This window comes from Protomyctophum bolini (genome assembly GCF_963924005.1).
Source record: "Protomyctophum bolini genome assembly, chromosome: 9".
In the NCBI taxonomy this organism is placed as follows: Eukaryota; Metazoa; Chordata; class Actinopteri; order Myctophiformes; family Myctophidae; genus Protomyctophum; species Protomyctophum bolini.
The window spans coordinates 11294577-11402921 of NC_137870.1; the positions used below are offsets into that span (position 1 = coordinate 11294577).

At 43.0% G+C, this 108345-nt stretch overlaps 3 protein-coding genes across 5 annotated transcripts; 1 reads left to right on the plus strand and 2 right to left on the minus strand.

Moving 5' to 3' along the window:
* Positions 1–27422: 27422 nt before the first annotated feature.
* Positions 27423–40435, minus strand: sacs (sacsin molecular chaperone). The gene has a single exon (XM_080773094.1). It carries the CDS (start codon positions 40346–40348, stop codon positions 28943–28945), a length of 11406 nt encoding a protein of 3801 aa, XP_080629220.1. The 5' UTR covers positions 40349–40435; the 3' UTR covers positions 27423–28942.
* Positions 40436–43086: 2651 nt separating this feature from the next.
* LOC308321323 (sacsin-like) lies at positions 43087–58635 on the minus strand (the record flags this gene model as incomplete). Its single annotated transcript, XM_080772164.1, has 10 exons — positions 43087–43115; positions 44085–44176; positions 45032–45321; positions 45894–47095; positions 48559–48705; positions 49622–49733; positions 50861–50946; positions 51027–51117; positions 57299–57449; positions 58613–58635. The coding sequence occupies 10 exons, from the start codon at positions 58633–58635 to the stop codon at positions 43087–43089; spliced, it is 2223 nt and encodes a 740-aa protein (XP_080628290.1).
* Positions 58636–62753: 4118 nt separating this feature from the next.
* On the plus strand, positions 62754–87875 carry LOC308321995 (tumor necrosis factor receptor superfamily member 19-like). Of its 3 annotated transcripts, none has more exons than XM_080773164.1 (10): positions 62754–63418; positions 64009–64081; positions 64566–64688; positions 72419–72597; positions 73276–73361; positions 82948–83112; positions 83387–83524; positions 84236–84341; positions 84618–85009; positions 86565–87875. In XM_080773164.1, exons 2-10 carry the CDS (start codon positions 64019–64021, stop codon positions 86567–86569), a joined length of 1257 nt encoding a protein of 418 aa, XP_080629290.1. In that variant the 5' UTR covers positions 62754–63418; positions 64009–64018; the 3' UTR covers positions 86570–87875. The 3 variants fall into 3 exon arrangements, with proteins under 3 accessions (XP_080629290.1, XP_080629289.1, XP_080629291.1); XM_080773163.1 differs by having other exon boundaries at positions 62755–63418; positions 64006–64081; XM_080773165.1 differs by having other exon boundaries at positions 62755–63418; positions 64006–64081; positions 84239–84341.
* The last annotated feature ends 20470 nt before the right edge of the window (positions 87876–108345 follow it).

Sequence of the window (108345 nt, forward strand, 5' to 3'; positions counted from 1 at the left end):
GAGAAAATGTTCTCACTAGTGTTCAAACTGGGGTAAAACCTGCTGGGTACAAGCCAAGCCAAGGTAACTGAGAAGGTAAAACCTGCTGGGTACAAGCCAAGCCAAGGTAACTGAGAAGGTAAAACCTGCTGGGTATACAAGCCAAAGTAACTGAGAAGGTAAAACCTGCTGCGTACAAGACAAGCCAGCCTGGATGGATGGGTGGAAAGAAAGAGAGGAAGGAAGGAAGGAAGGAAGGAATTGGAAGGGGAAAACATTACCACTTTGAACCCCAGCATCCATATTGTGTGGAGAACGCTAGCCAAAAATAGCAGATCAACGTTGTGACTCAATAGATAGATACTTTATTTGTCCTTTCGGAAATTTGTTTTCTGCACAGCAGTCATCAGGATATACATAAAACATATGGAAACAAACAGATCACACCGTACATAGACAATAAAGAAACAATGCCAACAGAAGGCCACCAGTCATAGTTCCAACTTCCAAAAGGCATCACATCACACTTTATGCACGGAACTGAGACGGGGCCTGCTTGTTCATAAGTTCTATACTTATGGGAACAAACGATCTTGAGGCCCTAGCCTGCAGGGAAGGTACCATATACCGTCGCCCTGATGGTAAAAGATGGTATTGGCTGTGTAACGGGTGTGTGTTGTCCCTATAGTAATGGCTTTCCCCTTCCTAAGTACCCGGGTCTCATACATTGAGGTCATACTCTCAAATCGTACCCCAGCTATTTTGCTGGACACGTTGATGAGTTTATTCTTATTAACCAATGATAATGAGCCATACCATGAAACAAAACAAAATGTCAATGCACTCTCCACAAAGGATCGATGAAAAAAAAAAATCCACGTTATACTGTCTCAGTCTGCGCATAAAATGCAGCCTCTGCTGACCTTTCTTATAGATCGAATGAGTATTTTATATTCAGCTGAAGGAAGTTACTCCTGCACCAACCGGCAAACTCGTCCACTGTTCTTCGATAGCTAATCTCATCATCCTCAATCAGACCAACAGTAGCTGTGTCGTCTGCGAATTTAACAATACAGTTGTTATCTGACTCACTCCTACAGTTGTGTAGAGCGTGAACAATACCGGTGAAATCACGCTCCCTTGGGAGCCCCCGTGTTGGTCGTAATGGGGAGAGATATTGCTTTATTCACCTTGACATGTTGTACCCGCTCAGTCAGGAATGACTCCACCCACCTGATGATATTGGTGTTAACACCCATGTCAAAAAGTTTCCTCATCAAAATATGAGGTCTCATTGTGTTAAATGCAGAGGAGAAGTCTACAAAGAGTACCCGAGCATATCGTTTCTTTTGAGGTTTATCTAGATGGTAGTAGATCTTATTAAGCATAAGAAGAAGAGCATCATCAGTGCCCCGCCTCTTTCTATATGCAAATTGCAAGGGGTCCATTTCATGTTGCACATTATTAAGGAGGTTATTTAAGATAATGCGCTCCAAGCTTTTATTAACAATGTTGTGAAGGCAACTGGACGATAGTCGTTAAGGACTTTGGGATTAGACATTTTCGGCACTGGAACTATAAGCGAGGTCTTCCACGCTTTTGGAATATAGTGTGTATCTATAGCGATACCTGGAACATGTGTCTCAGTACAGGGCTGAGCTGCTCCCTATACTCCTTAAACACATAGATCCGTGTGCTTAAGTTTGACTAATGGATCATTGGATACGCGTCTTCATATACAGTAAGAAAACAGCTTCATATATACGGTAAGAAAACAGAGACTCAGCAACAGAGGAATGAAAGTGCAAATACATTGGTGAATGTGCTATAACTGGTACTTTAAAAGCATAAACAAGGTGAGTCAAGATGTAAATGAAGTCCTAAAGCAACTGAAGGATGAAATCAATTTAAGAAATAGAGGAAGATTATTCCAATCAAATGGGGCTTCATAACAGAGAGACCTCCGTCCAACCTCCTTGAAGATCTTTGGTATTATAAGGGTATTGTAGATGTCTAAGTGGATGTGATGAAATAGACTGGGCCAAGTACTGCTTCAGGTAGGGAGGACGCTTGAAATAAATACATTTATAAATGAAGAGAAACCAATGTAACTGCCTTCTTGATTTAGGCGGCGGCCAATTGAGTGAGTTGTACATGAAGCAGTGATGAGTCATATGGACATCACAGGGAGTTATATAAGACATTAAGGGGTTTAATATTAGAGTCTGTACGGGTGGTGTTCTGGTACACGACATCTGCGTAATCTATAATAGGAAGTAGCACTCGAGAGATTATTCTTTTCCTAACATCAAATGAGAAGCAGTTCATTGAACGTTAGAGTGAGCTCAGGCAATCATCATTCTGGCATAATACAATCTTTCCTTTTTTATATTGTTTAAAATCTGCATAATTGATTGATTGATTGATTGATTGAAGTATTTATTAACAGTTTGCAGAATTACAGTACATTTCAAGTACAACTCAATACAAAAAATGTCAACTGTGAGTGGACGACACCATAACGTATTACATTTGTTTACAAGAGGGTCCACCATTTTCATTTTCAATTCATCATAATGATGATGCCACTGGAAGACGGGTTTCTGAACTGCCCACAGCCCTCCTATGAGACAGACGGGTTTCTGAACTGCCCACAGCCATCCTATGAGACACAGACGGGTTTCTGAACTGCCCACAGCCCTCCTATGAGACACAGACGGGTTTCTGAACTGCCCACAGCCCTCCTATGAGACACAGACGGGTTTCTGAACTGCCCACATAAGAGCCCTCCTATGAGACACAGACCGAGTAAAGCAAAAACAGTGCTATTTTATCATGAACATTAATGAGAACCAAAGATATGAAGATAGGTGCAAACAGTGGTGAAGTCGTCCTTTGGAAGTGAGTCGAGATTACAGTTTCAAATCGATTGTTAGCAAGTAAGGTCCAAGTGATTCACGGGATGCATGAAGTGTGCTGTGGCAAAGTGTCTCGTAAAAAGAGGAACTTGGTGAAAGCTCTGGCAGCATAAATCACCAGTGCAAAGCTCGTGAAAACATCAAAAGATATGTAAAAGAAAGGGTGAGATAAATTAAATCCTCTGGTCTTTCATACCATAATTGGGTGTTTCATGTTTCTTTGAAGGGAATAAAGATGATATGGATTAGCCTGGAGAGGAGTGGAGTGAGAAATGAAATCATTTTGACCCTGTAACTGTATTCCATCTTGGCCCACCACTGTGATTTCTCCCTGCCGGCGTTCCTCTGAATACAATAAAGTTTTTATGAACTTGCGGTGGCTTGTCATTTCCCAGAGTGCAACCTGAAATGTGACCTCGCTCTCTACAGATCCTGTGACACACATGTGTGCGACTGTGCGCGCGCACATGCACGCACGTATGCACAGCACAGCACAGCACAGTGCAGAAGAGCACAGCACAGCACAGCACAGTGCAGAAGAGCACAGCACAGTGCAGAAGAGCACAGCACAGCACAGCACAGCACAGCACAGCACAGTGCAGCACAGTGCAGTGCAGAAGAGCACAGCACAGTGCAGAAAAGAAGAAAAGAGAGCAGAACAGAGGAGAACTTCCAGTCTATTCTCTTGCTCACCTGCTCTCCATCTGTACCTCGTCTGACACATCTCATTTAGCTGTTCTCCCCTTCGCTCTCACATTCCTTTCATATTATCATACTGTATGCCATCTTCCCTTCCAAAGACTGTACCCTGCTCTCACCGTCCTCTCTCTCTCTCTCTCTCTCTCTCTCTCTCTCTCTCTCTCTCTAATGTTCCATTTATAATATGCTCTCAGTCTCTCCCATGTTCCAACCCATCTTCCGCATCATTCTCATTCCTTCGCCATCCTCACCCTATCATTCACACACTGTACACTTCCTCCCACAGTCACAGCTGATTAAAGATGGTCACACCTTGGTGCACAATGCCAGCAGCAATGCCCCAACTCTCTGGCCGCATATCAATTATTCAGCAGAGCAATTGAAGCCTTGGGAGTATATGAATTAAAAGCACGTGTGTGGCCATAAAGAGAATGGTCTTGACCTGCTCTAAAACATAATAAAATATAACCTTTGTTTGGGATTTGTGAGTGTATTCGCTATACAAAGAGCAAATATCATAGAGTGTATTCGCTACAAAGAGCAAATATCATAGATATCTGGTTCTCAACATCGGGTATGGGGACAACCAGGGGTCCCTGTAATGATTGATACCAAAACGGTTTGGTTCCATTTGTACACTCTCAGAATACACTCTCACTGTAAACTGAAGGTTTACAGTGTAGAGTTCTAAAATCATTTAATTCAGCTTTTTTATGTGTACACTCGCAGAGTTACAGACCAATATAAGGGTCCAACTGGAGAACCCTGAGAACCAGTGTCATAGAGAGTTCACTTACACCACCAGCAGAATAAATGTCAGCTTGCGTTCTTGTTACAACATGTTGTACTCTATAGGGGATCATTAAGTAAGTAGCCCATAGGGCAGGAGCCTATCTCCTGTTTCTGTAGCACGAGGCAGCTTCATGTACAAATAGTACACCCTGGACACTAGTATCACAGGGACACTATACTGTAGTAGTTGCCCAGCAATAGACTCCTGCGCAAAGTCATCTACGGCCACAATTTACACCATGGTCAGGCAGAAGAAGCGGTTCAAAGACCAAACAAAGACCACATTGAAGAGAGGCAGGATCAACCCCTATTCACTGATAGAACTTGCTTCCTGTCACAACCTCTCGCGTTCTCACTCCGCACAGGGAGAAGAGAATATAATGCGCACACAACACTGTGCAGCAAAGGGTGCAAAGAGGCATGACCGCAAAGCCTCTCGTGCCCCCCTCAGTACCGCGTTAACATGCCCGGTACTGCAACCGTAACTGTGGATCCAGGATCGGACTAGTCGGCCACCAGAAGACTCACAAACAGGAGGAGATGGTCATCATCGGACACAATGGACAACCACCGGTCCGTCTGCAGCTAATCTCTCAAACCTGTACTGATCTGCATCATAATGTCTTACATTAATACATTATGCACTACTCTGTCAGCAGGCCAAGGAACTCAATTCCCAATGTGAATTAATTATCTCAGACCCACCACCCCTCCAGGCTATGGGATACACGTTTACGAGGCTATGCGGTTGAACTAGCCGATCTGGCTGTTTGGTAACTGCTAACTTAGAATCCTGTCAGCACAAGCCAGCAGCTCACTGACACATCACATTTGATAATATGCATGCAAAAAAGTTTCAGCAAATCTATTTAGTTGCACCAACATTTTTAGGGTTTACTCGTTGCTGGAAGTTCATAAAGAGTAAAGACACCTACTACTGCTTCACACACAGAGGCAGAAAGACACAGTGAGACAGAGAGAGAGGATGGGAGAGAGACAGAGACCAGACAGAGAGAGAGGATGGGAGAGAGACAGAGAGACGAGACAGAGAGAGAGGATGGGAGAGAGACAGAGAGACGATACAGAGAGAGAGGATGGGAGAGAGACAGACAGAGAGAGGATGGGAGAGAGACAGAGAGACCAGACAGAGAGAGAGGATGGGAGAGAGACAGAGAGACGGAATAACACCCACATATATTTATTATTTATACAGTACATGTGACAACATACTCTGCGTACTTATGGCATGCATGCTTGTGCTTAAAGCCAGACCTACACACATGTTCCAGGCACGTTGCCACTGGGAGAGGGCCAGACAGAGGGGTTTAGTGTGTGTTCAGAGAAGTTGGGGAATGGCGGGTTAAATAACTTTTGCTTAATTGAAAAGGTTAAACATGTTTTTTAATAATATCTATGTAGTATTATTTTTATAAATTTTATTATTATTATTAATAATAATAATAATAATAATAATAATAATAATATGGGGTGGCGCTATAGCACTCATTTGAAAATGCAATTGAGTGCATTGAGGCATATAGCTCATGGACTGTTTGGCAGTCAGCAATAAAACGTATACATGCGTTTCATAACTTTTATGTTCTGACTTTTGACCTCTGACCTTTAGATCTCCCCACCATATATGAAAAAACAGTTAAATCTAATCTACTTCTGGGACAATGATCTCATGCTTTGTTTGGCCAAAAGCCATGGAACTTGTGCCACACATGTGCCTTGACCGAACACAAGCTCGCTCAGTGGTGTCTCACGTGGCTCAAGTTCACTTGAGACGGCGGGCCTCCGTCACGGTCTAGTCCATAGTAATATATACTAGGCCAGATGCACTTCCGCGGGGCGTGGTTATAAGCACAAGCCGTGTAGGATTTAGAATGTTGCCCCCTGGACACCCTATACTATGGTAGGACCTATAGGGCCTATAGGTCCTACCATTTTGAGAAACCCTGGTGTACATTAGTCAACGGTGAATAACCTCACGATCTCTATATGCACATACATGCGTGCACAGGAACTTTGTTGGTGTGCTGGTAACCTGTAATACAATGTCCCCAAGCGTCACTTGAAGGCACCAAAGGACAAGACATGCATTAAAACATTGCAAACTAAAAACACAAAGTGTTGGTAAATTTAAATTACTTGATTAATATATATATATATATATATATATATATACCTCAATCAGCAAAACAAACAAAAAAAACAAATGTAATCTACAGTAATCTACTACAAACAGTGTGAATTAAATCATTAGATGCCACATTAATTATATTTGTTTACGGTAATTACCCTCCCTGACCACATATCACACCAAGAAAATCCATCTTATCTAGCTAGCAGACATGAACTTCACCTTCTTGACAGCCTCGCTGTTTTATGGACTTGAAAATGAGTTAGCAAGCAGGGAAGAATTCTAAATACACCACACTTAATAAGTGTGGTTATAGGCCTTTTCCATACCTGTGGTCAGATGATTACAATGTATTTGCACTATCTCAGCACCAGATCATTTTTATGAACACCACAGAGATTCGTGGAATGCAACATTTCTTGAAATAGGCAATAAATCTCATATTATAGTCGAGTTGTGTGAGCATAAACAAACTTAATGTCAACACTCCATCTGTTCAATTTGCCAAAATGAAGAAATCCCCCTTTATCCTTGTCATTGTGGGTAAAGACTTGCGTATAGAGAGTGTGCCTTGGACTTGCATTTTCTTGGAACTCACTTTTTCTGGAGTCGGGACTAGGGTTACTTAGGTGGAGGTTGTTTGTGTCCACAAGAAACATGATCCCATTTACCAAGTGAAAATATCAGAGCAGATTATATCAGTATCAAAATATCAGTGGCTTTCTACTCAACCCATGTGTCCCGCTGCTTTTCATTCTATGCCCTACAAACCTTTACACAAATAAGTCGGTGTGTCCCAAATAAGTACGGTGTGACCTGTACACTGACTTGGCTGGCCAGGTGGATGCATGGCGACATTCTATTCCCAATTGATTGATTGACTGATTGATTGAATAGTGTATTATATATGAATGTACAACAGCAACAGAGTAGAGTCAAACGCTTTATCTAAAAAATGAATACCGGTAAATAAGTCCTTGTTTCCATTCAGGCCCTATATGACATGAAAAATAACATAAACTTCAATATCATCACAAAACAAATCAAACACTGTACACAGAGTGGAAGAAAATCACACCCGTGTGAAGTGAGCGGCGCTCTTATCATCTCTCTCTCTCTAGGTCGTCCTCAGACGAGCCCTCCATCGTCGTTTCCAGTCATCCCGGTTCTCCATACATCTGGCCAGTTCGTTGGTACTTTGCGCTCCTGCATCGCTCTTGAGTACATCCACGTATGATAGCGTGGGACGTCCTCGTGATCGATGCCCGTGTGTTGGTTCCCAGAGCACCAGTTTGCTGGCTGGCAGTTATTGATGCCTTTGGCAGTGTCCCGCTAGTCTCATTCTCCTGGCTGATATTTTCTGGCTCAGCCTTGGTAATCCCTCATAGTCCCTTGTTAGTAACATGTACAGTCTTGCTGATGTCTTGCAGCATTCTGGTGTAGCACCCGTCAAGGGACTTCTGCAGGACCCGTCAAGGGACTGTTAAAGGAGGGGGTTGTAAGGGGGGGTGATCACCTGTCTAAGGGAGAAGTGATCATTTCCTCTACCTTTGGCCTAACTTTGAAAGGTGGATTTTAAGGCCTGTTTTAAAGGGTACCAGTGATCTGCATTCCCAAGGAGTTCAGAACCACTGGAATCTACAGTAAATTGTTCTGAAAGTGAAAACATATAATTAAGGGTCTGGTTTGTTTATGGCATGATGACTGGTAGACTAGTAGAATGATTGCTGGTTTAATGTGTTGTACAGACAAGGCCTAAAGGTAGTGTCCTCGGGCAAGAGACAAGCCCCAAGTGAGACTGGTGGTAATGACATAATCCCAAGGACTGGTATTGCAAGAAATAATGGCTAAACTGTTTTGATGAAAACAAACATTGCACCAATCTTATCCTATAATTAAATCCATATTGTAATTTAGACTAGACTAGAGAGAGAGAGAGAGAGAGAGAGAGAGAGAGAGAGAGAGACTGGCTCCTCTCCTGCAAATGGTGGTTAAGGTCACACATCATTAAAGTTTTCACCTCACGTTCCTTCTCTCAACTCAACTCCCTCAGTCTTTTGTGCAACTTCTGTCATTCGTCTAGTCATATCGCTCCACTCTCTTCCAATTCCACCTTTTAGCCTTTATGGTGTGGTTAATATTTGTTCCCTTCCTCCTTCTACATTGATGATATGTAGAAGGAGTACAATTCTAAATGCACCCGCTGAGGAATGCATGGAAAGCTTGAAGCTGCAATCCGTATAGCTTACTGTATAATATGTCCTGCCTGGGATTTGAATCTGGGTCTCTTGCGTAAGAGAAATGTCTACAAACCACCCAGATATTGCATTTATGAGCTTCCAGCAGCACTACTTGTCAAACAATATGTGTCCTAAGAGGCACCAGGGTATACATATGGAAGACTCAGTATGGAGACCACCTGCAAATGTGATAATCAATACCACACATAGAGGAGTTATATAAGAAAAACGGATTTGCACACACACGTTGTACCATGAGCTACGTCAAAAGGTGTAAAAACATTGATCTGATGTGGTTAAGTGATGCAGAGCGACGATTTTTGAACATAAGATATTCGCACATGCAGAATATTTAGAGAAAGCATGGGACAAACGGACAGAATATTTAGAGAAAGCATGGGACAAACGGACAGAATAACATGTGTTTCGGAATCCCGAGTAACAAGTCACCAAATATACTTCTCCCCAGACCTTCTGGTGTGCCCATACGCTTTCCTCCATCTCCAGTCATGTCTGCCCTCAGTATTGTTCACTTCCCATTGTTGTCGACGCTTTTTGTCTCGCTATATACCTATATTTTATTTCTTTTTTTTGTGTGAATACTTGTAAATGTATGTGAAGTTGTTTGTGTGTATGAGTGTATAATGTATATATCCTGTGAAAGTATGAAACAGCTGAGGTTGTGAAAAAAAAAAAAAAAATCAGTTGTAAGAAAAATGTATACTTTTCTATAATTCTGTGAAGTTGCCTAAACTGAAATAAAAAAAAAGTCAGTCAGGATACAGATTGATTAAATAAATGAGCAAACAAAATTGGAACACTATAAAAAACAATAAGCCAATGTGAGGTTGTTCTTATGCCTTTGATGGCAATTGGATGATTTGAGGCATTTTGTTTTGTTTTTCAAAAATCCACCTGTCGGTGGCGCTATAACAGACCAATGTGAAAAGGGTGGGATATATTCCTCAGCCTAGTAGGAAAGTCTGTGAAAGATTTCACGTAAATTGCACGCTGCGTTCATGATTTTTTGTTCAAAACAGGCCAGACGGACGGACACACGGACGGACAGAGTGCAAAACATGCTCTCTCCCCATGCCTTCGGCCTGGTGGAGACAATGAAGCTTAAAATAAATAGGTTCTCTCTCTTGATTGTCACCTACCTGAAAATGTATTTTCTGTTTATTAAAGAGCTGTAGAGAAAGGAAGACCCCCATTACTGAACAAATGATTACTATCAGAATATAAAGCTTTAACCTTAAAACATTTTATAAAAATGCTTTAGCCAAAAAAGATCACTTACCCTACAGATTTAAAGGGCCAATTCACCACTTTTGCAACCAGATCTTATTTTAATGATGGACACAAGAAACACTTTCCTAGGTGTTAACTATGTGCTCGGCAGACTGCTCAGGCTCGCCACACTCGCGTGCTGCACTGTCCGCCAAGCCCCACCACACCAAACGTTCCTTTGGAACAACATGTTGATGCTTCTATGGATAAGAGCAGGGGAGCAAATGGTCTGAGAATCATGTGGTGCATTTAGCACCAAATTAGCCTTCCACGTTCAACTGTTTCTCTTTCCTCTATATCAGTGGTTCCCAAACGTTCATGTCAAGGACCCCCACATTGACACTAAATAGTCCGCGGACCACCATTTGAAAAAATATGCCAGGGACCCCCATAAGAGAATATTTGTATGGCTCTAGCAGTGATTCTCAACCATTTTCATTTCAAGGACCCCCAGTTTGACATGAATTAGGCTACGGTCCCTCATTTAATGGCATGGACCCCAAAGTATATAGTAAAATCAAAGTTAATTTAACTCTGAGTGTGTACACTCTCTGAGTTACAGACCCATACGGGTCCATTTGGTTCCAAATGATCATTTAGCTGGGGACCCCCTGGAACTCCCTCATGGACCCCTGGTCCGCGGACCCCACTTTGGGAACCTCTGCTCTATATTACAGTATGCAGAAAACCATAGATAGAAAAAACAGATCCAGTTTGTTGGAGCGATGTGTGTCGACGGGAGGGCGGAAGAATTTACACTGGGAGAGGAATATATATATTAATCAAGTAAGGCTAATTTATACTTAATTTAAATTTACCAACACTTTGTGTTTTTTGTTTGCAAGGTTTTAATGAATGTCTTGTCCTTTGGTGCCTTCAAGCGACGCTTGGGGACATTGTATTACCAGATCCAAACTGTTAATTTGAGGGACAGAAGTATCGCTTGTGTGGGACAGGACAGGGGAACAGTGGGATGGGACGGGACAGGGTTAGCAACTTATTACAAGTTGCTATTAAAATGCCTTGATGTCATATTCGAGCATAGGCCTAATATAGCCTATAATTTTGTTATTAAACCCCTCTGACGTCTCAATTTTGTTTTACATTGCTAATTTTGGTCATGGGTGGTAAGGCCTATAGGAGGCCCTAGGGGATATTTCTCATGTTATTTTAACAGACACATCTTGGAGGATGAAAGAGCTTTACGACAGAAAGCCAACTATTAGGGAACTAACTATTAGGGCATTTGAACACTGATGCCTGCAAGTCACAATGTGGGACAGGGTCTCAACTTGTTGGATTCCTGAAATGTCTTGGAAATGAGGGACTGACTCAGGGAAAGGGGGACTTCTGGGCAAGCTATTTATACCCTGGGTAGGGGTTGGCAAACGGCAAAACATGCAGTAATCCTGGTCTCTATACTGCCTCCCCCTGGCCAGCCGGGGCACGTGATGGAGGGGAAAGGAACTGGTTGGAATAATGTGTTCCTTCCACATGGGAAACCTCCCCCGTCAGGTGAAAAGATGCGTCTTGGACTCCTCATGCATAGAAGGAAGCATGAGGTCAGTCCATGATTGCTCTCCCAGGGTTGGCAAAAGGAGTGTGCCCAGGATTACGTTACATTGACAAAGGGGGGAAAAATGGGATGCAAAAATCGTTTTTTTTAACTTGTCATTTACTTTTATGGATACGATTAAGAATTGTAAACCCTGTTTCTAAATATGCAATACGCGTCTGCATGTTTTAATAGTGTGTCTACCATAGACAACACACGATATGCTGTTTCTGTTTCTGCCTGTAAACGTGGCTTCCTTTCATTACCATTGCACCGTTATGCACAGCTGTGCTACTCAACATATTGCACCACAGTGATACGTAGCAACTCGTACTCGTACTACACACTCAAATACACACAACCAGGAATACGCACGCCACTCATATAGTCTCCGCTGTGCACATTCTCTCACCCTTGTATGAAATAACTCACAGAGAGAGAGAGAGAGAGAGAGAGAGAGAGAGAGAGAGAGAGAGAGAGAGAGAAAAGTAGAAATATAACTGTATGTTTTCTGATGCCAATAAAGCCCTTTCAATTAAATTCCATTCAATTCCATTCAATTCAATTGAGAGAGAAACATTCTGAGAGACACATTGTAAGAGAGAATAGTGGCATTGTGGCGATGTATCCGTATGTTTTCTCATGAAGCCAATTGAATTGAATTGAATTGAATTGAATTGAATTGAATTGAATTGAATTGAATTGAATTGAATTGAATTGAATTGAATTGAATGAGAGCGAGAGAGAGAAATGTCTCCAAGGAAAAGGGCTGAAATAAATTTAAAAAAAGCAGTATAGTCAGAATAATGAGCTGGGGGCGTCCTATCCGTACCAGCAGCAGTCAGGATGGAATCAGTGAAGTGAGAACAGCCTAGCTGGGGAGGAACGGGGCTGGTGAGTGACTGGAGGAGAAGGGGTTAGAGGCTACTGGCAAAGCAGAGGAAAACGGGAGGCGTGCAACAAAAGGGAGGGAGTGATGTCTGTATAGTTAGAGTGTACTACATGAGGGCGAGTGGGAGTGAGGCAGACAAAAGGATGGATTGAATGATGAAAAAGAAAGCAGACGTGAAAGAGAGAGAGAGAGAGACGGATAGATGAGAGGGGGAGATGGGGATGGGAGACAGCCTGGGGAAGCCAGGCCGAGAGAGATGCTTACAGACAGACGAAGAAAGGGAACCAGCGGAGGGTCTTCTGTGTTTTTGGTTGGTTTGTCAGCATCATGCTAGGCAGAGGGATAAAGCTAATGCTGCTTGGCTCATTATACTGTAGCAGGCAGCCACCATGTCGCCTTCTGCCTGTTTCCCCCTCACCGACATGAGGTTCACAGGCTGTGTGTGTGTGTGTGTGTGTGTGTGTGTGTGTGTGTGTGTGTACGTGCATGCTTGCTTGCATGAGTGCATGTGTGTGTGTTGTTATTTGTGCAACATGTATGATGAGTGTGGGTCTGGGTTGCTTGAACTGGAGTTTGACTGAGCAATGTAAACTGGAAGAAAGTTGAAACAGGGCGGATGGATGTAACAGGAGACGTGGAAAAAGGGTGTGAAATATTAGGAGAACTTGGCAGGAGGTTCAAATTGGGAGAGAGAGAGTATGTGGGGCCAAGCAATGGTCTGACATTGAGTGAGTGAGATTACAAGAAAGACATAAACATATAGGGTGAAAAGACTGCAAGACTGAACGAGCAAACGAAGGATGTATGAAAGAACAGGGGATATATGCACTGATTGAATCTCTAGTCAATGACACGCGGCATCTGGTTGCAACATGAATCACCATATGGTGTACCTGCACGCAGTGCAGACTAAGTGGCCCGGCGTTCAGAGCTCAATGAATGATCCGAAATCACATCACCGGGTAGTTAAAAATCTAACAGAAGGCGAGACGGAACACTTTGCACTCTAATGCAGTGGTTTTCAATCAGTGGTCTGGGGGAGGTTCCAGGTGGGCCTCAGCGAAATACTGCAAAGAGTCACATTTTTGGAAAATGTAATGTGTTCCAGGGGCAACAAGAAAGCTCACCTGGGGCTGGATTTGGACAAGCCAGAAGGTTTGATTTTGACAGCAAATTTTTGTTAGTCTTTTGAATAATTCATGGCTGGAACAATAAGCCAGCTTGTTCCCCATCCATGATCTGACCCAGGTTACATCAGCAACTGAGACAACAAACGAAACACGCCAACTGAATTTGAGCGCTTCAATCAACAAATCAATACAGCTCTTTCAAACACTTAATGCCCACTGCTGTTTTCCACAAATCAATGGCACAGCTCAACTAAACTTTCACTCGCCGACCATGGCATGGGGGAACTCTGTTGGCTGCCATGGCAACACTGTACGTTCTGGTGCTGATCCGCTGCATCTGGCTACTCAACGACATGAGGGACGAGTATTATTAATCAGGATTGATTGATTGAAAACGTTCTTAACAGTTTGTAGAATAAGCACAGGAAAGTACAGTTCAATACAAGGTCTGATAAAATAAACAAGAAAACAAGAAAGCACTATAGGCTTGTTTCCATGGCTTCCAAGGCTTACTTAAACACATCTGTGTGTATGTACGCACTTAAACAGTCTATGGGCTGTTCTCAGATTCAAAATGTGTCATTTGCCTTTATTACCTGCCTTTATTACCTGCAATGCACTATGACAACCCAATTATTTTTGGCTGAGTAGTGTTTAATAAATACAATATAGTCACCTTTAATGCCTATAATAGACTCCCACTCCTTTCCATTATGCCTCCTTTCGCTGCATGCTACGCCACCTGCAGCTTGAATAATGGAGCTCTGAGCTGTTTGGAGTACCTTGTCTCTGTCCCCTCTTTATTCCAGCTCCAAGTATACCGGTAGTTTAAAAATAGCTTTAATGGTGAATCTTGATTATCCTGCTATATATTAAAATGCGATGCCTTGCCTTGGGAACGTGTGGGCGTGCGTTCAAAAGAGCAAGAGAAAAAAGTGAAACAAGGAAACAATAATTGGGAGAGAGAACCGTTTGAGACAATACTTATACTATGAATAGGGTAACTAACTGGACAGACTATTTGTGGCCAGATTTGACTGAGGGACTGTCATGTCATAAGAAAGCAGGGAATCATAGCTTCAAATTGACATATTGGTTGTTCAGTTTGAGCCACCAGTTTTGGAGATATGGGTGATATGAGTAATGTCTTGCAGAAAACACTGATGTGAGAAAAAAAACTAGTGAAAATAGCTGATCTACAAGCTCACAACGCGTTGCTTCGTGCCACATTGTGCGCTTGTAGATCGTCTATTTTCACTACTTCTTAAACATTTGTTTTCTCTTTTCAAAATATTTTTAAACAGAAGCCCAGCATACATTTAATTTAGTCACAAGTTATGGGAAAAATGAACAGCATAATCAAATAAGAGTAAAGCCTTCAGTAGTTAAGTTATAATCAGTATATACGAAACATTAGGTCAGACTCAAGTGCTTATGAGTGGCGACTCATGATAAATGATTCGTAGCAGAAAAAGTATAGATTGTTTGATTTGTTGTGGTTTGGTGTTGGCCGAAGCATGGGCACTATGCAGTTTGTGTGGTGTGGTATAGAATGTCATAAACGGGCCCCATGTCTTCCTGGCGAGAACCTCAACGTCTCCAGTTCGAGACAGGACATTATATCACTGACTGAGCACGGGCGGGGCAGCATCCTTCCATTTGAGTACACAGCACGCCTAGCGAGCAATAAGGCAAAATCAACCATGCGTCACTCTGCGGGTCTTAAAGGGAGGTCTTCCCTTCCAGCTATTAGGGGGCCTGGGTCTAGATCTTGTAGAATATTGGATCAAGTATTAAACACATTCCCATTGGAATTTCTTTGATTTTTTCTTTGATTTCTTCGTGAAATATACTGAAAATAATCAATGCATTCGTTTTAAATTCACGAACACTTTTGCTGTTTTTGGGGAATGTTTTTGGAAAATGTTTTTGAAGTAATAAACATTAAAAACAAAATGTAGGAAACCAAAAATAATGGGACCCATAAAAATGTGTCCACGACCCGCAAACGGGTCCCAACCCACTGTTTGGGGAAACAGTGGTCTAGCTAGCAGACTAGCTGTGGTGGACCGGGCCCCCCATTGTTTGGGTCAAAGCATATTTGCCATTGCCCCTGGTAGAAACAGTACAAGTGAAAGTTGCTCAGCTAAAAATGGACATGAGTTAAAGAAAGTACTGGAGTACTTACTTAAGTATTCAAACGTAAATTTTAGTTTTAATAATAAACCACCTAATGAAAATACAAGTTCAACATACATTCAGTACTTCACTATCCCTTTTCACCTGTTCTCGTGTCTCTCTGCTACTGTGTAACTACAAGACGTTCCACTTCATGTTTGTGTTTCTGAACTAAGAATATTGCGTAGCAACTGGCAAGCATTTTACCTTCATCATCAGTATTGACTTACTTTTAAGATTTAAAAAAAGGCCTGGGCCATGGCTTATTGGTCCAGGCACCTTGGCTGGTAATCCAGTCTGGCAGTGTGCCGCAGGCTCGACTCCCGATCCCGATCTCTCTCCCCATTTCCTGTCAGCCTACTGTTTGTCCCTACATAAAAAAATATATAAAATAAAGGCGAAAGCCACAAAAAAAAAGTGATTTGTGCTGTTTTGGTAGTCCATTAATAAACCACTTGAAATCAAAACATTAGCAGACACAAATTATTTACCGGTAAACTAATTGTAAATCTACAGTGTATGTCAGCTACACAACTGAAACGTATTTAAGAGTCGCAGCACATGTATACAGCACTCCCTTCACAGCTCTGGTTGGGTACGACAAAACAAACAGCACACCAGAGGCCTAACTCACGGATCCATCATCTTCTATTTATGTGACCAAAACAAAGGCATTCCAGCTATAAGCTATCATCAGTGTCACGCTGATTATGTTTATTACGGAGAACACCTGCCTCAGTGCATTCACTGAGAATTCGTCCTTGTGAAGACATTTGGAAACGATTCTGAAATTCATTTTCTTTCAGCTGTGATTTCTTTCCTTTGAAATTATTCACACTCACACACAAAGAGGTGAGATAAAGGTCACATAAAGAGGTTAACTACCTCGTCCTAACTACCTCTAATTTCTTAAAGATGGAGTGCTGCGATTCGTTTTTTCTTTTCCTTTACTTTTTCTGTTTTGTATGTGTCTATGGAGTTAACATTACTCTAACCAGGTGTGGTTAGAATATTCAAATATGTCTTCCTTTTTGGTTTCTTACTCAAAGCTGAAAGCCTTTGAGTCAAAAGGCCCAATCGAAAATACATCATAACCCTAACCCATTATCATACAACAACAGTTGTGGGCGAGGCTTAAGTCCAGGTGGGTGGTGCTAAGGTAAAAACCAGGTATACTTAATGAACTAATGGGTGTGGCCACATAAAAACATAATTTTAACACTTTCTGTACACTTTAAAAAAAAACACTTTTAGGCCTAACACACACAACAAGCTGTGGCACAGACAGCTAAATACAGTGTTTAGGAGATAGCGGCAAGAGAGCAGCATCTGTTATGTATCCGCTGTAAAGATAACACATCCATCCATTGTTCCATTCATCTTCAGCAGAGAGCTCCAGAAGACTTCCCTCTCCAGAGCAACATTAGTAACTTCATTCTGGGGGATCCCGAGGCGATCCAAGACCATTTCTGAGATATAAACCCCTCCATCTGATCCTTGCAGCGAGGACCTCCCTAGGGAGACACTTAATAGATGTCCTCCGAACCACCTAAGCTGGCTCCTTTCCAAGTGATAATTAATAGTAATGTTCTTTTTTTTCTCTTGAAAATAATCCCGCAAGCCAGATTTGACCCCTTTGCATTTCTCTATGCAGCTGATCAGAAGTGCTACTGTGTGCAGACTGCGAGCCACCTCGCTACTGAAGGAATTACAGTGGTGGAAAAAGTACTCACATTTTTCGTATAAGTATCAATACTGCAATAAAGAAATACTCTGTTACAAGTAAAAGTCCGGAATTCAATATGTACTTGAGAAAAAGTACAAAAGTATTGGCTTCCAAATGTACTTAAAGCACCAAACGTATGTATATTGTACAAGTATTATGCTGAATTTCCCATTATAAGTTTTCAAATGTATAATAATCTTTTGAAAATAGCAGATAGGCCTAGTTGCTTTCCACCACTGAGGAATTCCTCTATGTAAACTCGATGCCTCCAACATGGTTCTGTTCTGTGTATGTTTTTCGGCCAAATTCAAGGCTGAGACTATTTTTATCTGAGTGCAAAGGAACCAACAGGAACCTTTGATGGTTCACAGAATGATTATGGCGTAGCGAGGCCAGCAATGTTTTCAACAGCCAACTCCATCCCCAAGCTATTGCGAAAACCCAGCATAACTATCACTTTGTTCAGAATGTTAATCCATTTCATTCAATTATTAAAGTGCTCATCAAACACTAACTATGGATATGTGATTAAAAAAAGAATCACACTGGTATGAAGTGAGGAGTGCAGTGAGGACACTCAGGACAGTATTTATATTATATCAGCCAGATGAACACATGAGTAAACGTGGCAGCTGCCTATTGGCAGCGTACATAAGCATTGTGGCTCTGACTGGGTCAGGAGTTTGCAAGACACAGACATTTACTAATTTATATTTGAGCCAAATGTTATGGAGTAAAAGTAGAGGATTATTTTATATATATATATATATATATATATATATATATATATTATATATATATATATATAAATCCTCTAATTTTACTCCATAACCTCCTGGCACATCCTGCATGCTACCACAACGACAGCAGCCCTTCCATGCAGACTCAAGTCCTGCCATCCCTACAATAAAGCAGCACAAGAGATGGGGTTTAGTAATACAAAAACTAAAACTAAATAGTTTGATGATGATGATGATGACGACAATGATGATGATGATGATAAACAATGATTCCTTCATTCAGAAAATGCAGTGCTTTCCATCAACAAAATCACATGAACAGTACTTCACATAATAATGCATATGAAATGAACATTAAAAGCCCAGTCCATACTGTAAACCTAATATATCCTACAAAAATGGCACTTGAATGGTCAATGTTTCTGGTTGATGTGGACAGTTCTGAACCTTTTGTGTGGAAATTAGACAAGAAAACATGTTTAACATGTTAAAACCACTGTTTAACATGCGTGTCAATGGGGGAAACATATTTTGGCATTTTCCAATTTATTAAGGACTTTTGATATGTTATTAGTGACATATTTATGAAACAAAAAAAGTTAAAATAGTTTGTGTTGCAATTTGTTTGAGGTCCTATGCCTGTACTAATGCTGGACATTTTTGCCACAGACATACTGTAAAATAAATGGTAAATGGTGCATTTATATAGCGCCTTTATCCAAGGCGCTTTACATAGATTGTGCATTACATTCACCCATTCATACAGAAGGCGGCAGAAACCATGCAAGGCACCAAACAGCACATCAGGAGCAATTAGGGGTTCAGTGTCTTGCTCAAGGAGACTTCGACACTAACTCTGGGGGAGCCTGGGTTCGAACTAGCAACCTTGCAGTTACCATCCAGCCACTCTACCTCTGAGCCACCAACGCCACTGTACAAATTGAGTGGATAATAATATTGCCAGAAAAAACACATAAAGAGCTATAGCCCTGAATGACCATTTCAGAGTTATGGCGGTCCTTGCAAATACAACCTTTGAGAACCACATGAGACCTTACTAGTTGGACTCCGTTTGGGTCCATTTACTGACATATTAATGACCCCTGTTGGCCATCATCAGAACAGCAGCACATTTATGTGCCTGACCACACGGTGAAGACATCCCTATAATGTTCCTATTATTTTCACTAGTTTGGGTGCTAGGGAGACATGGAATTCCTCCTTTGGGTCTCTCGAGCTAAAAAGTTTGGGAACCACCTTAATGAACAGTATGTTGTGTATGTTCAATAATGCAAGGTTTAATTCAGTGGTAAAGTTAAGTGCGATAAACATTTATAAGCATTAACCAATGAAAGATTTTTTTAAAGACCACTTCATCCACTTCAAATATTTTCTCCCCACTGTACTCACTACTCATTCTGATCTCATGGCCGGGTACCAGTAAGAAAACACCTGACCTAGCTTTATAAAAGCTATAGCTCAGATCATTATGAACACTGGCATAACTAGGATCAAAAAAGTATCCATCCATAATTCCATTCATCCATCTTCAACAGCTCCACCAGAGAGCTCCAGACTTCCCTCTCCAGAGCAACATTAGTGACTTCCTCCTGGGGGATCCCCAGGCGTTCCAAGGCCAGTGAGTCAATGCGTTTCCTCCAACTGCGCCTTGGTCTGCCCAGGGGGTCTCCTCCCAGTGCAGGGACGTGCCTCGAGGACCTAAATAGGGAGAAGCTTGAGAGGCATCCTAAACAGATGCCCCGAAACACCTAAACTGGCTCCTAATTCCGACATCCGGTTATTCCGACCATTAGGTTACTGTGAGGTTAGGCTTTGGGTTAGGGCAGGTGTGTCCAAACTCCAAACCTTTTTCAAAGGGGGCCATATTAGAAAATATTAAAACACCCAAGTACTTCCTGTCAGCCTGCTGTATACCTGTCCCTCTATAAAATAGAGGAAAACAGAGATATTTAGCATTGATTAAAAGTAAGAAATCATAAATGAATGGAGAAAAAAGAAAAGAAGAAAAAGGAAAGAATATACTGTGTATGAATTGAATTGTGAGTCTGTCCAGCGCCTCAGTGAGGTGCATAGAGTTAATGCGAGGCCAAAACAAATGTATTATGGAATACTGTAATGAAGTAATTGTTCATTTTTATTGACTGTCCACGTCAACCGGTGAATATAAGCGGTCAAAGGGCTTTTATTGCAGATGATTAAAGTACAGTGTCCTTTGTCCTTTTGATAATTATGCTTTTATATGCTTGAAATTGTTTATCTGTCCAACAGCAACTTTTTTTTCCATTGCATTCACTGCCGTCCTTTGACCATGCACTGATATTCACAGTTTGACGTAGGACAGTTAATACAATTAACAATTACTTCATTACAGTAGTTTGGCCATATATATATATATACATATACACACACACACACACACACACACACACACACACACACACACACACACACACACACACACACACACACACACAATAAAGAATTTGCAAGATGCATGCTTGAAATCATCGATCGCAGTTTTAAGACAAAGCACGTGTACTGTACATTCATCCCCTGTTGATTTCTACATGCCTTCTGCTTTCTGCTTTGAGGACAAGATGTTACCGTCTATCAACCAGAGAAGCACACGAAAGAGAGGATACGTGTTGATGGACCATCAGGTACTATACATCTCTTATTGTCCAGGCAGACAAATGTACGTTAGTTTTTTCACAAGAATGTTGAAGCTTTCATATGTCATTCCCTCTTATTTTTGGGGGGCGCTAGCCCCTCCTATATTCAGCTATATAGTGTAGATTTTCATCTTACAAACATTAAATTCCCTTTGACAATGAATGGAGAATTTACGTCTTGTGTCTGAGCAAATCGTTACGTTATGATGATGTACGATGAGAGCGCTCCTCACTTCACACGGGTGTGATACTAGCCCCTCCTATTGTGAACTAGATTCTGTTTTAACACAAACATTAAATGCCATTGACAATGAATGGAGAATTGACGTCATATGTGTCTGAGCAAATCAGCTGTCGGTATGTCTGTCAGTATGTCGCAAATAAGGGTCCACCATTCTTGGTTAGTATAAGGTCAATAATAATTTATTAGAGAGCCCCTCACTTCACACGGGTGTGATATTTTAATACAGTAGGTCTATATGTTAGAGTCCACAGAAGTGAACCGGTCTTTCAAGCCTGTTTTTGTTTAAGGGAGGGTGCCAGGGCATTCCACGCCTGGGTGGCCGTGCTGTAGAAGTAGTATTTAGTAACCCATATTTGTTTTTAAAGTTGTTGTTGTTCACGCTCCCTATATTGTGGTTGTCACCCGCTTTTTTGCGGTAGTATGCGAGTACTGAGGGCAAGGCTGCATTTACAATTTTGAATGTCAATACCATTTTAAATTGCTTAACTTCTACCCGGAGCCAGTTTAGACTAGCAAAATGGGTTCGAAAGAGGTGAGTCATGAGCCCCAGGCCGAGAACAAGTAGTGATGCTGGAGAACCAAGAGGTGGACGCATAATCAAAGGAGGGCTGAATTAGAGCTCCCAAAATAATTTTGAGAGCTCTTTTGTTGACGAAAGAAGAACTTCTGGCCAGGAATCTAGGTTTACATTTTTGATCACCTCTGTTGCCATGCTTTCACCTGTCAGCTTGTTGTCGAGAATACAGCTGTAGGCTATTGTCTTGAGGGTTAGAGTTCAGCTCATCAAATGTGCATATTGTACATTGTTTTTACTTCCGCAATAAACATCTAATTCGAAAATGGATGGATACTTGGAGAGGGTCCATCCATTCGTCCTATTAGTATGTGTTGTCGAGAGTTTTAGCTCTTGGAGGTTCATGGATGATAATACACAGGTGAAATAATCAGGCAGGTGTTCTCTCATGTCCCTTCCAGTGATCATGACCACGATCACAGCTGATGATTGGCTGATCCTAATCTTCCTCTATTTTCTACCAACCTGTCTTCTAGGGCGCCTGTCACACCTTTCAGACAACTGTCTTCTGGTGGGACGCTCTGATGATCTGGTAAACACCTTACCGCGAGTGGACTGTTTGTTCCTTGGCAGCCAGCCATATTAGGTGACCTATATGCTCCATTGTATTTTGTCAGGTTTCAGGTCTCTGGCCCCATTTCTGCATAGAAACTCTTTTTCTGCCACATACGCAAGTAAAATATATTGAGACTCGAGAGAGCAGTTGAGTGTTATTTTAACCGTCTGTCAGTCACTCACTCAATCATTTTAATTGGCAGATGCGATTGATTAACCTCACGTCACCAGACTTTCCAACTCGGAGGAAAAGTGTTCCGATCGATGTCTATGCCTTAAGAGTTACAGGCAGCTCGTCATATGGTGGACAATCAATGCGGGTTTTGTGAGCTATGGTCTGACTCGGAAGGTCTGACTCCTACACCTTATTTCGCTAAACATTACATTTGTACTATTTACTTGTTGTGTTTGTTTGGAGACAGAAAAAAGCATATAAATAAATGTATAAATAAATACATTTATAATAATAATAAACCATGTGCTCCTAATTATTGTTATTGTCTTACATACGATTGATTGATTGAATACTTTATTTACACTTTGTAGAAAAAGGTACAGGAAAGCATCTGCTAAGAGGATCTATTAGCCTGCAAACCAAAACAAAAAAAAGCAGTGGTATTAGTCTGGCCTGTGACATACTACTGTCATGTCCAGGGCGGTGTAGCCTACTTGTATATCATGCCCAGGGGGTGTACTTGTACATCAAGCTGCCTCACGCTACAGAAACAGGAGATAGGCTCCTGCCCTATTTGTGGCTTTTAGTTTTAGTGTTGGCTTCCATGACATCATTCAGCTGCCAGTGTTAGCACATTTTCTAAATACTTACATGATTGCTCCTTCGGGACAAGCGTTGTTCTCCCCCCAGCTGAACTTCACACTGGTGAATAAACACTGAGAACTGATTTTGCCAGGCCTTGAATGCTATCTACTCTGGATCCATTAAAGCATTGGTTCCCAACCTTTTTATACTGAAGTACCACTTCAGAAAATATTTGGCTCTCTAAGTACCACCATAATAAGTTAATAACTGATGTTAAAATACAGGAGCGTAGACCTGCCCTTTTTGTTCCATTCCTATAAGCCAATAATGCTGCTGCTCTGACAAAGCTCTGTCTAATAATCACTAATAAGCACTGATATTTCTAATGTGATTAATCCGTTCTCAAATCTTCCATTAACGGCTAGGTGTGCTGTCATGCTTATTTCAGCACAGCTGGAGAGCCTATAGAACTACCTGTAATATTTCATTTCACTTTTGTCTTTTTCCCCTTTTTTGGGGCGACTCCTCTGAGTACCACCAGAGGTGGGCTCAAGTACCACCAGTGGTACTAGTACCAGTGGTTGGGAACCTCTGCATTAAAGGACCACTTCACCACTTTTCAACCTATCTTCATATAATAGGTCCTCCGCCATTTTATCATGATTATTAGTGAGGACCTATTATATGAAGATGTGGTTTTCAGTGGTGAAGTGGTCCTTTAACCGGAAGAACATGACATAACATTTCAGGTCAAGAGACCTTTTGTATTGCTTGTTCATATATATATATATATATATATATATATTATTATTTTTAACGCCAATACAAAACAAAATCACGGAAATGGTCAGGGGAGCTCAGCTTAGTATAATTAGTTTTGTTGGTTTCATTTGAATCCAACAAACAGACATTTGCTCATGTTTCCTTTTTTGTTCAGAATTGAAAAAAATTGTGAAATGTGGCGAGATCAAAGTGTGTCCCCACTCTCTTAAATAGATTACTCTGGATTCCCTAAAGTCACCACTGCTCCATTTGTTGTTTCTGAATAAAAGAACAGAAGTCACGACTGGTCCTCTGACGCCACCCTCTGGTTAAAAATTTAATCAGAAATCTCACTCCCATCTCTGCAGAGCTCAGCCTTCACATAAACTGTTAGATCATAAAAATGTTGTTCTTAGGAACTCCCTGAAGATTCTAAACCAGATTAAAAAGGGTTTGCTCTGCCTATAATGTTTCTGTATACACTCCTATTCGATTATTTAAACCAGGTATTATGATGGCGTTTTCAGATTGGAGGAGACGGGGACTGAGCTGCATTGGAGATCTTTTGGTTCCATTTATACTCTCTCAGAGTTACAAATGGATATGGAATAACACAGAGGTATGTGCTGGTGCAAGGATATCACATATTTTCTAACTCGAAATAAAAGTTTACAGAAAAAAGGGTTACTCTTGTCTCTAGGACTAGGTGACAAAAATTTGAATAATTGCCACCCTTAGATCTCCATATACGGAGCTGACCTGTTCTGACATTCCATATGTTGATCTGATCTCATCAAACCCTGTACACTCAAGACGCTCCATATATGGCCAGTACAGAATTAATTCCATATGTTGATGTGACCCCCCATGCCAGAGCGCCAGCGCTCGGCCAGCAGTCTTCCTTCACCCAGGCGGATGTCACCCAGGGTGAGGTCGCTTCTAGTTCTCGCCCTCAGGGCATTACTGGTAATATTTATGATAGTGTATGGCATTGCGGTATAACACTGTATGTCAATGTTCTAGATAAGCATCTATCTGTCCCATTTTTTCACCCAGTGTCAATTATCGAATGTAATCCTGGGCGCTACACTTCCTCTGCCAACCTGGTGAGAGCAACGGACTGACCTCATGCTTCCTTCTATGTATGAGGAGTCCAATCTGCTTCTTTTCATGTGACAGGGGGGAGTTTCCCCAATTGGACGTAGCACGTGGAAGGATTAGGAACACGTTATTCGAATCAGTTCCTTTGCCCTCCATCAGGCGCCACGGTTGGCCAAGGGGAGGTTTTATCTGTCTGTCTGTCTGTCTATCTAAGGCCCCATTTACATTGCCATGACCTTAGGCCATGAGAGCCAAAACTCACACCGGAAGTTCAATGAAAACATGGCAGTGAAGAGAGCCGGCTGAACCAGCTAATAACAAATATTATTTCGGAACAATTGAGTGAGACCGTTGTCATATAATCGGTATCGGTAACTGGGAGGTGCGAGAAACAGCTGCTACTACAACTAACAACTAACAACTAACAACTAACAAGACATTTCATGTCTTCATCCCAACACATTCCGCAATATATTATAAACTATAATTCAAAAAACCATAAACACAAACAGTAGGCTAAGTTACAACTTACAACACACTCTCAGGCAGCCTACTAGCACCATAATACTGTGTTGAAGTGAACACACACACACACACACACACACACACACACACACACACACAGTATATTGCAGAGTGCACTGCACAACAACAGCTAGTTTCAACTCTCTTCCAAATTAAGCTAGATACAGTAGCACCCCATAGCATAGACAACATGGGGCACAATACAGCCCAGAGGTAACTTCATGGCATGTCCTCATACATCTCTGGAGCACCTCTAGACTAGAAGAGAGACATTGTGGCAGAATAGCTAACAGCATCCTCAGGGACTCATCCCACCCAGCTATAGGTCATCATCTGTTTGAACTTCTGCCCTCAGGGAGGCGCTAACGTCATGAAAGCAGGAACAAGCCGACTGAGAAACCATTTATAGTACCCCAGAGCTGTCATAGCTTTAAACTCTGCACTACAGAGTAGACTGTGCATCTCTCAACTCAGGTCTGAGCAGCACATGGACCTGGACCAATTATGCAATAGGCCTATATTGTTTTTTTCCTTCTGATTCTGATTCAAAATGTAGCCTACAATTTAGCTCTGGTCCATAGCTCTAATGCGGAAAGAAATTCGCAGAATCGAAGCATTAATGCTATGGATCAGAGCTAGCCTACAATTATGACTGAGTTTGACCTTTGATGTCTTCAATCACGTAGTAATGCATTATCAAGGGTAGACGCTGTTGTGGAGGAGTTTGCCTACCTGTTGGCCCAGCAGGTGAACTCCTCAGGAATCAGGACTTCATTGATACAACCGTTGTATGTATGGCTCCTCCAGGGAATGCAGCCTTCCTTCAAAAACTTTGCAATAGACCTCACGTTTGGCATTGTGTGAGGCTATCATTTAGAATACCCAGAGAGGCTTCTCGTTTGTAATTAATCATAAACAAAGTTTCCGGGAATCCGCGGTGAAGAAAAATCTGCCGCATTCTAGAAACAGCAAATAATAAGCACATGCTAGTGTTTAGACAGCAGGCATCAGGCTGCATGACCAATCAATCTACGCAGGCAAAATACCTGGTTGGTTTACTTTAAATAATAGTGTATGTGCTATATAGGCGTAACCCTTTTTAGTCTGGATCAGAATCTTCAGGGAGTTCCTAATAACTTTATTATAATCCGACAAAATTATGATCCGTTTACTGTACATGATGAAGCAGGCAGAGGCAGAGCTCTGGAGTGAGGTTTCTGATACTGCCATGGATTCAATCTTTAACCAGAGGGGGGAGTCAGAGGACCAGTCGTGACAACAAATGGAGCAGTGTTGACGTGTCTGTGATGTATGTAAGATCACAGACATTCTAGAGCGATGTTGACTTTAGGGAATCAGACAAACAATAACAAAAACATTGTGTTGGCTTGTTGGCTTCAACTTGAACCATAGATCCCTTGGCCTGGGCATTTTTGTGATTTCTCTATTAGCGTTTTCATAATTTATCAATTCTGAAAATAAAATAAAATACAAAATAAATATAATTTGTTTTGAGAGGACGAAAATCACAAAAAAGATTTTTTTCTATTCAGATTGGACTGACTATACTAAGATACCCAGTTTTTGTTTGTTTGTTTAATCATTATTATCTTTTCTATTAATACGTTCATGTTAATGATAATGGTAAACTTGACCTTTGGCCCCTGTACCTATTTTTTCCACCTACACCAAATATCTTTGCTGAAAGCAGCCGATCTACAAGCTCACAATGCCTTGTGAGCTTGTAGATTGACTATTCTTTGGCAAATGTTTCCCACAGAATAAAGATGCTAGGACTCGAGTCCGAGGACCCCCTAGGGTCCCAGACCCCATGTTGAAGACCCTTGTGTTTATTACCCACCATAAAGTAAACTATGAAAAACAAGCAAAATGTATTTAAGGGAGATTTATTATCAATGGCACACAGTGTACATCAACATGTGATATACAAGGTTTATATGCTAATGTTAGTAAAATGTGTCATCATCAATGAGATCCCCCTTGACTGACCTCAACATCAAGGTGTAACAAGACATATAAGAAAATAAGCACATTTGAAATGTGTTTTTGAAGTTGCATTATGCTACAGTATGTTATATCTTGTACTGTAGTACTGTACCGGTACATTATGGCAAAAAAACAAACAAGGTACTGTTCCTTAAACCAGAAAAAGTCAAACAACCAAATAGACATGAACATGGTTTTGCTTTGGCAAAAGTAAACCAGTTAAAATGTACCCAAATTAAATCCAATGTACCAAAAATATTTGACACTATGCATGATGATGCCATCACTGGAAAAATAACGGGCTCTTAATTGTCTTGGTACATACAAATGAAAATATCCATAAAAAAAATCTCAAAGCATTTGTTAATAGGCTATCTATACCTAGCCTGGTTAATCTATACCATTTTGTCCCATATTCTTTCAGCCAGCTTCCTTCTCTCCAGAGAATGCCATAGAACATGAATGTAATTTGTGCTAACAATCAACATACAAGCACCGAATGATAATGATCATACAAAGCCATCAGTCACCATGTCATCATCCTGTATATGGAGAGAAATCTGAACAATCAGCTAACATATTATATCTTGAGAGAGGTCATAGTTAACTTAAGTTAAGCTTAGTGTAACATCAACGGACATTCTGTTCACATTTGAACTTTCCCTATAGTTGCTGGGGGCGACACAAGCACTCTACAAGTGCAAGTGCAATTGCATGAGGAGTTTCAAGAAAGTGCTCTCTGCTCTGTCATTAACAAGCAACTGGCTATGATACATAACATTTACATCTTTTACAGAAACAATATGAAATCAACCATCAAAATACAAAATAAGTAATGTACAAATACAAATGTGATTGTAATTTCCTTGACTTGTTTTGAGATCTTGCAAATTGGACACATTGCATGATAACTTGTGACATTTGACAGTTGCAGAGAAATAACTGGTATATAACAGATATATAACAGACTAGAATGACACCAGTACATACTGTACAGTAAACTGGTTATCTGTGGCAGGAAAAATATATTTTTATAAAAGATAAAGTAAAAAAAGCAGCGTATAGTTTCTAATATAACTCAGAGCAAATATATTCAATATGGGGACTTTGGTAGCCAAAATGTATTGCTGAGGCTTTTGTATTTACAGCATCTACAGAACATGTGTCTGTTCACACAAGTTATACAGTAGCAACATTATTTTGACAGCCTAGATATGGGAGCCATACATTTAAACACTGTGCATAGGCCACCTTCCACCATCAAAGGTAGAAACAGCAAATCTGCCAGCTGGAAACTTGCCCCAAAACAATAATATACATGATTTATATTGCACACAGCCACTATCGTCCCTCTCTTGCTCAGATGATCTATGCATAATAACTTGATTTAATTTCATTTTCTGATGTGTAACAGCGCTATGCCTATGAAGACTGTTTTATGTTTTTTGCTGCACAAAGGTTTCAAGTTTTATGATAATCCGTGCGGTACATTCCATCACTCTCATCGCCACCTCAGATGTGAATCTGTCATTTGGGATTTGTGGAAACGGAAGAAGATCAGGATAACGAGTTCTTAGGCTGTCCACGCCATATCCCTCCAGGATTTGAACGTCATTGCTAAGTCCTGTTAACTGGGAGGCGTACTCCTCTACTTTCTGTGCCAGAGCTGTGGGTTTCACGTCTTTATCCGACTTTCCTCTGACTGCATAGTCAGCAGCTATCAGTGCCAGCTTTGTGGCCAGGTAGCATTTGAAACATACCCACTCATTGGCATTCTTATGAAGGTCATTTCGAGCAGCGGAAAAGTTGGCTCTTGCTTGCCTCAACCATCTTCGGGCCTCAACAGGGTTTCCAACAGACTTAAAGGTTGGGGGAACGAAGAAACGATTAGAATGTGAAGTACCTGCATAACTAGTGTATTGCTCCCGGAATTGCTGCTTGTCCGATTTATGACTTGTTGCCTCCTGGTTCCATGATGTGTAGAACCTCTGAAAGGAGGACTTCTCTGACTGGAATCGTGTGGAAGACGATGAGAAAGGTCTCCTCGAGGCTCTTTCTGTGTTTTGTTGATCTGTCAGCGTCTGTTTCTCCAACCTGTTGATTTCGTTCTGTAAGTGCTTAAAGACCTCAGTGGCAATGTCCAGATTCTCAGCATTTTTGTCGGGATGCCATTTGAGATACAACCGGCGAATTATCTTCTTTCTCTCCGTCTCAGAAAGCTTCCAAGCTTGCTCAACTACTAAGGTCACTTCTTTCAGAATTTCAGGCAATTTGTGAAGCTTTATCTTTTTAGGCGATTGTTTTTGGGTAGAGGGTCTTTGATTTTCCTTGCCGGCAGAAAAAAGAGGAGGCACCATTCGTGGTCCAGTGGAACGACAATCTGGACTGGTTGGAGTTGATGGAGAACTGCTATCTCGTACATGACTGCTTTCATCCTGTCTGGAGAATTTGTACAAATCGAGAGAACTGACTATTTTATATTCACTGTAACCAATATCAATCTGGAAGCATTTCCCAAGGAAGCTTGGGTTGTCTTCCTCTTTCTTGTCAACTTCTTGAACAATGATGGAATACGTGTAGGTAGGCTGGTACGACCCGTAGATATCTCCACCCTCAGAGTCCACAAGATAACCCACATATTCACCTGGGTAAAATACATTCATGGGATCCATGAGCAGGAAGTGGTGTATCTCTGTGGGTATAGGGGTGCCAGGAAGTGGAAGCTCAAGTTTTGAGGGTTCTGACGAGTCATACTTTACACCCAGGTTGTCCAGTTTCTCTGTGATTCTGTAAATGTCATTGCAGCCTAACATAGCAATGAGATAGGAAGTGTCAGATATCAAATTGTCTGTAGCCGACTTCAATGTCATAGCCAACGCCAAGAGAAAGTTTATATCTTTGCTGTCTGAGTGTTGGATATAGAGATGAATCACAGCTGTCCCATACCTCTTCAGAAAAGCCAGTGTTTCACTGCGGCTGTGCGGGATAGGACTGCATCCTTTTACTCTCAGCGTTGTCTGGAGTTTCTCAAAACAAGAGACTTTCAGGCCCTCACAAAGTGCTTTGCAGAGTCGAATGGCCTTTTCCTCATTCACAAGAAATGAGGAATCATTCTCGTGTTTCATTATTCTGATCAGTCCAGTGATGAATTGCTCTGAAGACAGCAGCAGCTGAAGTCGACCTTGAAGTGAACACAGAGCTCCAAACTGGCACATTTTGGGAGAGTCTTCATCTAGTTGCTCTTCCAGGATGTTACTCAGGAGTCTTGGTCTTAGCTTCTGTGGAAGTAGCATGATCAGCCTTGTGTGTAAAGCATGATCTTTGCCCAGATAGCATTGGCTCATGTCCACAAGCATTTGAACACCAACATTGCCCTGAATCCTGCTCTTGTAGTGTGGGGCATCATCAAACACCAGGCTGTTAGATTTGGCTAATCTACCATCATGGCTTGGCAGGTAAAAAGTTACATCTCTGAGGCTTTCGAGATCTTTACGGATTTCCACTGGATCATTCTGGAGACATTTGAAAAGCCCAGAGACAGCCCTCTTCACAGTTCTCATTTCATTTGGATCAAGCTGCTTGCCCTCTGAATTTCGGTGAATGCGACACAGCACTTCAACATACTGTTTTGTTGATACAACATCTTCTGTGCCCAGGAGTTTAAACAGTTGATGAAATATACCAAGCTCCAGTGGCAATTTGTACAAGTAGGGCTTGAAGTCAGATTCATTGTCCAAGTTAATGACAACCTCTTCCGGTTTCAGAAGTTTCCAGCCATCTTCAACCATGACAAAGGTCACCCCACGGAGCTGGAAGCGAAACTCTCTTTTATCTGCATTGAGGAATTCATAGGTGGACCTTAAAACTTTGTTCCTTGTTTTCACCATATCATCGTCTGGGGTAGATATGTTGCAGATGTTCTTGCAGTTATTTATGACTTTCTCCAGGGGTGGCTCCATGTTGACATTTAACATGGTCAGTACTTGGTCAAGCTGCTCCTGCCCAGTGATTGCACTTCCCTCCTGATCGTTTAAACTTGATGGTGTAGCGTTCTCTGGTAGAATAGGACAAGATGTCCAAAGTAAGTGGATTATATCTGTTTGCTTGAATTTTGGATTGACCTGAGAGCCACTAAAACGAATCAGTGGAAGTGTACCACTCATTTCTTGGTACTGTGAATGAAGACGGATGAGTTCTGTGGGAGCTCGCTCAGGACACAAGAATGGTATCATTGAGAGCTCTTTGAGGAAAGCACCAACAAACAGATCAGTCCTCTCATTGAATATGTGATTCAGGAGAACATCAACAATGGTTTGTGCCTTGTCTTTGGTCCAGCTCTCGGTTTGGGCTTTGATGCTGACCTCTTTTGCGAACTGGAGGACTTGCTGCTGTGAGACTACATACTTAAGTCCAATGTTTCGAAGGAATGTGATCCAGGAGGTTATGAATGCTGTTCCATTTTTGGGTTTTGACACTTGCTCTATTTTCTTGAAGAAATCTTTGGGTATGAATGATTTTGCAGGCAGCATAACTTCAAACACTTTCACTGTCTCATCATAGAACAACTTGGCTGACTTGAGCCTGTTTGTGTAGTCATAGATGAACGACAATCCTTCCAACTTTTCATACAGCTGGTCCTTTATCTCACACGAGTCCTCCATTGACACAAGTCTTTCCTTCAAATAGACAATGTGTTCAATTTTTGCATCATATGAGAGACTTTCAAACTTTGGCAGGAGATGTTTGTGGTAGACTTCCAGATCATCAATTGCAGTGCATCCAAGGAAACTGTACAGTTCTTTGAGTTGTGGATTGTCAGCAAGAAATGCAAAGGATGTTGTGTGGGCCCACTTGTCCATATCAGCGGTAGGAATACAATTTGCCAGAACATAGCACGAACCGTAGTTTGCAATGCTTATGTACCTGCCACTCACTGTTTTGAAGCATGGGATCAGTTTGAGGCTCTGTGCATCTTCTTGTGTGAGATTAACCAGGTTGCAATTAAAATACAACAGAAGAGCCTCCATGTCTTTGTCGGTCAAGCTTGCTGCTTTGAATGCTGACGTCTGAATCATGTACTCCAGTGCTTTCAAGATGCTGGATGGATTATCGATGTTTGCTGTGTGCTGTGCCAGAAAAGACATGATTGGGTTGTCTTTGCCGCAGATTTTGTTCACTGCGAGTTGAATGCAGCCTGCTTTCATAAGGCAGTGATAGACTTTATCATTTTGCCCCTGTGGAAAGATGGCAATATTCATCAAACTCAGGGGCAACAGTACATCATGCTCGGGTACAACAAGCTTTTCTCTTGCCATGAATTTGTTGCCAGGCAGTAACGCCCATTCCTTCAGAATGTCAAGCACTGTGTCAAAACTTGGTTTGACTTCTTCCTGGCCTTCTTTGATGGCAATGTTCTCGCTGATGAAGTTCCACACACTTTTCAGCCAGGATTCACTTGCATAGCCATCTCTCCACTTTACAGGGATGCGTGTTCTGTACTCTCGAGGAAGAAATGAACTCAGTAAGTCACCAAAGCTGTTGATGTCAAAGATTTTTGCAACACCGGCTTTCATCAGGAGGTCGCTGTATCTGAGGTACAATGTATTCATGAACATTTCCTTCCTTGGTGGGATCAGCTCATGGTGTGTTGTCAGGAACTTTGGTCTTTTGGAGTCAAATACCTGAAGCATGTTGTCCATTGTTATCAACAGAGGCAACCCCTCTATTTTGATGTCATCCCCTTCTATGTCCTTGAAGCAGTAGTCGACTAGAAGCTTCAAGCTGTGAAAAAGCTTGTAGTTTGATTGCTGCAGTCGACAGGGGAGTTTCCCAACTTGGCAAGATGTGTCTGGCGATGAATAAGTGAACAGAAAGTTGCGGACATCTTCAGATGTCACATACGTCACTGGAATTCCTGCATCTTCCAAGCAGAAGTAAAGACTTGCTGTCTCGTCGCAGCCATGGACCAAGTTAAAGCCAATGTCCAAGATCAAGTTCTTCAGCCTGTAAACATTTTCTGCAACAGATTTCCTTGTAGTGATGTTGTACTCTGTGTTTTTCAGGTGCTGGAGCTCATCCTGCATTAGATTGTCAAAAAAGGCTCTGCCTCTGTTTGCAGTGGACGTGTTCACCCACGAGATGTAAATAACAGAGTGCAGGTCTGAATTATCAATTTGCGGTGTCCTGACGACAGGAAGTAGACGCTTCAGGTCAGCATGAATGCAGCTGTACACAGCTTTAACCAGGCAGTACCAATCCGGCTGTATGTCAACCCTGTTGACTGGGAAAAAGTACAGGAATTTCCGTAAAGTGTCTTTTAACACGTGAATTGGGGTTCCCTGTAACACAGTCATGGTGGGATCAGGACCTGGGAAGTATCGACGTTTCAGTTGAATCATCAGTTCCACATAGGCAGGAGCTATCAGTGATGTCATCAAGTTGTTGTTCCAATCACTTCTTACCCCTACTCCGTTGTCATCTCTCCACAGGTTTCTCCTTGCAGAATCTAGAGCAAAATGCCCATTGACGTGAAACGGCAGGCCAGTCTCCAGTGAAAGGGGTAGAAAGCAGAACGCTCTGTGAGGTTTCTTGTAGTTGTGGCTTACACATGCAGCTACCCCTCCACGTGGAAAGAGAGTTATGTCTTCATTTTTGTGGGCTGAAATCACACTTTTGGAAACACTTTCAACATTGGGGAAGCCAGATCGGTTGCAGATCATCCAAGTTGTTAAATTACCACCTGTGTCTTCTATATCCATTGTGTAGGTTATCTGCTGGACTGGAATAGCAGTGAGCTGTTTCTTTTTGAGGACGCTATCGATGACAGAAGCGTGGAACTGCTTGCGTTTTAGACGATCACCATCAGTAATTTTAGCAGTCACTGAATATAGCACCTTCAGCTCTCCTGTTGCATTCTCAATTTGACAGATTGATATTTTCTCCATGTGGTTGAGAAACATCAGAAGCTCTGCACCGTCAGATTTCAATTTATCCAGAAGGTTTTGTACCATTCTGTCTGATGCCGGAACAGAACTGATCTCAGATGATCTTGCCATTTCTTTAGAGCGTATGGGGAATCTGAACATTGTAGCACGTTCTAGCTTGAAATGAGCCCCCAAATAAAGATTTAGAACATCTGAAAATTGAGATCTGAAGTCAGAGTCCAAATCCCTGAACATCCTTCCGGGACTCACAGATGTTGCTCCAGGTGCGTACTGTGCATGCGGATCAAAGATGCAGAGGATGTCATTGTTTGAGATAAAGGAGGGGCAGTCAGTGATGTGATAGACAGAGTTGAATCCTATGCCATATTGCCCAGTTTTGCCAGGATTGGCTTCTTTTGTTCCTTTTCCTAGATTCTGTATTCCTCGGACATCATCATCTGTGAAAGGCTGGTTGTTGTATACGCAGAGTGAAGGGCCTTGCATTGGAATCCATTTGTCATCAAATATTCTGTCTGTCTCATGCGTTCTTGGATCAAAAACAAAGTATATTTCAGTGGCTTTGGCATCATCTGCATTTTGAAGCAGCTCTTTTAGCATTTCCTTCTCTGATGGATATGCATTAAGAATACTTTTAATCCTGCTTGTGAGCTTTTCTTTCTGTCCGAACTCACTCCCAAGTGTAGTGAAGCAGATGTTGGAGGCATATCTCTCCAAGGCTTTGTGCCGTTTGGGAACAGCTCCTAACTTAATAGCAACCTCTCTCGGAATATCAGCGTGACAGTATTTCACAGTGGTGTCTCTGACTTTAATCCAGGGACAGTCATTGTAGCACAATGACTTTGATGGCAGCAATATCATATGGGAATCAGGTAGGAGAATCTCTCCATAATTTCCTTGGCAGTTTTCCTGTTTTTTGTCCCGGATCAAGCTCCATATTCCTTCACTGATGATTCTTCGGGACAGCTGAAAATTTTCCTCAGTGACTGCTCTTCGCCCACATTCTTGCTTAAGTATTTCAAGAATGGCTGCAAAATTCTCAATTGTGAAACTTGCTTGGACACCAACATTTTCAAACAACTCACGGCAACTGTTTCTGTACTTGTTGGGCAGCTGGTAAAGGTATGGAGCAGCGTCAAAGTTCAGGTGGAATGCAACTTTGGAGGGATTGACGTATGTGTTCTCAACCAGAATGGAGTTGAAGTTTTTCAATTCCTCCATGATTTGATCTTTTGCACCATCTTGCTGTAGCATCTCCTCATGTAGATACTTATAGCAGGCATTGGTTATGTTCTCCTGGTACAGAGTGACACCGTCAAATGATTTAGACAGTTCTTTGAGTTGTCCGATGACTAGTCCAATGATAGGCTTTCTAATCAATCCTAGAAAGTCTTTCACAGCCAAAGAGATAGGACCACAACCTTTGAAAGATGGTGAGTTCTCACTCAGGATTGGCTTGATCAGACACACAGTGTCCTGATGTTCAGTTGTGAAGAGCTCTTTGGCAGAGAACATAGTAGTAGGAGAGAAGTTATTCCCATGCCATGGCAGGGAAAACCCTGCAGGTTTTGTAAGGAATGGAAGGAACTTGATGTCCTGTAGCTTCTCTAAGAGCTCAGCTGCTACTGTCTCTCTAATTTTCAGTTTCTCGTCAATGAGACTGAGCAGAATGCTGCTGCGAACGCAAGCAGCTATGTGATCCTTTTCATTTAGGTCTATCACAGACTCTGCACGTTCAATAAGATCTTCCCATAAGAGGTCATCCTTTACCATTCCCAGTTGCACTAGTTTCACCAAACACACAGGGTTTAGGTAGTCCTTTGGGGTCCCTTTAGGAAATCTTCCATCATCACCGTTGTAAAGCTTAGCCACTCTTCCCTCAGGATGGATCAGCCTGGAAGGTAAAACCAAGTTCTCTTCAGGGCCAGAACATGGGATGCACGGAGTCACTCTTAGAATCGATTCAAATTCGTCCAATTTGTCATTCAGGACATAATGCATCAAGGGATCTCGGAGTTCTTTGTCAATGTCCTGGATATGAGGGAAAAATACATCTGAGAAAAACTGTTTCTCCGTAAGAGTGTTTTCCATTAACCTCGCCTTACATCCAGCATCGTCAAAACCTTCCTTCACCCAATCAGGCAACTCAACGGCACAGAGGTCTTGTGAGCCACTCTTCGTGAGGTATTTTAAGAAAATCTTAAATGCGGCAGGGCCAATGGCTGGTCTGCAAAGCAAAGTGTCATCAAGGAATCTGACATACTTGATTGACACCCACATTTTCCCATCTGAGAAAACCTTTGCATGCTCATTGTCTCCGCCTTTGGCAATTTCCTGATAGACGCCCTGGCTGACCAGTGTGAAGTCATCATGTACCATACTTGGGTCGGGCCATGTAGCATAGTAGCTGTAGTCAAGAAGTTCTCCACTCTCAGACATTGATCGTAGCATACCGAGTGCGGACATGTATGACTGGACAATTACATGTCTCATGAACACTGAATTCCAGTGTCCTTTGGTATCGGTCTTCCAGATTTCTTTGCGGTTTGAAGTTACAGCAAAGCAGCCATTGATGTGGATTGGCAAGCCTGTTTTGATCCTGAGTGGTAAATAGCAAAACACCTCTCCAATTGGGTTGGCATTTGTCTTCACAGTCCATTTACGATTCTCCTCTTCGGTGAGGAGAACGCCCACACCTCCACAAGGCACCAGTCCTAATCTTTTTCCACTCTCGCCCAGTGCAAATTTTAGAGCTTCAGTAACGTCCATAGAAGAACAAATTAGCCAGTTAGTGACCTCGACTGCTTTTTGGGGCATTTCATCTGTGAGTCTTCTATTTTGACCACCTTTAGCAGCCATCTCAAAGTACTGATTGGGATCTTCCTCTGAGCCTCTGAAGAGAGGAGACTGGAGATCAACAATGCGTTTGAACACATTGTGAAACTCCTCCACCATAATGCGTATGATGCAGCCAGACTTGGGAACATCAGCTGGGACCCTGTTGGTGCTCGCTACCCTTTTCATGACTTTGGCAGCAGATTTCAGGATGCTCAGTGGTCCGTATGAAGCTTTGGTTGACCACACACTTTTGTTTATGGTGACAACATCTTGGGCTGCAGCAGGGTTTAGCTCCTCAGATTTCAGGTATTTCAACACCATGGTTCCAACGTGCTGAGTGAACAAAATGAGCCGGTGCCCACATATGCTGAACTCATCGACAAGAGAGTAGATGTCTGTAGTGTTGTAGTACATGCTACTGATTTCACTGGCTGAAGCCTCCTGCTCTGTTCTGAATGGTAGCCTGAACAGTGTACCGTCGTATTTGTAAGGGGATTCCTGAGCTAGAGGAAGTTGGCAGTTGAAGACGTTAATGAATGGTTTGAACTGGTTGGGGAATTTCCTAAGTCGTTTCTGCTGTTTACTCCAATTGATTTTGATCCCTGGGTTGGACCTGTCTCTGATGTGCTTACTGATGTGATTGATGTTTGGATCAAACATGATCATGAACTCTCTGCTCATTATGATAGGGATGTCCGTGACATGATATACAGAGTTGAAGCCCAAGCCAAACTTGCCCACTTTGTCTGCCTCACATCTCTTCATTGATCCTCCCAACCTTGTGATGTTCAGGAAATCAGTGTCGGAAAACACAGAGTTGTTAAAGGACCACATGGTGGGGCCGTGGCAGGCAATCATGCCGGGATCGAGGAGGTTCTCTCGAATGTCGGTGTTCTTGCGCATGTCGATCATGAAGCTGCACTCTGTTGCATTGGCGTCATCAGCATTCTGGAGAAGTTCTTTGAATATATCTGATACAGATGGATACTCCTCTAGAATGTTCTTTATTCTCACCGTCAGAGGTTCTCGTTGGCCTGACTGCTCAAAGCCCAGGTTCTCTGGGTTTATCAGTCTCGTGCTGAGGCATGGCACTTTCAGCCACTCTGCAGTTTTCATTGGGATGTCATCATGGATTAATATAATCGGTTCTGATGCATCTTCAAGTAAGTCGTTCAGATCATCCACTTTAATGTCACAGTAGGTACATTCATGAATGGGCCTCATACCCAATTTACTTGGGTCTTTGTAACAGAGGATTGGCACGTGCATGTCGACTTCCACCGATATCTGACTGCTGTATAGCCATCTCAGGATGTTTATCAAAAGGAGGAGATCATGTTTGCTTTCCTCTTTTGTCATCTCTCCCTCACATCTCTGCTGGATAGTCTTAATAACCCCAAAAACATGGCTTGGCACAACTTCTTCCACGGAGCCGCAAAACTTAAAAAGTTTGTGAAATTTCCGAATGGTCTTTGGCAGGGAGTACAGGTAGGGGTTCAGATCTAAATCAGGGATGGACTTTAGCACAGTGTGGGCAGGTGATGAGAATGTCTTCCCTGTCCACACCCAGTCAAAAGGCAATGACTTCATTGCTTCTCGTGCATCCTCTAGGTGAGCTTGCATGAAACCATAGATCTCAAAAAGGATCTGTTGAAACTGGTACCAATCCTCGGTGCTGAACGCTTGAGATTTATGCCAGTCATTCACTGCTTTTAGGTGTTGTAATACTTGATCCACTTGCGGCTCCATCGATAACTTCAGGGCCTTCTTCATCCCTGCAGATGTGCGCTCAACAAGCGATACGGAGGACCCCACGAGCACGGCGTGAGATATATCACACATGTCAGATAATGAGCAGATGTTGACTGTGTCTCCCAACCAAGCAAGGGATTTAGGGTAGTTTAGAGGTCTCTCTTTGCAAACTGGCACCCATTTCAGTTTTAACAACGATGTCTGAGTGTCTGTAGACTTCACCAACTTAGTTTGTCGGTTAAGTATTTGCAGCAGCGTTTTTGCCTTTTTCACCACAGAATCCCACTCAGGTTCTTTGTTGTTTTTCAACTCCTCTATCTTCTTTGCCACTTGGATGACATCTTTTTCAGTGAGTTGCACCTCATTTTTCAGTCCCAGTTGTCTGAGTGAATGGAGAATATCAGGGGTTGAGGTAAATGTACTTGTGGGGAACCTGGTCTTCTCCTCCATATAAAACAAGTCCTGTAAAATTTCCAGCTCAGGGTCAAAGAGGTCTGTGGCTGCGACAGGCTTTCCCGGTGAGATGTGAATGAACTTCAGGGTGGAAAGCCAACCGATCACGGATGCATTTTCATTCTTGAGGAAGGACAGATGTTTGAGGGCCCAGAGCATGATTTTGGTGACCTCGTCCTTTGTGTAGAACCCTTTCTCCATATCCTGAATGACAAGCTTCAGACACTCAGTTGTCTTCACCTGTTCTACATTTAGCATCTTGACGAGACGGATTGACGCCTCGTCGCTACAGCCCACAACGTTGAGGGACAACTTTACATGTGGCGGATATTTGGCGGTGTGATGCAACGCTCTGGCTCCTCTCAACGAGGTAAACGTTGGGGCTCCTTTCTCGGAGCAGGCTCCCAGTTTCTCAAAGATGGCGAGCTCTAGCAGGAGACGTCTCTCCTTTTCCGTGATGTCGGACAGCCCCGCTAAAAAGTCTCTGAGTGCGACCTTTTCTTTGACGGAAAAAGACGAGACGGTGCTGGCTATGCGCTGCGTCGCTGATCTATCCATTATCTGCAAGAGCACGCTAGGAGAGCATGGATGGACGTAATTCTTGAGAAGAGGGTGCTGCAGAGAAGGGTCCAGCTTTCTCATCGGCACTGCTCCCAGCTTTTTCATGATGTCAAGGAGGTTCTCCGAAATGGGTGCTTCTTCCTCGTGTTCAACGAGAACAATGGGCGAGGGAGTTTTGAGGCGCATGAGCTCCACTTTGTCCGTGCTGTCCTCGAGCGGTGCACTCGGGATCAAAGGCATATCTTCAAAGGCGCTTAAATCGTCAGCAAAATGAATATAAAGGTGTTTCCAAACCATCTTTAACCATGAGAATGTCAGATGCTCTTTTTGTTCGGAGTTCCAGTGGACCGTGAAGTCTCTGGATGGCCATGCGGTCGTGAGGATCTCTTTGATGAGTCGAGCGGAGCGTTCTGGAGTTAGCACTTGTAACTGAGTACACAGTCTTCCTGTTGAGAAGACAGAGAAAAGAGAGATCCATGTATCATCATTTCTTGATAAATGTGTTTATATTACCATTTCTATACATTATAACACTACACATTAATGTTTTGTTGCAAGGAGTTGCATTGGTGTGACGTGTCCTTAAAACTGTTTTATTGCAAGGAGTTGCATTGGTTCCTGTTTGGACCTAAAAGTACAATACACTGAGCATACAAAATATTATTCATTATTAGCTTGTTCCTTGTTCTATTATCTAATCTGACCAGGTGAATGTTTTGTTAAGAATGAACTATTCCTTCAACCTATTAAATCCACAAGGAGGAAGTGCAGGTGAAGGCGAGGATAATGTAGTATTTGTAAGTCTTGATAAAGACATTTATTTATTCTTCAAAATAGGAATTTGGAAGCGCTCAATCATCATTTTTACATGAGGTCAGTTACTGTTCAAAACCAAATATTTGCATTACAACAATCACATTTCACATTTTATGATTTGAGAATTGACACACGCTGTTAACATGCTGTTAATTTCACACCATAAACGTACAATTTACAGCAAAGCTGCAACTTTAAGCCTAAAAGAATGACAAGCTACACCATGAGAAGACCAAGCTATTAGAATTAGACCAATGCCGTTATGAAGGATATTATGGGGGCCGCACAAACACAAACAATTCCTCTCACTTCAAGAAAAATGTTACAGGCTTTCAAGGTTTTTATACCTCCGCCGGCAAGAGCTGTGGCCGGAGGCATTGTTTTGTTTTTTGTATTTCTTTACATGCACATTTGCGTGAGTGTTGGAAAGACATTTAGAATGCTGCATTGGTTTGGGTTAATATTTTAAAAAGAAATAATAATAACATTCATCATCACACTGTAGAATACCTACCAGAACCCCAAAGATACTGTTGCACTGAAATTAAATTCAAGTGACATGTTTTAGAAACCATGACACCAACATTTACTTTTCACTTTCATTTGACCTGTTTTAGCCTCCTTGCTATTTAATCTAACATAACCTAATCGACATACGGTCAAATTTCACACATCCAACATGGCTACTTATTTCAGGCTATTAGGTGGGGCCCTATCTTGAGTGCCTTACCCCTTATATCCCTAAACTTCTTTGAAATAGTACAATATGGCTACTAAGTTCAGGGATAAGGGGTAAGGAGGCGTGCAAGATGACTATGTTCATTAATTCCCCCAGGCAAGAAATACAATACAAAGAGGATTTAATTTCCCTTGATAGCACCGCAACCTATCAATCTGCTAGGCAGGAGACAGTAATGATGACATAGCAATGTACAGTAGGAGCCCTGAAACTCCTTATAGATTGGTTGGAAGGAGGGGGGCAGGGGTGCTGTGCGCTCTGCCAGGGAAGTGTGTGTGTGTGTGTGTGTGTGAGGGGTGGTTGCATTAACAAGATGCTGCTGTGAGGATCTGCCTCAAGCATATAGAAAAGGCCAACATTTATACAGTGTAACATCCAGTTTGTCTATAGCTATTTATATTAGCTACTGTGTGAGCTGTGAACCTTAACATATGTCTCGCGTAGCCAGACAACTATTCCACAATCTCCGAATGCTATAGAGTCTGGAACTACACCTCCCAAAATCCGAATACGGAAGTTGCCATTTCTGTAAACGAATTTTTTTTTTTAAATGTCTTGGCCCATATGTGAGCACCGGCTCATTTTGTTCACTCGTTGGAACCATGGTGTTGAAATACCTGAAATCTGAGGAGCTAAACCCTGCTGCAGCCCAAGATGTCGTCACCATAAACAAAAGTGTGTGGTCAACCAAAGCTTCATACGGACCACTGAGCATCCTGAAATCTGCTGCCAAGCTTTTATTTTTATTATTTCCATTTCTGCTAAGCAGCACGCTAAACTGTATATATGCTTAGGTGATTTCTATTTATATCAAGATACATTTGAGTGACTGTGAAGACTAAACGGAAGTGAGGAGGAGGCTTCCGTGCTCCAGAGTCCAGACTGTATGATGGAAGCATTATTTTGAAAATTGGCAACAGTCTGGCCACGCGAGACTAACTTTAAGTCCTTGGCGTTGTATTCAAGTTAACATAGATATAGTGACATGCTAGATCCACAGATAACTCTTGGCTCAAGAAAAGGAACATACTACATACTGTGACCATTTAAACGGGGTCGGGGGGTTAAGAATGCTGTTTCTGATTATGTAAAATGTGAAAAGATTATGGAAATAGTAGTTCTGTTCTGTGTCTTTCAAAGTCGGTTTTAGAGTAAAAATCTGTAAATTCAGCATATTCTAATTGCTTGGCTAATGGCTCTTTTGGCAAACTGCAAGAATGACTATGCAAGTGGCCAGTATCTGAAAGCCAGTGGAATGTGTGGCATCAAACCAACTCTCCCATCTCTCTCTCTCTCTCTCTCTCTCTCTCTCATATATATCAGTACATCTCTTTCTGGACGCTGTGCAGGCAGAATGAGGTGACCTACTGTAGTGTCAGAAGAAGCCAATTCAAGGCCTACATACATCCGCAGAATCTGTCAGGTTTTTCTTTGACTTTGACTTATTAGCTCTCTAAAGTAAAAAAAAAAGAACCACTGCTCATCTGCTGAAAAAACCTAAGTGGGGTGCTGGAGCCACAAAGGGATAATTAAAAAGCTCTGCACACTCAAAATATTAATTTTTAAAGCTTTTGGTCTACTGACCTTCTTCGGGCATCTGAATTACTAATTATTATTATTAGTTCTCTTAAATCCACAATTTAGGCCAGTGTATAAATTGGCACATGTGTTTTGAGGTAGGAACAAAATCCTGAAGGCAGAGGTATGGTTGTTAACCCCAATAATCAGGCATTGAGCAGCTATAAATCAAATATTTTCTATAGAAAATAAAACGGAATGATGCAGCATTCTTTGTGACAATGCTTAGCATTAGCCAATGAGAGCCTGGCACTTGGCCAAAGTGCCAGTACATGTATCCATGTACTATCTATCCAATTTATGTCAATGGAAAAAAAGCTTAATGGCCAACTTTGCATTAAAAGCTTATTCAGTTGGAGCTGGAGCCAGTGATGTCTGAAGCGAGGCTTTAGGACAGTAAGTACTTCTACTTCAGACTGCTGTGTCTGTATAGTACAGTGGTTTTCAACCCTTTTCGTATCAAGGTTAATAGGATATTATGCTGCATTTGAGACACGGACCACCATCCAAGACTAAAAAGGATACGTTCGAAAACAAATGTATCAATAATTCCATGCTGTACTGATGTGGTACCAGCCATAGGAGAGATAACAGGCAATAATTTAACTCTTGAGAGTGTAAAATGAAAACAAATACAAGACAAGGTACAAGACTATTTTTAGATTTTTTTCTTTTATCTAATTATTTGTTCGACACCATTTTTTTGTTTATTGTCATGATTTGTCAGGAGCAGAGTCTATGGGAAAAATGAACGTGTGTGTGTGTGTGTGTGTGTGTGTGTGTGTGTGTGTGTGTGTGTGTGTGTGTGTGTGTGTGCGCGCGAGCGTGTGTGTGTGTGCGTGTGTGTGTGTGTGCGTGTGTGTGTGAGAGAGAGAGAGAGAGAGAGTGCTGTAAGGTTACCTCTGCTTTTGGATGCAGTCTTTAAGCTGTCCATTACCGACGGCTTAATGTCTTCCAGTAAGAATCGGCCCTCCAGTCCTGGGTAAAGAGACCTTAACACAGGGAAAACATGTTTTAAACAATATTCATTGTTTTAAGCATTAGTGTAATTTTATGTTTCTTGATGCCAATCAAGTTTAACAGTTGAACATATGAGCTGTTAGCCAAATATGAGCCAGCCTATTACACAAGCTGTACCTACAGTCTAAGGGCTGGGCTACACTGGGGACTCTTACACAAGCTGTGCTTACAGTCTAACGGCTGGGCTACACTGGGGACCGTACCGGGAACCGTACAGCAGGCGGTGGCTGCACTATTGGACAGTTTGTCCACCCCGCGGGGAGTTCCATATTTACAGTTTGTTCTCCTCTGAAGGTGAGGCGTAGGGCTGCGTAACCCCCACGGACACACAGAAAAATAGAGCACCACACCCGCGCTCGGTGTAGCCGGGTTCCATTGATTATAGTGGCAGCATACCGTTGGATCCATTGATTATCGCCAGTGTAACCCGGCTCTTAGAATTATATAAATATTGCAAAAACACTGAGTGCTATATCTTGCGCCACCCCTTACCCCTAAACTTATTTGCCATTTTTTTACTATTTTGAAAAACATTTAAAAATAGTTAAAATAGCTGATCTAATTACAACATGTCGATGTAGATCGGCTAGTTCTTAAAATGTTCTTTAAGATAGTGAAATATAATATAAAATAAGGGTAAGGCGCGCCCAAGAGAGGGCCCTAAATCTGCTCTAAAAATGATGAGACTATACATAATTAATGTAACGCCTGTCTGTTACTGTGATATATTTCTATTTTAGACAACCAAGATCATGCATAATAGAAAATGGGCAGCATAGAATTATGTTTTTCATACAGTATAACATTTTTCTCTTAGTTTTATGTACCTGGGGTATTCTTCAGATGCGATATAAACCGCGTCCTTGTCGCCGACGGAGGACGAGAAGGCTGCGAACGTGCCGTCCTGCAGTGGGAGCAGCTCCAGGCCGATGAGGTCGCTGTAGCATTCGTCGCCGAGCACAAACTCCAGCAGCCGCAGCTTCTCCTGGGCGGAGCCTCTGTGTTTGGACTTCCTGACCACCTGCCGGACCAGCGCGGGGGTCAACTTCTTCACCTCGCCGGGTTCGGCCGCGTACGTGGCCATCACGGTGTCCACCGCAGCCGTCACTTTGGCCACCTGCGTGCACAGTGGTGGTGGTGGTGTGGGGAGAAAAAGTTAACTCACGTTCATTTGCTTAACCTATTTAGGCCTGACGTCGACATTTCTATATCAGTGGTGCTCAATATTTCATGTCAAGGACCCCACGAATTGTAATTGGCCACCGACCCCCATCCCGAAATATGTTGTTCCAGGCACCCCCCAGAAGCAAAGATTTGAGTTAAAAACGTTCGCTCTCAAAGAATAATATATTCAAAGATATGCACCACGTTTTCACAAATTTTCAAAAATAGAATATCTAAAGCTCGTAGCGTGCCGTGCTATGAGCTTGTAGACCTGCTATTTTATTGGAGTATTGGAAATCGCCAATGCTCAAGTAAAGTACAAATGCCTCAAAATTGTAACTTAAGTAAATGTACTTAGTTAACTTACACCACTGCAATTTACAATTTTACAATTTAGGCATTTAGCAGACACTCTTAATCCAGAGCGATTTACAGTAAGCAAGAACAAAACATGGTAATACATCAAATACATAAAAATAGTCTTCAAGAATCATACATATAAAGCTTCTTAAGCTTCCACTGCACCTGCATTCCTGAGCTTTGGAGGTAGCTGATCACCGTCTCTGCGATGTCCTCGTCTGCGCCGTGCAACTCCGAGAACACGGACTCGTCCATCCGGATCCAGGTCTCGCTCAGGGAGTAGATGACTTGCTGCTGGAGCAGGTCCTCGAACAGAGGCTGGAGGATGGGCTTCCAGCGGGTCCTCACCCGCTCGGGGTCCGGCCAGGCGCCGTAGGTGCCTCCGGGCAAGAGCGGAAAATCCTGGTCCTTCTTGGTCTGGACCCTGCTGATGGCCTCAGTGATGAGGGTGAAGTAAGCCCTGGGGATGACTGTCACGATGAGCAGCTCGTTCCACAAGGCGGCCGGGTCCCTCCACTGGTCCACCTCCCGCCACTTGATGCTCCTGCGGTTGTCCGTCAGGCCGAAGAAGCCGCTGACGTGGACCGGGAGGCCTGTCAGGCTCTCCTCTCCGGGGGGGAGGGGAAGAAAGCAAAACGCTCGCCCTGAGAAATTCGACACGGCACCTTTGTCCTCCTCCGTGTCAATGAGGGTGAGAGGAAGGCCAATGCCGATGTTGGGGATGAACTTCAGGTCATCCGCCAGACTGTCCAGTTCGGTGCACATCCCTCTGCCCCCCACCCCGTTACACACCAGCCAGGTGGTCCTTTGACTCTCCTTAGCCGTCTCGTCCTGAGTCTCAATGTTCACCTGGTAAGTGGCACACGTGACGGTGCTGCTGGGCACACCGTTGGTGTAGCTGTCGATGGCTTGGTCCAATATCTTGAGCGAGGTGGGCCTCTCGAGCTTATCCTCGCTGTTCTCTGTCGCTGTAACCTGAAAGAGCATGCGTTCGGTGCCGTCCGACTCTCGCACGTGCAGGGAGACCTTCTGCACACTCTTGAGGAAAAGGAGCACGGTGTCTGCGTCGGCTTTGAACGACTCGAACAGCTCCAAGACCTTCTCTTTGTTGTAAATGTTGGCGCTCAGCTGCGAGGGCTTCGTGCGAAGTGGAAAGCGGAACAGTGTTCCGGGAAAGCTGCCATCCTTGATGGTTTTCTCAGAGCTTCCGAACATCCCGACGTAAGGACTGAATTGATCGTTGAGCTCTGTGATCTCCTTCATGTCTGTCTTCAGGTTCCAGCATTGGCCAGACTCATGGACACCAAACAGGGTCTGATGAGGGTCCAGTATGCCAATCTGCTCTCCACTGAATATACTTGGAACATCTGAAACATTCAGGATGCAGACATTTGGATCAATAGATGAGTTCAAAACCACAGCATGAAAAACTAATTGCACACACTTAAGATTGTGTGATATAGTTGCTATCAATAAATCACGTTGATATATGATATTTAACCAATAACACAGAAATATTAAATAGTACAAAATGTATGTCTCAAAACGCAATAGTAAAGCCTTATGTGGGAAAAGATAAATACACTTTAATTGCTGGGCCCCCTGGCAGATATAACTTCATGTACGTTTTTGTACCCTCAGTCTCTCACATCACCAAGAGGAATTCTGGACAATGACTGATTCATACACAGCTCAAATGAGGTCTTTACCATCCATTTCAATAGGCATTTTACTGTGACCCACTTATTCCCCTGCAGAACTCCATACAGGATGGCATTAATGTTGCTTCAATGACTGTAAAAAGATGCTGTGACAATCCATAGGGTTCTAAATCTAATTACCAAAAACAATTACCATGAACTTTGACGCAGCAATATATTTGATAAGAGTCGAGGCCTGAACATAATATGTGCTAGTAGTAATTATAGTTATCAGTGAGACATAATGTATCAGTGAAAATCATGTTGTCGTTTTCCCCTCCTTTTATATTAAGTTATAATAATTCAGCCCGACTCTAACCTCCTCCTAAGACTTATGAAGACTCATCTCTCGCTCTTTAAAATGCTTCTCACCCCAACACCCATGCTTTCCATTATGACACACAATGATTTATTTTCTAAGGTTTTAACACACAATTTTTGTAACCCATTTCTTTCACCCAGTGACAATTGTCTAGTGTAATCCTGGGCACTACTCTCCCTCTGCCAACCTGGGGAGAGCAACAGACTCTCTCCTCAATGCATGAGGAGACCAAGCCGCTTCGTTTCACCTGACAGGGAGGAGTTTCCCCGGTTGGACGTAACGCGTGGAAGGAACACGTTACGCTGGCCAGGGGGAGGCAGTTTTTAGAGACCAGGATTACTGCATGTTTTTGTGAGGGTACCCTACCCTAGGGGTCATGGGGAGAACATGCAAACTCCACACAGAAAGGCCCTTTTGCCAACCCCACCCAGGGTATTGGCGCTGATGACGCGGAGGAGAGAACACGTACGCCAGTGGGAATCGAACCCAAGACCTTCTAGCTGTGAGGCGAGAGCGCTACCGAACAGCACTTCTGCTAAATGGACACTATGACGATCTGCATCCATGCAAAAACAAATAACCAATACGTGATCTACAGTACCTACCACTCAACTTGTCATGTTAACAAAACTGGTAGTAGAATAGTTTTCTTTTTATTATATTTTTACATTGGACGGGGAGTCAGGAAGGAATGTTGCAGGGCAGGAGAGATCAAGCTTAATATCAGCGTATTATCCTAATTCGCTGTATGTTAATCATGAAAACTTCAGTACTGTAATTGGAATTCACTCCTCGGGACAACCCTTACCTGTGATATGGTAGACAGAGTTGAAGCCAATCCCAAATCGTCCAACTTTCAGAGGATCTTCTCTCTTTCTGCTCCTTGCAATCTCCTGAATTCCATTCCAATCTTCAGTTGTGAAGACTGCATCGTTATACACATACAAGGCTGTACCTGCAATACAATTTCAGTACATAAAGAAATGTTATTAACCTTTTTACTTCTACTGTATCTACAGTATTATAATACATAAGTAAGTAAGTCAGAAAGGCTTATTGTCGTTATCAGCCAGGGTGCAGGAGTCTATCCCCATTTCACAATGCGCTAGGCTAGACCCCTAGGGAGATGGCTTGCTGAGATGGAGCGTAACACCTACAGTACCATCAGCTCCCAGTACTTACTGCACAACTTCAAGCCGTGCTCCTCATAAACTGAGTTGGCGGTTCCGGGGATTGAACCCATAACCTTGCGGTCAAAAGGCCAGTGCTCTACCGACTGAGATACCCAGAGACACGTACTGTATAATACATATGTGTAGTCTATTGTACCTGTAGAAACTTTACACAGCTTCCTTTAAATGTGTTTCACCGGAAGAAAACATCTTGTCTATGGGGTTTTCTCTTGGCAATATCGGTAGAGCACAGTGGAGTAACTTAAAGTATTTTTCTTCTGGTGAAAACAAAAATCCCTTTCTGGCCAAAAATTGCATCAGAGTGCGTCCACTAAGGAAAGTAGTAGGCTTTCTAATAACACAAGCCGCCTTTGTATTGCGAACAAGTTTTTTATTACACTTTTTATTTTCGCTACAGACGAGAGGCTGGTCTGCATTTCATGTGAGCGCAGGAAGAGAAGAGTAACATATAGTAGAGTAAGTAATGCAACGCATTAGAGCTATGGACCAGAGCTAATAGCGGATCTACAAGCTCTGCTATTTTCAGAAAATCTTTCAGAAGATCTTCTTTGGCACAAAATCAGTTTGGGGTTCATTGACATGAAAATGTCACTGCTTTAGGCTTCTGCTGCTCTTCATTGTAAATTATGAAGTAATAATAATAATAATAAAAGGGCGTGATTAAAAAGGACACACTACCTTGGTACTGAGTCATATTCGGTGACCACAGTGATTCCACTCCATACTCTGTCTCATCGTACAGAAACTTAACCTCTGTCGCTCCAGCATCCTCTGCATTCTGTATCAACTCCTTTACATCAAAACAAAAAGCAACAAACACACACAATCGTCAAAGCAAGACTATGGTTATACTTTGATGTAGCGCTGGACAATATATAGAATTATCCACTACAAGTATGTGTATATGTATATATATATATATAAAGAATGTGAAATATATATGAAGGAAAATTTATGATAATTTGACACATAACAAATATTGACATTTGGCAAGCACTACTTTTAGTGTATAATGAATTATGTATTATTGTAACTATAAACTTGTGTATCATTAAACTAAAATGGTAGATAGTTATTGCCACATTTTCACATTAGAGATTTAATTTAATTGTACTATTGCTGCTTCTATTGGAGTGAGAAATGGTTACAATGACTCACTACAAGTGACTGGCTTAGGAACAACAGGCCTGACATGATTTCAAGTTTCGCACCCCATGACTCTGCATTTCCTCTCGAGGACTGCCTTTGCCTAGGAGCATTTCTAAACATGGCTGCTCATTAACACAATAACAGCTAAATAAACTTCTCGTTGCCATAGATGTCTCCTTGGAGACATCTATGGCACACTATCTTCCATATAAAGGGCCACAATTTAACAGACACAGAGTAAACGTTAATTTACAGATTGAAGATCATTTTTGCTGATTCTGAACCTAAATCCCATTGTTCTGATGTGAGATCTCATACTGTATAGTGGGAAGACATGTCACTATCTCTTCTGTGTATTTGTCAATGAAATGCGGAGGAGCCCAATTATAATCAAACATGTCGTTGCGACATACAGTATACACAGGGTATTTTTCCCAACACTTTCCTCACCTCAGAACAACAATATAGGTTAAAAAGTGGCAAGAATGTCCCTGTAATAACCCATTTAGACCTAAGGCCGATTTAAAAGAAAATCCTTATAAAACCTAACGTAATGTTTTCTGAAAACCTTAAAATTCGTATTAAAAAATAAAATAAAAATGATGTTGCTATATGAGACAGGTGTAGGAGACACAGAGGTAGCTTCCGGCAATGAAAGGTATAACGATGTATACTGTAGATTACACCAGGTCTAAATGGGATAGAAATCAGTATAGAGCTAGACTAAATACAATACTTTTTGATTTTGCAAAGAGACATTGCACTTACTTTCAAAATCTGTCCACCTTCGGGATACCTCCTGAGAATATCTTTTAGAAACTCGACCAGCGGTGGTGTCGTCTGTCCAAACCTCCCTGGAAAAATAAATGCGTGTGTAAACGTTTCTGCTACTTGTCCACTGTAGAAATATTTTCTATTGTGGTGTTATGCTTACCTCCCCCTCTAAGCCCTCTGCCCTCCAGGGTGAAGGATACTTCTGGGCTCCCAGTGGGCACCAGGGTCCCAATCTGCACTCTGTCATCCAGCTAAAACACAGTGGGGTGGGTGGCAGGGGAGAACATCCTTTTAGTAACATGGCAGGGAATTTCACAATTAAACCTTTAGATAGATAGAGTTGTGATTCGAAAATAGAAATCAAAAGGTGTCAAAATATTTTAACATGATGGATTGCATTCTATTTTTCACTGATGTAATGTATTTTTTATGTTAATCATACTTATTTTTTATTGATAATCTGTGCATGTATTGCACTGAAGCTGTTGAACAAAACATTTGTTGATCTGACCCCCCCATGCCAAAGCGCCAGTGCTCGCCCAGCAATCTGCTGTCACCTAGGCGGATGCATGCATGCCCCTTTAGGGTGAGGTCGCTTCTCGCACTCAGGCGTCTGGTAGTTTATAATTTCTTCTGACCAAAACAGTAAACTTTACTGTCACATAAAATCACATAATATTGTCTTAGGATTTCCAACTGTGAGCTGCAATATGGTAGCAAAAGAGTAGCCTTGGAAATATCTTAAAAGATAAAACCAATTACCTTAGTAGTAAACTCTTATATAAGCTAACTAAGCATCTATCTTTCAAGGGGACTATTAGTAGTGATGTTGCACTCACTCACTCCCCACTTTAAGAAGAAAAAAGAACAATTCCATTCCATCAGCCTCCATTCCATCATCTGTCAGCCTAGCCAAATCTTTGGGGCAGTGTTACCGCACAAGCATCAGCGTGATACACAGTCTTGTGACTGAGCCCACACCGGGCCTGATACTTGTGCTGCTGCAAAGGCTGCTGTCCGTGGCTCTGAAGGTGAAAGCCTGCAGCATCGTGTCACTGCACTCAGCAGTTATGACACGTGAGTGAACATGCTGCCTAGCAGAAAGAGACCGTCACCTTACACAACCGATCCCTATGAGGGCTGCTCATCATTGTGTTGAAGAGCTGCCTGTTTTGAAAGACAACGGTTTCTGTCTCTGCAGGCAGCAAAGGAAAATGTATCTTGAATATTTTTGCAGTGCATTCCACAAACAAAGTAGCAAATCATATACACTACAGTACATGATACAGTAATACTGTATATGTGAATGAATAGAAACAATAATGTTGTCGATACATACATTGCATACTATACGTAGCAAATCCAGCACACAAACATCATACCAAAAGACCAAAAGGAGAACCTCTACTGCTTTTAAAATTAGTTTAAGACTTTCCACAGACACAGACGTTTACATTAACTGAGTAAACCTGTTACTGCCTTTCAGTGTCCCATACAGTACATAAAGCAATACATTCCACAATTAATTATGGGTCTGGCACAGTGCCACGTGCATCACTCTGCTGCACTCTTATAACTTAATCAAAGTGGAACAAAGCTCCCAAAATATGTCATCATTACAGGCTCTGCTGGATCAGGCTTAAAGTAACGAGCATTACGGAAATAACCGACACTTTACAATGGTCGTGTACTATCTACAGTATCTATCTATCTATAAATGCACCACGTATCTGTATGTCTGTACGTGTGTACGACTGTACGTCTGTAATGCACGTAACTCGAGAACCGTTCGCCCCACCGACTTTACAAAAAAGGCACAAAAGGCCTCTGCCCGGGATCTGGCCAGAGCCCTGTCTGACTATGCCCACACCTGCCAGTTGATTACGGGATCTGGCCAGGGCCCTGTCTGACTATGCCCACACCTGCCAGTTGATTACTTACACACTTCACGGGCACCGCTCTAGTTATTAAAAATACACAAAGTAACACCGGTATGTACAGTAAATACTTTTACAATACAGTTGTACTGTACAATTCAACATTGTACTGTATGGACAATTGGTTAAATAATAACACAGTGACAGTTTAGTTTAGTTACTGGGTGTACTTCATTATTAGTAAAAGTGTTCATATATTGATATAGGAGTAATATACAGTTATTTATATTACGTTAACACAACTGTATAATTTATTAGATTACTATAGGCCTAATGTACAATTTATATATATATAGTTGTAAAGTGATACTGATAATGTATTTTCCTGACAACTTCTTAAATCTCAACTCCCATCTGATAGCCAAGGGATTCCCCTTTGGGCTATGTGGAAGGTTTCCTCCTGAGCTGTAGGCTTTAATGTAGTTGTAGATGTCTGAGTGAGGTGTTCCTTCCTGTCTGGGCTATTCCAGATCAAGTACCACTAATTTGCGGGGTGCTAGTGTTCACATCTAATTTCTGCATGTGACATCAGGGAGGTGGGGCTGGGCAGTAATCGTCACCTGCTCCTGTCCCTCAGCAAAGGCCAGAGAGGTCCTCTCCGGCCATGGTTACAAGAGACATTACAAAGTAAACAAACTGGACAGCCTGGATAAACATCCAGCTCAAGTTATAATAATAATAATAATCTTTATTTATAGATTGTATTGCCCATTTCAAAATTATTAACAGGCTGTAGAGATTTGTACTGATAATTTGGTACAAACAATTTAGTATTATTGCAAAATGCCTGCGGGCATAACAGCATTTATATAAGGTGTTCTTAAACTAATGTTCATACAGTATGCTAATATTATATTCTGGCATTATCTTTACTGTTCATATTCTGAGCTTGCAGAGTAAGCAAGCACTCAAATGGCAAAACTGCATAGTCATGTTTCCAAGAAGATGAAGAAGACCAATTGAATGTATGTCATTAACAGAGAGACTGTGGTCAATAACGACCACTGAACAAAACCAGGATTGTTCTGTATTCATCCAACACATACTGATCTGTGTTTCATTGCCATGTGATCCGTTCTAGACTGGATGTTAAAATTAAAATAAATAAATAAACGTTTGTGGTTTCCGGCTTTTTCGGCTTGGCTTTGTTTTGGACCCCCGGTTTGTTTTTAGTCTCGCCAGTCGCTACGAGTTGGAATAAAAGATGGATATACCAAACAAACTATTCCAAGAAGCACTTGAAGAAACATGTTGGATTCATACGACGCATCAAGGCTTTTTTGGGGTAGGCCCTAAAATGAATGATGCCCTTGATCACGGGGAATTTTGGGTACTTCTGATTGCGATTTGTGGTTTCCTGCCTAATGACTACAAACCAACCAGTGACTACGGCATGACGTAAGTTACCATCCTCTCCCGACAGGATCATAAACCCGAAAATGGTATGCCTCCTAGGCTAGCCCTAAAGCAGTGTGCCATCAGCAAGCTGAGTCAACGTGGAACAGTTGGGCAACAACTGTTGTTTTCAAGATGCACACTCCCAGGCAGCTGTCCTGAAGACCTGAAAGACAGCTACCCCTAGCTCACATCCCAGGTTGAACCAACCAACCAGAGGTTACCCCCAACTCACATCCCAGGTTGAACCAACCAACCAGAGACCTGAAAGACAGCTACCCCCAGCTCACATCCCAGGTTGAACCAACCAGAGACCTGAAAGACAGCTACCCCCAGCTCACATCCCAGGTTGAACCAACCAGAGACCTGAAAGACAGCTACCCCCAGCTCACATCCCAGGTTGAACCAACCAGAGACCTGAAAGACAGCTACCCCCAGCTCACATCCCAGGTTGAACCAACCAGAGACCTGAAAGACAGCTACCCCCAGCTCACATCCCAGGTTGAACCAACCAGAGACCTGAAAGACAGCTACCCCCAGCTCACATCCCAGGCAACCAACCAGAGACCTGAAAGACAGCTACCCCCAGCTCACATCCCAGGTTGAACCAACCAGAGACCTGAAAGACAGCTACCCCCAGCTCACATCCCAGGCAACCAACCAGAGACCTGAAAGACAGCTACCCCCAGCTCACATCCCAGGTTGAACCAACCAACCAGAGGTTACCACCCAAGCTAAACTCGCAAACTACCTCACCAATCAATCACACAATCAGCAACAACATTTTGTGCACACATGCCAGTAGTGCATTTCTGCCTAGATTTTCAGCCATTTTAAATGTTATTTTCCTCAGTTCTCCTCCTACAGATTTTATCCTACACTCACATAAATTGCTACCCATGAGTGCCAAACATTCTCTTACACCCCATTGGGGTGCAACAAAATGTAACAAATGTCACTGTTTGTTTGGGATTTGTTTGGATACTGTTTGTATTTTTAGGTACTGTATTCAGCTGTTGCTCTTATCCAAAGTGATTACATCAACACGTGTTATACAAGTACTATAAACCATCAACTATAACTCCAAAAGTCTATAAAATAATAATTAAGCACGTCAGTGAGTAAAATACATAAATAACAAAATATATGTAAATTGTGACTACAGGAAAAGACACAGATAAACTTTTGTCACAAATGAAAACACAGCAGTATTCCACAGGAACACAGGATTGCTATACTGTATGTGGGAGCGGGCCTCCACTTTTCTTTCACTTTGCTTCGCTTTAGGTCTCCAGTATTGGTGCTGTGGCTATATGACATGAATTTCAAATACTTTGGCCCACTTCCTTTCAGTGGCACTTATCTACCATTAAAGGAATACACAGTATTACACACAGTAAGTGGCTCCATTTATCTTAGTTTGGAGAAAATAGGGTCAGAGTGAGTGACAGAATGACTACCGGTACTTAAAAAAAAGAACAGGCCACAATCAAGGATCACCCATAAATAACCATGAAGAAGTAATCACATTATTAACGTTACTATAGCCTATACAAAGCTTTGGGAAAGGGACACAACTTGAAACCATGTCATGATTTTAACTTTAGAACCTGCCAACAATGGGTCAGATTTACTCTGTACTGGGCAGAGGTTCAATCCCCACAGTAATTTGGCAAGTTACAAACATCCACATTCCCTGGACAAAGGGCTACGGTGTTAGTTATGTTTTGCTTTTAACTATGTTTGTATAAACTGTTTTAACTTGTTGTACGGCGACCTTGAGTGCCCTGAAAGGCGCCTTATAAATAAAATGTATTATTATTATTATTAGTGTAAAAACTTTCAAGTTTATTCGTCTTCATGCATTGTAACATTATCAAAGCTGTAAGCTGCATTTGTGTGATATTTTTTATAGTCACTCACAGCCTGAAATTGCTTTATGAAGATTTTGTTGACACAGTCAAACGCTAACATCCTTTGTGCACATGCCGCCTGTCACTGGCATGTCCCTCCCTCTTTCAAAAGTGTCTAAAAATCCGTCCCAACTTTAGCTTAAACAGCTTGCCACCTCCTTCATTCTTAAAATCTTTTTGTAAAATATAACTGCATTTTGGCTGAATAGTCATTACAACAACAATCTGTAATGACTGTTTATGTTACATAATTGAAGATTAATAAACAATGTAATGTATTTTGCAATGTATTCACTTGACATGATCCATAACATAACTATCAACTAGAGATGAGAAGAGATGGGTGTTATAATCTGATCGCCCATGGCTACAGTATGTACTTGTACGTGAGACACAGTGTACTTGATGTATTGTGCACTGCCTGAACTGTAGCATACTTTATAGTTAGGCTACGAGAGACATCTCGCAGCCTTGCTGCAGTTAGCGGTTATTATGTCTCAAGTGTTGTTGTCATGTGTGTAATAAACTTCGTGAACCTTTAGCGTGATACTGTCTCGTGTCGCGTTATTGTTCTCCCGGGCCCGCCGCCGCAGTCGCCATACCAAAGGTATACTTCAACCGGATTGTCACACACCACCCAGCCGGCTCACACTACCTGTCTGTCAAACCAGACGAGGGTCCAGTACTTAGAGTTTACAACAATGGGGAGTCAGGGGAAAGTGCCACAGTGGAGGGGAGAGCTGGCTTGTCTTGAAACACAATGGCTTGTTATTTCCATTCCCCTTGCTTATTGGTATCACACAATAAAATTTTACTGTCTGTCCGATGTCAGGAAACAGTAAACAACAAGACATGGGTCCCACAAGTAGAAAGCAGAAGACAGTAGTGCACTCATGCACCGGCCATAACACAGCAAATAGTGTTGCCTCTCAGTAATCAGATAAATGCTAAACAATGCATTCGTGGAGACGGGCTTGCGTTGCTTTCTGATGCGGTCAGCACTTTCTATGCAACATGGAAATGTTCCATTGCTTTTGCTTAACTATAAGACAGACGGAGGGACGGACGGACAGACAGATAAATACTGAACAGCCAGATTGATAAAATTCAAAAAAGATTGACAGAGCGGGACAAAATAGATAATACAACAAATATTTCTCCTTTTAACAGTATCCTATCACACTTACCACTCTCCCATTGTGAGCCAGGTGCTGTTCTCTGACAGGGAGGTCAGTTTCCTCGTAGATAAGATGCTTGATGTCTCCGACAGCTGTGGAGTGAGGAAGCTGGTAGGACCTGGGCCCAATGTACTCATGACGAACCGTCACCCATGGTGACCTGAGAAATGCACGCACGCACACAGATGTATGCACACACACACACACACACACACACACACACACACACACACACACACACACACACACACACACACACACACACATTGAATCGGAATATATAGCTATTTAACACTTATTTTAACAAAAGATATATCACTTAATTCCTTAAATCCTTCACAACACTTCAGACCCGTCTGTACTGTACTGTACTGTACTCCTCCCTGGCCTCTGTGTGTATTTGTGTGTGTGTGTGTGTGTGTGTGTGTGTGTGTGTGTGTGTGTGCTTTACAGGCCACTTTAGGTGTTGCAGCTACGTACACATACATACACATATGTACGTACGTACACACATAGCTCCGCATAGGATATGCAAATGTTGATATTTTAACAGAGAGCACTTTAAATAGGCTAAACACACAACCAGAGGCTCTTGGCTCTAGTTGTTATAGGAAACAGAATAACAGTCTTATGATGAAGTCATTATTGATTATGGTTTGGGTAAAGAAGAAACCTGAGATGTGCAATTGAATCAGATTACTCTTTTATTGACTTATTTGTGGATTTTAGCTAGGTAGCTCTAGTATATATTATATACTATTCAAATAATTAATATATTTAATATTTAATATTAATATAATATGTTTTGAAAAGTGGCTTCTATAAATATATTGCAGATGGCCTATAGCCTTTTCCTGATGATAATAATACATTTGGTCTCTAGGAAATGGGTTCTGCTATTTCGAGGAGCATCTTGTTTTATTTAATATATTTTTCACATTTAGCAAGTCAAGTAAAGATAAACATGTTGACATTAAAAGTGAAAAGGTTTGCTGGTCAGCTGTTCAGCTGAGCAGGCCACTTGAAGTCAGAACACATCATCCACAGTGTACTTATCTCCAGTGTGTGGCATCCCATCAACAAAGAAATGATTAAATCTTCAATACTTTGAGGGCATATAAAATAAAGATAAAGGTGTTTGTGTTGTTATAACTAATTTCAGTCTCATAATAACAGACGTCGAAAATGTTATTGGACTTGGACATTCATTTATGACTTTAATATAGGACCAGATTACATAGCCAAATTACATGATACTGTAGCCTACTGCTGCCAAATAAAAGTTGTGTTTCGCAGTGAACCGGTAACGGTAACTAAACTTACCATGGGCGAGGACAGTTCTCCATCTCTTGTGAGCTGCTGGGTTGTCGCCGCTATGTGTCCTGGAGGTTCACATGCATCTTCTCCTGCCCTGAGAACAGCCAAACTCCGCCCGGACAACCACTAGTCGCAAACACAAAACAATACGACGTTAATTAGCCGGTTATTTCTCAAAACACCTGCCTCTGCGCGATCTGTATAATTAACATAATAGCCTATAGACTGTACTGTGTTACGGCTACACAGATAACACAATTATGTTTCAAATCGGTTTCCACGCAAGCGTATTTTCCCCGTTATTCAGTCTTTCGAGACCGTTATAAGCTGCTACTCACTTGTTTCCCTGCCCGGTCCACCGCGGTTCTTCACGTCGCTATGATGCATTTCACAAAAGAATAAGCTACTACCGTGTTTCTGGAGCAGGCAAACAATAGCGGGGCAAGAACATCGTTACTCCTTTCCATCAACACAGTAATTCCTTCAAAGGCGCTGTTCTAATAATGTATCCATTGCATGTGATGTGATGATAGCTGGCTGCGGCTGTTGCCTGTTTCATGTTTGGCTTAGTAGTCGCTGGTGTGAACCTTACAGTCTATGCCCTATGGTGTGAACTCCTGCCAGCTGAACTCTGGTACTTGTAGTCACCAGGCAGGCAGCAGGCACTGAGGCAGCACACTAATGGGATTGGGGCGCTGACTGACACATTGCAGTGCCAGTCAGGTTGCGCACAGCAACTTTATGAAAGGCTATCTATTCTATACTGTATGTGCCCTGAATTGTTCAGAATCAGCTGTGATTTTATTGAAATAGGCCAGATTCATAGCCTATTGTAGGATTATTTTGACTACCGTAATTTAAATGAATTGCCTGCCCTAGGCATATTGCACTATAGGCCAATCATAAGATATCTTTGAAGAACAAATACAAATTGTTATCTTAACTTGACATCATGTTATGTTAATGTTGGGGCGCACAACAGGCTGTAGTTTGTTGACTCGTATGATCTATCGCCCAAATGTCTTGTAAGTAATTAAGTCGCCTATTCAATTTGTTTATTAAATATATAGCCTAATGCTTATTGTAAACACACATGTGTAGCCTAAACCTCTTGCCGTGTGGTGCAGCACTGGCCTGGGCCTATAGAAAGATGCAACGTAGAAAAATGACATCATAATTTCAAAGTCAATCAGGATTTCCATCCACCACGTAGGCCTACAGCTCTTTAAAACTTAAAACTGCACTCGATCTCAACGTCAATGACAACATTTATGCTTTAGTAGTAGGCTAAAAGAAAACACTCGCAGAGCTCAAACGAATGGATGGTTGGATGGATGGATGGATGGATGAGCTATACGTATAGGCTAGTAAGGCTACTGAAGAGAAAAGTGGGCAATATTTCACAAACGTGCAAACTTTGCAAGATGGAAACATATAGTTTGTTATGTTATCTGTGCCGCAGTGATGAGGCAATTAATTCTATACTTACGTTGTTAGTACGTTGGCAGTGACCGTCACTAGTAGCAGCATCCCGGCTCACGCACAACACGCACAGTGCGGCATCCGTGTCCGCCCCTCAGGGCCTACATCAGCGGAACACTAGCACCCACCCACCCGTCCCATGCACCCACAGCCCACACGCACGCACACACACACCCAACCAGTTTGCACTGCAGCCCGGTCAGCAAAAATTAAACACTACTCTACAAATGATTCAAATGAAAGAGAGGAACAGAAGCATATGAATCAATGCACTCCGCAATTAATCCACTATTTCCGAGATGCAGTGTTGATGATGAAATGGTCCTCTATAATCCAGATGAAATGATGTGACAGTCTTTCTTGTACCACTGCTGTACTGTCACCTTCCACTGAACACATTCCATACTGCAGGTTGCACCGTGCACGCTACGCACTGCACATCTCTTAAAGCGACACGGTTGGCCTCAGTGGAGATACGATACACTGTCCATTTGGTTCCATAATTGTATATAACACTGAGGATATATATTACTCTATAGTCTGCAGTAGCTCTGGTCCATAGAGCTATGGTCCAGAGCTAATACGTCTGCAGACAACTGTACAATAGAATAATAGAACAGAATAGAAAATAGCCTACTATTCTAGTATTCTACTATAGTAAGACCGTTATTGATTTGCACTGTGGAAGTGTGGATTCATTCATGTGGAAGTGGGGTTCAGTTCGGTAGCCTATAATGCATGATGATGCACTGTCTACAGAACATATTTAGCTTTTTTCTCACTTTAATGGCAATGCTGTGCGCAGCGCTGCAAACACCTCTAAAACAGCCACTAGATGGAGCCAAAGCTCATATATTGTCGGCATCTGTCCCGTCCAATTTGACCAAACTATTTTGTCTTATTCAAAAGTTTCAATAGATGGAGCCAACACATAAAATATGCCACCTGACAGTGCCACACGTTTATTGAGGACACAGAGGATATGTCCTCAATAAACGTGTGGCATTGGCAGGTTTTGTGCGGCTATTGATTGATTGGTTGAAGTATTTATTAACAGTTTGCAGAATTACAGTACATTTCAAGCACAACTCAATACAAAAACTGTTAATCATATAAAAGGATGGATAAAAGGCGCTGGATAGTCAATAGCCTATGATGCGTTGGCGTTGCGTATATCTATTCCAGAGCCATGTAATATCTAAGGCTGAAGGCTCTGATCTATTCTAGTCCGAGCATAGACATGGTAACGCTCCGCCTGCCTCTGATTGGCCTACCGACACTGCCGGCCTTTCCTCCGAGGTGGATGATAGTCTACCGCGAGGTTACTCCGTGGTGGGAAAGGTATCCATCACAGGCAGGCTGCACCTGCACTATAGGCTCATGAGTCATGGCCTGATGGCCAATGATGAATTGACTATTCACTATAGCCTAACTTAAGTTTATACTGACAATTTGTCAGTATAAGCTTAAGTTAATTAACTATATATAGTGATAATAACTAAGCAAAAATAATGTTTTGTGTTGGGCTGTCAGCCCATGATCATGATGCCTGTTCTGTCTGACCTATTTTGTAAATTGAAACACATTTATATTGAAGAATGCCAGTTTAAACAGTAGTAGCCTATATAGTCACTCACATGTCACATCTTCAAAATGATAACATAACAAACACGTCCTGATTTGAACATGCCCAGACATGTAGGCCTAAAAACTACAGAAATGAACTTTTGCCCCTGTCCAGTAGTAGTATACCAGTACCGAATACCGTGCCCCCCCCCTCTCTCTCTCTCTCTCACACACACACACACACACACACACACACACGATTTTAATGGCATCCACTGATCCAAGTGGGCACAAAACAACTTGCCGATACGTGTGTGTGTGTGTGTGAGAGAGAGAGAGAGAGAGAGAGAGAGAGAGAGAGAGAGAGAGGGGGGGGGGGGCAGTGGGAGGACGTCATTTCATCTGTAGCTCAGAGATGAAAGGGAGCGCAGTGTGGCTCCACTTCAAAAGGCTGTCCCATAGCCCAGAGGGACACTTGCATGGGATGACCAACGATGACATCGCCCAATAATACACTAAATAAAATGAAGATAATGTAATAGGCTATTATATAGCAACCAATGACAGAGGTATAGGCTGTAGTACAGGCTGTCTACTTAGAACAATCCTAATGGTTTACACATTAAACTGCAGTCTGAACTAAATAGACCTAAGTAGGCTCCTACATTTCCTCACTCTCTATAGTTGCAGCGGTGGTTCTTAAAGTGCACCCCCATGCAGGGGTCCTTGGGGGGGTCCCCAGCAAATTAGTTAATTTAGCATCAACTTAAACCTACTAGGCTATTCGAAAATAACCGATCTATAAAAGCTCTGAGTTTGTGGCTATTACAAAAAAACTAAAAACTATTTGGAATAATTGAAACAAAACTTAAACAAACAAAATCTCTAAATGAGGTCTCGACTCTACCCTACAAAACCTTTTCAGAGGGTCCGCAACGTTTGCGAACCACTCACACTGGGTTGCCCCTGACAACCAACCAACAACCAGCGAGCCAATAACAAAGCGACGGGCCGACCGTTCGGGCGTTGGGATCTTAGACTAGAACTTCTTCAGTTCAAATCATCTCCCTTTGGTCCCAGAGAGAGCAGAGCAGGCATCAAAGAGCCACAGCCCTCCCTCTACTCAGATAAACCAAACAAACAGTGACTGTAGTCAGTCAGAGAGAGAGAGAGAGAGAGAGAGAGAGAGAGAGAGCACACTACAGCAGAGGGAGAGGGAGGGATAGAGAGAGAGATAGAGAGCCGGTTTAATTGCTCAGCATTTCAATGCAGAAACGGATTGGGAATAAACTACTCAATTCTAATTCCATTGTGCATTTCCTCCCATTTTTTTTTCATCCAGTCGCGAGACAGCAGTCGCTTGGAACTTGGAAGTTAACTTGTGTGTCATCACATGATCATACTATAATAATGGTATACTGTTGTTTTTCGGAGTGTCCGTCCCTGATCCGCCGCTCTTTGCTTTGCGCTTTGATGTAGCCTCAGCCTGACTGTGCTGCTCGGTGCTGCTGATCGGAGATCAGATTACATGCTTCAGATCCTTTGATCTCTCTCCGCGGTGGAAGGAACCAACCCGCTGGTTGGTTGGCTTGGAGTTGGAGCGGAGCGGCACAGACGGGACGGGTACGGTGCTCGCTGGTCGCTGCTGCAGCAGTATAGGACTGGGTCTGGGATGGTGTCGTGCAGACCGGTGGTGCACGAAGAACTGCTTTAAAACCACTGCTGTGTTGTGTTCCACCAACACCACCACGCGTTTTCTAACAGGTAAGATAGTTGTTGTTGTTGTTGTTGTTGTTATTTTTGGTCATTTGTTCCTTTGATATTGTATTGTTAAACTGTGCAACTGTAGTGCAGTAGGCTAGTGGTTATGATGCGGCAAAAGTTCATGCATATTATTGAGACATTTAGGATTTTCATGCGGAGTATAATAGTTGTCCTACATTATTAGCCTATAGGCCTAGTGGAATGAGTGAAATGAGACAATGGGTGCATGCCATGATTTGTATAAATAATTATTACAAAGTTGTTTAAGGAGGACGCCAGATGTTTAACATGCAGATCATCATAAAATAGCCTATGTCTTGCAAACGTGGAATCACATATTGGGATTGGCTACCAAATAGATTAGATCAGCGATAGATTCTGTGTGGCCTAATACTGATGCAATATTCCAAATGTAGGATTTTGGCTATTTTAAGTAGGCCTAGCTAGAGCTATAAATTGAATACTTGTTGAGCTCACCTCTTCCCCCCCCCCCCCACCCCACACGCACACACACACACACACACACCTTATACCGGTGCATGCTTTATGTGAATGATGTGGTATCTTCCTCTGTCCTTCTCAAACAGCAGGTCCTTCAGAATGGCCTGGCTGCTTCAACACACCTTCTTACTGCTTACCGTCCATGTGATATACTCATCTCTGGTAAATATAGGCCTAGTCTTATTCAATACAATCATTATCCAATAACAACATATGGCTTCCATCAAATCATTATTTTGTTTTGTTTTGATAATGTGCTATTACACGAATGTTTATAATTATAAAGTATTACCATATTTTCTGGCTGCATATATAGCCTTTGGGTAATTTGTTAACCCATTCCCTATCAATCAACTCATGATTAGGTCTACATTTATTGTAAACATCTGTTGTCTCTTGGCAGTAACTGCTCACCCCCCGTGCACGATGGGAAGATAATATGCAACTGTATCAAACCTTTCTTTCAAGAGGAATCAAACCCCCGCGGGGCCAGAAATACTGAAACTATTATGAGGAGGGGGGATTATGATGCTGCATCGTTCTGGGTTCAGTACCGCATTGTATGTTACTGATGAAAGCCGTGATGAAACGCAGGAATCCCTAAAACCTTGCCCCCCCTTTGCCAAATCCCTGTTGGTCCTCTCAGGTTCCCGTGAGGGCCAGTGAGGAGGAGGAGGAGACCAGGGGGTGCAGGGAACAGGAGTACAAGGACCAGCTTGGCAGCTGTAAGCCGTGCAAGCAGTGCGACGCCGGGCAGGAGCTGTCAAAGGTTTGAGGCCCTTCCTATAATCATGATCTGTTGACTATAAAAGCAGTGGCTCATTCCCCAAACCCATTTGTGGGTCGTGGACACATTTTCAGTGGGTGCCTTTCTTTTTATGTTTCCTACATTTAGTTTTAAATTATCATTTCAAAACATTTTCAACAGACGTTAAAAAAAAAAAATCACAAATTCAATGATCTTTTTCAGTAATTTCATGAAGAAATCAAAGAAATTCCATAAATTATAAAAATAAATCACACCCGTGTGAAGTAAGTGGTGCAACTCCGTGTGGGGGGGGGGGTTCCAGACCCGCAAGCCGCCCCGCGTCCGAAACGGTTGAGAAATGACAGAGTTACAACCATGCTGTTTTCGTGCTCACACATACCCAGCCAGGCAGGGACCCACACACATACTCAGTTAAGGAAGTGGTTTGCACCACTTAAAATAGCCGATCTACAAGCTCACAACGTGGTGCGAAGCGACACGTTGTGAGCTTGTTCCACTATAGTTTTTGGGTCCCATGCAGGGAGACATCAAATGTCTCTTTTGGGCCACAGGCTAAAAACTGGACTAAAGCGTAGTAGGGGTTTTAAATGGCCATGTTGTTGCTCCATCTTTAGTGGGGAAATAGCTGGTGCAGCTTCTGTTCTGCCACACTGTGTAAGCTAACTGGCACAACTTCCACAAAGGAAAGAGTAGGTAGGAAGGGATCAGAAACCTGGTCCTTTGAATCACCCTGTTATTTCCTTGAACTAAAACTCGGATAAATCATTCCCTGTGACTAAAAAAGAAAAAAGGACCGTCTCTCTCCAAACACGGAAAAAGACCAGAACAGGAACAAAATGGACGTCCTTGTTTAGAGAAGTGCGTCTTTTCCAGGGCACCTAAAATTATTTATTACTTCCTCCCTTTCATGGAACGAGCAGCCAAATAATTATTAGCTTTCGTGAACACGGCCCTTCTTTAATCCGTCACACCCTTTACTTTTGACCTTCATGTAGTTGAATGGACTCCATTGTTTTTCTCCCTTTCCAACTCATTGTCTCTGCTGCCGTTTGAAAGAAGCCATGCCTTATGCATTCTGCTGCTGCACACCGCAATATCTTTTTCACCACCTTTGCCATGTCCTGTATGGCTGTGTGCTTTGTACAAACAGGCCTTGAATGGCATCAGTTGAAGTTTGGCAAGCAAACGAAGGGCTCAAAACCTATACACTACATATCCATCTCAGGAAAATGTTGCTCATTATTAAAAGCTGGTGGGGTAATTCTATTTTGGTGTCCTTTGTAAGTGCCTGGAGAAGGTCAATAGACCGAAAGCTTGCAATAAAAAACACCCGATTGCGCACAGATTTGAGTGATGCGGAGCCTCCTTTTCATAAGTGAAACACATTAAACCTCTATAGCTAACAGATGACATGCCCTTTTACAAGAGAAAGCTATACAGCAGTAGGTGTCCTTTTCAAAACACTTTCCTCTATAGGTGCAACATATTCATTCACCAACTTAAACATAATATTATGCACAGGTACATGCAGGTGGAAAAAAACACTAAACTACAGTATCCGATCTTACACCCCGTCACCCCTTGACATCTGTTGCACACATGCTGTTTAAGCCTAGCTGCCTTTCATCTTGGTTGGCTCAGACATGCACTCTGTGGTCTGTAATACGCTTCAGTAGTCCTGAAGTAGTCCTCGTGTTCCCGTGGCAGATCAACAGGCACGAATGAAGCCAGACGCCCCAGGGTCCTGGTTAATAATTGGCTGCGCCTTGGCTTGCTCACTTTTTGAAGGTAGCACAGGATGCCTGCCTGCCCCACAATAGAGACCCGGCCCCTTGTATTCAGAAGGCTTCCCAAAGTCGTTTTTATGTTCATGCGAATACTTTCTGATTTCTGTTTTGTACTGTAGACTAGAGTAATGTTGTTGCGTTCACTTCACACGGGCAGACGCAAAAACACATTCATTCATTGTCAATGGAAGTCAGCGACGTGAAGCTATACGAAGCAAATCCGGCACTTGTAGCTGCTGCGAAAGCTACAACAGCTACAAATGCACTGTGTAGCTTTGCATCTTTGCTTCTGCCTGTGTGAACACAGCAAAAGAGGGACGGGGGTGTGTGTGTGGTCATGGTACTTAGAACAGGCACATGACACAGGTTGTAAACATGATTTGAACCGGTGACTGATTGTTTGAGTGAAATTATATATATGTGTGCTTTAAATTATACAGCATGTGTTTCATATCCAACTTTAATTATATTTAGTCATAGAGTAAAATCTATTTACATCAGTGGATCAGTCATAGGAAAAAAATCCTGTTAACCTGTGTCATGTGCCATCCCCTCTACCATTTCACGCGAGCGTGCACACGCGCACGCACACACACACACACACACACACACACACACACACACTTACAGTTAAAGGGGGTGTAAGTGAAAAAAAGTTAAATCTATCTTCTGTTATTAACCATTGCTTGAGTGTTTGTTATTTAGAACTCTTTAGTAATAGCCCTTTAGGTAGCAGAAACTACATTACAAAGATAATGTATCCAGAGAAGCTTTGGTGTAAGACCTGCCACCTTGATCAATATGTGGAAATTCTGATCCAGACCAGTAGGGATACACACTGTAATTTATACTTCAAGAGGTTGTAACTTTTATAAAGGAAAAAGGTAACTCAGACATCCCCTCAAAAACAAACCAATCTAATCTGCAGTTGCCCGAAAGTTTGACATAGGAAAACAAACTTGAAACTTGAAAACTGGAGCATTTTGGAGTATATAAGTGCTACGGCACAAATACACCATCAGAGAAATTAGTAATGGTAATATTATAATTAGTATTAAACATAAAGAAATGAATCAAAATGACAATAAATTATCCTTTTAGCAGTCTTTGTACAGACGAGTAGCACCACTCATAGAGGGCCAGAGTGTGCCATGGTAGCTGAGGGGAAGCAGCAGACTTTCGACGTTCCTCTGTTGCGGCTGCCATAGAGATCCCAAAGGAATGTGCCCCAGTTTGCTCTGGAAGTCTGCCTGTGTGTGTGACTGTGTGTGTGTGTGTGTGTGTGTGTGTGTGTGTGCGACTGTGCGTGCGAGTGTGTGTGTGTGTGTGTGTGTGTGTGTGTGTGTGTGTGCGCGTGTGTGTGTCTTTCTGTATTAAAGGCAGGCTGACAAACATCAATTAGCTCCTCTACACTGACTGAAGCTAAAAGAACCACCCACGCAGCGGGAACGTCCTCTGTCTTTCTCTTTGCATTTTGTTTTTGATTTGTTTCTGCTATCCTGTGTGGCAAGTTGATCTTGTTTTTACTTGTAAAGCAACTTAGAGTATCTTGAAAAGCGCTATATAAATTGTATTATTATTATTATTATTTCCATTGGCTTTGCATCAAAAGAAAGTGGAGTTTGCACGGTAAAATCCTCAGTGTTAATTTAACTCTGAGAGTATAATACACTTAACACAGAGGGTTTTACTGTGTGGCGACTGACTGCCTTCCAGTGCGCGATGGTAACGTCGGCTCCTGGCATAGAGGCAAGGTCTCTTTGATGATGTGTCGACAGCATTGAAAAGAGCGTAGAATTTCCCATGGTCACCCTTGTGGGGCCGAGGAGGACTAGTGGTTCGCATTGGAGGGAGTTCAGAGTATGTCGGCAGATGGGTAGTTGGAGGGAGAGAGAGCCATATAAACAGTGAAAGAAGATTTAAATTTACCCCCCATGTAATTCAGCATTTATTCTCAATGACACAAAATAAGTGCAAAAGTCAAACAAGCTTAAGTTTGTCAATCACCAACATTAAAGCAACCAATTATTAAGGACTGTGTATAAAAGGCATGCAGAGGAAGTTTTTCTTGTGTGTGTGTGTGTGTGTGTGTTGTGTTGTGTTGATTTGTTTGTGTGCGTCTTATTGCAGAGAGTGGCAGAGAAAGTGTGTGTCTGCAGCAAGGCTAGGAGGCCACACTGCCTTTTAACAACCCTGCATTGTTTTCCGCACCATTTCATAAGCAGATCAGATGACTGGCCTCCCCTGGAGAGCCGTGTGATTCCCTCTTAATCTCTGAAACATCTCCCCCCGTCTGAACATGCTTCAGCTCCCAGCCAGCCTCCCTCCCCTCTGTCGCTGTTTTGCTTGGCATTCTCTCCCCCCCCCCCCCCCCCCCCACACCAGATAGGTAGAAGATTGGAGGAAGGGAAAGGAGATTTTAAACACAGCAGGGCTTTTTCAACTTAGTTTTCATCATAGTCGGTCAACACCATAGCATAAGCATACACACCGTATACAGTTGATTGACTAATTGAAGCACACTGATGAAGTGAGTCCTGAATATACTGTCCGTGACTACCGTACTGGTCGATACAGACATGAATATACCGTCCGTGACTACCGTACTGGTCCGTGACTACCGTACTGGCCGATACAGACATGAATATACCGTCCGTGACTACCGTACTGGTCCATGACTACCGTACTGGTCCGTGACTACCGTACTGGTCCATGACTACCGTACTGGTCGAATACAGACATGAATATACCGTACTGGTCGATACAGACATGACCCAAGCAGACCTTTATTCTCTGTAGCATACTCTATGTTCTGACTCACTGTACGCCTTACGGGAGATAAACATTTGGAAATAGTTCTTATTAAAGGCTATAGTTTGCTTTTTAATTTCATCACTAAATCACTAGAGATCTTTTCTCACTTTCAAGCCGCCACACTCAATCAGGTTACGGTGTCAGCCCTTCTGTTGGGCTTTGTTGTTAGCAAACAAAGAGATCACTCCTGAGATGTGCTGTGCTGCCTGCATAGAGCTTGGTGCCCTGCCCTGCTGTCTGTGTGTACGTGGCAAACAGCCCCTGGTCCTGCCATGTGGTGGTGCCACATGGGCAGAGGCTGAAGCCAACACTGAGCTTAGTGGAGAAGGATTCTCCATTACTTCGTCGTCTGGATTCATAAAACTGGCATGCGCAACCGCCAAAGAATCCTATATCCAGTCTGAAGCACTCTGCAGTCGAGATAGATGGTTATACTGTAGCTTATGGACAATACTATGAACAATAAATGGTGCATTAATATAGCGCTTTTATCCAAAGTGATTTACATAGATGTGCATTACATTCACACAGATACACGGTTCCCATTCGGCTGTTCTACCGGCCACTCTACCTCTGAGCCACTACCTCATTATTGCAGACATAACTCTAATTATGATGTACAGTACATACATGATTAACTGTACAGCTCTACCCTGGCGGTTGGCCCCTTGCAGCCCTCATAAGGAGTGGACCATGTTTTAGTGTGGTGCAGTGCCAACCTATCTCCTCTACTGTGCTGCCTTGGCTTCTGGCCCATATCTCTATACAGGAAGACAAGACCATGGTTTGAAAGGCTTCTTTCTTGTAAATGGTAAATGATGGATTTATATAGCGCTTTTATCCAAAGCGCTTTACAAAGATTGTACATTCACACACACATTCATACAACGATGGCGGAGTAAACCATGCAAGGCTCCACGCTGCACATCAGATGAAATGAGGGGTTCAGAGTCTTGCTCAAGGAAACCTCGACACTAACTCTGGGGGGAATCGAACTGGGAACCTCACGGTACCCATCTGACCGCTCTACCGGCCACTCTACCCCTGAGCCACTGCCGCCCTTGCCACTGCCCTGTCACTTTCCCGCTCCCTCTGCCCTGCCCCCCCCCCCAACCTCCACTGTTCCACTGCCCTGCCCTGTCCCACCAGAGAGCAGAGCCTTATATGGAGAGCTGCTTCATAACAACAGCTGCGGTGGTCGACCCCAACCCTTAGCTAGTTAGTTCACCTCCGGCCAGGCCTGGCCCAGGGTTCAATGTCAGGCTCAGATGTGTTTGGCTGGAAGGACCGAATTCCTTGTGTTCTACCCGGACTCTGCGGTGCCGTCACGCAAATTATCACATCTTCCCATATGTCATTTCCCCCCCCTTGCCAGCCTGCTTAGCCCAGAATCTAAACACTCGCACGCATGCATGACACACGCACGCACACACGCACGCACACACTCAGGCACGCACGCACGCACGCACACTTCAGAGCCTTGTGCCCACATTCCGGCATGACTGCAATGCCCAGGCAGTGAAATGGGACACGGGCGAAGAGAGGAGCGCCCCGTTTGAAGCTGACCTTCACTTTAATGATATATGAGCCCCCCCGCTGCCCGCCACCATCCTCCTGGCTTGGGAATGTGGTGCGGTAGCAGTGGGGGGGGGGGGGGGCAGCTGCTGTTGAGCACATACAATGAATGATGTCATTCTCGCTGGGTCCGTTTTTATCAGTGGTATACAATGATATCTGCTGGAATGCACCATGTCCACCTGCATTATGTCCATTTGGTGGTCAAGGTTAATGGCCCTCCACCATTTTACCAACGAGTGTGAAGGACAGAGGAAAAGCTATACTATTATATAATATACTGTAGCATAGTGTCCGACACTCGACACATTGTTAGAGTGATGAAATTAATTATCCCATTAAGACCTGGCTGGAACGCATCTGTGTCACCTTGGCTTTTAACACATTGAGTGCCACCTGGAGGATGAAAGTGGTGGTGCTTGGGTGCCACGTGATGAGATTCAATTCCACTATGATGCAGGTTTTGGGTTCCATCTTGGATGCTAAAGTATTAGCGTTAATGCTGGCGAGCTAAAATAAGGCCAATCCTTGCTCTATAAAACGTTAATGTCCCAATTGCGATCACCGGATAATCACAAACGACGTCCGAACATTGGCGATTTGTTCAAAACCATGTACAGCGCCGTAGTTTCAGAGAAAAGAGCATGCAAAAGAGGTGGCTAATAAAGAAGCTAATGGCTATGGAGAAAGAGAAGCAGTGCTGGTGAGGCCTTAGCAAACGCCCGTAGCAACCGAGTATAACTGTAGCAACAAATGTTTTAACCACTTTAACCATTTTAAACTTAAAATAAAACAATTAAATAAAAGTGTGTGCAAATTATGAGTTTTTCAGAAAACTCACAGTATGGAAACACACTATTTTATACTTCTGTAAACCAGCACTTTATTTTACTTTCTCAACACGTTACAGAAACAGAAGACAGACTTAAATGTGGTAAAGAGCAGGAGGAGGTATCGAGGCATTAGATCAGTCACACAGTAATAGGAAGCTGTGCTTTTTAAGTGCACTTCCCATTGTAGGGTGAAGGCTTGGGGTATTCATCTCATTCTGCCCGTGTACTTCTGGATAATCCTCGGGCGGACTCTCACACCGGCTCAAATAAGTGCTCGCCTTTGCACACTGGCCTCTCTCAATCAGCGGGGACACTTGCTGAGTCTGCTCCAGAGGAGAGGGGGAGACATCAAAAAACCTGCAATAAACTTGCAATAATACAACAGTGGGTGTCCACCGGGGCCTTTATCATTCAAATCACTTGCCATTCTGGACCGTGCAGCGGAAGGCCACTCATTCACGCCACAGAGAGTCAGGGAGATTATTGCCAGTGTAAAATAGACTCTCTCCAAAGAGTCGAGCCATTGTTTCGCCTTTTCCGATCCCGCGAGCCAAGATCCTTCTTTAATTCCAAACCCCTGGCAGTCCACATTCAAGACCCTTTCATCAAGCTGCACCCACATCACACCCACCCCTCCTACATCATCCACCCCCCCCGCCCCCCATCACCATCACCCCACCTCTTACCCAGGGGGTATTTTGTCTCCGTTTAATCCCTGTAGGAATGTGGCTTCGGTTACGGAGAGGATGCCCGGTGTGTGCCCTGCCGGAGCAGCCGCTTCAAAGAGGACCGGAGCCTGCAGAAGTGCAAGCCGTGTCTGGACTGCGGCCTCATCAACCGCTTCCAGAAGGGCAACTGCTCCACCACCAGCAACGCAGTGTGTGGTGACTGCCTGCCCGGGTGAGAGAGAGAGGACAACTGAACACTTACCGCGACAAAATGTTTACCACTAATTCCAATTAGACTTGGTTAACGGACCTAATGGGTGAGAGGACAACTGATCACTTAGCACGACAAAATGTCAACCACCAATTCCAATTACTAGGAATGTGTAAAAGTGTCCAAAAGGAAAATAAGCTAACAAAATAAATGGTATCCTCTAAAATATAGTTACTATGGGCAGGGTTTGGGTGACAATATAGCCTTTGCAACAGATTTTCTTTTTTTATACAAAACAAAAATATATACATATATAATTATTCTTTTTTTAAATAGTAAATTTTTATCCTATTAACGATTAATCGCTTAACTGGACCCATCCCTACACATTATACTTGGTAAAACCCCTCAGCATAAAATATTTTTACAAAATAAAGGAGCCTATCTACAAGCTCAGAACGTGTGGAATAGAAGTGTAATCTCTATTCAAAAGTTTGAATACCGGTAGTTAAGAGAGATTTGCCTCAGCTGTTTACTCACCAGCTTTTAACATTACAGTACTGTGCACACATGGCTTGTCTAATCCATTATACAATTTGTATCATGGTCAAGTAAAAACGTTTCACACTTTAAAGACTCAACTATGCACAATAAACGTGTTGGCTTATAATAAAATGTCATTATGTGCTTATCTGACAGATATTACAGGAAGACGAAGCTGAGTGGTTTCCAAGACATGGAGTGTATACCGTGTGGGGACCCTCCACCTCCCTATGAACCGCACTGTGAGCATCTTTCCTTTATTTTCCTACTCCTACCCAACACAGTGATTCTCAATCTTTTCATGCTGTGGCCCAAAAAAGAATCATATTTGAACTGGGGACCCCCACCCTGACAAGCACTTGGAATTGTAAGAGTTGAAGGAGTTGAGTCAATTTAGTTCAAGGTTCAAGGTTGTTTATTAGTGTCCCCGAAGGGCAAAAGGTTTTACAGCAGGTCATAAGGCTTGAAACACATCAATCAAACCAAACGTATTGCTGTTTGACTTGGTTTGACTTGGTTCCACAGATAAACTATTGTGAAAATAGCCGATCTACAAGCACAAGACGTTGTGTGCTTGTAGATCGCCATCGGCTATTTTCAAAATTACCCACAGGTCAAAAACCACTGGACTAATACTACTGACACACCCAGTAAAAGGTTGTCGTGAATATGAGAATAAATGATTCTACGCCATTAAGGTCAAACAGTCGACTTGTAACTACTTTTCTATGTTTTAAAGGTCAAACGTTATTACCAGGATTTAGGTTTCATATTGGAAACAAATGAACTGCAAACACAGATGTATGATACAGTATACTGTAGGACAAAGAATGTACTAACTTGTACCAACGACCACCACCAAAATGTTGTTTTGATGGTGGAGTAGGAGGAGGTGAACTTTGAAATCATTCTTTTATGTTTCATTGCACATGTGGTTAACTGCTATTTGGCTTTGTGGTGGTGCATACAAGAAGCCCACAGAAAGTCGCCCTCACCTGTGATGATGGGAATAAAGGCACATGCACACAATGGCCTGAAAGCAAACATCGCCATTAGCTTAGCTGCACAATAATGAACTCCCAAGTCCAAACGCAGCCACAACCAAAGTTCCATGTTAAACCAGTCAGCCGGTATTAATGCCACAACAAAGCACACATACCTTCATATAAAACATGCCAGCACAAGGTCCTTGGAAGTAATCAGAACCATAGCCTTCACCGAATGTGTGGATAAAAAAACCCTTCGTGTGTTCATTCACAAAGTCTTACTGAGCGAGCCAACCGTGCGTTATATCCAAAGAAATGCTCTGTTTTAAAGCAGAACAGTTAAAAGTAGAAATGAGATACTGCTAGCATAATAGCGGGCCTTGCCAAGACTGGGTCCATGTTGCCAGCTATCATCACTCCATTCTGGCTGAGTGAGGGAATTTCCTTCATTAAATGTTCCATTGATGTCTCAAGGACATAATATTTTTAAATAACGACCACAAAAAATATCGTTGCATTGTTATAGGTTTTAACGAGAGCGTGTGGAAACTTCAACACTAATTTATTAACCTACTAATTTGTTGAATGTTGGTTTAAGTCATTACATCATTAGATCTTTACCACACCACTTATCAAGTCAACGATGAGTAATTTAATGATCCTTCCAAAAATGATTGCGCTGTCTGTCATACCTTACATACATCTGTCATACAGTTACAGTAACTGTAAAGTAAGCAACCGTCTCAAGTGCAATTTACCGCCGTTCTTTTAATGAGGCCTATTAAGCTCAGAGGGGAGTTGCATTGTTACAGTACGTTCACACAAAGCAGGGATTGGATTCCAGTAGGCCACACATCCAATTACCTTCCTCCCCTTTTTTCCCGCCCATTACAAGTACTTAAGTATAACCTTATGATTCTGAGACTCCGGTACGAAGAGAACGGTCCCAGTGAACTTATACCGTTGGTAATTGAGTGTGACTTCCTGATGAGCGTGGAGGGGAACAGCTGTTTCTGCTTTGGCTGCATTAATGTGTGTCTGAGGCTGCAGGTCCAGCAGAGATCTGCTAGACCAATGAAGACGGCTCCCAGATCAGGGCCGTCACGACGGGTGCATCGTTGCATGTGTTTGGTACGACGTACTAACAGTCCGACAGGCATTAGTCTGACACCCTACCCCAAAACCCAACCCTAAAACTATCCTCACAGGAAGCCACAGGTTAGTTTTAACCTGCCATGGATATTGGGAGCCACCGGTGAGTTTGAACTGGCCACAAGCTAGTTGTTAACCGGCCACGCATATCGGGAGCCACGGGTGAGTTTAACCTGCCACAGGTTAGTTGTTAACCGGCCACGCATATCGGGAGCCACGGGTGAGTTTGAACTGGCCACGGGCTAGTTGTAAGCGGCCAGGCATGTCAGGAGCGACGGTGTTGTTGGACTAATGCCTGTTAGACTGTTAGTATGTCAAACAAACGTATGCACCCCTGTCACGATAATGATATTTTACTTAACGATTAATTGTCATACAAATAATTGCGATGGATTGACGATTTAATGAATAGTGTTTTTTGGCATTGAACCTGGGGCACAGGGTCCATCCGACGGAACGACACACCCACCGACGACCCACACCCATTAGGCTTCTTTTATATATATATATTTTTTTTAAATATTAGTTTAAATATTTATTTGAAAGTGTAAAGTAGTCTGACAGGAAATGGGAGGAGAGAGACATGCAGCATCGGATCGGGACTTGAACCCGCGCCACATTGTCAGGCTGGATTAACAGCCTACGGCAGCCGTCCCAGCCCAATTAGGCCGTTTTACTGTAGTATTGTAACAGGCCTATTTCAGAGATATCGAACAAGCCCTTTGCTCATAATGAACCCTGATTGGGTCAGGACTGGCTATGCAAACGCGAGCGACTATTACACGGTTGTTTTAGCAGCTTAACCCCGTTGCCCTGCGGTCTCTTTTCACGGTCTAGCTTTGGTTAATAGAATGCCTTTTCTTTTTTTCTCTTTACATTACTGTGTGTGTAAAACGAGGACACACAGCCTCCTTCCATCTACCCCGTCTGTCCATCTGTCTGACTTCGGGGGGCTTTGAATCAAAATGGGCCCCATTGTATCCCAGAGCACATAGCTGGTAGTTAGATCCTACAGATGAGAGTCTCAGTGGAGCGCTTCCAAATGTTTGAAAGTCTCGCTCTCCCTCCAGTGTTATCTTGCGGAGAGGGTGGTGAAAACTTAAAGGGGAGATCATTCTAATAGGGCCACACTGGCCCCAGGCGACAGTGCAGCTGTGCAGGGGAGGGGGCCAGCCACTGTGACCGTAAATCTTCATACACCCTCCCCTCCCTCCCTCTTCTACTCTCTTCTATGCTTCCACGCCCTCCCTCTGTTTCCCCAGCCAGTTTATGGACTCTGGTAGAAATGAGACTGTGTTTTATAGATTCCTTCAGACTCTTTAATGTGTTTCATCTGCTGGAGTTCTTCACTGTCACGGCAGATCTCCACAAAAAAAAGAGGGCTGGGCTGGATAGAGCACACATGCACAACCGGGATTCATCATAGAGCCAAGATAATTTCTTGTTTTGAAGGATTGATGCAAATGTTGCAGGCAAACTCAGGCTCTTGAAATATACCACAGAACTTTATATTTTGATATGCTACTGTAGGCGAGGGCTAACTTAACAGTTTGACGGCCGCTAATTGTTTAATCAAACGATCGACTCTGCTTAATACGCTAAACCCGTCTTTTGTTTTACGTGTATAATTAGCCGTATTTTAATAATTAAAAAGAAACAGCGGCTTTGTCGCGGACCTGGTGATGAGGCCGTCACGTTATGATGACGAAACCGGAAATCAACCCATGTGCTGGGCTGCTAGGGCTTCTGGGAAATTGAGGCCAATGCAAACAACACCTCATGGAGGAGGGTCTTGTGGTGCGGGTGCGGTCTTGTGGCACACCAAGATGGCGGGTGGTGCGATAGACTGACACCACGGCGTGTATTCAGGGCGTAAAGCTGTGACTCCGCCCACCCCCGGGGGAAGTTGTGATTTGCTCTTGTTCACTGCAATGCAATTTGCGGCATTTCCAAAACAATATTGCGCAGAGTATCGATTATCAAACGTATTTGCAATGCCATACATTTAAAGATCTGTTGCCCGTGGACAAGGCACGCTACCTCCGCAAGTTAGATATTATCAGCATGTCCGTATGTGATTAAGGATTCGACCATGTTGCATTGACAGCCATAGAAGATTCTTACCCCGGACTAAAACCGGATGTGACTACCGGTAATCCTTTTTCGCCAGATTTTCACGGATCTAAAGCCCAAATACTTCAGCGTATGATCTAAAGGTAATAAAACAATCTCGGCAGTGTAGAATATTTGATTAAAATGCGGGTTAAGCGTCATTCGCAGTAGAACTGTTGATCCATCAAACCTCTGAGCCCAGTGATAACCCTGAGGTTCTGCCGTTACTAAACTTAATCCCAGCCGTCCTCTATTTACTGACTCAAAAGGCTCATGTGGCATCTACTCTGCCAACCACAGAACTTGGCAAATCATCTTAGCTGAAGTGCCTGTGAGGCAACAAGAGCAAAGTAAGAGAAATGGAAATGATGGCATCAAAACCAAAGTGAAGCACATGTCAGTGAAGATATGCCTAGAGAAGTAATGCTCTTATAGTATTTCTGACTGCCTCCTCACCAACATCTTAATTAATTATCCAGCATGCAAATAAACCACAATATTTTTGTTGGCACATTAAAAAGAGACGTTGGTTGTCATAATACACTTTGCCACAAACATGCCCCCTTGGGTTTTTACATATTTGTAAGTAATTAAATACTTTCTGGCAGAGGCAGATCGTCTGTTTGGGACCTGTATTACATAAGGCTGTAAAGTGTAAATAGTCAGGGACCAGGTTTAAAAAGTTCATAGCAAAACAATGGTAATAACTGCAAAGCGGTCTAGAACCACTTTGAATTGAATATTTGTTTATTATTTCTTCAGGGTAAAGGATTATCAAAATGTTTTAAAAAAAAAACTAAAATACTCTTCTTACTCATAGTTAGAGATTGAGTAGAACAGAATAGTCAATTGCTTATTTGACCCGAGTTCACTTTATGTTTACTCAAAAGTATAAACCTGTTCTTCAATCCTGAAAAGCAGGCCAATAAAAAGAAACGTCGTTTTTTTTGTGGTGATTTCAAGCGAATGTAAACTACAACCTGTCTCTTCTTGAACCTTTGGCATGCCAATACAGTAGCCACAGGATAGGTATATGTAAGAGTAAAGAGATGATAAGAAAAACTATTTCTTGGTTTTGTGGTTTGACCATTTAGTTTCATTCTTACTCTTACCTGTACCTTTCCCGTGTTTCACTCTTACTGCTATTGCTATGATACCTGAATCTAACCAATAAAGATTGATATCTTATCTTAACTTATGAGACTTAAGACGTATCACTGGTAAACCAGGAAGCCACAACAACCACAACGTTTACTAAGAACCTATTAAAATCAGACCCGTCTGAACGGAGACACTGGAAAAAATGCATTTCCGTGCTCGCCTCGGACGGACCCAGCCAGCCAGTCAGAGACACACATTGTTGGGCAATGGAGTGGCTGCACCACTCAAAAATGGGTTTTACATTTGACATGTAAGGCATAGACCTCCAACCAAACAATAGACAAACCATAGTTCTCTCAATAATTGCCAAGGACTTTTTTCTTGGTACCTTGACTTTGGCATTCCATAGAGTCAACAGGCAGAGAGAGCGGTATCAAAGGCTGTGGTTTATTGGCAGAGTGCGGTGTGGAGATAACATCAGCAGGTGAGCACTGAGCTCTCTTCAATGGGCCTTCCTTTATCTGTGTTTGCTGCAGCTGTTAGGGGCCGCGATAAAGGAACTCCACATCGCGGTGTGTGGGAGAGATGAGGATGATCACCGTGGCTGTTTTTGAACATAGTCCACGTTCGCAACCTGGCTCCCAGTAGAACATTTATTGAATACATTTTTTTTCTACCAAGAGGAGCTAAGAAACAGTGTGCAGACTTCCCTTCCTTCTCCAGTGTACGGCTGTACGCATTTTTGTTCAGCACCTGTACTTGTTTTGTTGTGGTGTGCGTAGTTGCGTACTTCCCTTTTTGCTCTCCATTTTATCAGTTAATCGTATAAGTAACCTCACTCTAATTGAGGCGGTGTGGTGGCCTTGAGCTTAACTTGTTTTGGTCGGTTCCAATGGAACTGAGATGTTTTCTATACGTCTACAATATTGGTGTAGTTGTATGCATGTGTCTAGACAATGCCTACACAGGTGGATGATTCTTTTGTTGATCATTTGTTGCTAATACCAATATTCCGCTGGTACAACCTTCAGATCACAGATGCCTAATTGCACAACACAACAGTGTCCACAGGAAGGCTTCTTCAGACCCATTCCTTTGTGTTCATAACTTGATTGCTTCTTACCAGCATCAACTAGAATACTTTCATCTTTGTATGTATGATTGTTGGGGGGGTATTAACAGTGTTGTGCGTCTTTCCTCCTCCACTGTCTCAAAGTGTGTTGGTTCACGTTTCGGCAGGTACATAACAGGGCTCAACTTATGATGAGTTAGTGTGATGACAGGGTGGATATTCCAATGAAAATATTAAGGTTATATTATAACATTCATTGTTTATGTGCACAATTGAGCTGTCAACGAACACGCCCTCTGCTTTAAATCAGCTGTGCATTTTGAATCAGGTATTATTCACTACCAGTTGTCATGTATTTCCTCTTGACAATGCACATTAAAATGATTTTTTTCATTGTAACCCTGGAAACAGAATCCTGGTATGCTGCTGCTGTGAGTTTAGGATCCCCCCCCCCTTCTTCCTCTTGGATGGAATGTTAAAATACCCTTATCCCCTATTGGCTTCAATGAAAAGAAAAGGAGAAAAAAAAATCCCTGTCTAACACTGAAGTAATGTTTACATTGTATAACAAAGAGCTCTTGAATGTGAATAGGCCGAACCCTGTTCAATTTATGATTAATGTAGTAAAAAGCAAACAGCGATAGAAGGGGAGTCATTGAAAAATATTTTTTTCAAACAAAAAGCTGTTTATAGTGTTTGCTATCTATTCAGATTATTGCTCACAATTACTTTTTTTTTCTTTTTTACCTTCTGATGGTGGGCAAGCAGTCAAACATTTTCATAGTTTAAGCAAACTTCTATTTCAGGTTACCTTGTTTGCTCTCAGTAACTCCACACCCACTGAGCGCTATCTCCATCTGTGCAATGAATACTTTCATCTTTTTTTTGTGCTAAACAAAATTATATTTGATTACCTATAATGGTAACGGGCAATTATTTTAATCTGTTTGGCCCTTTAAAGGTCAATGCTTGTTCAATTAGATAATTCAGATAATGTTCGTCATATTCGTGTGTAGACACACAGCCAAACTAACAGTTCCCAGTTTCAGCCCGAGCCTGACGGGGCCCCGACAAAAGCCTGTCGGGTAGGGCTGGGTTCGGGTCGACAATGTATGCAAATTGGTTGGGTCAGGTATAGGGCTTGGGCCGTTCCAAAAAAAAGAAAAGAAGAGAATACTAGTACAAGTACAAGCGCTGAATGAATTTTGAGTATAGGCAGACAAACGAGGCCTAACACACAATGGAAAGCAACTTGCAGACACACGAACATTGTGTTCTTTCAGTTTGTCATTTTTGTTGTTAATAATAACGTCCACAGGGCTCTAGTTCACTGTTTCCCAAACAGTGGGTCGGGACCCATTTGTGGGTCACGGACCGATTTTTATGGGTCTCGACTCGAGTAAAAATCCCATTTTCTTTTCCTACAAAAAAAAGATGATTTAAAAAGATCACCCGAAAAATATATATTTAAAATATTTCATACATTAAAAAAAAGAATTCCATGAATAAAACAATATATAATAAGTAAGAAGTAGTGAAAATAGCTGAACTACAAGCTTGTAGGTCTGCTATTATTACTAATAATGTCTAATATCTCTTTTGGGTCACAGGCTAAAAGGTTTGGGAACCACTGCTCTGTGGTGTATGTGTTAAATTATGCGTAAATGGAAAAATAACTACCAAGTTGTGTACCCTTTAGTTGGTACCCTGAAACGGTGAAGGGAAGAGGGATAATATAGAGAGGTTTAGGAACTACTAGAACGTGTAATCAGTGATGGAGCCTTTCTGTCACGAATAAACTCACCCGATAGAAGATACTGTAGTCTGACAGAGATGGATGATGTCTGGCATCAGTGAATGAGATATTGATTAAACACAACACAACGCAATATTATGTAACGGCATCACCAACTATTCGCCCCTCCTTTCTCACCTCATTTAGTTGTGATTTGAGCTGTCGTCTAACAGAGTGCATGATGTGTGTGTGTTACTGTATCCAACACTGAGCCATATTCAAGTTACGATGGCCCTTATTTGTGGGAACTTGTGTAATGAGCCAAAAAGTCTTGACGCAAGTGTGTGTGTGTGTGTGTGTGTGTGTGTGTGTGCGCACGAATGCTCGCGGCAGGTTGAGGTGGAGCAGACAGGCACATCAAATTACTCCCCTGAGCGATGTGATGACTATGATAGCAGCACTGTAACACATACTGTACACGTAAATGTGTGTGTGTGCACATCTTTCATGCGTGCATGCATGCACACACATGAACGCTGGCACTCTGACACAGTTGCTATGACTGACAGACAGACAGACAGACAGACACAGGCATGTCTGTCTTTAACCCCGCCCCCACATACACACGTAAGCACACACGTACATACTGTACGGTACTTATCCTTCCCCTTGTGTCCACACGTCGAGCCCAAAGGTCTACCTCTTTTCTTATTATCACAGCGGCAATTGGGAGGCGATTTTGCGATGGCGGTTACTCAGAGGCATAAAAGAGTCACTGAGTAATAATAAAAACATTGTTTTACTTGGTTCGAGTTCTATGAAAAGGAGCAACAGAAAGGCATGAGGGGATTATCTATTTATTTTGAGATGAGTCATTCTCTCAATTGCTTTTTTGTTTTGTTTTTTCTTGCCTGCACAAATTAATGATATTCTTTGTTTATATCTTCGTTATATCTTGTGCTAAAATAAACTACGCACCCTTTTCATGGAGTACAATTACACTGTGATAGATGCAGTGTTGTTAAAGTCTCTAATTATTATTGTCTGTTGACACCACATTGTTATCACCTCGTATTAAGCCGTTGATGTCTTATCGCCAAACAAAACATTCTTAATGTCATCCAAACTTGTTTAGGTTTCACACCCACTGTATGTACCCATTGTTTCCACTCGTCTCATTCCCCAAACTTGTATGCATGCCTTTGTTTTATCTCTTGCTCTAAAGTTTTTAATATTAATACAGAACATACCGCCCACATTCCCCCACCCTCCCCAACCCCAGCATCGCCCGGGGCACAACACAAATAATTAAACTGTAATGACAATGATAAGTAAAATTTAATTAATGAGAAATTAATTCAGCTAAACTCTTCTTGACCTTACCCTTTCAATGTGCTTGAAATATACTTGAGTTTAAGACCTGGAACGCATCTGTGTCACCTTAGCTTTTAACCATTATTTTATACTTTAGCTGTTGGAAAATAGCAGATATATAAGCTCATAGCTCATCTAGACATTTTGTAGAATCTGGTCTCAGATCTCAAGGAGTTAATCTTGTAAAAAAAAACTTGTCTCTCTGTTATGTAGGCAGGCAGTCCTCGGGACATGTCTCTCTCTGTCTGTGTCTCTGTCTGTGTCTCTGACTGTCTCTCTCTGTCTGTCCCTCTCAGGCAGTGGGCGTGTGAACCTGGTACCTGTGCCCTCGGTGGTGACGAGTCCTCGGGACATGGCGCTGGCTGCGGTCATCTGCAGTGCCCTGGCCACCGTGCTGCTGGCTCTGCTGGTCCTGTGTGTCATCTACTGCAAGAGACAGCTGCTGGAGAAGAAACCCAGTGGTGAGTCCATGATTTTATTATTGGAAAAGAAGAAACTTCATTCAAAAATTCCTTTTAACACTTGTGAGTGCCACCACCTTCGTCATCTGACGAAGATGTGACCGATTCATCGAAACGTTGTCATTTTCACCTGAATTAAAAAGGGCTTCAACTGTCTGTGATTTAATTAAAGTTTTCCTCAGTAGTCGACGAGCATTTCTCAGCATCGTTTTAGCCAACGAACTCACCAACACTACCAGCGCTGACGATGGAGCCGCTGTGCGTTTGTTCCCAGCCTCTCTCAGGGCCCAGGACGGGCCGTACGGGCCGTACGGCGGGGCAGAGCTGTCCTGTCTGGACCGCCGCTGGCTCCATGACTTCCCCCTGCAGAGACCCTGCTGCCGGTGTCACCTCGGCCCCGGACACACCTGTGGTAAGGTTCCTCCTGCTCCACACACCTCCACACACCTGTGGTAAGGTTCCTCCTGCTCCACACACACACAACAAAGATGAAAGAAGAGGAATCAGCATGATCTTTGCTGGTGGTGTCTGAGTAATGTCCATCATGGCGACTGATGTAATTACAGTAGTAGTTATGGTATCGTTTCTTTGGACCCGAGTACCCAGAGTATATTGTCATTCCTCCATGGTGATGATAGTTACAAGTCGTTTTTATTTATAACAACATTTCTGGCCTCCTCACACACTGTGCATGGTGGTATTAAATCACTTGTATACAGGTATTCTATTGTACTTCACTGACCGGTGTGCACAGGGGCTCCGAGTTTCCCTGTGGCCATTCTTAACTTCACCACTTTTCAACCCATCTTCATATAATTGGTCCTCACTAATGTTCATGATAAAATAGCAAAACGACTGTCATAGGAGTAGTTTTTTAATTTGTAAACAATATATATTTTTTCATATATATTTCATTTTTTATTATGGCAAGAACGATGGCTTCCATAATTGCATTGTAACTTTTCAGGAATAGAAAGCCTGCAGTTTCTATTCACTTGGATTCCCCATCGATGATGTCACTGGTGGACGGGTTTCTGTGAGGCCCAATTATACGAAGATAGGTTGAAAAGTGGTGAAGTTGTACTGTACCTTATTGTTTTCTCTGTCTGTGTGTGGTGCTCAGCAGGCCCGGTCCACCTCATCCCGTCTCTGTGCTGCGATGAGAGCTGCAGTTTGGGGCGGAGTCACAACACTAGCCCGTTCCAGTCACAGATGAGCCTCAACGACGGGTGAGGAACAGGAAAACCTTGCTATAAATCACAGTGTACAAATTGTAACTTACTGTATATTATATGACTAGTGTCAGGCTGCCGGTTATATATATACACACACACACACACACACACACACACACACACACAGTTTGTGAGATCACTGTCAGAGTTTACAGTAGGTTTCTCCAAGGCCGTGTGGGGCTTGAGGCACTCAGGAACACGGAGGGAGATGTTTATTTATACATGCAGCTGACCCCATGCAGCCCCGTCTCGTTCCTGTTTCTTCCCCAGAAACCTAACCTCCGGTGAGGGCAGCGACGGACCGCTCTGCGCCGGCGGAGCGCGTCCAGAGTCCGTCTCCAGAGGCGGCGGCGGCGGCGAGACGTGGCCCCTCATGGAGAAGAACCCGGAGCACGGCTGTGAAAGCTTCAGCGGCTCCTCGCCCAGGCACGACCTGGAAGCCTCGGGGAAGAGGTCGGAGGCAGAGGGGGAAGAAGAAGAAGTGGAGAGGGGAGGAGGAGAGGAGGAAGGAGGAGGAGGGTCCCGGTGGTCCAGAGAGGACGCCGTCCAGGAGGAGAATAATTCCCTGGCGGAGCGGAGGAGGACCGGAGACAGTTACTACGGGGAGACTTTGACAGACGTGTTGCTTCCCAGACAGCAGCTGTCGTCGTCGTCTTTGGAAGGTGAGTCCAGACGTTTCCCTCTGTAGCAGTCGGTCGAGGGTAACTTAGTATACTAGTGTATCTCCATGTTAACTCTACTACATTTCAAAGCCCAGGACCTACACTTAAATTGGTAAACGTCTGTTATTCATCATGTTTTATGCAAGTGGCTGAATAAATGCATAACGTTAAGGTGCTCACTTGATGTTTCATAGTCACAGCGAGACCGGGTTTTATTCCTCGGCGTCCAACTTTTTACTGGGTCATACCAAAGAGAGCAAACACTTAAGTCCAGGAAACTAAACAACCTTATGTAAACGAAGCTTTGCCAGGACTGAGCTGCCAAAGCTTCCTCTAAAAAACAAGAAATATCTAAATAAATCCCAACTGATATGAACAGATACCAGAACAGGCAACACGTTGTATATTATGTGTGGATAGGACTATAGTGTCAGGACTGGTGCAGCCAGGGAGCTGGACTGGCGCTCCCTGAAGCAACAGTTTTCCGTAGCGTTAGACCGCGACGGAGGGGCGCCGTCTCAAGCCAACTTGAGCCATGAGAGACACCATAGAGCGAGCTAAAACGTGCGAGTCGCCGCGTCGAATGTTGCGAAGTTCGCTAGAGCCGACTCAGCCCTGTTTGAGCTGCGAACCGATAGGCCGAGAATAGCAAATCCTCATCCCCCGCCACAATGAACACGGCAGAGCGCTCCCTAGCCCACTGACTGACGGCCCGTCTCACCCAATCACAAGCCGCGGCGCTCCTTCCAGCCCCTCCCTTCGTGGGGGAGATAACGGGGTCGCAGACTGGAATGTGGGGTCTCTCAGTACGTGAACAAGAATACATGAGATGCATAAATACAGCTGACTCACGTCTCAAACTAAAACATACAAGGTACTGTATGTAACATCCTGGTTTAAAACACGGTTCTCCCATTATGGAAAACCAAACATGTGCTCGACAACAAAAGTGGAATCCCCCCCCCTGGCCGAGATATTAGGGTTCTGGGCCAAGGCAGGGCTATTCTACTACAAATAGTCAATGCTCAAACATTCTCTCACATATTATGGTGTACTTGTGTGTGTGTCACATGTATACTTTGCAGTATTCAAATACATTCCCAAGTGTAGTCTAAAACACACACACACACACACACACACACACACACACACACACACACACACACTATGCAAATACTCCATCACACACATAAAAGGACATTCTGCGAAACTCAAATACATCTACGCACGCACACAAAACATTACTCTTGAACAGGCGCGTGCGTGCAGTTTCCCCCCAGGGCAGTTATTGTGCCACGACTGCTGCTCTAGTCTCTTTGATGGACAGGAACAGTGGTGTTTATGTCCGTGTGAAGCGGAATGACTCTGGTTAAGTATCAGAGATAGCGTCAGCCAGGCAGAGTCCAAGCCCCAGCCCTTTGATGTTAGCCATGGGAGATATTGTTTTAACATGACTCATGTACTCAGCCCCCCTGCCCCACTGGCCAACCCTGGGTAGATAAATTACTAATGGACGGCGTGTGTGTGTGTGTGTCTCTCCCACTTTCTCTTCCAGGATGAAATGGGCTTCTTTGGCACACACCACCCCTCCCCACCCCCCCCTGGATGGACCTGACGACAGCCACAACCAGATCCAGTTTCAGAGACCCTCTCTAGCCTGCGCACACAGATAGCACTAAACCCCCCCCCCAACCACCACCCCCCCTGTGTGATCGGACCGCCTGGACCAGACTCGGACCCTTCCACCTCTAGCAGTCTCGCGTAGCCAGACAACTAAATTCCACAATCTCCGAATGCTACTGTATGTAGAGTCTGGAGGAACTACAGCTCCCAAGAGTCTGGAGGAACTACAGCTCCCAAGAGCAGAGTAACGGAAGCCGTCTCCGCTGCTCAGACCGGAAAGATATTATTCAAACAATTCACGATGCGGTGCTCATGGGACTGTAGTGCCGTTGCAAACAACAAACCGAGACGGGAGCATAGACTCATACGAGCGGGAGATTCATGTTATTCGTGCGTGGATAGTTTAACACAGAAAAGTATCGTGGATTTGACATCGAGTAGGACTTGTTTTTAGCCACTGCACCAAGTGAGGGGATGCGTCACATCCACTTTATCGCTTACTCATGGAAAGAGCTTCCGTTCTCCAGACTGTATGACGGAAGCATTTGAAAATTGCAAGAGGCAAACGGTCTGGCCATGCGAGACTATTCCACCTCTGGACCCTAGAGCTAATCCTTCCTCAAAGCGACAGAAGGGACATAAATGTACATAAGAAATGCAAACAAAAAGCACTTCCCAGGTCAAAGAAAAGCATGAGGATACTGTACGCATGCAGTTGAAAGAGATGCAAAACCACAGAATGTGAGCTGGCTGGTCCGGGAGGTCAGTCCAATGAAGTTCAAAGTGACGAGGAGGAGCGTCGGGCCGAGTATTTGTGGCACAAAGTGAACGAGGAGCGAGTGGACTAACTGTCCGAGGCGTGTATTCTTTTTTTTAGTTTTTTTTTAAAAAGAATGTCTTGCATTATTATCACGTGTTGGTCTCTTAAAGACCCCGACAATCAAGCGTCAAAAGTGATACGGTGCGCACTGAAGACAATCTAGACATGATACTGAACAAGTTTAAGACAACGAAGAATGTTTTGTGTGATTTTTAAATTTGCCGTTTGTAGATAACTGTAAAATAGTGAATAGGTCAATATTTTTGTAACATAGACATGACTGACTAAATAAATATGCTTGCCTTTTTTTGTTGTTTGCCTCCAGTTTTAGTATTGGTGGTTGCCCGATGGACGCTTCCACGTGAGAATTTGATATAATTTTACACATTTGTAAATAAACAACTTCTAAAAAGTACACACTAACCGGTGGTGAGCTTCATGTTATTTTTTCTATATGCCTTTTAAATGTATTTATTTAAAGACGTTCATGTTTTTATGTGGCCACCTCCACCAGTTCAGGGACTACAAATTTCACACCCCCAAATGAGACAGCGGCCCCACTTCTGGTCCGTTGGCACGGTGTACTGCAGGCCAACCCATAGAAGTCCATTGAAATTCAACTGTAGTTAGCCTACTCTTAAAATAATACGAAATGAACGGATATATTTATTTGAAAAAAAAAAAAAAAAGTGTCTTTAACAACAACATACAGTATCTTGTTTTCTCAATAGAGGATGTATTTCACCACTTCAATGAGTTATCCATAATGTTTACAGAGCAGAGGGGAGACTGCAGAGTCAGACACAGAACCTTTTGAGGGACGCTTTTAAGGGACGTCACTGCCTTTACGAGGCTACGAGCGCCGACTTTAAGAGTGGAATTCTCAATAATACATCCCGATCCCGACTGACTGTTCATTCATGTCTATGTTTTGAACATGTCACTGGTTTATATGTTCTACGTACCGCGGAGCTCCGACGGTGTGTTTTACCGTTGTCTGAATATTTGGGAAAATAACCCAGCTAAATAAAGGAGTGACATATCCTGACATTTTCAACAACCTAGTCTAGTGAATTCTCCAGATGAGTATTAAATTAGTCTTGCGAGATGCTGTTTGGACAAATACTAAATACATAACGAAACACAACACATATCTGGGTATTGAAAACCTCAAGGGATGAGACCATTTTGGTGCTTTAGCTATTGAAAAATAGCAGATCTACAAGCTCATAGCGCGCCACTCGAAGAACCACTGACATAGAAACATAGCTTTAGATTTTGGGGGCCTAAATAATATAGTAGAAGCGGTTTTTATCAAGATTTGATCAATGTCACCATGGTCCACACACTACAAATTAAGAGCAGAATTGCCAAAAGGGCAGGGGGTGCTCTAGCACCCCCTAGTGTCTATCTGTGCACGCCACTGACAGCTGCAGTACACCGTTCTAACGGACCTGAAGTGGGGCCGCAGTCTCATTTGAGGGGCGTGAAATTTGTAGTCCCTGTGTGTCTCTATACCTGGTCTTCACACATACCTCCCACCTGAACTTAAACGACGTTAAACAACATTAAACTCAATTTGCCGCTCACTTTATTCATGCGCATACCCTCTATTAGAGTAATGTCAAATCCACAGACGCCTACAAAACAGAAAAAGTACCAAAAAATCACGGCACTCCGTCTTTAACAACGGGTCCACTCAAAGAATTTACAGTCCTACTGTCAAACACTAATTAAACACACTGTATGTTACACACGATGAGCCGTCCATCACATTTCCACTCGCTAGAACATGTTCAGCTTGGGAAAAAAAGAAAACAGAAAACCAATTACTGTAGAACACAGAAGCCGTCCAGTCACTTACTCTACTCAACGCTTGATTTATACTTAGTTGTGAGCCTGGTGTTGCTCACACGCCAAAGATAACAGCTCTACAAGCTCTCCCACATACCGCGAATCGACGCGTTGTGAGCTTGTAGATCTCTCCCATTTTCAGTGGGACACTAGCACATCAAAGAGTAAAATCAAGCTTGAGGCTATTCTGAGTTTGCCTCTGCTTGGGGATATACTGTGTATATATATAGGTTATGTGATGGTTGTAGCCGCTCGGTGCACTCCTCCTTTGCCTTTGATGCACGTGTTCGCAATCTCCCACAAGAGACTGTGAAGTCGTCCACCCCCCCCTCTCTTCTCTTCCAAGCCTTACTACTGCCCCAGGTCTCACATCCTCCACTCGCACTAGTTAGGCAAGTAAGAACACCGTCATGGGTGCAGCTGCAGCAACCCGTCCCCCCCGTCCCCTCCTGGTTAATTACAGTCTGAATCTGTTGAAACAGATGCAAGCAGCCATGATGAAGGAATCATCAAGGATTCAAAGGCAAAGCATGCACAGCACACCGGAGGTCGGAGCACGAATGAAGTGCAAACGGACATAATTTCCCCCCGTTAAATTAGTTGGGAGACGTTTGGAAGGCGGAGCGACATGAGAGAGAGGCATTGAATCTTTCGTTAATTGGAAGCTTCTCCCTCCCCGCCACCACGAACGAGCACATCTTATCTAGACCCTTCCTCCTCCTCCTCCGCCTATCCACTGCATGAAGCTGTAGACACAACACTGAGGAGTATTGCTCTTAAGTCAAAACACTGAGGAGTATTGCTCTTAAGTCAAAACACTGCTCCAAATGACAGGAAGAACAAATTTGCTGCTCTTCCTCCGCTCTGATCCGACCAGGAAATAACAATGAACCGCTCGGCCTCAAACCAGATACTGAAAATGCTATTTTTAGCAGTGTATTTATTAGTAGCAGCTGCTGTACTCCACGGAAGAAAAATTATAATTCTATATTAACTTTGCTCTAGTTTATCAGTTATAATAAACTTACTAGTCTCACAGATTTATGAAGAAACATATTTTTTCATTGGTGTAAATGTAGGATAAATCAAATCAAAACAAAAAAAAGTAAGTTAAGTATTTTGTATAATTATATTGGGGCTGTACATCTGTCAGCTAAACATGTGACTTGGCACACACACACACCTACAAGCAATAAACACATCCATTATGACTTTTATTTATAATATATTACCGGTTGTCGGTTGTATAGTGGGTGATGTCATTCCAGATACTCAGCTGGAGGTCGCATGTCTAAAGTCACTGGCTCCCAAACAGTGGGCCGGGAGAGGGACCAATGGTGCCGGAGGGGGGGTCAGAAGGGTCTAAATGTCCCCGCACTATTGGGGTTTGCCTAGTCTATTTATTTTAATAGATTAATAGCTAATACATTATACACAATGTGAGACTCATGACTCATTACGTCGTCATCCCACAAAACAAATAATGTCCCTGCACTTTTTACGTCCCAACTGCACCAACTTAATTTTTTTGTTTCCTAGATTTCGTTTTTAATTATTATCATTAAAAATAATCTTTGGGTCTTGAATTATAAAAAGTTTGGGAACCAATGGTCTAAAGTGGCATTTTCAGCTACACGCTAGCCATGCTGGTCCTTGGAGAGTAGCCATTTATCTTTTCACAATTTATTATTAAACATGATGACGGCATCCTTTGTATATTGCTTAATATAAGATCTATTGTCATACATACCTTCTCAACTAGTCACCTTAGGCTTAGAAGGGATGACACTGATGAATTTCTTGACCTTGGTACTCCTTGGCTAACGCAGTCAAACTATTTTAACAGTCTCCCCCCTCCGGCAGAAAACAATATCTAAACGCCCAATTTAGTTAATTGTCTTAACAGGCAGAGACAAACAAAAAAACGCTTTCACGATGACCTGAATATCGGCAGGTTTGGATCATTATTTTCTGAGACGGTATACAAACATGCACCCTTTAAGTCAAGAGAAGTTATTTTTTTTCTTCTTCCTTTGTGCGTACTTTGTTGTGCAACAACTGCAAGGCTGTTGGTTGCGTGCAGAGCCTGGGAGTCCATGTCTCCATGAAGAGTGAATTAACACTTAGGGTTCAGATTCCATCAGGAGTGAACAGAACAGTCACCTCTCAGGTTTCAGAGTCCATGATGAAGGTCTCGAAGTCTTGGTTGTGCTCAGACACCAGCGCGTCCACCAGCTCCTCCACACTGGGCCGTCTCTGCAGCATCCCTGCAACACACACAAGAAAACATTTTAGGGAATTATTTTATATAGAAAACCAAAATAGTCAAAATAAAATAGGCAGCACAACAAGGCAACATTTTCAGATTACCATAAAGAAAACCTCTTCTGTGGGAATTGGAGCATGGTGCATGTACTGTTTCTTAACACAATTTGTACCCAAGGCGTCCACAGACACCCTAGGAACTATAGGGGAATTATACCACTCCTATACACACACGCAGAGTTTGAAGTGGATCGGTCGGTCGGGTGGTTCATGAGATGTGCTGGTGGCGGCACCCTCACACACGCACACATTTAAAGGATGATGCTTTTAAGAAGCCAAATAAGGATTAGCCGGGATAAGTGGCCTGAAATGTGGCCATACTGTATTGGTGGTTAGCACCATGAAAGTAGTGGCATAAATGCCAAATAGTAACGGAAGTACGGAATGTTATATTTCTTCTTTGAACGTTTACATTTATTGCGAACGCAATGAGCACTTACTATGAGACCTAGCAGATCATGTCTGTCTGTGTGTCTGTCTGTCCCGCTATACGTCCAAATATGGAGTGTGTTGCATCAGCAATCACTCAGCTCCATATATGGGCACAAAAGGGGCCAGGTCCACTCAGCTCCATATATGGGCACAAAAGGGGCCAGGTCCACATATACAGTAACAGCGGGACAGACACACAGACAGACAGACATGATCTGCAGGGTCTCAGCGGTTTTCGCTTCCCGCGTTTGCGCGTCTTACTGGTGTTGTGTATATGTTATGGCACCTACCTACTGTAGGTTAGCATTGATCTCTCTCTCTCCCCCTTATTGACTATTGCTCTAGAGCTAATATGATTGTGTTGTGTGTGTGTGTGTGTGTGTGTGTGTGTGTGTGTGTGTGTGTGTGTGTGTGAGCAGCCATGGGAATGTGCATGTGTTTTCAGAGCCTGTCTGCCAGTTCATGCGTGGAGCGTTCGCTACGCGCTCGCTTTACAATCCTGCTGCACTCCTGCTTTGAACTCACTTCATTTCCCCTTGTGTGGCTGCCAATGTAAATAGGGCCTCCCCCTCAACTCCCCCCCCCACCCCTCGCAGTCTTTCCTGCATGGGTCACCTCCAATACACACAGACACACAGAAAAGCATGTCTACGCAGGCACGCATGGATGGAGACCCAAAGAGTTTCACATAAGAGTTTGTAGGAGTGCGCGTGTGCGCGCACGCACACACACACGGGAAACCCATCTCGCCAAAGCATCCTAGAACTGTCTCTCGGCAGGTTGAAACTGACTCTGTTTGGCTTGATCCTGGCCTCCCTCCCACACCAAAGCCTCACAAGACACACAGAGAGAGAGCGAGAGCGAGGGCGACAGAGAGAGAGAGAGAGAGAGAGAGAGAGAGAGAGAGAGAGAGAGAGAGAGAGAGAGAGCGAGAGGGCGACAGACAGACAGCCAGAGAGGGAGGGTGGGGGGTGGCACAGGGCAGGTCTCATTGTCTCTTATTACCTCAACCGGTCGCACCACCCTGCCCCTTGGCGACAAAACCACCCAGCGGCATACAGGGTCCTCCTGAGCCACACAGCCGCCACAAGGCCAGTGTGTGGTGGATGACGAGGGGAACAAAGAGACCACATGAAAAGACCCTGGTTGGTCTCCAGACATTAATGATAGCCGTTATTACAGAGAGGGGCCTGATGGCAGTGTTGCTGTGTCCACCATTAGCGTACAGTAGAGGGCACAAAGTTGAGACGTCTCTACGTCGGTAATACAGATACATTCATTCAAGACCTGAGACAAGATTCTACAAATGTCTTCTACATTGACAGTTTGATCATTGATCAGTGGTACTCGAACTTCTTTCATGTCAAGGACCCCAAATATTATATGTATTTGGCCGCCGACCTCCCCCCATCTGAAAATATGTTGTTCCAGGGACCTCCCATAATCAAAGATATGAGTTCAAAATGGTTGATGTGAAAGAATGATGTATTCAAATTTTTGTACACTTTCACAATTTTTCGAAAATAGCAGATCTACAAGCTCATAGTGCGGCACTCAGTGCCACGTTATGTGTTTGTATATCTGCTATTTTTCAATAGGTAAAGTATAATATAATGCTTAAATGCTAAGGCAACACAGATGCGCCCTCAGGTCTAAGCTTGGGGTTAATACTGTGGATATCCTGCTCCATGATGGGATCAACCTTGCATCTTATGTGAGCCAACTGTGTCTCCACTGTTACTGTCATCTCCATTTCCTGATTGTTTAGGGTGAAGATTGCTTTATTGGCAATATCTGAAAACGTTTATGACATAACCTTTCTCTCAATTTCTCATCACGTATAAAATCAGTTTGACCAATACGAACCGAAACTCAGCCCCTTGAACAAATTGAGACTTTTACTACAACCCCTGTGGTATATTTCCATGGACATATACACACACATTATCTATCTATCTATCTATCTCTCTCTCTATGGGCCTGATTCTTCAACGCGTTTACGCTGATATAATGACGTGAAGCTAGCGGAAAGGCATTTACGTGGATTTCCCACATTAATTTGGAATTCATGGAAATGGCCGTGAACTTGACGCTCACGTAGGTTGGTCGGAAACTCCGTAAAATCCCACGGGACCTCTTTAGGTGGCGGACGAATTTGCGGATATATTCAGAAGGCTTTAGTCTTCATGCTGAATCAATAAATAGTTCCCAAATCACAGATAAAATATGTAGGCATGTGTCCCGACCCTATAACATTGTTCAGCACATAAAAAAATGATATATAAAACTTGCACTTGTATGCCTATGCATGCATTCTAGAGGCAAGTCCCATAAGGAAACTGCCCCTGCAAGCGACACATTTTTATTTATTTATTAGGATATTTCTATAGCATGCGCGATTGCGCTGCTCACTTGACAGCCTTCTCTAGGCTACTCACAGTGCAACGTGTTGTGAGCTTGTAGATCGGCTCCCGTGGACTCACGCTGCATGTTAAAAAACAAACTCACAATTATAATAAGAACATAGGCCTACACTTATCTGCATTCTGCACTGTACGAATCCAACATTGTTTAGTGTGTGTTAGTGTTATTTAGTGAGTCAGTTCTCTGACTGTCGGTGTGTGTGTGTGTGTGTGTGTGTGTGGGGCGGACAGCAGCATGCGGCCGCTGAACAGAGTCCAATCTGGGTGAAATTTACATTGGAAAATTAATATAACGGCGCGGTGAGCCCGGCAAGGACAGAACACGGCCCGGCCCGACTGTTATATGGTCTATCTATGGCATTCTATGGTTCACAGACATGCCGGTCTGACAGACAGACAGCAGTCACGACGAGGGCTATAAATCCACATTATGGCATCAGCGCGTGCAATTTGGCCAGTCAGTTTTAAGCCAGCTCACCTTAATTAATTATAATATGGGCAACGTTGTAGCTGTGTAGGCTATATGCTGTAGGCTAGCTACTACATTGATCTCATCATGAGATGAATCAAGTTTGCAGTGTCCCGCGAATCATTTTAATATGACGACATCATGAAATGAATTTACATCTGATACATCGGATATCTATTTTACTTCTGCAGGCGAGTGTTCTTTCTTTTTTTATAACCCTGCAGTGCATTCATCAGTATCATTGCCGAGTTGTATATAGCATTTGGTCGTGTGGTGATCAGTACAAATTAACTTCTTTCTCATTATGTGAAAGTAACTGTAACATATCAGTTAACTCTGACATTTAAGGATCGAGTGAAGCAATGCGTGCCAAGTTGGCAAGTTTCGTTTATAATTATTTTTATACATATAACTTGCGCTGTTTGCTTGAAGATCTGTCCGTGCAGAGAACCTCCTGTCAAAATTAACTACTCTACAAGCTCATCGCGCTGTTGTATAGAATTTAAAGTTTGGGAATCCTCTGTGCCGGCTATGATGACGTATTTCGAGATTTCCTGTTGCCTTATATGGTGTAGAATGGGCGTGGATGTTCCAACTAACCAGGCGACAACAGGCGAATCGCTTGGGGAAAATGCGGAAAGGATACACTCAGCGATCCGCATAAATGAAGTGATTACACCAGCTTCTCTGAATAACACGTCATCTCAACGTAGCTTGATCGGACGGATAAATACGATATCTGTTTCCGCCACAGTGCAACGGTGGCGTATTTCTTTTTAATGAATCAGGCCCCATATGTATACACACACACAGGGGGCGGCCTTAGGAATCTGGAGGCCCGTTTCAAGACCAAATATGAGGCCCCATGAGAAATCACTTCCCTCCCCTCTCCCTTTCGAATATTCTAGCCCTACATGAGCCAGCCCAGCCCAGGAGAGCTCTGGGATCAGATCTTTACTCTGGATAAACTGCGTGCTGTCTGCGGCATCACTGGCACTTTCTCTAATGACACCAATTTCCTCCCTGCGTTGTGCATCACCAGGGGATTTGTGGCCTTGCTTGGAGCCCTGCCCGCCTCAGGTCAGTGTGTTAAACAAGCAAAGCCCAACATGCCGAGACTGACAACAGAGAGAAATCCCTTTCGCTCTCTAAAGCGAGGGAGAGAGAGATCAGGGGAGAACTTGGTAAAGAGCATGGGAGTGAGAGAAGGGGGGGGGGGGGGGGGGATGAGGAAGGGCGGGAGTGAGAGGCGGAAAGAACAAGTTGGAAAGAAGGACGGAATGAAAGAGAGAGAGGAGGAGAGACTTATTGATAGATTTGATACAGTGGAGGATCAAGAATAGTGACAAGAGACCATTAAGGCCGAAATAAATAAATGAAGTAATAAACATTCTAAATCCTAACAGTTTCCTGTCATTGGTTCTCCAACGTTTTCATGTCAAGGAGCCCCACAATTATATATATTTTGGCGCCGACCCCGTCGGGGACTCCCCCAGGATCAAATATTTGAGTCAAAAATGTTCGCTGTGAAATATTATAGATTCACAGATTTGCACACATTTTTCATGATTAAAAATTAAAAAAGCAGATCTACAAGCTCACAATCTGATATTTTTCAATAGTTAAAAGTTTAAAATAATGTTCAAAGTGGTTAAAGGCTAAGGTGACACAGATGCGTTCGAGGTCTTAATGCGGTAAAACGCACAAATTCATATCTTCAATTCGCAGTGGTTCTCAACCTTTTCAGGCCGTGAACCCACCAAATACAATCCTATTTGACCTTGGGACCTCAACTCGGTTCAACAGATACATATTATGGAAAACAACAGATCTTTGTGATATTGTAGACCTGCTGTTTTCACAATATTTGCCTCTAATATTATTTGACCAATGTTTGACCAGTTTTTATAGTATTGTTTGTCGATTACTTTTTCTTGTTCATCTTGAAGGTATTACAAAAAAAACTCATATGTGGGGTCCCCGACCCACAGGTTGAGAACCACTGATCTATTGTTTTGGGTTAACAACACGACAAGCTGAGAGAAAGTAAGAGGAAGTGAAAGACTGACAGAAAGACTCACTGAGTGAGTGACGACCCGCCCCGGCTATGGGACAGAGTGAGTGACGACCCGCCCCGGCTATGGGACAGAGTGAGTGACGACCCGCCCCGGCTATGGGACAGAGTGAGTGACGACCCGCCCCGGCTATTGAAGAGGCCAGTCAAAGTAAACAACAGAGCCTTTGCCGGGCCTATCATCACCACCAGCTCGGGGTGTCAGCACCTGTGCTCGCCTCTCACGTGATCGGCGATATAGCCGAGGAGGAGACTCCACAATAAAGCAACCCTTATACTTCTTTTCCCAGCCATCCCACCTCTCTGGGAGAGTTGTGGAGGAATGTACAGATAACATGAACAAAGCCATAACAAGACTCTCTCTCTCTCTCTCTCTCTCCCGCTCCACACACGCGCAGTCGCGCACGCACGAACAAACACACAGCGAATCGATATCTTGATCTGAGAGGCAGTATTCATTTACACACATCCAGGGATGGATACGAGGAGGGGTTAGAAGTAGTGGAGAAGAAACACTACAGCCGTCGCTGTTTTTGGAGTGTTAGTGAATCTAATCATATCATTTAAACAATGTTAGGTTGGCTCTGATGAAGGTCTAACAAACTAAAAGCTCAATGAAGTCTGACTCTCTGTACATCACATATCTAAAAAGTCTACATAGATCTCATAGCTGGCTGAATAAGTGTGTGCAAATTGTCATGTTATTACATAGACCCTCCAGAAAAACGTGGGCAAAAATCCTTGATCATGTGGGCCAAGATTATGCGATGAAATGTGCAGGTTTTTAATGTGATTTTATGCAGTGAAATTGCACAAAGTTGTGAAATATGCGATTTTATGCAGTGAAATATGCAGGAAGTTTGCGAAATATGCAGGTAGTTTGCGCGATTATGCGGCCTGTTTGAAAATAATTGACGCCTGTATAATCTGCACCATTTTGGCGGATTATGCTGTACATTATGCGATCGCATAATCACATTTATCTGGAGGTTCTAATTCGATTTTAGTTTTTGCATCAATATGTGAGCAATTATGTGAGTATTATGGGTCGGGATGGGCGTAGATGAGTGGGTAGAGACACGTCTAGGAATTGGAAGGTCAGTGGTTGGACCTCAAGTCACCCAGACTGTGTGTTGAAGTGTTCGGGAGAAAGTCACTTATTTCCTAACATTTATGTCTAATTTGGTTCTAAGGCTATATAATCCAACTTGGAACCAAATTAGATGTTACTTGTCTTTTCTTGCTGGAATAAATTTGATTCTTTTCTATACATATTTCCCTTGGAGATGGCGCAAGGTTGCAGCAGTATTTCAGCCAAGCATGCACCAAAAATGTTGGACTTTGACAAAAGCTACATCTTCATTCTTCACAACCAAGGCCAATGAAATGACACGATAATCCTCTGGAAACACACAGACAAATACGAGTAATCACTGAAACCATAACAGAGTCAGTGTTGGTTACACACACAGAGTAAAAACCTGAGTCAAACTGAGTTTAAGCCGTCTTTTGTGTACACTGTGGCAGAGCCTTGCGGATAGTGGATTTACCATGAGTCATCCGATCTTTTGAATATGGCATTCTTAATTCATAGCGACAGTGGCACCGAAAAGCAAGGTTCATGGCCACTACATGCTTCAGAAGACGGAAACAATAACTTCCTTCCAGCACCTTAAAGTTAACTTTTTAAATCTAGGTATTTATCCAGAGGGAAGGCTACTGTACGTCGAGCATGAATGCTTTCGTAGCAAACACTGGGTTTTGCGTTTATAGTTGCATGCATAGTTTGCCAATGAATGCCTCAAAGACATCCAGTCAGTGGGCGAGTCAGAAAGAAAATTGCTTCTAAATCCAGTTTTCTGAAAAACCTAGTGGTCAGTGGTCCTCAACCTCTTTCATGTTAAGGACCCCCAGAATATTCTGTATTTGGTTGCCGGTCCCATCTGAAAATATATAGTATATCATTTCAAAAGGCTTTTACCCACTGTCGAAGGGAGATTTACTCATCCAGCTTAACAGCAGGCAAAGGTTGAAAACCCTTTGTGGAACTTGAGATCATGCGTATGAATGGAAGGAAATGTTAACAGAATACATAATTGGGATATCAGTTCATGAGATGAGAAAATAACTGATACTCCGTTACGGCAATGAATGCCTAACAAATTGACACTAAGAGAAGTCCCGCCCATTTTCATGACGACGAGAGACCTGGAAAATAATTCCCGTTCATTTTCCTCATAGACTTTTCAAAAAGTATTTATTTAAAGACGTTTACGCCGCGGACAAAGCCAACTCGAGTTGTGACAAATCATGACAATAAACACAATGTTTTGGGCCGATCAAATAATTTGTACGTTTATTTAGATCTGAGGCCATGGTAATGACTGCTAACAGCTCTGAGCCCATGCTAATAATGACTGCTAACAGCTCTGAGGCCATGCTAATGACTGCTAACAGTTCTGAGCCCATGGCATGCTAATGACTGCTAACAGCTCTGAGGCCATGCTAATGACTGCTAACAGCTCTGAGCCCATGGCATGCTAATGACTGCTCCAGGGACTGCGGCTCGGGCGGCATTGCCTGCTTTTGCAGCCATCAAGCGTTATCAAGCATCTCAGTGTATAGTAGCAGCAACCTGATGAATCAACTCTGCCCTTCAGGACATTTAAGGCATGAGGAAGTTGAAAGGGATCATCTGGCCAGATGTCAGCATTTTGAGCATAGACATAATATAAAGGCTAGAAGGCGCAATGCAGATTTATTAACGGTTTGATGATTTATTTTTCTCAAGGCTAAAACAAGAAAAACTAAAACAGAATAAAGCAAGAAAGACATTACATTAACTGTATTGTTACCACAAAAGACAGTTCATGGCCACCAATTTCAATGTTCTTTATAGGAACTGTCGGCACAGTCAGATTTGCTTGACTGAGAGTGAGACAGCCTTTTGTAAAGAAAGGGCTATTGATCCCAGTAGTGTGAAATGGCATAGTTGGGCTGTGTTCAGTGCTCTCTCGGGGCAGACACACCCAGTGGATTCCCTCACTATGACTGGCTGCTGGGATATCCGGGGCAAAGACACGCAGGGTTGGACTGGTGGGTTGGCCTATGGGTTAGTTTACCCATTAAGAGCTGGAACACATCTGTGTCGCTTTAGCTTTTAACCTCTTTTAACCATTATATTAAACTTTAGCTGTTGAAAAATAGCAGATCTACAAGCTCATAGGGCTACGAGCTGCTATTTTTGAGAAATCGTGAAAATGTGTGCAAATCTTTGACTCTACTATTGTTTCAAGGCGAACATTTAACTCTTATCTTTGCTTCTGGGGGGTCCTGGAACAGAAGATTTTGAGATGGGGGTCGGCAGGACTCTTTGCAGTCTTATTATTATTATTACAGGTATTATTCAGAAAACTGTCAGGATTTAAGAAGACATTTGTAGAATGAACGTCAAGGTCTAAATGTGTTAAACCAGGCATCATGTAAGTGTGTTGTAATAAGCTACGCAATGATTGTAGCCTCAACATTTTTATTATATAAAAAAAAGCTCTAGGGTGCCCTTATCAGGCCAGGTAATATTATACATATAATTTCATAATCATGAACTTGAACATAGATTTCTAGTAGCAGCAGCTTCTGCTCAAAACCATTCGAGACATGTCATGGTGTGTAAAGTAATTATCTCCTGACGTCTAACCCGCAGGCAAACCATCCTCTCCCTGCCTCTGTAATTATGTCTTTGAAGTTGGGAAAGCCTGCTTTTTTTTGTGTCTGGAAATGGTGTTTTAGAATGGCATAAAAAAAGCAAACATGACAAGGGTGATGACAGTGAGTCTACTGGGTAGATATCATGGGAGGGAGCTGTGGTGTGGCTTCTAGTAAACGAGATTACACTACAGCTGTGGTCATCTTTTCCTTCTTTTACTTATTTGAGTGTGTGACTGTGTGTAAGTGCGAAGGATAAATGCAATGTAACCTTCTCATCCAACTACGGTATACTGTAGTAGGCTGACCAGCAGGGATGTAGTGAAGGGCAACATCTAAAACGGTAAGCTTATAGAATGCCTATTTTCGCTACTTTTGCGTGACACTATGATACGACAGAAGTACAGTCAGTACGAGCTGCTTTGCCAGAGGCAACAACAGGGCCTCGCTACCTCATGAAAGAGAACCAACCCAAGTGGATCCATTATCCCACTGCACGGTGTGGTTCCTGATCCGTGCTGGGCAGTGCATGGGGGCTATGGGAACAGGTTAGCCCATGAAAGCCCCTCTCTGTAGCAGCCAGGCCTGGGGGCGACATCATGGGCTCCACACAACACAGAGCCCCCAGTCAGCGAGCGTGTCCCCTCAGTCGATCACCTTTCACTCTCTCCTTCTCCACACTCTTTCTTCCTCTCTTATTTCTCTCTCTTTTCTGTCCCTCTCTCAGCCGTTCTCTCGGTCTCTCTTTCTTTCTCTGTCTCACTTTCCGCCACTGCTACTCTACCGCTGCCCGTTTTGAGTGTTACTTTAACTGAAAGTGTGCAAAAATGTACCATATCGGAGCCATTTTTACACTCAGGATTTTGCTTTGTACATGGCATGGTTTACTTTTCAGCACCGAGTTTGTCTGGGAAACATCCACCAGTGGGCAGGGAGCCATGCAGGTAAAGAGGCTGGCCTCCGATTAGCCTCGCCGGCCCTGTTCTCTCTCTGGTGTAACCTCACCTGGTGAGGAGGAAAACATTACACAGCGTCATCCACAAGGGGCTTTGTTTGAAAGGTTTTTTATGCGTAACGGGTCGAGTCTGGATTCTGTATTTGGGGGGTGCTTCTTATAGCCTCCTGGCTTAAGTAAAGCCAAGCATCCAATGATGTAAAAACTGGATTCTTGGCTCGTTGGCTTCATTCTCTTCCTTCCCCATTCCCCAACGGGCATTCAGGACGGCCAGCTATGAACTTCTCAACCTCTTAGAAAACAATAGTGAACTTGCTCTGAATGTTTCAACACATGCGCTTCACCGTTTAGTTTCATGACCGTGGCTTATGCAATCATTATGATGCGTTAAATCACAAGGACAGATGTAGCCGTCATAAATGCAGAGGAGGCTATTTGACAGCCAAGCCAACTCCCTCAAGAGTCCCAACTGGCGCCGACATATTGTCAGACATGGCAGGGATGTTGAAATAGAAACTGAAATAGACACTGCATTGGTTGCTAATAATTTAGCTGGGTGCTATACTGAACTAAATTGTATTGAACCGTATTGAACAGATATTCACATTCATCGCAACCATGTGAAACATAAAAGAGGAATCATTCCCCCAATGGATGTCTTCATGAAGATATGCCACATCTTTAGGCAAGGAGGGCCTGTACAAAATCACACAAACCGTCACAACCCGGACATGTCCTCAGAATGTACCTCGGCCGCATTCCTAAAGTAGCCTCGAGATGGACCCCACATGGAAGGAGGAAACAAGGGAGGCCAAAAACAACCTGTCAGAGAACTGTGACCTCATAAATGAAAAAGGGCAACCGTAACTCAGGGCAAGGCACAGCATGCTGCACAGGATATGACCAGATGGAAGCAGACAGTCACACACAGCCTTGTGTTGCATGCTTGTTCACTGTTTTTCAAAGTGACCTCCGGGCAGACGTGCATTTTATAACACAATTAGGTCTACAGGTTGCTTCATGCTAATATGGGGCGCACACTACCTTGAGGTGCTGAAATGCACTGCTTAGTGACAACTTAACTGGCCTATACACAACAGAGAAGTGATTTTAATGTTGCCTTCATCCTGTGCGATGTATCCAAAGAAAGAAATGTATTAAATAAACAATGTTGCTGGCCACCACTAAATATAATAATAGTAATCAAAACAAGCGGCACCTTAATAAGGGGGAAATGATTCCTCTGCATTCTACAGGTAACTTTCATTTTAGTTTTTAGTGCCTTGTCTTTTAAAATAAACAAAATGCTTTGATGTGAAACCATAGCTGATAATGAGACATGTAGGAAACCACATGACAGTCTGGAAAACTCGTTCCAGACAGGCATTCATTGGACGTCATCTGTATTAAGTTGGCTTTCATTGCAGTGTTCAAATACTGACATCTGTTGTGCTGCATACAATATGACAGTATTCAAGGCTCTGTTCATTATGCACTGCAAAATATTACACTTATATGAACCACACAAGTCAAAATAAAAATAAATGAAGTTGAAACGATGCAAGTTGAGAATGCATGCAGTGCACTAGGCAGCTATGCAATAACCTGCGGCCGCGGGCACCGGCAGATATACCGCCATACATGATCACCACATGTTCACAGGATGCCAAAATGCCAAATATACCAGAAAATTGCCAGCAATATAGGCAAGTGTGAATGGGCTTAAATATGTATTGGTTATAGTATCCAGTACTCCATAGCAATAAGGGTCGCCTAGTGCTCCAGCAATGAAGGTGGCTGTGAACAATAGAAGTAAGGTGCTTCTGACCTGCAACATGATATGGGCTGCGAGTATGGACTCACAGAGCCCTTGTATCTATACTCATATCTATGGTTTTAAGTTATATGTCGTAATTAGGGATGTCCCCATCACGTTCTTTGCTACCGATACATATACATTCAAACAGAAAAGTCCTATTTAGGCACCGTATGTACTGTACAGTCATGGGACAGGACAGAAAAAGAACATCTTTCACATCTACAGAAATGTAATAGCTATTCTACAAAAACAGGTCTCAGGTTAGAACAGCGACTTCAAAGCAAAAGGATCTTAAAAACAGATACCTAAACTACGGATGTAATGACAGGGAGCCCGTTTCGCTGCTTGCAGGTTGTAATTTCAGAGTACCTGCAGGAACAAATGCGGTCGGTCGGTGCTGTCAGGACAACAATCCGATCAAAGAGGCGGCTGTGACTCAGAGACGGGAGACTTGGAAAGGCAAAGGAATGGCGAGAAGATGGATTGGAGGAGGGGGAGAAAGAGGTCAGCGGGGGAAGACGTGGATAGGGTGGTGGAAGAAGATGCAGAGATGGATCCATCTTTTGCCCGCAGCACTTGCACTAGCCTCGAAGACCTTACAGGCGCATACCACAGGCTAAAGTTACATAACTTAGATAGCAATTTATGTAGACATTGCACTCTATAGCGATTCATAGCTTACTTATGAACCTTGATGACTATTTCGATATATTTTTGATGTATTACCATGTGTTGTTCTTGCTTACTGTAAATGCCTAAATTGTAAAAAGAATTGATGCGGGAAGGTGAGGGAGGAGGATGGGGTTTGTGAGACGTGAAGGTGATTGAAGCCAGTGGCGAACCTGCAGGACAGATTTAAAGTACACCTGATACCAGCCCTCTCTCACTGTCTCATCTTCCCCGCCTCTCACTCTCACCCTCTGTTATTATGTTCTCTCTCTCGTCTCCTGCGTTGGCCATCGTGCTGCTAATACCTACTATCTGTTGTTGTCATGTCCAAGCATGCTACCGAAGCACGGCCCGAGGGAGGGGGGGGGGGGGGGTTATGGGTGGAGGGGAGGGGAGGAAATTATGGGGGGATGAAAGCACGAGTAGAGAGGAGGGTGCAGCGCAGCAGGCATCCATCAGCGGCTAAAACAGCCAAACTGCACTGCTACCGTTTATAGGAAGGGACCTGGCACTTAAGTTCAAAGGTCGGGCAGCTGGAAGTGACCTCGTGTGACCTCCAGGTCCCAAAGCCGTATTAAAAAAGAAAAAAGAAAAAAATACAAAGTTATCCCAACCAAGCGCGCGCACACACACACACACACACACACACAGTATGACATCAAGGAGCAGGGTCATTGCCGCATTCTTCAGACCATATGGAATAAGGAATAAGTCTCAAAAATGCATGGTGCCTGGCTGCCATAGGCTTTTGCAGTCATTAGTGACTTTTCAGTTTCCTTTAGTTTGAAATAAAAATGATCAAAACTGTTCATGAGTGAGATGAGTGGTGCTTGCCGCGGAGAACAATAAAATACGTATCAGAAAGTACTCAGCCTTTAAAAAAAAAAACGTTTTAAATATACTATTTAATCATTGACAACTTCCTGTCTCATTGTCCTAACATGCTAACTAATGCCCTGACCATTCGGTAGCTGCATAAATCAATGTTAACATTATATTATTTGCATATAGCATTTGACTCCAGCTCAGGCACTGAGACCATCACATGCAGTGTCTGTGATCTCTATAGCAGTGGTTCCTTCCCAAACCAGTGACACACGTTGTGTATTTTCACTACTAAAATGTATGGAATTTTGAGAAACATTCTCTGAAATCTTTTGATATCATAATAATTTAAAACAATTGTAGGAAATTGAAAGGGACTACTCGCAGTCGCGACCCATAGAAATGTATCCACGACCAAAACTTGGGTCCCCGCCCATTGTTTGGAAATAAGTGCCACACACAACACATCCCGACCCCTACCTACCACCTTACCACTATGGGCCGTGTGTATGGTCTGACAGAGATCGCTTCTAAACAAAACCGAAACCGTATGAGGCGTGTTGTAATGATAAATATGTTCCGTTATTATGAAACCGCCAACACAGAGCGAGCTGATGGCCTAACCGCAGCAACAACAGCAGCAGCTGTGAATACCTGAGTGAAAGAGTTATGGCTTGACTAATGGACTTAAAGACACCCGTCTCTCTCTCTTGACTAACTAACAAGTTCCCTTTGGGTGCCGGCGTTAGCTTGAAAGGTTAATGGAAGAATTATGGTAAAAACTAAATAACTTCCCATGCACTCCCAAACTGCTAAACGCGAATGAAACCAAAATAAATGTTTCTTTCATCCTATCTTTTTAAGTAAGCCAGCTGTATACTTCAACATAGATGGTTACTTGTTGTGAGGTAATCTTACCACTTGAAAGATTAAACCTACCATTATTTGGACACGATCAAACATCTGAAATAAAAGACACCCGATGGACTAAAAACGCACCCTTCTGGCTATCGAGGTTGCCAAGACGATTTCAACATCACACAATGGTAATTATAGACGAGCCATTTATTGGCAATACTAGACACGAGGAGTTGATTGACACCATAATTCCTAAACTGCAAAAGTAAGCTTTGTTATTGGACTCTGGGTAAACCTAAAACAGTTTGAGTCATTATTGGGAAACAGCATAACGTTGGCCAGAGGGTCTTTTTGTCTGGAAGTGTGAAAATCATAGTCATAAAAGCCTGCGGGGGACAAGAGGTCAGGTGTCTAAGAAAACTGGTTAGGGTCTGGGATCAGTGTTGCAAACTCTCATGAGAGAAATAAGCCAACCCACCTCCAAAAACAAGACAAAAACAAGCCAACTGACTCTTGCAAGAAATAAGCCAAAACAAGCCCAACACAACTAATACTCTCCCTATGCCTTCGGCCTGGTGGAGACAAATATGGCCTTATAATCCTAATAAAAAGAGACTATAATATAATAAGTCTATAATATTTTACCCACGACTCGTCATGCTTTCCCGCAACTCTGGAAAGAAACAAGCCCAAAGCCCAAAGTAAATAGGCAGACATGGCAACCCTGTCTGGGATGCTGAAGACCTCATGGCCAAGATATCCATCTTGCATTTGACAGGTTCACCGTTTCCACACTGAAGCTGTCACACGGATGAGTTGATGGATGATGGGCAATTGGGCATACATAGATTAGTTTGTTTTGGAGAATAGTTTCGCTAATCACCGTTTTGTTCATTTAATCAATTGACACCTACTAGTCCTTACCCGTTCAAATATATGAACACCAAATGATATACAGTGTGGGTAATGTGATGTAATAGATGTACACACACACTGCCCCGTCGTTGCCATAGTTATGTGATTTGTCCCAGCCGGCTCGTGTGGACGCGTGCGTGCGCGTGCGTGCCAGACAGACAGACAATTTGTTGCTATCCTGCTGTTAAATTTAAGACATTCGGTGCAGGGCAGATATGTAACCTCACGTCACCAGTGACCAGGCTTTCATCTATCTATCTGCCACGCAAAGGAAGATATGGAGGAGGAGGAGGGGGCAGACCGACGTGTACTCTAGCTAGCTACACCTTGGCGTGGTGGTGGTGGGGGCAGATGTTTGGCTTTTTGCCAGGGATGAGCTTCGCTGTTTCACCCGCGTTTGGTTAAAAGTTATATCGAGTGACGTTCGAACATTGCAAACTTTGCAAATAACTTTAGTATGCGCCGTGTGGGGGAGTACCGTTCCCTGTGTGTCTCAGCAGCAGCTCTCCCAGCAAGAGCATTCTAAAAAGGGGGAGGAACGAAACACTTCTTCCAACATGCATTTCACTGCGTGACTCGCGTGTCACGTAATCGGCGGTAGCCAACGGAGGAATAAAATATAGGTATACGGAAGGGACTAACAATGAATTAAGAAATAAAATAACTGCGTTAAAGTTGTTAAATTGAAAAAAGGGCTTCGAGAGGCCCTGCATAACGAAATGGTCGATACACAGACAGACAACAGACAGACCGTAGTAATAACCATAGGATTAAATTAATCGTCTAGCCTGCCAGAACCGTAGCCTACGTTTTCCAGGGTTTATATTCTTTAATCCATGTTTTTATCCGATCGAATCATTAGCTGCCGCTCGTTAGCAAAACAGTCAAAGTGGGACAGTGGCCGCGGCCATTTTGAAGATGTGTGAGCATCCGCTTTCAAAGGCCTGTATCTCCAAATCGGCACAATGAATGTCGTTATCTGGTGAAACAAGGTTTTACGACGGCCGACAGCAGGCGCTGTGATACTCGCGGTCGGGTTTTCCACCACCGATCGAGAGAACAACCACCGGACAAGACACCACACCACAGCATTTTGTCAATGTAACATCTGGTTATGGATATTTGACTCTTCTAAATAAGGGTTGTGTGCGATAAAACCTTGGCAATGCGCAATAGATGGATTAATTAATGCTGGCGGCAAAACGTTTAAGTAGATGTGTATTTAAAAGACATTATGTGGCCCATTACCTCTTACAGAGATTCCAGAAAAAATGTTTGGACGAGCTGGTCCAAAACATGGTTTACCCATTCTGGACGGGAACCCCGTTTTAACTCAAATCTTTGCTCCCTGGAACCACATATTTTCAGATGAGGGTCCGCGGCCTAATACAGATCATTTTAGGAGTCCTTTGACATGGAAAAGGTTGAGCACCACTGACATGGAAACATGAGTTTTTCAGAAAACGTGTAGGATTTACAAACCATTTTTAGACTCTGCCTCAGGTCTAAATGAGTAAATGATTACCTTCCACCATAAGCATGGGCTCCTTCGCTCCACCGTGGGCTAGCA

Bases quoted from the DNA above. Each gene is read 5' to 3' on its own strand.
- sacs (XM_080773094.1), bottom strand. From the start codon at position 40,348: ATGGTTTGGAAACACCTTTATATTCATTTTGCTGACGATTTAAGCGCC.
- LOC308321995 (XM_080773164.1), top strand. From the start codon at position 64,019: ATGGCCTGGCTGCTTCAACACACCTTCTTACTGCTTACCGTCCATGTG. The intron at 64,082-64,565 runs GTAAATATAGGC...TGGTCCTCTCAG, and splicing joins ATGTGATATACTCATCTCTG to GTTCCCGTGAGGGCCAGTGA. The intron at 83,113-83,386 runs GTGAGTCCATGA...GTTTGTTCCCAG, and splicing joins GCTGGAGAAGAAACCCAGTG to CCTCTCTCAGGGCCCAGGAC.